The 144,179-nt window shown below is 47.0% G+C and overlaps 2 protein-coding genes across 2 annotated transcripts; one reads left to right on the top strand and one right to left on the bottom strand.

Annotated features, from left to right (window-relative positions):
* Nucleotides 1-4,609: 4,609 nt before the first annotated feature.
* Nucleotides 4,610-37,365, bottom strand: BTC (betacellulin). The gene is made up of 6 exons (XM_065405111.1): nucleotides 37,308-37,365; nucleotides 25,250-25,345; nucleotides 14,093-14,210; nucleotides 7,800-7,946; nucleotides 6,286-6,393; nucleotides 4,610-4,718 (listed from the first exon to the last, which is right to left on the bottom strand). Exons 1-5 carry the CDS (start codon nucleotides 37,363-37,365, stop codon nucleotides 6,288-6,290), a joined length of 525 nt encoding a protein of 174 aa, XP_065261183.1. The 3' UTR covers nucleotides 4,610-4,718; nucleotides 6,286-6,287.
* A 32,568-nt stretch (nucleotides 37,366-69,933) lies between these two features.
* PARM1 (prostate androgen-regulated mucin-like protein 1) lies at nucleotides 69,934-124,725 on the top strand. The gene is made up of 4 exons (XM_065404684.1): nucleotides 69,934-70,082; nucleotides 112,999-113,874; nucleotides 120,792-120,870; nucleotides 124,351-124,725. The coding sequence occupies exons 1-4, from the start codon at nucleotides 70,037-70,039 to the stop codon at nucleotides 124,433-124,435; spliced, it is 1,086 nt and encodes a 361-aa protein (XP_065260756.1). The 5' UTR covers nucleotides 69,934-70,036; the 3' UTR covers nucleotides 124,436-124,725.
* Nucleotides 124,726-144,179: the final 19,454 nt, after the last annotated feature.

The following is a 144,179-nucleotide window of genomic DNA, read 5'->3' as shown; positions in this document are numbered from 1 at the left end:
AAAATGATCCTGTTAGATGTAGCTATTGAATTTAACAGAAAGCCAAAGCCTGCTTTAGAAGTGGGTGTTCAGGACGGACTTCTTACATTCATCTAGTTGAGATTAACCACAGCTGCTTTCTGGAATCTTCCGAGTAGGGGCCCACTCCTTCCATAAAGCGGATTGTGGCTCACCAGATGAGGCACTCGCACTGATTTCAGACCCTGGATTGAACAGGCAGGGTTCCTGGCTCCATATGCGAACAACACTCATTAGGCGTTATGCGATGGTGCTACAGACAGGGGTATTCAAAGAGTTCCACAGCACGACATATATTTGGAAAGTATTTTAAACATGAGATTTCTGCCTTTCGTGTTTTTCCTAAGACAGGTAAGTTTAAACACGAGCATACAGTCAGTCACTCTTCAAAGCCCCTTCACTAACTGGCACACTCAGTTCATTTATAAGGAACTGCTTGTAAGGGCCCTGCTTGTCTGCTACAAGCACGAATCACATAGCTCCAGCTTTTGCAGAAGGTGCTGAACAGAAAAACGAATATTTAAAGAATTGGGGGGAGGGATGCAGGTTCATTCCCCCCACACACACACACACTTTAATACAAATCTTGCATAAGAACAGGATACCAAAATGCTATTTAAATTAGCATAGACGATTACGTACATCTTTGGTCTTCTACAGTGACTACATGACACTGATATTTAAAGCAGACTGCACACAGAGATAAACAATCTTAACTGCCCAATCGCTGATGGACTTCAGTATAATTTACCTGTTAAGATAAACTGTAATACTGCACTTGCAGCTTTACTTTCCTAATATAGAGATTTGAAGACGCCATCGCACACAGAAGATGAACTTGTTCAGTTTCCGCAGTTCTACCCTTTAAGGCAAGAATGCACTGAATAAAGTACGTACCGCTTTGGGGTAAGTTATAACACACTATATTTGCCTAACAGTACGTCCAAACAGCATGTTAACAGCTGGTAACGCTTTCAGCGCTAGCGCCAGGAAAGGTTTCGCCGTAGCAATGCCAGCGTTCTCCTTTCAAAACAGGATTTGGTGCAATTGCGCAGTAGACGCTTGACAGAGTGAAGGAGAGATTCCCAACTAGAAGAGATGCCTTGGGAGAATTCTAAAACTCAGCCACAGAACATACAGAACACTTCGCAAAATGCTAGTTAAGATCCACCAGGCAGCAAAATACTAACAAGAGAAGGGTATTGCCTGTGATCCTTCAGAGCAGAGTTTAGTCAGTAAAGACTTCTGGTTTTCTTGGAGTAGGGAGCACAGAGCTCTATTAAACGCTATTGCTCACCAGTCTATTTCCATTACCCTCTAGAGCAGATCTATCAAGGTGCACTCTGTCTGCGCACATGTATCACTGGCTCACAGAATAATGAAAATAAAGGCAAACTTTAAAACACATGTTGCACTAGTATCACTACCTCCTAGGCACGGCTGCTGAAAGTTAAAGCCCATCTATGCTTTGGGCTCAGGGTCATGAGGAATATCCCAACAGCGCAGAGGTCATCTACTGAACATGGGTCAAAGGACAACGATGCAAAGCTCCTGTTCAGCAAAGGACTTAAGCCTGTGTTTAAAGCTGTATTAATAGATACACAGTTACTCCAGAAATAAAAAGTTACTTTAGACAATGTACAGTGTAAAGTTTTCCCTTGGCTTTATACAGCATTTTTCATCCATAGATCTTAAAACACTTTTCAAGGGAATTAAGCATTGTTCTTCCCATTTTACTAATGGGGGGACTGAGGCACGGGGCAGGGAAGTGATTTGCTGGAGGTCACTCAGCAGGCCAGTGATAGAGCTGGGAACAGAACCCTGGTCTCGGGATTCCCAGGCCAGGGTTCTAGCCACTAGGCCATGCTGCCTCTCTCTATGAAAAAGGAGTCTGTTTTTACTACTCTGTTGCCTACTGCATGCAAAAGGCAGCTCCTGTTTTTGTGGACTGATACCTGGTGTCCTTGAGAGCTTTGCCCTACTATGTACTGGAGCTCCTGTGTGTGCGCAGTGACCCTCAACGGCCACTAGCAAACTCTCAAAGCAGCACTGGAAGCTTTAAGAGTGGCAGCAGCACCCACACAGCAGCCACCAATTGTTCCCCTCAGAGGAGAGGGTCCCCACAGTTGCTCTGGACGTGTTCACCGCTCGGTTCCTTGGGGCACCTATTTTTAAGCATTTTGAAACCAAAACCTCTCTGTGGGACGGAAGCCATCCTGTATGGCACTCTGCCCTGGTGACGGCGTCTTGACATAGGTTAATGCCACTATTCCCTAACAGACTCTGCTTTCAGTGCGTACGTACCCTCGAGCAACAGCAGGGAAATCCCCCTCCGGAAGATGAGTCACCACACAGCGCCCGTAAGCCCAATGAGCTCCGTCCGACCTGCGAGAGCTCCTCCACAGAACGTCTTTTCAAAGCGATGGCACCAATTCATCCCCAGGGTAACTGGCTTCACCGGGACGGTGCCAGGGAGAAGCAACCGTGTGTGTTTACACAGAGGCTGGTCTCTAATGTGCTGTGAACGTAGCTGCAGCAGACAGCTCTACTACTGCATCCGCTCACCCATGCTTCAAACACATTTTCTTTGCCTGAGAGTTTACAGCGCTGCAACGGCCCACTAGCCAATAGCCGAATTCTCTTCCGTCGATGAGCCACTTTCATAGTGCACCAATCGACTGCATTCTTTTGGCTATTTTCTAGGCAATATTCCTGTGTGTTACTCAATATGCAGACAACCACTGAGGTGTCAAAAGTGCAAGTGTCCCGTTCATATCAATGAGATCTTGCCAAGTTAAAATAAATTACAGGTGGATTTGATCCCGGCCACCTATTGTTAAGCTTGGAAGGATGAGATTTTTTGCTGGTAACTGTGGGTAAACATGGATTACCTTGTACACGTGGGCAGCGGGTGAACGCGACCTTGGGGGAGGCTAGCCACTGGCCCCTCCCCCTCTGCCCCATCCCTTCTGCTCCCCCGCCGGAGCACACCACACACACCCCCATGTGCCCCCGGCCCAAGCGTGGTTCCAGTGCTGGGCGGGCAGGCAGGCAGCCCCACAGGAGTGCCTCCGGCCCCAGCGTCGTCCCAAAGTCAGGAGGACGGGTTTCGCGGCATGTCGTGGCCTTGTGCACCATGACCCCCAGCCGGCCTGCCCAGCCTCTCGGCCATAGAAGGGAACAGCAGGCAGGAGAGAGCCTGGTGGAGTGTGGGCGGGGCCATGCCAGGCTGTTTGGGGAGGCACAGCCTTCCCCTGCCGACAATACCCACCGCCCATGATTGTACACACTCAAACGGTCGAAAAAAATATATCCATTGATGATCATCTAAATTTACAGATAGGCAAGAAAGAAAAACACTGCTTGAGAACTTGGAGTTTAATGCAAGGATATTTACTTTGTATATTTTGGCATGTGATGTTGACAATGTGTATTTTAATGGTTATAAAACTAGCTTTTTGAATCTCAATGTCTATTGATTAAATATTTATTGTCTGGCCCCTCCTATTGTCTGGCCTTCCCATAATTTCGAAAAAGATAAAAATAGGAAAAAATCTTTAAAATAAACATTTATTACCTGTCAAAATCATAAAAATAAAAGTCTAACTGTCATGCCTACCTATAGTTAAGGGTGCCTCCGACTTTCCATTATACGATAGTCTTACAAAGTTACAAGCAACTGAAAACAAACTGTTTGGTCTGAGACTTTCCATGCTGGGTGTTTCTATTTTGGAAAGTTTCAGCTAAAATGGTTCAGCTGTTTCTGATGACAAGATTAGGAACAATTTTGTTTTGCCCAATTTAAAAAAATTCTTACAGCTGTTAAATTGACATGCTCTAGTGCCTCCATGCTTCGGGGCGGGGACTACAGTTTTACAGCTGGGGACCCAAGGCAGAGAGATTAAGATCATTATCAAGTGTCCACTAATTTTGGGTGCCCAGTTTGAGAGGCCTACCACCTGATCTTCCAGAGAACTTAACATTATACAGCATTGGAGATGTTGAAAGCACATCTGCAACTCTGGTCCCAGGTATCTCAAACAGGGCACCCAGAAAACGAGGAACACAATTCATAGCCAACTGAACATTTTGGTGTAAGTGACTTGCCCAGCATCACATAGGAACTCTGTGGCAAAGGAAGGGCTAGAATCCAATTCTCCGGGGCAGCATCTGCCTTAACCAGGAGCCCCTTCCTTCTCTCCCTGTAATTCCTGCCTCATCCACTACACACCTTTCAACTGCAACAAGGGAGACAGGGGCCCAACAGACAACAGCCCCCTTCACTACATAACCGTGTTTCTCTCCTAGTGCACAGTCCATCCTGCGCACTGAATGAGGCAGGGTCCTGTGGAAGCAATGGCATGTGATCAAACAGTAACATGGGCTGGGAACCCCTGACACAAACTATTTATTACATATGCCAGATCCATAACTCATTAATTTGCTGCTAAAAACCTATCGGTTATCCTGATAAACGTTAGCTACAATTGCTCAAACGTATGAAAGCTCAGAGATTTAGGAGAAGACTTTCAATGGCGCTTGTGCCCTTTGTTTTCACAAGACATAGCTACAAATAAACAATGTAAAAACACCTGTTATTCATCTGCCTTTATTATCCGGGCAATAGCCCTTCTGTGTCCCTCTCCAATAGAGCAAGACATTGTGCTGTTTGGAACCTGCCTGCAGGTGCCTTCAGTAACCTGTGGAGGTTAAAAGAGAGAGAGAGAGATGTATTAACAGCAGCATGAAGACCTGGCTTGTTAGAATTGTGTTACTTCTGAGTTAAAAAACATCCAAAAGTTTCTATGTGGGCGGGGGCAGGTCAACCTGCGTAGGGCCAAAACATGTGAAATGGGCTGGTGTGGGGGGAGGAATGTGTGAATAGCACCTGGATTGTACACAGACTTTGGGAGAACCACCCCCCTATCGCAATGCGACTCTGCCACAGGGAAGCCCGTAAGAAGATAAAACAGGCACTCAGAACTCAGTGCAAGAACACTTAGGCTTTAAAGGAGGGGGAAGATGTGTCTTGTGTAGGATTTTTCAAATCCCTCAGTGCTGGCTGAACTCTGCTTCCATTGGAGTTGGCAATAACGCTTCTACGGGAGCGGAGTTAGGCCAATGTTGAGTGCTTGGGGAGAGGAGGAGTTCAGGCCTGCCCAGAAGGGGAAGGAGGCCAGGGATGAAGCCAGGGAACCTTGGGAGCCAGGGGGAAGCCCACACAGAGCCTGGCTCATGCTAGCGAAGGACCCCCCTGGCCACGAGTCACTGGGCCCTGCTCCCACTAGCGGCACGTCTGTAGGAACCGAGCGGCTTTTGGCTCATCTCGCCCCGGTAACAGACTGAACACACACTCTTCAGACCAGGAACGGTCTCTAATTAGGGTGCCCAGTACAACGGGGACCTCGCTAACCCAGACAATTATTATTATAAACCCCCACCTCCGAGGGGGGCTGCAATTAGAGGAATTTCTGCCAGCACTAAGTGCCACAGGGATTTTCAGTGGACACCTTCCTGACCCCCAACCCTGGCGCTTCCCCAAGTACGCAGTGCCCCTCCACAGAGCCTGGGCTATCGCTCCCCTTCGTTCCCTATGTCAGGGGGCTTTTACACTCCTCTCTGAGTCAGAGAGAGAGAGAGACTGTGTCTGTGTCGCAGCCAGGGAAACCATGCTGGAACCTGCTAACGACAAGCGTGTGTGAAGCTTGGCTCTGCTCTAATGAATGGGGTGCCAATGGTACCTCCTGTGGTTCTTCTTGGTGCCGTGGGGGGAGCGTCTCTAGTCAGTCGTATTTCCTCACTCTACTGCCAGCACATGTCCCTCCTTTCACTCCCCTCTGCCCTGGCCCAGCTGCAGGAGAGCACAGGGGATCCAGCCCTACTCACCCCTCTGCAGACCTTTCACTGGGTTCCAACCCCACCCTCCTTCCTGTCCATCCCCAGCCCCCGAATGGAGCTGCAGAGGGGAACCCGAGGGGTGACTCTGGCCTGCAGAAGCCCCATGTGGGACAGGGCAGGAGCTGGAAAGAACACCGCTTGGTTTTCACAGCCCAGCTTGGGTTGGCAGGGCTGGCTCTTCAAAAGGATCTAGTTTTTAATTTTAGACTGAGCAACTCTGGTACGGAGTCACCGGGAGGCAAACAGAGAGATGCCCCTAGGGCCGTTTTTACAGAGTCACTCCTAACCCAGCTGCTGCATGTGGCGTTTAAACCGGACATCGACAGGGCTTCGTTTTCTGCATCCCCCCCAGCCCCCAGCCTAATTCACCTTCATGCAATGTCCGTCTCTAGGACATCCTCCTGTTTGGTAGGCAAATCTTTCTCTAGCGTTTCCATTTCTTCTTCCTTTCTCCTCCTGCGGCGCTTCCGACAGTGACTTGCAAAGCAAAGTCAGCGATTAACCCAAGCTAGCTTGGTTAGTAGCAGAAATTCACTGTCTCTTTCAAATCAGACATACTTCCCCCCCACCACCACCACTTAAAGACCCATAGAGCACTTCTCAGAGCCCTGTATAAACCATGATCAACCCTCCCAGCACACCTAGGAGATCATTAACTCGTCTCCACAATTTACAGATGAACAAACTTGAGGTCAGCTCTCCTCCAACCCCTATTAAAAATCCATGCAGACTCCCACTGACTTCAGTGGAGGTTGAAAAGGGCCCTGGGGCTCCAATTCAGCAAAGCACTGAAGCCTCAGGCCTTCCTAGAAACAGCTATAATTAAATCGGTACAAAAACGGTGCCTAGACCAGCCCTTCCAGCGGTCAAGTGAATTGTCCACAGCGGGAGTCCAGGGAAGAGCTAGACTGGAGTTCTAACCCATGTACTCAGACCCACTACCTCCACCTTCAATCCATCGGTCCCTCTTGGGAGGCGTTCGTGGGCCCCACTTCTCATTGCCACTTGCTTGTATACCAAAACAATGGGTAACTTCTGTCCTGCTCAGCGCTTGTTCCGGGGATTAGCAGGCCCGGCATAGGGGCTACTCCTTTTGCAGCAGGCATTTGCATCAGTCAGAGGTTCTTGGTGGAGTAAGAGGGAGTCCACCATCCTCAAAAATAAATGTGTGAGATCTTTGGGGCAAGAACAGTCCTATTGTTTGCCTGCACGGCGCCCAGCAGAATGAGGCCCTGGACCGTGACTGGGGCTCCTAGACACTACCACACTACCAATCGCTACCCTGCAGAAAAATCCAATGCTGGCAGGAACCCAACAACAGTTTTCATCTGTCAGGTTGGGTCTGGCATCCCTTGAAATCAATGGCAAAGCTCCTAGCCACTGCAGTGCAGTGCTGCAGGATTGGGTCTTGAAAGGGGACAGGGCCAGCGTCAGCTGGCTTGGGCTTGAGGCGTGGGGGCTAAAAAGAACAGCGCAAATGTCCAGGCTTGGGCTGGAGCCCGGACTCTGAGATCTGCCCCGCCCACTGGATTTCAGAGCCCAGGCTCTAGCCCAAACACCTACCCTGCTATTTTTAGCCTCACAGCCCAAGCCCCAGAAGGCCGGGTCAGCTGGACTCTGTGCCACGGGTCTTTTATTGCTGTGCTGATGTACCCTGGGGTTATTAGGAGCAATGAGAAATAAATTGTATTGCAAAGCCACGATGAGAACCATCATGAGCGCATCCCTTGACGCATTCCTCAAAAGGCTACTAGTAATGCCTGATGTTTCCTTTCCAGGCCAAACCCCCCTGTTGTAGAAGCGGTGGAGGAGTTAGACAGACCTCGCTAGTGTTCATATGCACTTGCACAACACAGAGATGCAAAACACACAAGCATACTTACTGACTGCACGTGCAGATGCATATTATCAGGCCGATCAGCGCCACCATGGCAACGATCAAGCAAATCACTGCAATCTGGCCTTGATCTCCTCTCAGGTAGAAGATGTCCACTCGCTCGCATCTTGCGCCCGTGTAGCCTTTCTCGCAGCTGCAAGAGGGAGGGAAAGAGGGACAACATAAAGACTTGGCACTCCGACGAGAACACCCAACGGTCACAGGAACGGGAATCAAAGGCCAGGTCCTTCGAACGCGCACACGGACACAATCGTTGAGAGCTGCATCGTAACTCCGCCAGCTGCCCTGTGCAAGGGGCAGCACATAGTCATGCTGTCCCAGGAACAGAGCCCAGCATGAAGTGTGGCTCCCGCACCGTCCCTCCCCCTCGCTCTGGGGAATGACTACGTTACTTCACTTCCTTTCCTACGGCAACCAGGGTTCCACCACCTGGCTCACAGGCGGGGGGGGATCAGGCGGAGCAGGGGCCATGCACCTGGAGTCACAGTCTGAGCAGGGAGCAAGAGAGGGGTCCTGCCTCCCTGAGGCAGGGCTGTGACAATCCAGCCCTATATGAGCAAGGCTTTGCAGGATCGGGCCCCAAGTTACTATCCATTGCATCAAAGCCCGGGGCCCAGAGGACCCTTTGGGTGAACCCTGCCACCAGGCTGCTGCAGCTGTGGTCAGGGATGGGTTAAAGCCAAGCATAACCTCTTTCAGCTTCAAGCTTGCTCATACATGCCTGGTGGAGCAGGTCCCACCCAAAGTGTTAATACGCCACCCCTGAGCGCAGGGTGCCCCTTGGACCCTGGAACTCATCAGGGAGGGACACGGGCCGGTGATCAGAGACGGGTGGTTTGGTTTTTCCTGCAGGGTCTTGGGCTTTGGCTCTCCAAGGAGTGCCCCACTGAGAACACTTGCTGCCAGCGTCACTCACAGCAGGCAGGGAGAGCGCAAACCTGCCTGGAGACCACTCACGCGCCAACACAAATCGATACCAACCAGAGACGACCTCCTATTACAGCAGCAGGGCACCCAGTTTATTCTGGGAAAGAGACTGGCTAGTAAAGGCTCATTATCTTGGGCAGATTTTACTGTATTTTCAAATTTCTCAAGGTTAACTGCAGCATTCGCAAGGGTGCGGAGTTACCCTCAGCTTGGAATGTGGGGAGTCACTTTCCACCGGTCTGAAACGGCACAGCTGCCAAAAATCACCCTGGGCCTTGAAAATCTTTTTGCTGCAGAAATGGAACCTCATCAGCTGACTTGTGAGCCAGCCACTACAAGCCAAGTCCCAGTCCCCCTGATGAAGTGCTCTCCAAGAGTGGACTGAATGTAAACACCTCCCCAGCTGTCTGGTGAAGCCGATTCCATGCCTTCTGTTCAGAAGGGCAAATGAAATCCACAGTACGTAAGGTACAGACGTGAAGAGAGCACACACAGGGAGAGGGACTCAGGGTAAAAATCTTCATCCTGAATCTCTCTCCTTTCCTCCCTTAGGCATTGTGGGGGTCAATCCACTGTAACATCCCTCCATCACCAGCAGTGCCCCCCACACACTCCTGCCCACAGGAAGGCGAGCATCAGTGGGAGGTTGATCTGAAAGGGCCTAGCAGGATAAACACCAGTGGCCCATCTACACTCGCTCTCCCACGGTTCGTATTGGTGGAAGTGCTAGAGCAACAGCGTGAAAAGTCAGATGCACACAGACGGCAGGCGCTTCTGGCTGTATAGTCCCTGGGGAGGGACTAGATTTTGGCACCCGGCACAGGGCAGAGCAAACGGCGAACACTGAACAAATGCACAGTCACCATCAGAGGAATGTTAGTGTGGATTACGGTAATTAGCATTATCTAAAGCTCACTATTCCCCCAAATCACAAGCACCGAGGCACCGACATGAAGCGTGCAGCCGTCATTCTAACAGCCATTCCAGTGCAAAGCCCAGCCAGTTCGCCAAAGCTCAGCAGGCGAGGGGCTGTGCGAATGTTTGAGGCCAAAAGCTGAGACTCATACATATCCTGGCCCCACATTCATGAACGGAGGGTAAAAGGTTGTTCAAACCTTGCATCCCACCTTCGCCATGTACCTGTGCAGCTGCCTTCTTGGAACACTTGGGGGGGAGGGCTTGCAAGGGGGAAGAACAGTGACCTTTGTTCCTACCCCCAAAATCTTCATGGGACAGCCACTGACTTCCTGCCACCTGGTGTGCGAGGCCATGTCTACACTACCACTGCCGCAGTAATCGCATCACTTGCGCACGTACTTTTACTCCTTGTGTCGGCGGTGTGCGTCCTCACCAGAGCCGCGTGCCTCGATTGTACTGTCAGTGTGGTACGACTCCTGAACGCCATTAACAGTCGACAGAAACAATGCAGTGTCTACACAGACACTGCGGTGACCTAACTACATTGACCTTGACTCCACGCTGCTCGTGGAGGTGGAGTTAAGTCAAAGTAGTGGGGCAGTTACATCGGCGGGAGCAAAATTGAAGCCTAGACACTTCCATAGTTAGGTGGACGTAAGCTGCCTTGCGTCGACCTAGCTCTGTAGTGCAGACCAGGCCTCGGTGTGCACACATAAGAGTGAGAGCAAGTAGGATCTCTAGCCCCCACTTCAGCCAGGTTCTTATGCCCTCACTTTAAGCACAAGTTGCTCCACTAAATCAGTGGAATTAGTCACGTCCTTAAGGATAACCATAGGTATATCTCCATATATTAAGAGAACACATCCTGCAGAACTGGAAGGGACCTTGAAGGTCATTGAGTCCAGTCCCCTGCCTTCACTAGCAGGGCCAAGTACTGTCCCTGACAGTTGTGGTGGGTTCCCCCCCAATCCCTAAATGGCCCCCTCAAGGACTGAACTCACAACCCTGGGTTTAGCACGCCAATGCTCAAACCACTGAGCTATCCCTCCCTCTTGCTGAGGAAGTCCTGAATAGGAGCGGCTTGGTTTGGACAGTGGAAAACCTTTCCCCTACTTTCCAAAATCACCAGGGCAAATGCACAGCGATCAGCTTCCACAGACTAGGCCTTGGGAGACCTCGGGTTCAGGTCCCTGAGCCACACAGACTCCTGCGGGCCATGAAGATACGTGCACTAAAGAATGTGAAGTGCTCACACCACGGCAATGGGGCCAGATAAGTACCTAGACATCAGTTTTGAAAGCTACTTTTATTTCTGTGTAAAATGAAAGCTTAGATTATATAGTCAGTCACAAGCTTCTCCCGGATATCATTATTGCTCCTTACGGCACTCTCAATGCAATGGAACTGTATGTTGAAAGACTTTAACCCAGCAAGGAAGAGTCGTCATGTGCAGGAGACCTAACGAGTAAAACTGGAGCGCTATGGGCCACGTTTTCCCAGCAGGCAGTGGGTATAAAATGAGGACACATTTTGAAGAGTGCAATGCCCAATATTTCCACCTCTCTCCCGTCCAATTCTTAAAATGCAAAAAAACTAAAAAAAAAAAAAAAACCACCAACAGATTTTAAGATATTTAAAAAAAAAAAAACCACGAGGATTTTCACTCCATGCACCTGAAGAAGTGGGTTTTTTACCCATGAAAGCTTATGCCCTAATAAATCTGTTAGTCTTTAAGGTGCCACCGAACTCCCCGTTGTAAGATATTTTTGTTCATCTTGGAAACTATCTTCATCATGGACAATTCACTCCAGGTAATTACAGCAAACGGAGAAATATATTGCACTGTGGGATAACACTGAATGAAGGACAAAACTGTGGTTAGAAAAACACACAAGATACCGGTGTCACATCACGCCCATATTCTTCATAGAAATATTGTTAGGATATGAATAGGGCATAACTAAGCTATGTTTTATGCAAGATAGGTCCAGTGAGGTATCATTGGAAAGGTTATGATCTACGGAATGTGTTTCCCCAGTTTGTATACATGTATCATTTCTGCATCTGAAGTTAGGAATATTGGCTATGTAACAATTACAACTGTGTGTGTATTTGGGGGAACGCCCACCAGACAGTCGGCAATCAGCCTGGATGAGCCATTAAGAAGAACAACAAGACTTTGAAGATACTAATCTCCCACCTTCCTGAGATGTTGCTTTGGCACTGCAGGGTCATGTGATGATGTCACCTTGGGCACTGCTGGTATTTTTCCACTGGAAACAAAGGATTCCCACCTTTTGTACGTTCTATTTAAGGCTGGGAAGTCAGTCAACCCTGGCTCTTCTCCACTGCTTCCCCGCCCAGGAAGGAAGACTGCTAAAAACACCTGGAGAAAGGCAAGGGCTGAGTCCAGGCTGAGACCGGGGTCTAACCTGTAGAGAGACATAACTGGAACTCTGAGCTGCAAAAACCCGGCAACCCGCCTACAACAACATGTAGGGTGAGAAATGACTTTGTAACCTGTTTCTTTGGTGTATTAAGCTTAGTTTGTATGTTTTGTTTTATTTGCTCAGTAATCTCCTTTGTTCTGTTTGCTATCCCTTCTAATCACTTCAAATTTACCTTTTGTAGACAAACTTATTTTTTGTTTATTTCAAAACCCAGTTTGTTCAATTCATGGGGGGGGGGGGGGGGGAAGCTGTGCCTATCTCCTTCCACATTCAGGGAGGGGGCAATTTTTAGGAGCTTGCGCTGTGCAGATCTTTCCATACTGCGCAAGATAATATTATTTTGGGTTTACACTCCAGAGGGTGTGTGCACTGGAGTGCGGCCCATTCCCCTAGCTGAGTCCTCCCATGGAGAGCTGATCGCAGACCTTGGGTATGGCTACACTTGCAGCTGTACAGCGCTGTGAGTTAAACCCGCCTCCCTACAGCTGAGTAGGGAAAGCGCTGCAGTCTGTCCACACTGACAGCTGCCAGCGCACTGGCGTGGCCACATTTGCAGCGGCATTGGGAGCGGTGCATTATGGGCAGCTATCCCAGCATTCATGTGGCTGCAACGTGCTTTTCAAAAGGGGTGGGGTGGAGTGTGACGGGAGCGTGGGGGCAGAGAGAGTGGTTTTTGGGGTGCTGAGCACGCTGCCTTGCAATTCCGACCCCCCTGCCCTCCCTGCTTCTCATTCACTCACTCAAAGCAAACAGCCAAATGTTTGCTTTTTCTCTCTGCTACGGAGCTTGGAAACGGCACTTCCGCGTTCCTGGAGCCGATCACAACAATGAGAAGAGTGGCCACTTGATAAGGGGATTATCACAGTGCAGCAAGTTAACTCCTCGTTCACATTGACACCCGGGAGTTGTAGTCACTACATATTCCTCTCGGGGAGGGGGAGTACCTGCAGCGCTGTAGCCACGGAGATACAGCGCTGTACGTGCCTTGCCAGTGTGGACGGGGAGTGAGGTACAGCGCTGTGGGCGGCTTTATTGCGCTGTAACTCGCAAGTGTAGCCAAGGCCTCTGCGTGATTCTACAGTTGGGCATGTCCCTACTTGTGTGGGGGCTGAAAAGGGGCTTGACAGCAACACAGAACGAGGGAAGCCCAGGCTGATGCGACAGGCAGGCTCAGTGGGACCCCAGCACATCAGGTGGCACCCCAAAAAGGGCGGGGTCCAACCCGTCACAACCTCGACACATCTGTGACCACTCCAATTCAGAGCAAGCGGATCCAGTGTCCCTTCCCGGCAGAGAACAGACGGGCAGCTTCGCTGGAAAGCAGCAGGCTGGCCATATTGTAATGGAATTTAACAGCAGCTTCGCTAGAGTGGCAGGGGAAAGATCAAACCGTCGGGCTGCTACAGCAGGCGATCTTAGCCCTTCTCCGAGCTGCTTCAGGGAACGGATCCTGCTGCTGAAGACAGAGAGAGCTTTGCCATTAGCTGCAAGATGAGCAAGATCAGGCCCTTTATGAATAGTTTTGATCTCTAGTTAAAAATTTGTTTACCCCAGACTTGTACTCAAAGTACCTAGGAAGACAACTAGCCAAGCTTTCTATTTATATTTTCCATGAGAAGAAAGGTTTCACAAAAGGCTCCGTCCCACTATCATCACCTGTGGGCCTCTGTGTTACTGGAAAACCTAAATACTATTTGACACAGAAGATTTTGCTTGCGTACTTTCAGCCGGCCTGGGAAAGGTTCCAACCTTGAACCAGATTCAAGACTTTCCTGCTCTCACGTTTCAGTAGGAGCGTCTGCGTCATCCTTTCAAAAAGCTCCTGACACTTTGGAACAGCCCCCCAGTGCCGAGGAAGCAAGTGGGGGTTACGTGGATCAAGTTAGTTAGGAGTCGGTGTGCCGATAGCTAAATATTTCCACTGTTTCAAGCCCCGGTTAGTGCAATTTTGTGTCCTTCCCCGTGGTTTGGAAGTTTTACTTACACGCAAGCTGGCGTCTCTTCGGCCATGACATACCGACATCGCCCTTTGACACAGTAATGCTTGTATTCCTCGGGGCACTTAGAAAAGTGCCCTCTCCGCCTCAACTGTGGGATATTATCTGCAAAAAACAAGGGCGAGTTTTCAAAAGGACACAAAACCAGGTTTAAGCTACGGACGATCAACTTCACTGCCCAGCTCCTCACAAAACATTTCCATTCTGTATGTTATGTAGGTGGATAACATGCTGGCCCGAACCCCAAAGGTAAAATTCCAGAGCAGCTATAAGGTGTCAGTTGAAGGAGTTAATTCAAAATAAGCACACGGTCAACCCCCTCATCGGATAAGCGTCCAAACCTCTGCAAGAAAATTCAAAGCAAAGATTGGCGAGCTAGAAGACTTGGCAACTGAAGAGGGATTTGATCCAGCAGACATTATAGGAACATGGTCAGATGGCAAGAGTCAATGGGATACAATACCTGGCGATGGGACAGATTAGGTCAGAGGTGGGGGAGTAGCAACGTAGCTAAAAGAGTCCATAGAATCTACAGGGGGAAATTCTGATTGCATGGGATCATGCAGTAGAACGTTTATGGATTCAAATCCCAAGTTATAGGAATACACATATGCTAGTAGATCTCCAGATCAGGAGAGAATGTTATAATGGGTGACTTCAACTTCTCAAAGAAACTGTTCCAATGTCATACCAGGGCAAAGCTTCCTGAAGCGATTTCTCAACACTGGTAACAACAGCTAGTTCTCGAGCGTGCAAAAGAAGAGGCTATTATCTACAGAGCCCTAAGTAACACAGGACTTGGTTCAATAAGTAACTCTAGTTGAGTCGTTAGGCTACAGTGACAGCCACATAACTAAGTTCCAGATCTTTCAGGGGGGAATCCTGCGAACTAAGTAGCTCAGTGACACTAAACGGTAGAAAATGATTCAAAGAGCCAGTCAGAAACCCCAAAGTCAAAAGGGAAGAAGGAAATTAAAATCTTAGGCTAGAGGCTACTAACATGGCCATGAAAAACATCACAGCAGATATTCACAGCCCTAAAGAAACACATCCAGCTACGGCAGAAAAAATAAAAGCTAAAATTATGATGGCTAAGAGAGAATCTGAAGATCACTTCTGGGACACAGCTAGGTCTCTACATGGCTGAAAACAGTGTCTCCTGTTGTAATATTGGGCCAAACAACTGCTGGCCTTTCCGGGTCTATCCCCACGCTACTTACCATCTCATTTACTATCAAAATGTTGACTCCCACCCCTGCTCTCCAAGGATGCCAGTCTCCACTGCCCACTTGTTCAAACAAATCCCTCAGTGCATTCACCCAAGCTGCCCCTTATGCTTGGGAGGTGCTCCTAACAAACATCTGCAGAGCCACCTCATTGTCCTTCCTTCCAATCCCTCCTTCAAACGCTCCTTTGCTGCGATCGCTACAAAAAACTTGGCAATAGCTAGGCAGCTGACGTGCGGAGACCACGGCCAAGGACACCAAACACTACTGACTGACCGTTTCCGTAACCACTTGTCTACTGTCTTATGGAAGGGATCAAATTTTTGTTCTGGGTTTTTGCAGCACCTAAGCCAGTGGGGTTCTGATCCACAACTAGGGTTCCCAGGCACTACAGTAATGCAAATAACTACTACTGTGCCAGAGGTAGACCTCCGAAGCGTGGAAGCTTCAAAAGGCTAGTATAGTGGGAGGTGCACTACAGGCACAGAGAATACCCAGAGACTTGTGCAGCGATAAATGTTACATGTATTTGTGTGAGCGAGGGATTGTATTCTAGCTCCCTCGGAGAAGGTTATGGTTTCCTCCAGGAACTAAAATCAGCAGGGGGCAATTACTACAAGTTTTCAGACAGGTAACCAGCTCCACTGAAGTACTGCCCCTAGGCAGAACTGCATAGACTGGGTTCAAGAAAAGAATGGGCTGTTGGTATAAAGGAGCAGTGTGAACTGACTCAGGGACCCCCGTTTGATCCTCAAATTGACGTCCGACTAACAGAGAGAGCAAAACCCTGTTAGAAGGGTTGGAAGGACTGGAACTTGCCAGCCTCTCCAAGTGGAAGATGGGTGACACGTGGTAAGCTTAGCATGTGTGTCGACTGTTTACTGTTGTGTGACTTTTCTCTAGTTGTTTTTGTCCTAAGTAAACAGACTGTGCTCTGTAAATGCTGGCAGGTTGCTGGTAACGCTGTCACACACATGGGAGAGAGCAGAATTGCATGTGCTGGACTGAGGTCAGGCCTGCTGGGTGATCAGCACAGTGAATGGCAGGGAGATGCAACCCTAAAACCACCATCCGGAGGGAGAGGGATGTGGATCCCGGACACGCTAGTAAAGCAGGTGCCAACTCTTGGCAAGCCTGTAGGTGTCAGCAGAGCACTGACAAATTCATAGCTGGAAACCAGCCCAGCTCCCCTCTATGTTACTAGCGTTCAAGGCAGGTGTTAGACTTGTAAGGAGGTGTTTAGACTCTAGAAAATGCTTGTAAGTTGCTGCATTATCTTACTTGTAACATCTATATTCCATGCTACAAAGTACAATATCCGTGTATTATCATTGTAAAAATGCCTGCCCTGAACTTGTGACTACAGACGGGAAGAGTAGCTTCCCCCGCCCATCCAGGAGGACTATTAAACTTAAGTGGGCCATTGTAGGACAAAAGCTTTTTCGATTGCCCCATCTACCCATGGAGAAGAACATGCAGAAGGACTCGTCCCATTGGTTGGAATGTAGGAAGAGGGAAATAAAGACAGTAGACATGAAGATTGTTCATCTCTTTGCTGTTTGAACTCTTACAACGGCTGGAGTTATGCAACAAAAAGCAGAGATCCCCAGGGTCAACCTGGGTTAGCCCTGAAAAGACATTCAATGTCACCTTTTGGAACCATAGACTGAACTCATTTGTGCATATAGGATACCTGTATTAACCTATAAATAACTCATTTCTTTTTCCTAGTTAATAAATCATTCATTAGTTTCCTATAGGATTGGCTACCAATGTTGTCTTCGGTGTGAGATTTAAGGTACAAACTGACCTGGCATAAGTGACTGGTCTCTTGGAACTGGGAGAAACCTGACTATTTTGTGATTTTGGGGGTAAGTGACCATTTATCACGAAGTCCAGCTTTTGCCTGGGTGACAAGATAGACTGGAGAGCCCACAGGGACTGTCTGTGACTCCATGGTAAGACTGTCACAGGGATCCGGGAGTTCACATTTGTTACAGACTTGGTGAAATCTAGGTATAGAACATACCACCAGGTTGGTGTGTGCACCCTGTGGTTGGCGCACTCAGTCATGAACCACTCCAGACAGCATGACAATATCCACCCATAGATGGCTGGAGACTTGAGACCCACAGGGGTACCCTGGAGGGGGGGCAGTTAACCCTAGAATTGATTTAACATGGTTAACCCTACTAACCATGTTACAACAGGGTCCCTGGACATGGCTGTCACTGGAACCCTGGGTGGGTACTTGGGGGCGGTGGGTAGGGTAAACGAGCTCTTCTGGCCCGTATTTGAGCACAGCTCTATACACCGAATAGGGTATCGGAGAGGTATTCCTACTCAAAGCCATATTGCTGTGTGAGCCAAGGAGCCGTCACACACATGAGCAGATGTTCCCCTTGGCTATGGCATGGCTCCTCTTGACCAGGAGGGTAGGGTCTCATAGCACCACCCAGCACAAAGTCTGGTTCCCTTCTTTTGACCCTTTGACCTCACTCCTGTCCCTGTTCTTTTATTAGTTGTCCCCCGTAATTTTTTGGTCTCCAGGTCCTGTGGACCCCCCCTTAGGCTGGGGGGGATCCTTTAGCAGTGGGCGGGCTTTGCCCGCCCACATCCTGGATCCCAATAGGACAAAGTGAATAATAAAAATTACTTGCAAAAAAGAAAAAGTAAGTGTACAGTTGTGACGGGGCATTAACAATCATGACCCTCAAGTCAGGAAATCCCAGCTGTCCAAGTTGCTCCGATCACAGCAACGGCTGCAATGAACATCCTACTTCTCCCACAGACAACACTCGCAGTGTTAATATTCTAAAGGTTACGTGTAAAAACCAGGAGTAGACATTATCACATAGGCACAACATGGCTTTATGGACCCCATATTAGGAGTGGGATTTCCTGACTCTGGAAGGCCTGATAATGCAGCCTTTGTTCTGTGTCAGAGAGATTTCCCTGGCATTTCACAGAAAGAAGGAAGAGGGAAATAATCTTGGCTGCCTGCCTGGGGAGGTTCCCAGCTTTCCCAGCAGAACCTGCCAGGCTCCCCAGACTAGCAGCTCTTCCCTGGGCACAGCTCTTAAGTGCGGTAAGGTCCCGGTCACCGCAGTTCTAGTCGAGCCAGCTGCAATTTTGGCCTCTAACTGCTCCTAAGTTTCCTGGCGGGAAGCTACTCAGCCTGAGGAGGTTACAGGTTTAATCTGGTTAAGGTTACACTGACTGGTCTCAAAAAGCACCTACACCATCAGGGAAGGCACACGCAGACTTTTTTCCGGTCACTATTGTATAAAAGACAACAACATTGTTCAGTCTTCTAACGTTCCTGCTGGTAAATGGCCATAATTCTTACCAAACATAAGGAGCCTCGTCTCAACAGCCAAGCGAGTTGCTGCATAAATCCTCTGCCTACCAGCATGAACTCATCTGTGCTTCTACCCACGCCAGAGAACAGCCACCTCCCGCTAAACCATGGAAGCCAGACTTGGTCAGGGCAAGATGGACACCACACTCTTCTCCACTCCTCTGCCGTACCATCCATCCGTCCATGCCCACAGCAAGTGTCACTAACCGCGGTGCGCGAATGCTGCATTCCAATGGACCCCAGAACCTCTCCAAAACTACACCGCTTCAGGGACTCTTCCGAGTGTTTGGAATTAACCGTCCATGCTTTAATAATTCACTGTAGGACGGGTGTGATCCAGGAAAATGGCCTCTCTCAATGAGTCCCCCTGTTTTGGAAACCTGCAGAGTTCCTCCAAGAGTTTAGTCAACTGGCACTGAACCCCTAATCTTCCCATGCTCTTCAGGAGTGGAAGCCATTACCAGAGACATTTCAGAGGAGGTCCCAGCAGCACGAAAGTGCTACCACACTGCAGGGCAGGGGGAAGAAGCTAGAGGAACAGAAGTTAGCATGGGAAGAAGAAAGGAGCAAAGGGCATGCATGATGGAAAGGGAGGATGCGGGATAGGGAGACAAAGGCACAGCAATAACCAACAATTTCTGTAGGACATGTCTGAACATTTTTGCTTCCATGAATATTCAAATGCCTGAACGTCACTATTGCAAGTACTCCTGGAAAAGGTATTATTTGAGTATTTATTACTCAATACCTATTTCAAATTGTACCTTAGGTTATGAGAGTCCCAGGGCGCACTCATTCGTGAAATGAGTCACCCAATCAGGGACTAGAAATATCACCACGGGATTGAAAGAACCATCACAGCTCAGAACACAATGAACGCAGACAACACCCTGCACAGACCCTGAATTATTCTTTGAAGAGATTCAGGAAGAATTTCAGACAGACATTCAAAAATTTGACAACCTGCTGCAGGACAACATGCCAACAGGGGCAGTGGGGGGGACTCCACAAACATGTTGAATGCTATTCAGTGTGAATTATTTGGCCAGTTTAAGTTTTTAGAGCTTTTCTTTCTCCTTCCCCCCCCCCCCCATTTTTGGTGTAATTCTTAATATTTAACAAGCTTAGAGTTTTAGGAAGGTCCTACCTGGCTCTGACCATCTGAGCTCACCAGCTGTTAACTTGTGTTAAGTATGCATGAAATGCCAAGCTCTCGTCATCTACTATTCACTAAAGCAACCTTACCTGCAAACTGAACTGTGAACACCTAAATTCCCTATCCAAGAGCAGGAGGCAAGCGATGTAGCAGAGCAGAAAGGAAGCTCTCCTCCCTCCCAGAAGTAATCATCACAAGGGTTAAAAGTTAATTCTAGTACAAAAGAATAATTAGTCTGGAGTGTAGCCTTACCATGCTGGTACTCACCAGCACCCCAGGGGATTATGTTCTCAGTGGCCAGGATATCTAAACCTAATTGCTCTCTTCCCTGTTTGCAAGAGAGGGATGGTAGCCCAAGAGACTGTATGGGGGGCGAGGGGGAGAATAGCATGGCAGCCTCTCGGGTCAGTCTTGCTTTCGGGGCCATACAAGGCTTTTTGGTGGATTCGGTGTCCCAAGCTCATCCATTTTAAGAATCTGCCTGACGACACGAGCACTGCTGAGCATTTTGATATATTGACGTCATCTCACTCTCACCACCCCATCATCAGTAAGCATTTGCATGATGTGGGGCATACAAAATCAAGGTAGAAGACTTTTAATACCTGAAATGCATGTATTTAACATTCGCAATATCAATCAATGACCATACCTATGTGAACAACAGGGGTACATGAGGAGGGGATTCGAGGGTTACAGCACAGACCTCAATCTTCATTTGAAACACTGCCCACTCCTTTTAATGTGAAAAATATTCAACAAATATTATTACACATACACAACGTTCTAATTCTAATAATAATTTTAACCAAATGCTTCATTTGGAATCATAAATGATTCTCTCTCATTCAAACTACAGTCGAGTGTCCTGATATAGAATCATAGGACTGGAAGGGACCTCCTCTAGCCCAGTCCCCTGCACTCATGGCAGGACTAAGTATTATCTCGACCATCCCTGACAGGTGTTTGTCCAACCTGCTTTTAAAAATCTCCAATGATGGAGATTCTACAACCTCCCTAGGCAATTCATTCCAATACTGGTCACTATTTGTCAATCAACATTCTCATCTGCAAATGCTAAAGCTGATTTTGTCAGGTCATTGCAAAACACACACATACATACACACACACACACACACACACACCACTCTTCACCTCCATGTCCTGCACAGAATATGGTACAAGGCCATTTGGCACTGTTATATCCACATTTCACAGATTTACATGGTATCACACTCCCACAAGAGCACTTGCTCCTCCAGATATTCTGAAGTTTATCAAGTGAGACATTGTCTGGTACAATTTTGGGAAACAGATTTGGAACGGTCATCGCATATCCACCCATACTGAAGTGGATCGAGTGCTGATGCACAGGGAGACAAAACATTTTCCCACACACATCTGAAGATGTGCTTGTTTGACATTTTTCTATAAATGCTTCACAGCTGGTGATAAGGAACGGAGCGCTTTGGTGTTTACATGGTACCTTTGCCAATTTATGCGGCAGATGATTTCTACCGTGCTTCAGACACGGTGGCACAATTTGAGTGTCTGTAGCATGCAGTCATGAATTTGGCTGCCCAGCAGAGAAGGAAACACGTAGCTTGCAGGATCTTCACCACAGTGCCTTTGACAAGGCCAAAATAGGAAGTTCCTGTACCATAGTCTAAGAGTGCGCGGGCAGCTAGGAGTCCTGGTACAATGTTCCGGTGTTGCCCAGCAGTAGTACAGCTGTCCATTACAGCTCTCTCAGACTGGGGGTTCCGTGATCACTAAAAACGTTACGCACTCTTCAAGCTAATGGTGCAAGAGGTAGGGCAAGTACAGCAGCATCACCTGATAACGCCGACTTCCCAATGGCTGTTCTTTTGCAACCCACACCGTTTGTTGTGCAAGGATGTCATTGGCTTCCTCATCCAAGCTGGCCATAGATCTTCTCTGTTGATCACCACACCTGCCTGGTTTATTTCAACTGGGAGGATGTTGTGTCTGCCTGCAATAACCAGCTAGTGCGTCGCTGGTGAAACGTCTTGTCTTGAATGAGTTCTGCACAAAATGATGTCAATCAACTGTTTCTTATTTTCAGTTACTGTCAAGACAATTTTCAGTGGAGGCAGCTGTCTACTTGTACTCAACTGATGCACTCTGCTTGCTTCTGTAGCTCTGTTAGATCCTGTGACACTCTTTGTGCTGAAGTCTTTGCCCCTGTCAAAGACAAGTCATACATCATTTGCTGCAAAGGTGACTTCTTCTGAAGTATGTCTAGTTGACACCTCTGTCAGCAGCTGCTTCTTTAGGTTAGATTTAGCCTGGCAATCCTCATGTCACCAGAGGCAGTGAACGTTGACGTTGGTACAGGAGTGAATGCCTGTGACAAAATATTCTTGAGGTCAACCTCTCATGAACTTGATTGTAGGCCTATCGCTCTTGAATAGATAAGGTTGGTGTCAAATACCTTTGTTGGACCAACCTGTACATGCTTTTTGGTCACCACCAGCATCTCTTCTATCCTCGGTATTGTGTCACAGACCCCGGCAGGCCAGTTACGTTCAAATTCTTGTATTTAGCAAATTCCAGTTGTAAGTGCGTCATCGGCATTGACTGGTGCCACACTACTATTGCCTCTGTGTGCTTAGATGGGCTTAAGGGACTGATGCATACCTCTAGCTTCTTAACAATGACTTCTCTGTTCATTGCATCTGCAACAATCCTAGGCTTCATTTCTTCTTTGGGGATCTCTTGTATTGTATTTGATGTGTGCTTGGTTTATAATATGTTAGCGTCTATAACTGTTCAAGAATGGAAAAATAATTCTCATGAGTGAATATGTAAGAATTTGTTAAGTGAGCACGCTCAGAGTACAGACATATGCCTTCTGCCTGAGTTCGAGTGGGAAGGACGGGGCTGTATTAGCAAAGTATACTGATACAGACATTACATGTTACCTCCTAGCTAATTATGTTCCATGACAAAATATTACTGAAGTTTTCATTAAAAATAATTGAAATTCAATGAAAGTGGTTTCACTGTCATCTGGTTCCTAAAGCAGGAGGAGGTGGTAATAAGTACTCCGATTTCAAAATGCTCAACAGTGACATGGTGTCATCAGGCAGTTTCTTTGAATTTAGGGTCTTCAAATTCAGAAGTCTCACACACACACACAGCGCTTGCATTTGGCTACTGGACTCGAATGTGTCACCACTAGATCATAGATCCCAATTACATCAGGAATGGCCTAAGGGGGTATTTTAAACTGTTGGGTGTATCATAAAGAAATGAGTTTGTTTGCCTTGCAAGCAGCAGCTGATGGACGCTGCTCTCATTTAAGTTGTAATACCAGCCTACAAAACAGCAGCGCGAACTGCAGCCACATGTCTATGTCTCCCTGAAAGAGAGGACAGTACCGCAGCAGCAGCCAGATCTTGCGATGAGTGCAGGATTGGAGGAGGGAAAACAGGTGTCCGAAGTGGAAATCCCATGCGGCCAGGGGAAAACATTCTAGTGTGGGCATGGCAAACTGGCTGAAAATCAGTTCCTAAAATCATTCCATTACAGGCAATGCACTGAGTTTCCCCAGCTCATTAAGGCTCCCATTATCAATGCATTCCGTACGGTCAGAGTTTCCTGGCATCGCAATTCACCGCTTATAAGGCTGAAATGAATCTAACTTACCTCTCTAACATACTGCTGCTCTCGGTTTGTAGTATTTCTTTAAGGAAGGCCATTCTAAATTCTTCCTACATGTTACCAATAAAAATAAGTGTGGCCCACTGACAAAGTCGCAAGTGTGCACGCTGCTTTAGTTTCTCTTTCTTCAAATTGTAACAATACAACTGTAGGAGGGATTTTCACATCTCCTTGGCCTAACTCGGCTCTCACCGAAATCAAAGGTAAGACTCCCACTGACTTTGATGACAGCCGAGTAAGGCCCATGCTGAGTGCTTTAGAAAAATCCCACCTTTATATTGTTATTTTTTAAAATACAAATAGGATTTAAAATGTTTTATTCTTTAAAGTCTCTTTTCAGTAGATACCGAATTTTTGCTGCATTGATCCTTTTTGTGCGAGTGGCTGATTCTTTGTCATCTTGCTGCCATACAAGTGTGGCCCGTAAGTATCCCATTTCCTACCATCGGCCAGGATGACAGTCAGTGATACCCCTTCCTAATCCCTTGTTTCCACACCAGGTAAAGCAAAGTTAACAAGATCTTCAAGCAGCACCACTGTTGCACTGGGGAGATCTTGGTTAATTTCATTTGGGGGCTTTGTTTCAAACAGGTGGGGAACAAGGGCACAAAACTGAGCCTAAAGAAAATAATTGGTACATTATACCAAGATGTACCCGTCTGACCTGATCCCAGCAGAAAGTAGCCTTCTGCTATTTTATGGGTGGCAGGAAGCCACCAAAATTCAATTAATTCCTACGTCTGATTTTGCCCATATTACATAGAAGTCTAAGGGAGTCAGACTATGAGTTGGGGAGCAGTGACAACTCCCTAAGAGATTTTCCCTCAAGTCTCCTGCTCTTTTCAGAGCATGATGCTATACCCACGTTGCTACAATACATGCTCACAAGAGATGGGCATGCGCATGTCAGGGAAGCAATAGACCCACATTTGGGCAATGGCAGTTCTGATGCTTCTTTAAGACCATCCTGGGTCCGGTGTATAAATTACACTGGAGTCAATGGGTCCCAGGTGTGCATATCCGAAGGCTAAAAAAAACTGGGATGAAGGACATGCAGAAAGCATAAGAAAGTATCTCTGGCACACTGCAGTCCTGGCAACCAGATTGGGGGGGGAATTCCCTTACTGGATAACATGAGCTGCATCCACGTGAGTGGAGTCTAAATGCAGCTGAGAAGGCCTGAAACGCCAGCAGCGCATTCCATAACCACTGCCCAATGACAGCTCGGGGTAAGGGCTTTTGAACTCTCCCTCTTATGATGCAGCAATAAACAGCATGATCATAAGGAAGTCTAGTGGAACCACGGCCAGCGTTAACCTTGTCAGTGTGCACCAGGAACAGGACAATTAGCTCTTTGATGAGGCACGGGATAAATGGTTTGCAAAACTGAATCCAGAACAGTTTGCAGTGTAAAGAGTTTTATTTCAGGAGTTGTATGCAGTGCTGCCACATCCCCAAGGCAGACAGCTAGGGGCTCGTTAACATTTTTTTCATTTTCAGGCTGCAAAGACACAGTTATTGAAATACTGTTGCAGAATCAGTATGCACCTTGCAGGCCTGTCTACCCCAGGATGGACACTGGAGCATTGAAAATGCCTTGGCTGTTTGCAGCACCAGGCCAGAAAGCACCACTGAGACCTATACGGACTGTACCATTTCAACTCATTAGTTTGCCTTTAACCTGAATCGGTATCTTGTTCTAACGCAGAGTTACCTGCACAGTCCTCCGGAGAGCTGCATACAGGCCTCTTCACTCCGTAGTCAGCAGTCACGTTCCAGCTGGCACCCACACCGTTGAAAACGGCTAGGCCTTCAATTAAAACAAAAAGAGGTTACACCAGGGTCTTCAAAGGACTCTGTTTGCTCTGGCTAGGCGCTGGGTAGACACTACCACCGATAGCTAGCTGGGAATTAGAAAGGCCTGAGCCTATTTTACAAATCTGGTGCACATTCCCGGCCACACCCCTGTGCATCGCCTCTGCTCACCTCTGGAGTGGAATGGAGCGCCAAGCAACGTCACCGCACGTTTCATTAGGGACCTAACCTGACCAATGTCCCCTACTTTTATCACTTTGAAACGTGGGACGAGAGCAACGATATGCTAATGAGTGAAGGGAAAGTAACGACTGGGTTAGAGGGAAGATCACTACTCTTTAAGGCTCATGCCGTCTGATGGATTCCTTGGCCACGTAATTCCTATTAGGCCAAAACTCTAGCAATCAACACACACGCGCTGAGTGAAGCAGGGTGATCTTGGAACTGCACAACACGGCCTCCCTCCCCTGCACGCCAGACCCCTGCACAAGCAAGAGAAAGTGTGCCTGGCTCACACCGGCAAATACCTCGTCATTAACATTTTAAGCCTTACCACCCCCAGCCCAGCAGCAATCGGGCAGGGTCCCGCACTATCACACAGGAAAGCCGTGGTCGGAGCGGTCTTGGCACGCCTGCCCCCTCAACTGGCAGGGAGATGGCACGAGGCGGCGGGCTCCCAGAAAGGCCAGCAAGAGGCAAGGACATAGGATAGGAGAGAGGGGCCTGAGCTCAGAAAGCAGGGGGTCAGGCTCTCTCTGTGGGGCAGGCTGAACTGCCCCGTTAAGGGAGGGGGCTGGGCCCTGTGATAACATGGGGCCACAGTGGCATTCTCATTGGCGCCCGTGGGAAAGGCAGGAAGTTACGGGACTGGTGCTCGGTACAGGTCTGTGCTGCTTCCAGCACCACACAGGACGGAAACAGCCGAAGGGCAAATGCACAGCACCTGTGGGTACCACTGCTGCCGCCTCTGCCAACTCTCCCCTTTCCCCCATCCTAGCGTCTCCCCCTTTCATCCCTCTTCCAGCTACTGGCCCCCTGGAGGTCCTAGCCAGCACACCCTCTCCTGCCCTGCTCAGAGGGAGAGCAGCATGCAGCAGCAGATACTCATTCGCCCTGCTCCTCACAATGCTGCATGGGGCAGGGAAGCAGGCAGAAGGCTGGGAAGAAGCAGCACTTCATTACTGGAACCAGAGCCCCTAGCACCTCTAGGCAGAGCCTTGACAACAGAGGTTTTTCTTTCTCACCTCCTCTCCTGAGCAGGCAAGCCCAGCCGCCTTTCCCTTCTCCCTCGACCCACCCTTCGCCACTGTGGGGAAACCCACAAGAGGCTCCTTTCTCACCCTACCCGCGTCCGGGGCGGGATCAGGGACCGAAAGTCAAGGAGAGAGAGGACAGCACTGCAGGGCTCCACTACTTATTACCATGGCCCTGCTAACTTCCCGGTCCATTTTTGTAAATTTCCACATTTTAAAAATCTTGAATTTCAGGGTTTCAGATATTTAAATCTGAAATTTCACAGGGTTGTAACAAAAACTACAGGGATATGTATTTAAAAATGGAAAATAAACATGTAAAGCCCTTAAGAGCATAAGAACGGCCATACTGGGTCAGACCAAAGGTCCATCTAGCCCAGTATCCTGTCTTCCGACAGTGGGCAATGCCAGGTGCCCCAAATCAGCGTTTCTCAAACTAGGGGTCCCACCCAAAAGGGGGTCAGATCCCCCATTAACAGCTGAGTCAGAACTAGGATTGCTACATGACTGCTCTCGAGGCTTTTCAAACAGAGCAATTGCCTTTGGTTGTGCATCAACCTTTATCCTCAGAGATGCTTGACGATCTGCTGGGTCAATGGACCTAATTGCTTCATTTGAACATCTTGTAAAATTAAGGACAAGACTGAAACAACCTTCTCTCCTCTCCACAGAGGAACCGATGTGGGAGTGGAGTGCCGCGGATCCTTAAAGAAGTCATGAGGCGAGATTGTATATGGTGGGCTTTTTGCAAGTGGCCAGTGATTTTGGTGCCTCAATTCAAGACACCTGAAGGAGCCTGATCTTCAGAAAATGTTGAGCACCAACCCTCTGACAATGACGCCATTTCAAAGCATCTCAAAAAGTTGGATTCCTAAAAACGGAGACATCCAAAAGTCACTAGTCACTTTTAAAATCCTACCCTTACGTGTATTTCTAACTCTGCTCCTATTGATGTCAATGGGAATTTTACCAGAGATAGATCACCAGTGAGTGCCTTTGAAGAATCCAACTCCAGAGCTCCTTGCCCATAGTAGGTTATCCCTATGCATAGTTTTATACCACTGTTTAAAGGTCAGTCAAGACAATCATAGATCTGTTTTCCATTTTACTTAGCATGGGTGTCACACCTAGATCACCACAGTTAGAAACAGAAGCGATCCATCAGATCAACTGCACGGCCCTGGAAATACAGAATACAGTACCCAGATAGTTAACATATCGCATATTTCACATACATGCCTTGCTGAGTTTTCTGCCTGGCTTGCTGTTCTCAGTCACTGATCTAGGATAATTGCAGGGGAAGGGCAAGAGAAACAATTCTTTTCCTTATTTTAAGCCTGCCATAATAGCGTCCAGGGGCAGTCGAGGGGAAACAGGTGAGAAGCGGCAAATTACACCTGTTATGAGAAGAAAGAGCTCCCTCCCCTTCCTCAGCACTGTGTCCACAGAGCAAAGTCTCGACTGCGTGTAAACGTTCTGGTGGGCCATTCTGCCAACCAGCTTGTTGCACAGAGGGCAGGGTTACTGCTTTGCAGGTGGTGGGGAGGGCGGTTCTGTGTGTATTTCAGTCTCCCTGGGAACAGGCCGCACCCTCTCCAGGCATGCCTCTCATGAATGAATGCAGTCGAGCAGGGAGAGAGGTGGCGGCTCATGGAAGCAGGAGGCCGCAAAGCAGCGTCTGCTCTGAGCCCATGCACCTACTCCGCACCACCACACCCACGGCCAGAGCAACACAGACCGCACCGAAGGCAGCAACAGCACACGCCTGCTTTTGAGGGACATGGGTGGGGAGAGAATCACCCCTCAACCGGCTGTGCTGCTTCTCAGCCCGTGGGAAGACTGCAGTAGCTTCTGCATCCCCACACCCCTTCCGCTGGGGCAGGAGTGGGGGGGAAGAGGTGGGTGGATCAGCACAACAGTAGATACCTTCTGGCTCCTCACAGCCCTGCCTGCCTCCAGCACACAAAGCCAAGCTTCATGGAGGCAATGCAAATTGCTGGCACAGCTCCCCCATCCCACAGACAATGGAGCCGCTCGAACCACAGGGGCAGAACTATCCCACACTCACCCCGGGATCATTCAGTCTCACAGCTGGACAGTGTATCCACACAGAAGCTAAGGCCTCAATCCCCTGACATTTGCCCACCTGCTGAATGCAAGCATGGGAGCAGTTCCATTGACATCAGACTACTCATGGGTGACGTTCAGCATAAGTCTAAGCGACAGCAGGATCAGGGCCTAAATCATTACCTTAGATGCACCTGCAGCCCTAAAAGGCCAACCGAGTACAGATCTGGGGTGCTTACTTTCAGACACCTTAAAGCGACCTGATTTTCAAAGAGTGAGCACTTAGGCCTGGTCTACACTACGAGTTTAGTTCGAATTTAGCAGCGTTAAACCGAATTAACCCTGCACCCGTCCACACAACGAAGCCATTTACTTCGACATAAAGGGCTCTTAAAATAGATTTCTGTACTCCTCCCCGACGAGGGGAGTAGCGCCGAAATCGACATTGCCATTTCGAATTAGGGTTAGTGTGGCCGCAATTTGACGCTATTGGCCTCTGGGAGCTATCCCACAGTGCACCATTGTGACCGCTCTGGACAGCAATCTGAACTCGGATGCACTGGCCAGGTAGACCGGAAAAGCCCCGCGAACTTTTGAATTTCATTTCCTGTTTGCCCAGCGTGGAGCGCTGATCAGCACAGGTGACCATGCAGTCCCAGAATCAAAAAAGAGCTCCAGCATGGACCCTACGGGAGATACTGAATCTGATCTCTGTATGGGGAGATGAATCTGTTCTATCAGAACTCCGTTCCAAAAGACGAAATGCCAAAACATTTGAAAAAAAATCTCCAAGGCCATGATGGACAGAGGCCACAACAGGGACTCAACACAGTGCTGCGTGAAACTTAAGGAGCTGAGACAAGCGTACCAGAAAGCCAAAGAATCAAATGGACACTCACGGAGGGAGGGGCGACTGACGACTGTAGCTATCCCACAGTTCCCGCACTCTCCGAAAACCATTTGAATTCTGGGTTGAGCTCCCAATGCCTGAAGGGGATTGTCGCGGGTGGTTCAGGGTATATGTCGTCAGGCTCCCCCCCTCCCTCCCTCTATAAAAGCAAAGGGGAAAAAATCATTTCTCGCCTTTTTTCACTGTCACCGTATGTCTACTGGATGCTGCTGGCACACGCGGTGCGGCAGCGCTACACAGCAGCATCCCCTTGCCTTGCCTTGTGGACGGCAGACGGTGCAGTATGACTGGTAACTGTCATCGTCGTCCCGTGGGTGCTCCTGGCTGGCCTTGATGAGGTCGGTCGGGAGCGCCTGGACAAAAATGGGAATGACTCCCCAGGTCATTCTCTTCTTTAAGTTTTGTGTAATGGAGATTCAGTCCTGCCTGGAATATCATGCCAGCTAGAGGTTTCTGCCTCAGGCTGCTCTCCCAGTCGGCAGCACCGCGCGGTCGCACCTACCCCAGCCTACCCCTTGCTCCCAGGGCTCACAATCAGATACTTAGACCTCTACATTTTGCTGCAAATAAAAAAATTAAGCTGCCGTTTAAAACTGTCCCCCAACGTACATATCCTGGGACATTTTGTGTTTTACCAGTGTCAACCAAAGGCCCACACACAAATGGAGATTCAGTCCTGCCTGTGCTTCTATCCTAGTGCTGATCACAGATTCCCATTTTCAGCTATAGGCTGAGCAAGTGCAGAATGGTGGTTCACTCGACTTCGCTGTAAGCCAACCGCCCTCCCCTCCCCTCCCCCCCTTTGATCTCTGCTTGCAGAGGCAATAAAGTCAGTGTTGTTTCAAATTCATGCATTCTTTATTACTTCATCCCACAAATGGGGGGATAACTGCCAAGGTAGCCCGGGAGGGGTGGGGGAGGAGGGAAGCAACGGGTGGGGTTGTTGTAGGGGCACCCCCTAGAATGGCATGCAGCTCATCATTTCTGCGGGATGTCTGGGGCTCTGACCCGGAGCGGCCGTTTGCCTCTCTGGTTCTTTAGTAGGCTTGCCTGATATTCTAGGCAGGACTGACTCTCCATTAGACAAAACTTAAAGAAGAGAATGACCTGGGGAGTCATTCCCATTTTTGTCCAGGCGCCCCCGACCGACCTCACCAAGGCCATCCAGGAGCACCCATGACAGCAGCAGACGGTACAGTATGGCTGGTAACCGTCTTTGCCAACTTGCAAAGGCAAGGGGATGCTGCTGTGTAGCGCTGCTGTACCGCGTCTGTCAGCAGCATCCAGTAGACATACGGTGACAGTGAAAAAAGGCTGAACGGGCTCCATGGTTGCCGTGCTATGGCGTCTGCCCGGGCAATCCAGGGAAAAGGGCGCAAAATGATTGTCTGCCGTTGCTTTCACGGAGGGAGGATTGACTGATGACATTTACCCATAACCACCCGTGACAAATTTTTGGCCCCATCAGGCATTGGGAGCTCAACCCATAATTCCAATGGGCGGGGGAGACTGCGGGAGCTATGGGATAGCTACCCACAGTGCAACACTCCGGAAGTTGACGGTAGCCTCGGTACATGGATGCACACCGCCGAATTAATGTGCTTAGTGTGGCCGCATGCACTCGACTTTATACAATCTGTTGCCAAAAACCGAATTCTGTAAAATCGGAGTAATCCCGTAGTGTAGACATACCCTTAGCATTTTCTGAAAATCAGGCCCCTTTCAGATTGGGTCTCTAAAACTGGAGGCAGCCAAAATTGTTAGTCGCTTATGAAAATCTTGGCTTAAATGTCTAATGAGACTCAAATTCAGGAACTGTAGAATAGCAAAATAAAGCTACTGCAAAACCAGTGCAATTGTAGCTGGACAGAACTCCCTTCTCTCCTGAATTGTTAATATGGCAGCAATCAAGCGCCATCACATTCTAGCAAATGGGACAAAGGATCTATCCCACGTGTTAAATATAGAGCCAGTCCCATGTCAGGAAGCCTTTCCCGCCAAGTATTTCTCACCCAGTCTATACCAAGGCACTGTTGTTTTAAAGCTTTCGGTTTAACTAACTTCATTTTAGTTCCGTGCTTAGGGCCCAATGCTGCACATGCCTACCCGCCCTGAGTAACCTGGCTAGGATGACAAAATTCCCTTGCTCTCCCAGTGGTTGGCAGAGATAAGGACCTGGATGACAGCTGGCTGGATTAAATTCAGTCTGGGTGAGAGAGAGGGGATGCTGACTCTCTCCCACTGACCTGCTGGGACACCTTGGGCAAGACATTTCCCCTCTGTTCAGAAGCCAGTGGGAGGGCTGTCCAGAGTAAACATGAAGGGACTGGGGCTCTAAAAGGCTAATTACAGGGGGTCATGGCTCCAGGTTTCATAGGACTGTCGTCCAATCACAAGTTATCGGACTCAGTGGCGTTCACCTACTTAGAAGAAAAGAATAATTCCGTCTGCCACACAAATTACTGGGTTATGCAGGAGATCAGACTTGAATCAGGGGTCGGCAACCTTTCAGAAGTGGTGTGCCGGGTCTTCATTTATTCACTCTAATTTAAGGTTTCGCATGCCAGTCATACATTTTAACGTTTTTAGAAGGTCTCTTTCTATAAGTCTATAATATATAACTAAACTATTGTTGTATGTAAAGTAAATAAGGTTTTTAAAATGTTTAAGAAGCTTCATTTAAAATTAAATTAAAATGCAGATCCCCCCAGACCAGTGGCCAGGACCCGGGCAGTGTGAGTGCCACTGAACATCAGCTTCTGTGCCACCTTTGGCACGCGTGCCATAGGTTGCCTACCCCTGGACTAGATGATTAAACATAGTGGTCTCTTCTGGCCTTAACATCTATGAATGGAGTCCAGGACAGGTAGCTCCCCACAAACTTTAGCAGGAGCGCGTGGGCTCCCCAAAGCAACTGAGCCTTCCAGCAACAATAACAAAAATGTTCCTGCCAAACCCCATAAGAACCCCCTTAGCTTGCCAGTCAATAAGAAAACGATATTGTACATTATGCATAATTTCTTAATGACAGTGTCTGCGCACACACTAATTTTATTGACAGAAGAGTACTCAGAGCTTGCCAGTCCAAAAATCCCCACGCTGCAGGACAGCTACAGCCCAGAGTAGCACAAATTCTATTCAATTACACTACACTGGGAAGTAACAAATCTCTGAATGTGCAGAAACCCATGGGAGCACATCTTATACCCCAACTGGCATGTTAAAGGTCCTAGTGGACTCCACAAAAGCACAGAAATCCCCAGCCCCTCCCCACCCATGCAGCCCAAACCCCATGGACCAGTAATGAAAGGGCACATATGGAGTGAAGCAGGTTGATGCTGGAAGGCAGTACTCCCCTCTGCTATGCATTCCCCAAAGACCCAGATCTGCCAGGCCCAAGTCCCTTCCACTCAAAGGTAGACGGAATAACGCATGCCTCCTCTCTGTACAAACAATGGACTTTCAACTTACAAGTCTTATTTAAAATGGGTGAGCTGAAATCTAGCATATCAGGGTAGGGACGAAAGCAGCCCGAAGCCAGCAGAATATTAAAATATTTGTTGCACTGATTTCACTAAAAAACTGCAACACAAAAAGAGAATGCCCTGCTTATCATCAGGCATTAGCTTCTATGGGTTTTAAGGCTACCGAGAATGCCTAGGACCCAGATCCAAATTCACAGGTTTGCGTGGCAATCTTGGCAGACTGTCACTGCAGGAATACCTGGAAATAATCATTTCTGACCCCCTGCCCAGGACAGGGGCAGCGTGTGTTCAGACAGAAATCAGAGCCAACTACAGACAACACTGCACACAGTATGTCAAAATAGGGTAACCAGATAGCAAGTGTAAAAAACTGGGACAGGGGGTGGGGGGTAATAGGAGCCTATATAAGAAAAAGCCCCCAAAATCAGGACTGTCCCTATAAAATCGGAACATCTGGTCACCCTATGTCAAAAGAAAGTAAGTTACCACTTGTATATAGGACTTGGAAAAGTTACTCAGTGTCTACTAGCCCCCGGACTAAGCGTAATCATCAGGCAAAGACACACTGGTACCCCAGACACACAATCCCAAATCCCCCAAGGGCCACGTCCCCCCCCCCCCCAATCCCAACTCACACCTTATCCTGCTCAGTCCCACGGCCCCCGAAGACCTTGCTCTCCCACCAGCTGAATGCTGCCCCCCCTCCAAGTCACTTAATACTGGGCAGCCCCACCCTTGCCAATAAATCTGTATGCGCTGGGGTGACAGCAGTTTCAGCTCGTAGGGTCCCCTACACACAGAGCCCTCTGCTGACGTGCACCCCCCTCCATGAAGAAGTGGTAGCAGCCCCACTCTGCAGCATCCTATTGTAAACAATGGGGGCCAGGTCCCTTCCCCAGCTGCCTCCACACCCCACTCTACAATAGCAGCCCCCCAGCTAGGGCAGCAGTCTCTCTGCCGGCTCAGGCAGACATGGCTGCATCGGTTTGCACGGCGCTTGTATCTGAAGGTTCTCTCGGCAACCCCAAGGACTGGAGACGTATGGCCAGAAAGAACTCAGCTGACATTAAGACACCTATATGCGGTGGATGGATTTGGCAGCTGCTACGCGTGAAGTCCTTCTGAAAATCCGACCATGAATTCCCACACACCCCCAGCCCTCCCCCAATGAAACCTTTGCCATCAGCAGGATCTCTCACCTGATAAAACCACCAACTCACTCTGGCTAAGTGGATTTGTCACGCCCTGCTGATGTACATATAAAATGCCATTGTTGTTTATTTAAATGGAGTTACTAAGAAGGGATTAGGAACAGTGTCCCGTTCTGCTGTTGGTTTTCATACGCCTGTAAAAAGCCCAGAATTCTGGAGAGTGAACTGTGCTGTGCGGCGTTCACATGCTCCATAAAGCCGGCAGGAACCCAGCACTTCTCTGAAGGTTGGTAAAACATTTTATAGGGCAACTTTCATCAGGGTTGTATACTTCTAAAAAGGGTTTTTAAAAAAATAAAATAAAACAGGACCTTTAAAGATTACTTCACCACCACTCCCCAAGATGGCGAGAACATTTCAATCCAGCCTTAGGTAAAGCAAAGCCTTTAAAATGGAGACCCTGCCGTGAAAACACAGGTGAGATGAGTCTATTTTTCTAGCCGCATGCTCCATTCCCATTGATACTGATTGTTATAGACACACACTGAGAGGAAACAGCACAGGCATTCTCAAAACAACCAACCTGGATCATCTGAAGTCTTGGGGATCCTGTGAATGGGAGACCTCAGAAGATTGGAAAGGGAGGATTAATTCCATCCCGAGTGCCCACAGAAATACATATCTAACAACACACGTGGAGTACAGCCTCATGATGACGCAGGGGAGCTTCCCCTGGTATCACTACATGCACTCGGAGAACAGACCTTCAGCCTGATGGGACAGATAAGCATTGAAACCCCACACCTCATACTAATGCTGGACTGAATGGCAGGTTTAAAGCCCCACACGCATCAAATTGAAAACCGCACCTCTGCAAACAGTGAGGGCAACCCAACCCACCGAAGGGAACATACACAGGGGAAATATTACGAACTTGTGCCCTTTCTAGCTTCTTTATCATGTACAAGATGGCTTGAAGGGCTTGTTGTTGGAAATTTATTTCCTCTCCCACCTCAGGTCCCAATGCCCCTGGAAGACAGTGTCCTGACCGGACAAGCAGTGAAACGACAGCACAAAGGCAAAGTGGAGCAATTGTGAAGGAAAGTGATTGTTAGCCAGTTGTAACTCCAATAACTCTGCTGCACATTAGAAAAGAGCTGGGCTTGTTACAAGATTCAGCGAAGGGGTGGCAGCACACATCACCAGGCCTCCACCGGCTCCGCCATCGAAAGCAAGACTTGACATTCCTACGGTGTCGATGGCCTTGTCTACTCTAGACAGTGTTGCTGCTCTAACCATACCAGTATAGTTAAAGCAGCAAAGAAAACCCTAGTGTGACATAGTTACACCAGTGGAAGAGTGCTTTTAAGCTTAGACAAAGCCTAAGACTGAAAAACAAAATTATTAAAAAAAAAAAAAAAGACTTTTGGACCCTCTTTATACATCTTAAAGGACTAAAATATGAGATAAGCCTAAGTCTTCTAAAAATCCTTTACAGTTCATCTTTAGGGCTGATATTATATCGGGGTGGGGCAGGGTGGGGGAGCCAAGAAACCACCACTTTTGCTAACAACTCATTAAATCTGTCCATCCCTCAAATACTTGCAAGGAACTCCCATTAGAAGTCAGCGGCTCAGAATTACCATACAGCCCATTCTGACAGGTTTAATTTCAAAGTTACCAGGCTTCTCCCATGTTATTTTAGGTTGGGTTTTCTCTTCCCCTTCCATGAGATTTTTCTTGGTATTTTTTTTAAAACAATCATTTAAATGACTCCATTGAGAGATGGAATAAGGACCATTCAGAGGAGCCTGGAACAGCTGTGATGTTTCAGGCATGCATTTTAGGCTAATAAGCAGCAATTCAACCATTAACTGATAAACATGTATTTTGTTAAAAACTGCACATTGCTTACCAACTTACACGCTAGCCAAAAAACCCTTTACTATTTATTCTCAGATGTTAAGAGCCATCAAACATCTAAAGGGGTTTGGGGTTCTTTTTGTTTTCTGAAAGCTTTAAACAGGACATGTTTTGAGCATAGAAGATTTTGGGGCCACACTTTATAAAGTATATCTTCAATATAAATCGCTAATAAGGATTAAGAGATACTATATACCTGTTACCAACACCAGTACTGTGTTCTACATGGTTATAAGTGCATCAGTCAAATCTGTTCTTGATTGTTATAACCCAGGTGTTGACTATAACAACTGATCAACCATTTGTAAAACAGCTATTAATCACTTATTAACCTTTCAAGTGCCATTTATAAATGCACCCTTAATCTACAGGGTGACTGATTCTTCACTTACTTTGGTCAAGGAGCCCAATAGTCTATTGGTGTCTCCTGCTTAGACCGCTAATGGCTCTGACCACATCCTTCCAGCAGCCATCCCACCCACACCCCCTATCACCACCACCACCTGATGAGGTTTTTAACTGAAAATACCTCAAAGGGCCTATGCAGAAAACTGCAGCTTTTAAACAGGACACATCAGGTGTTCTGTAGCCAGAGACACTCAATGCTCGAACCCTGATCTCTGGCTCCAGGACCGCCCCGTGCCAGTATGTAAGAAACAACCCAGTTTTCAGTGACAGGAGCATGGGAGGGAGGGCAAAGCCCCTAGCTACACCGTGCAGCGCTGTTTTTTCTTTTGCTAACATTTTAACGCACGAAGAACTTGAATCCTCAAGTGCCTTAAAATAAAATGTTTGTTCTACAGCTAAAAATAGCTGCCCCGCTCTTGCTCCGGGCAGATTTGGAAAGCCAAGAGACTCATAAACCCCTGGAACCAGGGTGGGGGGCAGCGAGGTCACCCTGCAAACAGCCAGGCTGACAAGCCCCTGGGCACCCCAGGAAGGGCCGAATCGATCCATCTGCCACGTTTGAGTGGGGGGCTTTCCCCTGCCGGGTGCAAACAGCTGGCAGGGAAGGCAGCGGGGCTCTCCCTCCCCACGGGCTCCCCCCGCAACCGCAGCAGCGACGCCCCTCTGCCTGCAGCGCCCCAGGAGCCACCCCCGTCCCATTGCAGCAGCAGGTGGGAGCTGCCCTTTGCTCCGTCCCACCCCCAGCCCGTCCTCTCCTTACCCAGCGCCAGCGCCAGCAGCAGCCCGGGGCCGCTGCCCAGGAGGACCACCGCGTCCATCCGAGCCCCGGGGGTGGGGGAGCAGCCGGCTCCCCCAGGCAGCGCTCCAGCGGCAGCACCCGGGCAGCGTGCGCCCCGCAGCGCGAATAAACCCGGCCACAGCAGGGATCGAACCAGCGCAGCCCGCCCCCTGCCGGCGGCCCGGAGCGCAGAGCGCGCGCCGCTTCCCATTGGCTCTGGAGCGGGCCGGGAGTCGCGCGCCCCGGGGCCTTATGGCCATTCTCCGCCCGCCTCGCGCCCCCAGCGCTGCGCTGCAGGCAAGAGGGAGCGCTCAAGGGGCTGCGCGAGGCAGCGGGTGCAAGGACGTGTGGTGGACACAACGCCCAGGGCTGGCGTGAACACGCAGCTTGCAAGCTAAGCTGATGAAAGACCCTTGTGTCCATCCACGCGCCGGGGTGTGTGTGTGTGTAAACAGAACTGGTGTGAAATCACACCTGTTCGTGAAACGGCTGCAATTGGCGGGATGAGGGGGACACACACACAATCATATCGGTTTAACATGCACCATGCAAGCTAAGCTGATGAAAGACCCTTGTGTCCATCCACGCCGGTGTGTGTGTGTAACAGAACTGGTGTGAAATCACACACCCTTTCGTGAAACTGGTGCAATTGGCGGGATGAGGGGGACACACACACAATCACATCGGTTTAACATGCACCCTGCAAGCTAAGCTGATGAAAGACACCAATAAGAGTGTGGACACAGGGTGTGGGTGTGTGCGTGTAAAACAGAACTGGTTTGAAATCCCACCTTTAGCTCAACTGGGGCACGTCTGTGTGCGGATATGGCTTTATACCCTAGAGCCCCTAAAGAGGGGGGTTGGATTGCATACACACCTCATGGATATTAGTAATGAGGACATGGCATCCTCCTCCTTTTTAATTCTGCTTCTCTTTTTCAGAGTTGCCATCCGTCATGATTTTACCCCGTGTCTTGCGGGATTTGCTGTTTTGTTTTGTTTTTTAAGTCCCAGCTGCTGGAGCCAAGAGAAGAGATAGCATGAGAATCTCAGCTAAAACAGTACACTTCTAGCTCTCCTGGTTACAGAGAACTGTTTAAAACACAAAGCAAGTGAACTCTGAAGGCTAAAAAACCAGAAGGCAAATAAAAAAAATTGGGAGGGGTTAAGTCATGCTTTTAAACCATTTTTTGAGTTGTGGGGGGATGACTCTGGACTTTTCACTATTCGGGGTTGACACTGTTCTGTGTTTGCTGTGTTGACCAACTAATTACTCCCTAATACAATCTCTGTTATGTCAATGGGATGCAATAAAACAGACCCTTGGGAACGGGGAAGAGAACGTCAATGGTTTGGCATCGATCCAGAGCAGGGAGTGAGTTTGCAGTAGACCCTCTTGTATAGCGAATGCCAACCTGATAAATGGAAAGAGAACTCACCCCCAAATAGAGAAAAAGGGATTGGGGAGGCGGGGAGGGGATGTATGTGACGCTCTGAAGTTCAGCCCAGTCAGGGGGTTTGTTACCGCCTGCCCTGTAACTCTGGGTGTCTGTGCAGCTTTGGTTCAGAGCCCTGATGCCAGCAGCGTGCGCACAGCACAGGCCTGGTTACACCAGGCAGGGTGACACTAACACCCTCCCAGGCCCCAGTTCTCCCCAAAACCATCTTGCTCTGCAGGGCTCAGCCCCTCAGACTGTGGCACCCACAAAACCGGCTCAAGTTTGCTTCTCCTTTACAGGGACAGCACAGAAACCGACTAACGGGGCTTGACAAATCCACCACTTCCATCAAAGCACCGCGTTGGCTTATGGCAAAAGGAAAACCAGTTTATTACCAAAAGGATGTAGGTTTAAGGGATACCACTGTTGTGGAAAAAGTTACCCACGCAATAACTTTTTCCACAACACCACACATGAGGAATAAGGATAGAAATGGTTACAAATGAAAAAAGTAAAAATATGCTTCTGAGACTAAAGCACAACTTAGAGTCCAAAGACGTTTTTGCCACCACAGTCATTCTTGCAGCATGGCTGGCCCATTCTTTAGCCAGGACCCAACATACGGAGCTCAAAGCACTTGGTTTCTTTGACTCCTCGAGAGAAGGATGCCTGTGACCAAGATCCCAGGAGAGCCAGCCGAGATCACTCAATTAGGGTGAACTGCAAAGAATGGGGCAGACAATCCCCAAAGCTGGTGGATATTCCAATACTTAGATTTACCAAGCCAGCACAAAACAGTTTCTTTATTACCTCATTGGTTGCCCAGAAGCCAACAACACAGTTCCATTAAAGTAACCCAGCCTCAGGCCTCCACCCAGATACCCAAGTCAAGAATGATGAAGATTACTGAAAATCTTTTTCATCATAGAAAAGAAAAGGTTCTTCCAATCCCAAAGGATCGGACACATTACCTCCCACATTAATGAATATTCCAGATCTTACCCAAATACATGCTTACAGCCAATTCTTATTAACTAAACTAAAATTTATTTAAAAAAAGAAAAGAGAGAGAGAATGGTTAAAAGATCAGTATACGTACAGTTGAATGAGTTCAATTCTTGAGGTTCAGATTCCTAGCCGAGTTGGTGAGCTTTGTAGTTGCAAAGAGTTCTTTTAGAATTTAGTCCATAGGTTATAGTCCAATGTTCAATATCAAATTCAGGGTGTTCCAGCTTAACTGGGATCTCAATCTTGCAACTCAAACTTCCCCTGGTGAAGCTTAAGCAGATCTGAGATGACAGGATCAGGACCCAAGGATCTTTTATACAGTTTTCTAGCAGCCACTTGACCACACAGTCCTGGGTGAACAATAGGCTTTTGATGTAGCCTTTTGTTTCCTAAGCACCACCAGTAATTAGTTACACAAATTAACATAGACTGCCTAATGGATAAATTACCCTATCACTAACTTCAAAGGACATACAGACAATGACATTATTTCACCCAAGATTCATCTAAATCAGTGGTTCCCTAACTTGGCTACCGCGGCCACTGGGAGCTGGGAGCGGCTTTCCTGCGGACACTCAGGTAAACAAAACGTCTCGCGGCCCACCAGGGGCTTACCCTGAACAAGCCACAAACCAAGTTTGGGAACCACTAATCTAAACGTTAATATTTCCTTTTGATCCTTGAATTAATAGTTATTGTGACAGACAGGAACTGTCTGTTTTCATGGCTAATGTTTATGAGTACACACAGACAATTAGTATTACTTCTAACTTCTAACAACATAGGTTTGCATTTCAAAGTTCTAGCCTATCTAGCATTGAATGGCCCTCATTACCATTCTAACATGACTTTAAAGGTTGGCTTTGGGTCATTCAGCCTGCAAGCTGTTTAACCCTTTCTGGCCATGTATTATACTTTGTTATACTACAATTATATAACAGTGGTAGCAATAATGATTTGCATGGTTACATTTTAATTAGACAACATCACAATGCCAAAATGGCTTTTTCTCTTTGCTTATACCCTCCAAGTTTTATCTTTGTTTTCAAAGGCAAGAAGCCCTTCTGGGAGGTCCACCAGCAAGCTGATGACATGTTAATTTGTGCAGTCTCCTCCCATGGTCAAGACTGATTCTTAACTATCTCCCCCACGTGCTAGTTCGATGGCTTTGTTGACCTTTTATGTAAATGTACTTGCATTGTCTCTCCCTGCTCAATTTATACTGGACACATTCAAGCGGGTAGGACCACATTCCTTTTTCTAGGGCAGAGTGACTTCCACCTTACTTGCCAAACACATGCTAAGGACATAGTTTCATCATATATTTATAATTTTTCATATATCAACTCTGCATATACCACGCAATAATATTAATGAGCAGCAGGTTACCAGTTTGCATCTGATCCCTTGCATGATACCTTTTAGATACAGATTATTACAACAGTGAGTTGAGGTACACCCAGCTGGTCAGACCAGCTGAGATGCACTGATATCGGGAAGCCCTTGCCCTCTGGCATTAGAGTGCTTTCAGGTCACAGTCTACATTAAGGAAATTCTCACAACCCTGCACCTGCACTAGGTAGCAATGGTGTCAGTGTTGCATAGATGAGGTGAGGGTAATTTTACAACAGAGCATGTTTTCATGACATATAGTGGTAAAACACCTGAAAATTGTCTTCATGCATGACCTAGCACCATTGCAGCTGTACAACTGGTGGAAGTTGGAACCTAGTTTTTCTAGCATTAGACATGCCCAGAGCCCATCATTTCTTTCTGTTGCCCCCACTGAGCTGGTAGACAGTTTAATTATTTGTTAGGCACTTTGAGGATGAAGTGTGCAAAGTCCACGGGAAATTGCCTCTTGACTTCAAAGGGAGCAGAGTCAGGCCAGGCCTGAGTGCTTTTGAAATCCCACCTCTAAAAATGGTTTAGTAAGTGCCAAGTACTGGTAACAAAGATTAGAAATGAGAGTTGGCTTCTTTAAAAAACAAAAAACAACCTGTTCCCGTTCTCCTTCAAGTCCCCCATCCTGGAAGTGACGCTGCGGATTGACCACTGTGCTTTGCAGAGCCCCGTTGACTTCAGAGGGGCCCTGAACAGGTGCAGGGGTCTGGCCACACTGAGCAGTTTGCAGGACTGGGCTTAACAGAGCACCACATCTGTCCTCAATCCCCTCACAGACAGTCCTTAGAGTAGCCACACTAATGTTCTAGCTGGGAACGTGCAGCGGCTGGGACAGAACACTTGGATTCAAAAGAGCCTCACGCCTGGCTCAACCCCAGTCCCTCTGTGGGAGTTTGGGCAAGTCACTTAATTTTTTAGTGCCTCAGTTCCCCATCTGTACAATGGGGACACTACTATTTTCCTTGTCTGAGGCTAAGATCCCTTAATGATTGTGAGGTTCTCAACTACGATGGTGATAGGTGCCATTCAAGTCCCTGGAGAGATAACTGGGGAAGCATTTTCATTATAAAACACTGGTTTTTTGGCACTAACCTGGGAGGAAATTGAGGATTTGAAATGATGTTTTTCCTGCTTGATCTCACACTAGAGGTGCTGTCTTTCAATAAAGTTTGGTGAAATCAGTTTTGGGTTACTTGGAATCGCCTAGGTGCAAGGAATACAATGTTTTCCACACATTAAGAAATTCTCATCTTTTTTTTTTTTTTACAAATGCAGTCACTCAAAAATGGCTTGTTTGGGGAGGAGGAGATGTAGCAAGATGTTTGGCTGGGAGGTAATAAAACTGGAAGTGTTAGAAAATCATAACCTAGAAGCAAGATGCAATGTTCCACTACATTTTTAACCATGTAATGGGGTGTGGCCCTCTAAACCAAATGCAGCTGCATCTGATCAAACGGGTTACCCTAAAGTGTGCGAGGACATTTAGATAGATGCACTCCAGGGATGTGCAGTGAATCTTGCTCTATAATAATGGTATGGGGCCAGATGCTGAGCTGGTATAAATAGGCATTGTCATTAAAGTCAGTGGAACTACACAGATTTTCTCCAGTATTTTTCATCCATAGATGTCAAAGCACTTTCGAAAGGTGCATAAGCACAATCATCACCATTATGTCAACGGGGAAAGCCAGGCACAGCAAGCAGAGCTGAAAATCGAACCCAGGCCAGCTGCTCCCCATCGAGTCGCCTCACCCACAGAACAATGGTACCTGTTTGGCAACTGTTGTCTTGTGCAATTACTGCTACTGTAAACACACTGCCCCAGTGTGCACCAATGCTGCATGCACCAGTGTAGATCCCCTTCATAACTCATTAATGCCTTCCAAGCCCGTTTTGTCCTCATGCAACACAACTATACTGCAGAGTTTACATGAGTGCAAAATTCTCCAGTATATTCAGGGCCTGTCTATCTACATTTACCATGGGCTGTTATGAACAAGCAGGTTAATCAGCACTCCGAGATGATCCCACACCCCTTTCCCTACTGCAGAAATCAGTGATTGACCTCTCTGGGCACTAGTAGCCCGCAATATTTTGTTGTCTGATATAATTAGCCGGTGTCCTCCTTCTTAGGGCATTATCTCCCCGCCCTGACACCCACTCAAGCCTACTTCCAGGCTGTCTCTCCCCCTGCCTGGGGATGGGGTGACACATGCTACCCAAGGCCTGTGACACTTCATTAGTTAACTCTTGTGGTTCCTTGGTGATTAATTTTGCTTTTGATTTCCCCCTCGTCAGAGCAGAGCTGAATTCATTCCAGTGGGTTCCCATGCAAAAGTCATTTTCAATCAGTTCTTCTGCCAACAGGTGGAAAAAGAGACTACAAATACCGTACCTGGCTCGCGTCCCCTCTCTCTTACCCCAGTCTAAAGCAGGAGCAACTCCACTCAAGCCAGTGGAGCTGCACCAGCATAAAACTGGGAGACGTAAGGACAGCTGGGGTCCGTTATGTGTCAATTTGCAATCGGAAACCTATTCAGCAATCTCTGGGCTCTGATTCTCTGCTGCCCTGGCCCCTTGTGTAATCACTTACACTTGTGTGAAGCGAGCATACGACACTACAGGTCTGATGTGGGAGATGTTCTGTTCATTTGACATGGGTGTAAAAGTGATCCCCCAAGGGGCAAGACAATGCAAATCACACCCTTTAATTTACCATGGTCATCTGCTGCAGTGAACCAATATGCCTGAGGCACATTTACACCATTGTCTCTTACACCACTGGGGCAGCATAGGGAGGCTTCAAGTGGCTACCAGCAGAGCCATGCCAAGGTGTGAATAAGTCACCCCCCCACCCCCCACCATGTATTTGATTCAGATTCTGCAATGGACCGATCTACCCTGCCTGCTAATTTAGACAGGGTTTGGTCCTGCTCACCCTGCAGTCAGTGTCAAAACTCCCTTGTATGGCAACGGGGCAGGGGCAGGCCCAGGATGTTGATTTCTACCCACTGAAGATAACATAACGGGATTGGGGACTGTTCCCTTCTCCACTGTAAGTCTGTCCTACACCGGTGTGGGGCTTGGAAAAAGGAACTATTTGAGGCATTTACTATTTGGTTACAGGGCTTCGAACAAAACGTATCAATTCCTTTTGCGGTCGCATCCTTGCCAGAATGTGATGCTCAGATGTGGGGAGCGAGCTCCGTCAATTCGCCAGCCTCCAGAGTCCTGTGTGAGCTTCATTAGTGTCAGTGGAGATTTGTAATGCATGGCGGGGAGGGGGGGGAATAGGGTGGCAAAAAAAAAAATCCAAACTGTATAATTTCTTAATTACAATCTGGACTTTCTCTCTACTGAGATTTTTCCCCTCCCTAAATAAATCAGCATCTGCTCTGTGGCAGAGTGTGCTCCAGAAGATGGATCAGCAGCGGTAGAGTACGCGCGGTTATTGAGAAATGGAATACAGACCGTGGAACACAGGTACATTTTCCAAGGAGAGTTACCTCCCCCTGTTGGGCAGGGATAAAGCAGCGAACTGACGACACCTCTACATCTGCGCCAGGCATTTCTGCAACGCCGTCACCGCTTCAACCGCCTGACCATCTGGACTGCGAATTACTGTCAGATCGGGTCACAGTGGGGGACTCCTGGGAGTAAATCATTTTGACTGTAATTAAAGTGACCAATGCCGAACCACACCTCCCCAAAAGCCATTTCTCCTGCGCCAGAGCATTAGGAAGTGGGTGATTTATTCATGGCAAACTGCTAATTAAAACCCTATGAGTGTTTCGAGAACAGCAGCAGCAAAGGTAGTTTGTTCGTTTTACCAATTACAACCAGAGGAAATTTGTCTTTAAAAATGTGTGTCTGAAATTTGAAGCTAGTCTTTTAAATTATTTGTATTACAGTCACGTCTAGAAGCCGCAATTAGAGACCAGGGCCCCAATGTGCAGGGCACCATACATACATACATACATACAAACAACAATAAGACAACCCCCTCCTCCAGTTGAGTTTTATCTGTTAGCTTTCTCATTTGGGGCTAATTAAATGGAGTCACATAATAATAATATCCAGCTCTTATATTGCACTTTTCATGCATCAATCACAAAGCACTTTGCAAAGCAGGTCAGTATCATTATCCCCATGTCACAGATGGGGAAACTGAGGCACAGGGAGCCCCCCCCCCCCATTCCACTAGGCACCGTAGTCTGCCCATTCGGGCTGATCTTCATTAGGGTATGGAGGGCTATCCTAAAAGCCTCTGCACCACAGCAGGGATCAATATGAGATATAGGAATGCCCCAGAAAGCTATTCAGGGGGTAAGGTGACCAGATAGCAAGTGTGAAAAATTGGGACTGGAGGGGGTGGTTAATAGACACCTATATCTGACAAATCCCCGAATAGTGGGACTGTCCCATAAAAATCAGGCCATCTGGTCACCCTAGGAGGGAGGTAACCTGAGACTATTCCAGTTCCGGGGGCGGGGGGCGAGAAACAACTTTTGAGGCTTCCCCAGGGTTGGGGGGGGGGACTGCTGGCAAACACAGGACTTTTAATGTTTTGTTTCTCCCTATCCCAGCTTCATCGGATTGATCGACCACATCTGCCCTCCCCACACGCTTGCTGCTAACGCCCAGGACACGGGAAAAGCTTTGCAATTGGAAACGCCGCCTTTCACAACATTGCAAGGGTGCCAGCTCACACCCGGGGTGACTAATGGAAGCCACAGTGATGTCGGGCCACCCATGTGCTGCGGCTTCATCAAGGCAGGAGGGTAACCCGTCCGACAGGTCACAGCCTGTACACGCTCGCCTCACTTCTCCTCCCTCCTCTTGATAGGCTCCTCCCGCAATTTAGCATCAAACACAGGCCCTGCTGCAGGGATTGCCTTATTGAATTCCAGGTGACATGCAATCAAATCCTATGTGCACTACTACAGATGAAGCAGTCACACCATTTCAAGTCTGCTGCAGCTGCCAGAGGTTCCTGCAGCGGCATTTAGGTCTAGCTTGCTGCCGAGAGCTCAGAGACGTGCTCTGCTCCCAGGAGGTTTTCTGGACAGTACAGCTAACATTTTGCTCTGCAGTCATTTTCCAGCTGTTATAATTAAATTCCTGTCCTCTCACCGAGCTTGATCCAAGCGAGGTACTTAGGTACATGCTTAACTGCAAGGGTGGGAGTAGCAGTGATGCCATGCCAGTTCAGATATTTCTGGGGCGGGGGGAGGAACCTGTTCCCCATGCCTGCTTGCCCTACTCTCTGAACGGAGGGGCAGCCGTATCATATTAGAGTGGCATCGCAACCCTGCAGCCGGACCACTCCAACAGCGGCCAAACTGATTTATAACAGGCCCACTGCTTACCAGTGGTCGGGCCATGCCCCCCACCCCCACTCCACAACCTAGGGAATTTTGAGCAAGTCCCCCGAATGGGGGCCTGTGGTGAGTAGCCCCTCGACTTCAGTGGGACTCACTTGCTCGAAGTTCAGCACATGCTTAAATAGCGTGCCGAATCCCAGCTATAGTCTGTTCTCAAACGCTGCTCCCTAATCTGGCGCCTCCCTTTCACACCCGTACACGCTTCTCCATTTGACTGCTTTGGGGACTGGATTACACCCCGCGGCCCAGATCCACAAGGTATTTAGGCTCCCCATTTCCATTGAAATCAAGACAAATTAGGAGCCAAAATACCTTTGTGGATCTGAGCCTGATGCACTGAATCAGACCAGTGGCCCATCTAGTCACCTACCTGATGCTTCAGAGGAAGCAGCCCTACAGTAGGCAGTTTTGGGGTAACCTATTCCTAGGGAAAATTACTTCCTAACCCCAATAGTTAGAGATTGGTTTGTGCCCTGAAGTAGGAGGGGCTGCATCTCCTCGAAAGTGCTTGTTTATTTAATACTTAGTGTTCCGATTCTGAATACACTCATCATATAAAGGTCTACTCTATTTTATTCTTGCAAGCTCTTGGCCTATACCTTCTGGCAATGAGTTCCACAGATGAATTGTGTACTACAGAAGGACGATGCATTTTTGAAGAAAAAAAAATACTCTCACTAAAATCTTCTGCAGTGTGAACTTGGGCCATTGATCTGAGTTCACGTGGGCTTGCATTTAGGGTGACCAGATGTCCCAATTTTATAGGGACAGTCCTGATTTTGGGGTCTTTTTCTTATATAGGCTCCTATTACCCCCCGACCCGATTTTTCACATTTGCTGTCTGGTCACCCTACTTGCATTCCATCTAAGCATGGCAAAACAAGGGTACTTCCTGCCTGAACTTTCATTTCCTTCCTGGGTTAAAGTGCAAATTACTGAAGTGGCAGGTTGGGAACCTTCCTATCCATGATCTGTGTGTGGAGGGGACCCCTGCATGATGATCTCTCACTGCCTATGCTGAATGGGATGTTAGTCACTACCAAGGCATCATCTGCTCCTTTCCAGGAACCCGTGGAAGCCCTCTACGGGGTCAGAATTTGCAGGAACGAATGTGACTGAGGAAGGGCCCTGCATTGGCTGGGTTTGGGCCTAGCTACATTAGAATCTGAACACATCCAATACAGAGAAGGACAATTCACAAAACACTGGCGGGGCCAATCTGTTGCATGTTTTCTCTCATTCTTGCATTGCTGCGTTATAGGCTTGGTAACAAGCTGTGAAAATTTGGAGAAGCAGCTGAACGTCTGGCTATTTATCAGCTGAAACACACTCCAAGACTGTGGATTTTCACTGTGTTCGGGGCTGGTTTCTTACAGACTGATCTATGCATTTCTGGTATAAGAGCGTCCAAAAACACAGCCCCCACAAATCAAAGACACATTCTTGCTTACACGAGGGGCTGTTTTAACCATATGCACCTGTGTGTGTTTGCTGGTCTCGGGGCTGGTGTACATTGGTGACTTTATATATTATGGGTGAGTTTTTCAGATGCCTCATCACTGCTCCAACAGCAGTTCACTGAAGTCAATGGTAAAACTCTCACTTGGGAGCAGAGTTAAACTGATGTTTAGTGCTTTTGAAAATCCCCTCTGTAATATATCTGTATACCATTCACACTGTTGTGCTGGGGGCTGGTATGTTACATGCTCTTATACGGTATGTTGATTAGTCATCTTGAGCCTGAGTTTGCATAGTGTCTGTTGGATTCCCCTGCTGGAAACAGCGCAGGAATTATTTCAAAAAGGGAAGCAAATGATTTCATCTATGATTATATCATAAGCAAGCTTGGAACTTAGAAAATACATACTTTCCCTTCCCCATAGGATCCAAAACCACGGTGGTTTGTTCTTGCCATAAACAAAACACAATGGGCCAGATCCTCAGCTGATGTAAATTGCCAACTCCACTGAAGCGATGCAGATATACACCAAGGGAGGATCTGGCCCAGTGACTGAGGTTTTGCCAAAAGCAACACACGGTTACTGCCTGAACCCATCTCTAGTATATCCAGACACCCATTCTAGGGTCTGAATTAATAAAGGAGAGCCCCTTGCTTGTGATGGAATTCTCCCAACGTATCCATTTTGATGTAGTTTCTTATATGCCCCCTCCATCACCACCGTATCGGAGAACCCCTCTCTGCATGCTGCTAATTTTATCCCTGCCAACAAAGACTTATTTTTTGCTCATGAAGTCAATGCACATTTTTACTTTTGATCGGCACCACATGATAAATGTTTACAAATAATATTCCCAAGGTAGAACACCCCTGGACTCCTCTAAAAAGACTGGCACTACCCAGATAGTGAAGGAACTTTGGTTGCAAACATGGAACAGCAAACAGCGAAGTCCTTTGCAAACATGAAGCACAGCCCTGGTCCGATTGCCACTGTAGCTTCCATTTCTACTCCAGTCAATGTTTTCCAGCTGCAGACGAAGCAGCAGCAGCTCTCAGACTCAAAGGGCCGGTTCCTGGCCTCTGCTCCAGATACTCAGCAAAAGCCGGTTTACCAGGTACCAAAGATCCGGCTTACGGGGATTCCCACACCACGCTCACCACCCGAAGAGCTGAGATATCTGAGCGCCTTCCAGTAGTGCATTAAGGAGCATGACTACACATGTGTCACATGTGGTTTGGTTTCTCATCATCCCCCCAGAAAGAGAAGTGAGTGCAGTGGAGTGTCTTGTTTTGGTAGAGGGGGGAGTTTCGAAGGGGGGGCGGTTGGGGACCACAGGGAGGCTGGTTTTGTTTTTCTAAGTTTGGGTTTTTTTAATAAACATTTTGCTCTGTATTTATGCTAGAGAAGGCAAGGTCCTGCACTGGAAACCAAAGGTGGGCAGGTTTGTGATGGTTCTTTGTTCCTGTGGGCGTTCATTCCACAGTCTCCGACCAGCCCCCGAGAAAGTTCTTTCTCTTGCCCAGATTGGCTTTACCTTCACTGTAGAGAGAGCAATTGTGCCAGAGGAGCAGAGTGGGCAACCCTGAATTCTTCATCAGAGCTTTAGGCGATATTTTAGACATCTTAGGCCCAGGTCATGGAGCGTTTTGAAGATAAGGACTGAGACTCTGGCCTTGATTTGAAATTCTATGGGAAGCCAGTGTACCGAGCAAGACCACACATGAGTATGGGGCTATCCTACAGCATGTTCAGTGCTGGCATGTGCTTCCCATGCATTGACTAAACCAACAGAGTAGTGCTCATGTTGAAACAGAAATGCTGGCAATCAGTTTAAGATGCACACAGTCTTAGTAATTAGCTTTCTGGGCAGCAATCGATCAAGGCAGGAAGATGGCGAACCACTGGAAGAAATATTACAAAAACCGTTGCGTAAAGCACAGTCTGGGCTTCTGTCAAGGCTGTATCCCCACTTTGAACTTTAGGGTACAAGTGTGGGGGCCTGCATGAGGACTTCTAAGCTTAACTACCAGCTTAGTTCTGGTCCGCTGCCACCATTCCCTACCCTGGGAAGCTTTTAGAAACCTCTCACCAATTCCCTGGTGAATACAGATCCAAACCCCCTTAGATCTTAAAACAAGGAGAATTTGACCCTTCCCCCCTCCTTCCTTTCACCAACTCCTGGTGGATACAGATCCAACCCCCCTTGGATCTTAAAACAAGGAGAAATTGACCCTTCCCCCCTCCTTCCTTTCACCAACTCCTGGTGAATACAGATCCAAACCCCCTTGGATCTTAAAACAAGGAGAAATCAATCAGGTTCTTAAAAAGAAGGCTTTTAATTAAAGAAAAAGGTAAAAATCATCTCTGTAAAATCAGTATGGAAAATAACTTTACAGAGTAATCAAACTTAAAGAGCTCAGAGGACCCCCCTCTGTCTTAGGTTCAAAGTACAGCAAACAAAGATAAACACTCTGGTAAAAGGTACATTTACAAGTTGAGAAAACAAAGTAAAACTAAGACGCCTTGCCTGGCTTTTTTACTTACAAGTTTGAAATATGAGAGACTTGTTTAGAAAGATGGGGAGAACCTGGATTGATGGCTGGTCCCTCTCAGTCCCAAGAGGGAACAACCCCTTAAAACAAAGAGCACACACAAAAGCCTTTTCCCCCCCCCCAAGATTTGAAAGTATCTTGTCCCCTTATTGGTCCTTTGGGTCAGGTGTCAGCCAGGTTACCCGAGCTTCTTAACCCTTTACAGGTAAAAGGATTTTGGAGTCTCTGGCCAGGAGGGATTTTAGTACTGTACACAGGAGAGCTGTTACCCTTCCCTTTATAGTTATGACACGCCCCCCAAATCACAGATAGTGTTGGACGTCCGGTTCCACACTGGCTGTGATTTTTTTCCTGGAGCTCTAGGAGAAAACAGAGTTAATAATACACATGTACCTTTAGACATACTACTGATTATATAAAAACTAACAATATGTTTCATTCCAAGAACAATTGTTAACCAGTTAACTCTGGGAAACTTTCCCGGGAGAGTGCATCAGCCACTTTGTTAGAAGCTCCCGAAATGTGTTGTATTTCAAAATCAAAATCTTGGAGAGCTAAACTCCACCGAAGAAGTTTTTTGTTATTTCCCTTGGCGGTATGAAGCCACTGTAGCGCAGCATGGTCTGTTTGTAGTTGGAAACGCCGTCCCCAAACATATGGGCGTAGCTTTTCCAGCGCGTACACAATGGCGCAGCATTCCTTTTCGCTGATTGACCAGTGGCTTTCCCTCTCAGACAGTTTCTTGCTGAGAAACACGACAGGATGGAATTCTTGATCCGGTCCTTCCTGCATTAAAACTGCTCCCACGCCTCGCTCGGACGCATCTGTGGTTACTAGGAACGGTTTGTCAAAGTCTGGGGCCCTTAGCACAGGGTCAGACATGAGTGTTGCCTTAAGCTGGTTAAAGGCCTTTTGACACTCATCAGTCCACTGAACTGCATTTGGCTGTTTCTTTCTGGTTAGGTCTGTCAGCGGGGCGGCGATTTGGCTGTAGTGTGGTACAAATCGCCTATAATATCCGGCCAAGCCTAAGAAGGATTGGACCTGTTTCTTTGACTTTGGAACCGGCCTCTTTTGGATAGCATCCACTTTGGCCTGTAGGGGATTTATAGTTCCTTGACCCACCTGGTGCCCCAGGTACGTCACTCTGTTTTGGCCTATTTGACACTTTTTAGCCTTAACAGTTAGTCCTGCCTGCCGGATGCGCTCGAAGACTTTTTCCAGGTGCTCCAGGTGTTCTGTCCATGAATCAGAAAAAATGGCCACATCATCGAGGTAGGCAACGGCAGATTCTCCCAATCCCGCTAAGAGACCATCTACAAGTCTTTGGAAGGTGGCGGGTGCATTTCGCAACCCGAAAGGGAGTACATTGAATTCATACACCCCTGCCTGGGTGACGAAGGCGGACCTTTCCTTAGCGGGTTCATCTAGTGGTTCTTGCCAGTACCCCTTGGTTAAGTCTAAAGTAGAGATGAATTGGGCATGTCCCAATTTCTCCAATAGCTCATCTGTGCGTGGCATTGGATAGTTGTCAGGACGAGTTACAGCATTTAGCTTACGGTAGTCCACGCAAAAGCGTATTTCCCCATCTGGTTTGGGAACTAGAACCACTGGAGATGCCCATGCACTATTAGAGGGGCGGATTATACCCATCTGTAGCATGTCCTGGATCTCCCTTTGTATAGCAGTTTGGGCATGAGGTGACTCCCGGTAGGGTGGGGTTCTAATTGGGTGAGCATTACCTGTGTCAATGGAGTGGTATGCCCGTTCGGTCCATCCTGGAGTGGCTGAGAAAATCGGTGCAAAGCTTGTGCACAGCTCCTTGATCTGCTGTCGCTGCAGACGTCCAAGGGTCGTGGAGAGGTTCACCTCTTCCACGCCACCATTCTTTTTTCCTTCGTAGTAGACACCTTCAGGTGACTCCGCGTCATCTGTTTCCTGGGCTGTAAACTGGCAAATGTTTAATTCTCTGGAATAAAAGGGCTTAAGAGAATTAACATGGTATACCTTAGGCTTTATGTTGGAGGTGGGGGAGGCTATGAGATAGTTAACAGCTCCTAGGCGCTCCTGAACCGTGAATGGTCCTTCCCACGACGCTTCCATTTTATGGGCCTGGAGCGCCTTTAAGACCATGACTTGGTCTTCTACTTTGAAGGACCGTTCTCTGGAATGTTTATCATACCAGGCCTTTTGCTCTTCCTGAGCATCCTTTAGGTTTTCTTTAGCAAGGGCTAAAGAGTGTTGGAGGGTGCTTTGTAGGTTGCTTACAAAGTCTAGAATGTTAGTTCTGGAGAAGGCGTAAACCCCTCCCATTGCTGCTTCACCAACTGTAATGGCCCCTTAACCTCACGGCCATACACAAGTTCAAATGGTGAAAACCCTAAACTGGGATGTGGTACAGCCCTGTAGGCAAAAAGCAACTGCTGCAACACTAGGTCCCAATCACTGGAGTGTTCATTTACAAATTTACATATCATGGCCCCCAAAGTTCCATTAAACCTCTCCACCAGACCATTGGTTTGATAGTGATGAGGGGTGGCAACCAAGTGATTCACCCCATGAGCTTCCCACAGGTTTTTCATGGTCCCTGCCAGGAAATTAATTCCCGAATCTGTAAGGATGTCGGAGGGCCACCCTACCCTGGCAAAAATGTCTGCTAATGCCTGGCACACACTTTTAGCCCTGGTGTTGCTTAAGGGTACAGCTTCCGGCCATCGGGTAGCAAAATCCATGAAAGTCAGTATGTACTGCTTTCCTCTGGGTGTCTTCTTTGGGAAAGGACCCAGAATATCCACAGCTACTCGCTGAAATGGGACCTCAAATATGGGTAGTGGCTGGAGAGGGGCTTTAACCTGGTCTTGGGGCTTTCCCACTCGTTGGCACACCTCACAAGACCGGACATAATTAGCAACGTCCTTGCCCATTCCCTCCCAGTGGAAGGACTTCCCCAACCGGTCTTTGGTTCTGTTCACCCCAGAATGGCCACTGGGATGATCATGGGCTAAGCTCAAGAGCTTTACCCGATACTTAGTGGGAACCACCAACTGTCTTTGAGGATGCCAGTCTTCCTGGTGCCCACCAGAAAGAGTCTCCTTGTATAAAAGTCCTTGTTCTACAACAAACCGGGATCGGTTAGAAGAGCTGAGAGGCGGTGGGGTGCTCCGTGCCGCCGCCCAAGCTTTCTGAAGGCTGTCATCTGCTTCCTGCTCGGCCTGGAACTGTTCCCTTGATGCTGGAGACATCAGTTCCTCCTTGGACTGTGGACTGGGGCTTGGTCCCTCTGGAAGCGATGCAGGTGCTGGGCCTGTTTCCATTGACTGTGAACCGCTGTCCGCTGGTGCACTATGTGGTATTTCAGGCTCTGGCTGAGCCTCTTGGGTAGGGTTATCTGCTGCTTCCACCAGTTCAGGCTCGCTGGTGCCCTCTGGCATTGGAGCTGTAGACGGGTTTGCAAGCGCTGGACTCAGTGCTGGCAATGGTTCTGGTGCTGGTTGCGTTGCCAGTTCCGGTTCTGGGACTGGCTTTGGCTGGGTCTCTGGGATTGGATCCACTACGGCTGTTGCAGTCGTTGGCAGGGGATCCGGTTCCACCACCTTTGTTTGGGTCTCCGGTAACACAGACGGGGCCCTGGTGGACGGCTCAGGAACAGGGATGGGGGTGAAAGCTTGCTTAGCCTGGCTGCGGGTGACTATTCCCACCCTCTTGGCTAGCTTCACATGGTTGGCCAAGTCTTCCCCCAGCAGCATGGGGATGGGATAATTGTCATAGACTGCAAAAGTCCACATTCCTGACCAGCCCTTGTACTGGACATGCAACTTGGCTGTAGGCAAGGTTACAGACTGTGACACGAAGGGTTGAATTGTCACTGTAGCCTCCGGGTTGATGAGTTTGGGGTCCACTAGGGATTGGTGGATAGTTGACACTTGTGCCCCAGTGTCCCTCCAAGCGTTAACCTTCTTTCCGCCTACTCTCAAGGTTTCCCTTCGCTCCGAGGGTATGAGAGAGACATCTGGGTCTGGGGATCTTTGGTGTGATTGGGGTGTAATGAACTGTAATCGGTTGGGGTTCTTGGGGCAGTGAGCCTTTATATGCCCCAGTTCATTACATTTAAAACATCGCCCTGCTAAGGTATCACCGGGGCGATGTTGGTTGATGGAGACTGGTGTGGTGGGGTGAGAAGGCGTCTGGGGTTTCCCTTGGGATGTGGGTGGGGCCTTGGGTTGTCCCCGGTGATAAGGTTTTGTTTCGGCTTGCCCCTTCTGATATTCGCTCCAACTGCTACTAGCTTTTTTCTTTTCTGTCACCTCCACCCATTTGGCTCCAATCTCCCCCGCCTCGGTTACAGTTTGGGGCTTCCTATCTAGGATGTACCTTTCTATTTCCTCAGGAACACCCTCTAAAAACTGCTCCATTTTTACTAGGGAAAGCAGATCTTCCAGAGATTTAACATTTGCTCCTGATACCCAGGCATCACAATTTTTGTCAATGTGGTAGGCATGCCGGGTAAATGACACATCTGGTTTCCACCTTAGGGCTCTGAACCGCCGACGGGCATGCTCGGGTGTTAGCCCCATTCTGAGTCTGGCCTTGTTTTTAAAAAGTTCATAACTGTTCATGTGTTCCTTAGGCATTTCAGCCGCCACCTCTGCTAAGGGTCCACTGAGCTGCGGCCTCAGCTCTACCATGTACTGGGTTGGAGTGATGCCGTATCCAAGGCAGGCCCTTTCAAAATTTTCTAAGAAGGCCTCAGTATCATCGCCTGCCTTGTAGGTGGGGAATTTCCTGGGATGGGAAGTGGTACCTGGAGAGGAGTTGCTAGGATGGTCTGATGCATCCTGCTTAGCACTTGCTACTTCCAGTTCATGCTTCCTTTCTTTTTCTCTTGCCTCCTCTTTGGCTTTTTCCAGCTCCATCTCTCTCTTGTGGGCCTCCTCTTTGGCTTTTTCTTCTCTTTCATGGGCCTCTGTTTCAAGTTTTTTAATTTGAAGCAGTCTCTGATGTTTTCTTTTATTTTCTTCTGCTTCTAGTTTGGCCAGTTCTATTTTGTTAGCTACTTCTTTGGTAGTCATTTTCCTGTTTTCTTGTGCTGGGTCACACCCCTCTGCAGTTGACTGAAACTGGGATGTACTCAGCTCTGGCTGCTGCTGAGTTAACAGAGACTTTCTAACTAGCTACTCACGAGGATGTAAAAAGAAAAAAAACAATTCAGCTTGTAAATTGTCTTTACCAGTCAAAGTTTGCTCGCTTTGAACCCTTCTCTTAACAAAGGACCTTGTTAAAAAAAACTTAACACCTCTGCCTTCAGGCAAGGAGAGATAAGATATGCATCTACCTTCAGCTCTGCTTTCCAAGCAGCTAGAAGGGAAAAAAAAATCTTACTGGCTTTTGGGTTTAAAATGAATCCCACCGCTCTGCCACCATGTCAAGGCTGTATCCCCACTTTGAACTTTAGGGTACAAATGTAGGGGCCTGCATGAGGACTTCTAAGCTTAACTACCAGCTTAGTTCTGGTCCGCTGCCACCATTCCCTACCCTGGGAAGCTTTTAGAAACCTCTCACCAATTCCCTGGTGAATACAGATCCAAACCCCCTTAGATCTTAAAACAAGGAGAATTTGACCCTTCCCCCCTCCTTCCTTTCACCAACTCCTGGTGAATACAGATCCAAACCCCCTTGGATCTTAAAACAAGGAGAAATTGACCCTTCCCCCCTCCTTCCTTTCACCAACTCCTGGTGAATACAGATCCAAACCCCCTTGGATCTTAAAACAAGGAGAAATCAATCAGGTTCTTAAAAAGAAGACTTTTAATTAAAGAAAAAGGTAAAAATCATCTCTGTAAAATCAGTATGGAAAATAACTTTACAGGGTAATCAAACTTAAAGAGCTCAGAGGACCCCCCTCTGTCTTAGGTTCAAAGTACAGCAAACAAAGATAAACACTCTGGTAAAAGGTACATTTACAAGTTGAGAAAACAAAGTAAAACTAAGACGCCTTGCCTGGCTTTTTTACTTACAAGTTTGAAATATGAGAGACTTGTTTAGAAAGATGGGGAGAACCTGGATTGATGGCTGGTCCCTCTCAGTCCCAAGAGGGAACAACCCCTTAAAACAAAGAGCACACAAAAAAGCCTTTCCCCCCCCCCCCCCAAGATTTGAAAGTATCTTGTCCCCTTATTGGTCCTTTGGGTCAGGTGTCAGCCAGGTTACCCGAGCTTCTTAACCCTTTACAGGTAAAAGGATTTTGGAGTCTCTGGCCAGGAGGGATTTTAGTACTGTACACAGGAGAACTGTTACCCTTCCCTTTATAGTTATGACAGCTTCCAACCAGGACCCTGCAATTGCAACAGTACTCATTAAAATGCAAGCTTGGTTAGCCAGTTTCTTATAGCCAACGTGCTTTCAAGAGCACCTATAAATAGCAAAAGAGCTGCTGAAAGAGGACTTTGAAGTAAATATGACCCTTGTCTTACCCATTTCTGAAATGACATGACAACCTCAGAAATGCAAATTAAACCAACCTTATAACAGCTGGAGAGAGTGATCCTAAATGGACGGTCAACAGAAAAAGCCCAGGTCCTTCCATGCTTAATAGGATCAGAGACTGAATTGCCACATATGATGGGATTTTATACAAAGAATGTCATGCCACTGTACCTGTGACAAAGTGGGAATGTTCTTAATGTTTTCTCCAAATACTGTGTGGGTGCCTCAGTTTCCTCTATGCCTTTCTTAAGTAGCTAGGTGGTGGGATAAGGGTGTGTGATTGTTGCAGAGCCCTAGAGGGCCAGTGTGATGCTGTCTGCACAGAAAATGGCCTACACCTTGTTTCCTGGCAACTGATGGCCTGGGCCCCTCCCCTGCAAAGGTGCCAACTGAAGGTGTTGGAGCAAAAAGAGATCAGGTGGCCTCCTGGCCCAGGAAAGAGACAAAGGCCAGAGGAGGGGCTGGAGAGTTTCAGTTTGGAGCTGGCTGCGGAAAGAGAGAGAGGCCCAGACCCAGGGCCTGGCCTCCCTGGCCCCAAGATGGATCTGACTGAGGGGTCCTGTACCTACAAGCTCTATGTTCCAGTCATCTAATAAACCTTCTGTTTTACTGGCTGGCTGAGAGTCACGTCTGACTGCAGAGTTGGGGTGCAGGACCCACTGGCTTCCCCAGGAGCCCCGCCTGTGCGGACTCGCTGTGGGAAGCGCATGGTGTGGAAGGGGATGCTAAATGCTCCGAGGTCAGACCCAGGAAGGAGGAAGCTGTGGAAGCTTCTTGCCCTGGAGACAGTCTGCTCAGAGAGAGGAGGCTCCCCCAGAGTCCTGACTGGCTTCGTATGGAGTAGTTCCAGAGCATTGCCCGGCAACTCCGTGACAGTACCACAGGCATGAGGTTAGAAATGTTAAGCATTATCCTCAGTGCCCATCTGGGTATGGAGAAGGGAAGGCAGACAGCTTGAGATGTCTTTCCTGGCCACGCCTTAGTGCTGTTATGGAGTATAAGGGATATAACCTTTTCAAAAGTGCCCAAATGATTTCAGACCCATTGATGTTCCAAGCGTAAAATCTGCGGTAAATACAAGCAGCAATAAGAACAGCTGCAAAGCTGTGAGATTTGTGATCACCTTGGTTCAATATTGACTCGTGGTTTTGAACTAAAAAGGGAAAGATAAGATTACCTCTTTATTAGTGGATTACTACTCATGTGTTTTGGAACTGGACTATCGCACGACACCTGGAATCACAAAGTAACAACACGTGATTTGCAGCTTAGTCACAATGGGCTTCCAGCGAGTTAACAGATAATGGCTCACGAGTCAAGAGCCAGTTCAGCAATTGTGATGCACTGGTTCAGTCACATAATGTCAAGCCCTTACAATGCACAGTCAGCGAGAAAGCGAGGAGAAGCAGGGGAGATAGGGTAAAGAAGTCTATTTTTTTACATGGCCCTTATAGATCCAATGGATCCATCTTCAGCATTATTCGAAATTCATAATACACCTCGCAGTGCTTCACTAGGATCACCAGTTCAGAGACTTATGGCAGAACAAAAAACTTCAGTGCCAACATAAGAACATAAGAACGGCCATACTGGGTCAGACCAAAGGTCCATCCAGCCCAGTATCCTGTTTACCGACAGTGGCCAATGCCAGGTTCCCCAGAGGGAGTGAACCTAACAGGTAATGATCAAGTGATCTCTCTCCTGCCGTCCATCTCCACCCTCTGACAAACAGAGGCTAGGGACACCATTCCTTACCCATCTTGGTTAATAGCCATTAATGGACTTAACCTCCATGAATTTATCCGCTTCTCTTTTAAACCCTATTATAGTCCTAGCCTTCACAACCTCCTCAGGCAAGGAGTTCCACAGGTTGACTGCGCTATGTGAAGAAGAACTTCCTTTTATTTGTTTTAAACCTGCTGCCCATTAATTTCATTTGGTGGCCCCTAGTTCTTCTATTATGGGAACAAGTAAATAACTTTTCCTTATTCACTTTCTCCACATCACTCGTGATTTTATATACCTCTATCATATCCCCCCTTAGTCTCCTCTTTTCCAAGCTGAAGAGTCCTAGCCTCTTTAATCTCTCCTCATATGGGACCCGTTCCAAACCCCTAATCATTTTAGTTGCCCTTTTCTGAACCTTTTCTAATGCCAGTATATCTTTTTTGAGATGAGGAGACCACATCTGTACGCAGCATTCAAGATGTGGGCTTACCATGGATTTATATGAGGGCAATAAGATATTCTCCATCTTATTCTCTATCCCTTTTTTAATGATTTCTAACATCCTGTTTGCTTTTTTAACAAGCATATTGCGCCAAAGACAATGAAGCCTGAAGTAGTTTTAAAAACCCCTATTTGCCAAGAAACTAGATTAGGAACAAATATGACGATACGCTAGTTAAACAGTTATCTCCTTTGCATGAGGGAGATAACGGCAGGCTGCCAGCCACTTTCTATTGAAAATCTAACAAAGTAACAACTGTATCAACTGCAGCAAGATCATACATCATCAGGGCCAGCCTTCCAGAAGGCACCTAAATAAAGCTGACGGATGACACCAGCTCTCTTTCCTGAGAGCAGTAACTGACACCCAACCAGCTACTGACAATGACGGCAAACGAGTTCCAAGTGTCAAGTATCAGAGGGGTAGCCGTGTTAGTCTGAATCTGTAAAAAGCAACAGAGGGTCCTGTGGCACCTTTAAGACTAACAGAAGTATTGGAGCATAAGCTTTTGTGGGTGAATGCCCACTTCATCAGATGCAAGTAATGGAAATTTCCAGAGGCAGGTATAAATCAGTATGGAGATAACAAGGTTAGTTCAATCAGGGAGGGTGAGGTGCTCTGCTAGCAGTTGAGGTGTGACACCAAGGGAGGAGAAACTGCTTCTGTAGTTGGATAGCCATTCACAGTCTTTGTTTAATCCTGATCTGATGGTGTCAAATTTGCAAATGAACTGGAGCTCAGCAGTTTCTCTTTGGAGTCTGGTCCTGAAGTTTTTTTGCTGTAAGATGGCTACCTTTACATCTGCTATTGTGTGTCCAGGGAGGTTGAAGTGTTCTCCTACAGGTTTTTGTATATTGCCATTCCTGATATCTGACTTGTGTCCATTTATCCTCTTGCGTAGTGACTGTCCAGTTTGGCCAATGTACATAGCAGAGGGGCATTGCTGGCACATGATGGCATATATAACATTGGTGGACGTGCAGGTGAATGAGCCGGTGATGTTGTAGCTGATCTGGTTAGGTCCTGTGATGGTGTTGCTGGTGTAGATATGTGGGCAGAGTTGGCATCGAGGTTTGTTGCATGGGTTGGTTCCTGAGTTAGAGTTGTTATGGAGCGGTGCGTGGTTGCTGGTGAGAATATGCTTAAGGTTGGCGGGTTGTCTGTGAGCGAGGACTGGCCTGCCTCCCAAGGTCTGTGAAAGCGAGGGATCATTGTCCAGGATGGGTTGTAGATCACTGATGATGCGTTGGAGAGGTTTAAGCTGAGGACTGTAGGTGATGGCCAGTGGAGTTCTGTTGGTTTCTTTTTTGGGCCTGTCTTGTAGCAGGCGGCTTCTGGGTACACGTCTGGCTCTGTTGATTTGTTTCTTTATTTCCTTGTGTGGGTATCGTAGTTTTGAGAATGCTTGGTGAAGATCTTGTAGGTGTTGGTCTCTGTCTGAGGGGTTGGAGCAGATGCGGTTGTACCTCAGCGCTTGGCTGTAGACGATGGATCGTGTGGTGTGTCCGGGGTGGAAGCTGGAGGCATGAAGGTAGGCGTAGCGGTCGGTGGGTTTTCGGTATAGGGTGGTGTTAACGTGGCCATCGCTTATTTGTACTGTGGTGTCTAGGAAGTGGACCTCCCGTGTAAATTGGTCCAGGCTGAGGTTGATGGTGGGATGGAAGCTGTTGAAATCATGGTGGAATTCTTCCAGGGTCTCCTTCCCATGGGTCCAGATGATGAAGATGTCATCAATGTAGCGTAGGTAGAGAAGGGGCGTGAGTGGACGAGAGCTGAGGAAGCGTTGTTCCAGGTCAGCCATAAAAATGTTGGCATATTGGGGGCCATGCAGGTGCCCATGGCGGTGCCACTGGTCTGGAGGTATATATTGTCACCAAATTTGAAATAATTGTGTGTGAGGATAAAGTCACAGAGCTCAGCAACAAGTTGTGCTGTGTCATCATCAGGGATACTGTTCCTGACAGCTTGTATTCCATCTGTGTGTGGGATGTTTGTGTAGAGAGCCTCTACATCCATGGTGGCTAGGATGGTGTTTTCTGGGAGGTCACCTATGCATTGTAGTTTTCTCAGGAAATCAGTGGTGTCACGGAGATAGCTGGGAGTGCTGGTGGAGTAGGGTCTGAGTAGGGAGTCCACATATCCAGACAGTCCTTCAGTGAGAGTGCCAATGCCCGAGATGATGGGGCGTCCAGGATTTCCAGGTTTGTGGATCTTGGGTAGTAGATAGAATAACCCCGGTCGGGGCTCTAAGGGCATGTTGATTTGTTCCTGTGTTAGTGTAGGGAGTGTCCTGAGTAGATGGTGCAGTTTCTTAGTGTATTCCTCAGTGGGATCTGAGGAAAGTGGCCTGTAGAATTTGGTATTGGAGAGTTGTCTGGCAGCCTCCTTCTGGTAGTCAGACCTATTCATGATGACAACAGCACCTCCTTTATCAGCCTCTTTGATGATAATGTCAGGGTGGTTTCTGAGGCTGTGGATGGCATTGCGTTCTGCACGACTTAGGTTATGAGGCAAGCGATGTTGTTTTTCCACAATTTCTGCCTGTGCACGTCGGCGGAAGCATTCTATGTATAGGTCCAGACTGTCATTTTGACCCTCAGGAGGAGTTCATGTGGAGTTCTTCTTCCTGTGTTGTTGGTGGGAGGGTATCTGTTTATCAGTGCGCTGTTCAGTGTTATCTTGAAAGTATTCTTTGAGTCGGAGGTGGCGAAAGTAGGCTTCCAGCTCACTGCAGAACGGTATCATGTTCGTGGGGGTGCTGGGGCAAAAAGAGTCCCCGAGATAGGACAGACTCTTCTGCTGGGTTGAGTGTGTAGCTGGATAAATTGATGATATTGCTGGGCGAGTTAGGGGTACCCCTGTTGTGGCCCCATGTGGCAGGTAGGATTATAGACAGCTCCAAGTGGTGGATCCACCCCTGGCCATGGCAGAGAGGACTGTTTTGAGAACCAGAGGTGGCCGGGTGCTAAGAAAACCATTGCGGTTCAGAGTGAGTAGTAACAGACTGATGTCCAGAAGGAGAAAATTCCTCTTTTCCTCTCTCAGTAGCCTACCCTAGTCTCCATCCTAGACTCCACTGCTGTGTTTTATTAACTGGCTGCCTTAATTTGTGGTGGAGGTTTTCTATTAAGTTTCATTTGTATTGGAGAAGCAGCAACCACCACTGGAGGGAGTGGACAAGGCCCCCTGCCATGTGATAGGAATTTATTTACCTTTGTAGTCCTCTGATCTAAGGGAGGTGAACATACTAAAGTGAACTGTTTCTCTCTTCTCTGACAGGTGCCATTTTCCAAACGGAACAACGCATTTCAATAACACCATGTTCTACCAGGGCTATTGCTGAGAATGCATTGTACCCTAGTGTCAGATTTTAATTTTTGCTGTAGTTGGCTCTGTGGCATCCATGCCCTTGATTTTAACATATCTTTCAGGGCATCCTCTGCATCAAACATTAATTTCAATTGCACTCAAGCAGCTGCATCAGCATCTCTAAAGCACCTGGCCGCTGAGCAGGTCTTTGTTAAGTTCTTGGAGGGGAAAAAAAACCCCCAAGGAGCACAGTAGTTTGTCATTCCTGGTTTTCATCACTGGTTCCCGAGTACAAGTTTCACTTTAGAAAGAAAAAGATGCCCATGTTTCTACAGGCTTGTCTACACGGAGTAATAATGCATACTTCAGGGTGTGATTTCTAAAGCACGCCCTCACCTTGTGCACTAACTGACCCAGGAATCAGAGGGGTAGCCGTGTTAGTCTGTATCAGCAAAAACAACGAGGAGTCCTTGTGGCACCTTAGAGACTAACACATTTATTTGGGCATAAGCTTTTGTGGGCTAGAACCCACTTCACCAGGAAGACGCTGCTGGTGCAAACTAGAAGCTCCCCAACAGTACTATGCTAGTGCACACTTGGGAACTTCTACTTCACACCAGCCGGGTTTCCCCAGGCCAGTTCACGTGCAGCACATTGGGGTTACTTACACATTACTTTCAAGATAACCCTAAGCCCGATTTCAATAGTGCTGATCACCCAGCTGCTCTCATTGAGGAGAATGGAAGCCTCAGGGTGGGCTCCGCACTTTGAAAATCAGGCCACCTAGGGCCAGATTGTGAACGGTGATGAGCCCCATTGACTATAAATAGTAACAGGATCACTGAGTAAGGAGTTACATAAGGGCCAGGTTGTGGGCGCCTTACCCAGGGAGAGAGAGAGTGTTACTTGCAGGAGTAATCAATGGGGAGGTGCGGGGAAGCCTGGCCAAGCTCTAATGTATTTAGTGCCATCACACTTGAAAGGAGATACGACGCTTGCAAAGCCGTTACCTCCTCTGCATCCCCCCATCCCTACTTCGAACTACTGCTTCAGTCAAAGCTATGGAAGGAGCCAATATTGCCACCCACCCTTCCGACGGCGTCATGCGAGTGTGTGAGGGTTCTGCTGGGGCGAAAGGCAGAAGGAGCCTCGTGGTTTCTGTAGACCTGTTACTGTCCAATGATGGCTCTCTCAGGGTTGGTTTTTACCCCTCTTGCTGGTGAGAGAGTCTCAGCTCCACATCTGTATGCCTGCAAATTGGGCTCTGAGGCCCAGGACACCGGTTGCTGAGAGCCTGAACCATGGACCATTGAAGTTAATAGAAAGATTCCTATTGACTTCAATGGAGGTTGAGTTAGGTCCTCAGGATATGTCTACACTGCAAAGAAAAACCCACAGGGCACAACTCAGAGCCTGGGTCACATGACTTGGGCTCATGGGGCTCAGGCTCTGTAGCCATCTGGGCTCAGGATGAAGCCCCAGCTGTGAGACCCGGCAAGATGGAGTAACACACTGGCATTTTCTGAAAATCCCAGCCAAGCTGTAAACTCGTACAAAACCGTTAATGCGGTATGGAGATGGAGCAGAAGAATCAGGAAAGTGACCATTATTAAAATACATGGAAGGTCCACTGCATGTCTAGAGAGCATTTTTTAAAACAAGGTTAGTAGGTTACACCATCCCTGAGGTACCTTCATTACAGCCCCCTGGTGGTGTACCTGGGGAAAATTGAGGGAAAAAATACCAGTAAAGAGTTGGGGAGGAAAGGGGTTGGTTTGTTTGTTTATTATTCCAAATGCAACTCTAGATCCCCAATTTTGCCATAACAATATTTTGCCATCTATGTTTTTCCATTCTCAAACAGTTAAAAAAGGATGCAAGGTCATTAAGTCTTCCCTAAACAGTGATCCTAAAGGAGGCTTTTTTTTTTTTCTTGTGCTGTCTCCATTCCATAATGCTGTGAAGTGGTGAATGTGGGTTTGAACCCTGGGCTGAGTGGCTTGCTTCCTCCAAGCCATGGGCCAAAGAGTCCAAGCAGAACACACTTCAGTCCTCGTAGCTGCAGAAAAATTCTGGTTATGTGAGGGCTGTATGCAGGGAGGGGAGAATTTACACTGGAGGATAAATAAGAATTTCTTGAAAGTAAATTTAGGGGTGGCACCTGTCCCAAAGTTCATGTTATTGCCCTGACTTTGATGGGTAGTGTGGTACATTGAAAACTGTATGAAAATTGTAAGCGGTCACTTGAAATGCTATGGGGGGGTTTCCTGGTCCTGCTTGCAGGCTTGTGTGCAATCTGAACCTAGCAGCAGTCGGTTCTGTAGACATACAGCTTAAAGTAAGGTAGGGTAGTTTGTGCTTCTCTGTTTCAAGGAACAACCTGCTTTGAATGTCTCTGGTTGTGGGTTCCTGCATGTTATCTTTCTGAATTCTAAAAAATAAAGCAGTATGACATTGCAACCTTCCAGCAAAAGTGTTCATCTAACTTCCCTGTGTGTACGGTGTGAACATTACAGGTAGGTACTCCAAAGAAATAAAGAGTCATGTTTATTTGGTGGCGATACTCAGTCTTCATGTTGTGAGGTTACTAGATCAGCTAGTGATGTGTCAACATGCAGTAATACAACACACTCCTACTGAGCAGGAAGGAGTCAAGCGGAGTAGGTCCCTTGGGGACAACAGCAAAGATAGGAACCCCAAGCATGTGTAATTCCAAGAACATGTTGCTGTTCCCCAGGAAATAATGTATAGTGGAGGCAATGCACAAGCAAGCTAAAACAAACACTACACATCTTATAAAAGTCTCAGAAATAGAGTTGATTTTAATTGTCTCTCTCTTTTGGGATTCCTCTGCTCCAGGGCTGCCCAGAGGGGGGGGGGGGCAAGTGGGGCAATTTGCCCCAGGCCCCCGGCCCCGCAGGGGCCCCCACGAGAATATAGTATTCTATAGTATTGCAACTTTTTTTTATGGAAGGGACCCCCAAAATTGCTTTGCCTCAGGCCCCCTGAATCCTCTGGGTGGCCCTGCTCTGCTCTGCCTCTTGCCCCCATGGGTGTTTTTTTTAGATAATTGTTTCTCATGAAAAAAACTGACTTTCTATTGATCTTAAATGTGTCCTAACAGACAAAGCTATGCGTGTACATTACAGGCAAGATTTTCCATGAGGAATTGCACCATGAACCCTTTTTCCATGGTGCCATTCAGTGGCGAAAGAAGAAGATGCCCATGCTGCAGATAAAAGATCCGCAGTAAAAAAAAGAAAAGAAATCAAAGAAGAATTTTGCTCTGTGACAGCAGATAACATTAAGAAATCTCTTGTATGTGCCCCAGACATTCTAGTTTAAGTTCTCGGCATTGGTTGCACTAGGAGACTATTTGAAACTCGTTGGCACATGTAATTTGTATGCTATCTATATGGAAAGGACTGGAGAGGATAATACATATTGAAACATGGGTATTTACTGGAATTGGGTAGTTAAGATCCTGTCCCTAAGGGCATAGAAATGTATCAAATTATGTATAAACTCTGCACAGACTAGCACTCATTTGGACGTTTGACATTGGAGTCCACCCTCAGCCCTCCAGTTTTCTTTGTAATTTCAGTATTTCCAGAGTGGAGGGAAAAAATTAAAAGTTTTGAGGGGGGAAAATGGAGAGAGGGGAATCTTGAAGATAAGGGATGGGATTTCAAAGAACATTTAGTGCTGTGCTAACTCTGTTCCCATTGAAGTCAATGATAAAACCCCCATTGAGATCAAGGGGAGCAAAGTTTTGAAAGTAAACCTTTAAGTGTATGTTATTCTCTTAGACAGTATCTCTTAAAATAAAGCATTTCAATAAAGCCCAGGGGTCCTATGTGGAATACAATGTCTAGCAGGAAGTACAGTCTTCTACTCTTGTTTCTATGATTTTTTTCACTTAGAAAATATTGTAATAAAACAAAACCACCCTGTAGCTATTCATTTAACACACCGGGGCATGAAAAGTTTCTCTCTTTAGCAGATGTGTGACCATACAAAGTAGCGATGCTCTGGAATAGGCAACTAGTTTGGACCCATCCAGCTGTGGGTACAACCAACAATTGAAATAGCAACACTGTCTTAATGACTCCCCTAACTTTGGAAAATAAGGATAAACATACAAAAATAACCCACTTTTACTGTTGCTATTAGATGAATGTTCAATGTTTCACAGAGATTGCTGCCATCCTGTAACATGCTAGATGTTCAGCCCTGACATCCTGCAGCACAATGCAGGGAAACGTACAATCTTTATGCAAGTTAAATGTTCATAGTGGATAAAAAACAGTGGGGCTTTGCAAAGGGATTATTTTTAGTTGGGCTGAACTATACTGACCAGCAGATGGCAGCCTATAATCAAATATGCATAAGGTGCATGCAGAAGAACCACTGCTACATTTGACTCAACTGTCCTGTAGCTTCTAGGCTTGCTAACAGGGAGTTAACTGTTGCTGAAAGTTTTCCCAACTCTCACATTTCCCCCTGCAAAATCTTTTAGCTAAAGATCCACATTCCCTACATAGTCCACACTTCACACACAGAGAGACATTTCCATAACAGCTCAGGAAAGGGCGGCTCCAAACTTAACAATGGAGCATCTGCCTTAAGTTTGAATTCTTCTAATTGTGTGTGAGCGTGTGCTGCCTTTTAACATTAGAGATTGCTTTCTGTGAACCAAATCTTCAGGTATTTTGCCAGAGCAACCCCCCACGGTTAATATTTCTTTGGCTTCCAGTACAAAATAACCATTCTCCTAAAAAGAACTTACAGCAGAACCGAAGCTAGACAAATTCAGGCTGGAAATAGGGTGGCGTTTTTTAAAAAGTGAGGATAATTAACCATTGGAAAAATGTCCAAGGTTGTGATGGATTCTCCATCATTGGCAATTTTTAAAGCAAGACTGGATTTAAAAAAAAAAACGGTCTAATTCAAACAGGAATTAATTCATGACCTGTGTTATTCTGGGGGTCAGACTAAATGATCACAGTGGTCCCTTCCGGCCTTGGAATCTATGAAAGGCACATTGCAAAATTCTGTAAGCAGTGCCTTAGGAAATAGGCCAGCATAAGCAGGTAACTAAAGCATTCCACCATCTGCAAAGCCCACTAATAAAGACATCTTTGCAATGCACCAATTGGTTGCATACACAATGAAAAATTCCAGCCATTCCATGCCAGAAAAAAATGCTACTTGGTACCTAGTGTGACAGGTTCCCCCCAGGGTGCCACCTAGAACTGCGGTACCACTGAGCCCCCTGACTGACCAGCCTGGGCTCCCTCTCACACTGTACTGGTGGTGGGTTTTGCTCACAAGCTGAGGGTCTAACTGATTGCTATATTTGCTGCAAAGCCCTCCAGCCTGGACTTTCACCAGCACACATACAGGTAGGGACACACGCAGCTGCAGTTACATGCAGGCTCTCCAATCAGCCCCTGCATAGGAATATAACTTAGAGAATTTTTTTTTCACTTCAAGGTCCCAGAAACAAAGGCAAGGTTTTCATCTTGAGGCCAAAAGACCAAAACATCAAGACACTTGATCACGGCCTTGGATAGACCAAGAGACTACCTACACTTGACCAGAGCTCAGTTAAGGCAACTCCCAGTTTCCCAGGTGCACACCTCCCCTCTGGAGTATAAACCCCAACCCCCCTGCTTTGCCTCCAGCATTTATAATGGTGTTAAATATATTAAAAAGTGTTTTTAATTCATAAGGGGGGGTTGCACTCAGAGGCTTGCTTTGTGAAAGGGGTCACCAGTGAAAAAGTTCCAGAACCCCTGTTCTAGTTTCTCAGATAACTTCCTCTTTCTTTCTCGTATTCCTGCTCCTAACCAACAGAGCACAATCATATGCAAATAGAGTGACAACTACCCTGGCAAGATCAATCATCATAATGTTAAATAACATTGGGCTGATAACACTTCTCCGTGGTGTGCCATTTTTAGTATGTATATATATTCGACATAACTTTCCCAACTCAGACCTGCATGGTCCTTTTACTCAAAAATTCTCTAAGCCAGCCATACAGTCTTCTCCTTATCCCTAGTGCAATATGCCTTTCCTCCATAGCATGTCATATGTCTTTTCAATATCTAGAAAGGCAGGTCACATGAAATCCTTGTGCTTCAGACTTTTTTGTATTTCATTTTCTAATTTAGCAATGTTATTAATGGGGCATCTTCCTCTCCTAAAACCACTCTGCACCTTGTCTATAATGCCATTGTTTTCCAAATAGACAACGAATCGTTCATACACCATTCTTTCCATCATTTAACCCAGACAGTACCTACCACTTTACAGCCATCCACTTTTGTGGATAGTTTCCTGGGTTGCATACTGGGATTACTACTGCATGTTTCCATCCTACTGGGATCACGCATTTTTCCCACGTAGCATTAAATAATTCAAAGATAACCTTCAAACTGCTTTCAGAGAGATATTTAAACATTATATTACATATCTTATCTTTACCTGGGGATGTATTCTTGATTATATGAATAGCTTTCTCAAGTTCTTGCATACAAAACCATTCATTCAGTATAGTATCTTCATGTTTACTCCAACTACATATTAGATCATGATTCTCTTCAATTAATTATCTTTTAATAATTAATGGTGGAAAACTTCACTTTGGTTTACTCACCCCTCGGAAAGTTTCTGATAAAACTTCTGCTTTCTCATGATCAAGGGGAGCAGTGGGGGCAAAAAAACTAACTTGTTTCAAGATTGAACTTCATAAGTTTATGGAGGGGATGGTATGACGACACTACCAACAATAGAATGATGTAGCCAATCTGCGACTGCTAGCAGCAAATATCTCCGACAGCTGATGATGGGACACTAGAGAGGGAGGACTCCGAGTCAGTACAGAGAATTCTTTCCTAGGTATCTGGCTGGTGGGTTTTGCTCACATGCTGAGGGTCTAACTGAGAGCTAGATTTGAGGTCAGGAAAGAATTTTCCCTTGGGTCAGATTGGAAGAGACCCTGGGGTGGGGGTGGGGTTGGCTTCCTCTGCAGCATGGAGCACAGGTCACTTTTCAGTCTTTAAAGTCTTTAAATCATGATTACAATAGTAGAGTGTGACTAAGGGGTGCATTTGGTCACAGGGGACGACTGCTAGGGATTACTATACATTAATAAAACATTTCACCCTAAGCATCTGGCGCACTGTCACTTCCTGGAGCCAGTGGTACCATGAAGTTGTCCAGGGAGCCGGTTCCCGCAGCTAGTTCTCAGCCCAGGCTTGTGTTGTCCAGCAGGGGCCGCCGCTCCCCGGGGAAGGTTGGGCGGGGTTTCGCTGCCGGGGCAGGCGGCAGCAGCCTCCGGAGGGGCCGGGCATGGAGCAGACGCGCGGAGGCTGCAGCTGCTGAGTGCGCCCCGCTCTCGCCCGGCTGCTTCTGCCTCTCTCCCGCCGCGGACCATGGTCTGCCCGGCTCGCCTGGCCCTCCTCCTCCTCCTCGCGGCAGGTAAGGGGGCGCCGGGGGCCGAGCGGCGCGGGTCGGTGCCCACCTGCCCGGGGAGCGGCTGCGGGCGAGGGGGGCGTGAGTGGGGCTGCCCCCCGCCAGGGGTGTGGGTACCATTTCTAGGGGGGGGGGGCTGAGAGCCATTGAACCAAACTGCAAACCCTGCATAGAATGGAAACCACGTCAAGCCATCGCTACTTTAGGAAGAAGCTGCAGCACCCCCATTCCCAGCCCCGTGCCCCCCTCCTCCCTCAGGCCCATAGCTTATGGGGAGTGGGACTAGGCTTGCCTGGTATGCCACAGCGAGGAGCTGCAGGGACTCTTCTCCCCCCCCCCCCTTGCCACCCGGGTGTTTTACCCAGACAGTCCGGTTTTTGGCTTCTGTGTCTGGGTGCCATCGCTCATCCCTCGGAAAACTCAGCCCCCTTCCCTTCTCGGCCGGGCCTGGGGCCCGGAGCGAGGAAACCCAGCCGGTGACGCCGGGTGCCAGGGCCTGGCAGCAGGTTGATAACGCCCGTGCCTTGCCCTTCTGATGACCTAAGGGCGGCACTCTAGTCCAGCCACTCGCTTATCTGGGGCTGGGTGTCGTTCAAATAGTGACACACACACTGCAAGCAGGTGACTGGTGTTGATTCGGCACAGTCCAGCTGCAACTCCTTGGACTCCTGGCTGACTCAGCCAAGGTGCTGGGGCCAAGTAGGTGATTGGGCTGCTGAGAGTTTTGTTACCACCAGCTGTGGGTTTTTAGGAAGCTTCGCGGTCCATAATCATAAGTGGAAGCAGCTGGACTGAAGGGGACAGCGGGGAGGCACTTAGAACTGGACTCTGGAGGGGACGGGTTAGGGATGATTGTGACCTGCCTCTGGTGGTCCTGGGAAGTGCTACTGATTATCCCAACTTTATACACTACCTGGTGAGTTCACCTTGCCAATGCAAAGCATACCAGTCGACTTCCCTTTGTTGCATATTCATCTATTAATAAAATCAGAACCCCATAGAGAGTTATACATACTAAGGCCAGAAGGGACTATTGTGATTATCCAGTCTGACCTCCTGTATAACACATGCTATAGAACTCCCCCAAATAATTCCGAATATATCTTTTATAAGCGCATCCAATCTTGATTTACCAATTGTCAGTGATGGAGAATCCACTGCTTCTCTGATGCAACTGCGTTTTAGATGCCTAGAGATCCCTTTTAACATCTGAAATGTGAAACTTGCATGATGACGATAGGATCCGGTTTTAGAGGGGTGATTATTACTTTACCCACACAGCAAGAATGGATTATTACTTACTTGACTGCGGTTTTACAGTTGAGCTTCTGTAATCCATCAGTAAACAATGGGCTATAGTTATACTAGGAAATGAACATTGTAATGGTGAAAACGTAGGTAGGTATGTGACCCATACATCTAGCCATTGCTACTTTAGGAAGAAGCAAAAGTGAAACATATCGTTTGTCTAGTTCAGCATTTGTGGCTTTTTAAAAAAACAACACAAATGTCAGAGAAAAACGCTACAATATACTTTATAATTGCTTCAGTCCGCTTAAAAAAATTTCAGGTTTTCAACCATAGTTAGCAGAAATCTCCCCCATTCATAATAGTTCCCAAAATGTCACATTCTGTTTGCTGATAAAGACGTGTCTGCATTAAAGCTGTCTTCCTATTGGAGGAGTACAGACCCGATTTAAGAAGAAACATTCTGATATTCTTCTGTTACGTAGTTCTACAGCCCTTGCAGTCTGTCCGTGAGAGAGAGTTCTTTTCCTAGCGGTATGATAGTAGTCAGTGTAAAAGGGATGGGGAGGGGGGTGTTTGAAAAACGACCTTGCATGGAACACGAAGACAAAGGGGGGGGGGGAAGAGAGCTAGGTATTAAGCACTAAGTCATATGGCTGAGCGCTGCTGCAGGGTTGTTGTTGTTTTTTTACAGTACTTGCTAGCAGAGATAGGCCTGAACAAAACCGCCCCTGAATTCTGGGGAAGTAAAGTCCAACCACAAAGTTTACGATTGGAGCCATTCTGAGAACGCTGCCAGACACTGCTGTTCAGACCCTTCCCTATTAACTGGTGCTGGGTGGGTCCGCCTCAGCTTGGATTTCCCCATCCCTTTCACACAGGTGCCTCTGTGACGCTGCTGACCCAAGCCTTTCGTCGCCCCTTCGCCCTAGACTTGGCAGAGCCCTTGCTGTGCAGCTGGAGTCAGGGCCAGGTGACTGGAGGAGTGAGCGGTGGGTGGGAATGCACCATCTCAATCCCTGTAGGGACCTTGCCAGAAAAAGAAACGTAGCTCAGCTCCAGGCAGTTTTCCCCCAGCCCCCACACCCTTTCTGCACAGCCATCCTGGGGCTAGCAGCAGCCAAGTGGAGTTCCTGTTAACATAGCCCCAGTGAAGCTAAGCTGCTATGGAGCAGGTGAGCCATCAGAATCAGGGGTCACCTAAAAAGGAACACCTCTGTCCTAATAAGGTTACTGGACACCTTGTGCAGTACTTAATGTTTTTACAGTGGCTTGAGACACTCCAGTAAGTCTCAACAGTCCCGTGAAGCAGATAGGTCTGACTTACCAGTACTACAATTATTTGTGTGGCACCATAAACGTATATGGTGCTTTACAGCAGACTAAGGGCCATACTCTGCCTCCGTAGCAGTCAATAGGAGCAGGACAGGGCCTCATGACACATTTACCATCTTGGAGGGGAAGAATGCGGTCGCCTTTTGTTCCACCACCACTGTCTCCCCTCTGCTGAGTGGAAGTTGGCATCAAAGCCTTGTAGGTCAGCTCCCCAGTGAAGGAGAAATCAGTGCCACTGAGTCATGAGCTGAAATCCCTGGAAGAAAGGATTGCCTGCATGCTGCCTGATCACCTCTGTTCCAAGACAGGTGCATATGTGTAAATTACATGCACACAAAAAACTATGTTAAGAGAACCTTAAGGGTACAGTGTCGAGCACTCAAAAGTCAGGAAATCCCACGGGACCCTTGTCTCATTCAGCGCACATAATGGATAGCATTCACTCACAACTATTCTCTATTTTGTTTTCTCCTTGTTCACTGTGTGGCCCCAGGCCTTAATTTATTGCATCATCATTGCTCTGAAGCCAGTTCTTAATTTACACATGGGCTTTTCTATGGTGCTTATCTCTACAGAGCTTCATAAATATTAATCAGTTTTTAAAACAGCCGTGTGATATGAGGGGGTATCTTCCCCATTTTATACATGGGAATCAGAGACACGATTTAAGGTCAAAACTATCCGCTAACTTTGGGTGCCCAGTTTCAGGTGCCTAGGACCTGATTTTTCAGAGAATGTAGCATTATACAGCACTTTATAGGTTCAAAGCACAGCTCCCATTGACTGTGGTTGCTCAGCAATGTTCCCTCTAATTTTTTTACATGTATGTGCGGAATGAATTTTGTTATGTGCACCGATATGGAGGTGATGTGTGGTGGGGGTAGGGCCGAGGGGTTTGGCGTGTGGGAGGGGGCTCAGGGCTGGGGCAGATGGTTGGAGTGCGGGGGGGGGGGTGACGGCACTGGCTGGGAGTGCGGGCTCTGGGGTGGGGCTGGGGATGAGGGGATTGGGGTGCAGGCTGCCCCAGGGAGAGAGGACTCCCTCCAGCCCTCTCTCGCCGCAGCAGCCCTAGGCTGGGGGAGAGCATCTCTCTCCGCTGGTGCAGCTCTGGGGCTGGGGGCCAGGGGAGAGGCGCCTCTACCCGGCTGCAGCAGCTCCGGGGCCAGGGGAGAGGTGCCTGTCCCCAGCCGCGGCAGCTATGGGGGAGAGACGCCTCTCCCCCCCACGCAGCCCTTGATAGCCTGCTGCGCGGCCGCACAGCTTAGAGGGAACTTAGTTGCTCAGCACTTTAATCAGACCCCAGAATCTCAAGTGCTCCCTTGTACAGTCACGCCTCCGAGCAAAGTTACTCCAGGCAATGTCCACTGACTCCCTAGATGCCTTTGATGAACAGTGGGCACTGTCAGGGGCTCTCTGCAAAATGTCCCCTTGTGTTCACCTGCTTTTTGCCCTGTGACCTTCATTCCTGTCTCAGTTTTTTCACTTGTCCTCCATAGTTGCTTGTAGCCCTGGTCCACTGGCCCCTTCCCCCAGCCAAGGGAGGGCCTTTAGCTATAGGCAGACTTAGGCCAACTGTTTTCCCTGGACCTACTCTAGGTTCTGGAGTAACTGAGAGAAGTAGTAGGTTGTTACCTTCTGTATGGACCAGAGGGGGATGAGATAGTTTCACAGATATTTGCTGACAGCAAAGGAGTGGTGAGACTCAGGGATCTTGGGTTCCATTCCTGGCTCTGAAGGGAAGTGTGCTGATTAATGTGCTGAGCAATGGATTCTTCTGTCCATTCCCCCCAAGCTTGACCTTTTTTGCCCCGTCCCCTCCTACCTGTCTCTGTCATGTCATCCCTGCTGTCTCATCCCATCCCAGTCACCTAGCCAGTAGCAGTCTCCGCCCCACTCAGCCTTCTCATCTGCATCCTTGCCCAGCCATTCCTGCATCTTCCACCCCCTACTCTATTTTTTTCCAGTCTCTATGACCAGCCAGTCCCAGTCTCAGACTTTCCTGCCCCAGGCACCTACTTTCAATCTGCTCCCCCTGCCCCTCGAAGTCCAGCTCTTGTCCCCTCTACATTCAAATCAAACAGCTTCTTCCTCCATGCTGCCTGGGGGGAGGTTGGGAAGTCCTTGAGAGCACAGGAGAGATTCTCCCTCCTCTCAGTACAAGTGCTTGGAGCCTGCTGCGGGAGGGACGGCAAAGCAGGTGCCTGCCCTCTAGCCCTTCAACACAAGGACACAGTATACATTTGTCAGGTTGTAGTGAAAAGGGCAAAGCATCCTTGCCCAGTCCTTATGCAAGGGCTTTTGCATTTTTACCCCACTGGTGAGTGTCGTGTGGAGACAGCCAGAAGAGTCAGAATATTTAACATTTAACCATAGAAGTGGTCTGATCCTGCTAATGCTTTTGCATCTGAGCAGCGTCACAGATGGGGGAGTTCCATTGACTTCCATGGGACCCTCCTGTCTGTAAAGCTACTCATGTGCAGAAGCATTGGCAGGATCAATCCCACAGTGTGACATTTCCACACAATACCGACATTAGTTAATCCTCAGTGTTCCGGTGAGCTGGGGGAGTATTATCCACATTTCACTGATAATGTCCTGGCTTTTACAAAGCCTTTATTTGAAGTGAAGTTATGGTATGATGTATAGATTTGCCCAACCCCTAAAAGTCAGGACAAAAAACTTTGCTATTGTTCCCAGCAGGCAGATAGTAACAGAAAATGGCTGTAGAGTTTAAAGCAAAGGACCATTTTACAGGGGATAGGCAGCCCCCTTATTAGTGACTGCTGAGACTGGAAATTCAGCCCGAAAGTTACACAGCTCAGTTTCAAACGTGGTTGCTACTTGGGTGGTGTTTTTATCAATTCTTCCCTGCTGCACAAAAACACTTAGTAATTCAGTCAAGCCAAGCTTGCTAATTCAGAAACCCAGTAATTTTTTCAAACATCAGTCTCCCCGCACTGCTCAAAGAGGACAACAGCTTTCAGTGTTGTACTAAGACTTCAGTACATTTACCAAATACGCTACAATGATTCACACTTCATATTAAGGGTACATATAGTTTTATAAAGGGTTTAAGGATTAGATATCTAATGGTTAATAGGTAAAAGTCCAACAGATTGCTTATAACCATGTCGAACCTTCTACTGACATGCTTACAGCTATCTATAACACGTACTGCTCATGTCTGACATGCTTATAACATATATTAATCATTAACCCTTTTAAAGACGGTTTATAAAAGTACACTTAATATAAAGTGTGACCAAGTACATTGTCAAAAAAAGTGAACAAGTCCAGCTTGTGAGGAAATACTTCGTCGGGGTTAATACTGTATTTGTTTACTTGCAAAATTCAGTATGCAAGTATAAAGCAGAACCTCAGCTCTGGTTCATGGAGCGTGTAGACTTGTGTGCCTTTTCCGTGCGGAAGGATATGGGAACTCTAAATACTGTCTGCATGGGTTTTATAATACAATAGCTGCAGAATCTGTAAACGGTATTGACTTTTATATACATAGATAATTGCGAGCCTCTAACTTTGTTTCTAGGCATAGTCAAAGCTAGCATTAAAAAAATATTTAGTGTTAAATTTTGGCTGCTTCTCCACACCACAGCACTAACATGAATGCAACAATTCGCTATAACTTCTCAGTGGAATGTCCTGTCAGATGTTGGCTTTGATGTCGCAAGTGTCCACCCCTGTGGTGGTGTGGCACTACTTTGGAACAAACACTTACTCACTGGTACTACTTCCACCAAACTTAGCAAGGTCAAGGAAGAACCACATTTGTAGTCATTTCTAACTCAAAACTTAGAGTTGAGTGGAACTTGATGAAATCTGAAAGCCAGCAGCAACTGTGCACCGCATATTTTGAACCCGTTGTATTTGTGTTTACATATGTTCACATAATTGTAGGTAGATTTACAAACATTTCTGTCAGAGGTGCAGCAGTGCCTAATTAAGGTTGTACAATTGTTTCCATTCTAAGGTTTCATTTTTAGTTGCTTGTAACTTTTTCAGTCTCTGTTTTAAATTTGGCAGGTTTGTTCTCAGTCCAGGAGTGAACTTCGTTTGGAAAGCTTAAGCCCAAATAATTAATTGGTTGCTGCTGCCGCTGTCACTTTTGTTTTTGAGAACGAGAAAAATTGGGGCAGGGGAAGAATACACATTTCTCATTCCTCCAAAAAAAAAAAAATTTTTTCAGAAGAGATCTTTTTTAAAAGTGGCAGGGACAGAAGCTTGATATTTTGTCAGGGAAATGGACAGAAATGTGCTTTTTGGGAGTTATTTAAAAATCAAATAGATTGATGGGAGTACCCCTTCATCCCTCAGCATGTATTCATTCTGTCAGTTACTCAATCAAACAGTGTTTTCAACTCTTGGTTTACAAAATGGGCAGGCAGCCTGGTAGGCATTTGTCAACCTTGCCACCAACTGCATCTGGCTCCAAACTGTCTAATTGATTTATTCAACCATGCACTTTACACTTGTTGAGTAGAAGGGGAAGTATCTGAGAAACAGGTTCATGGAAGGAAGGCATCGATCATCAAAGGGCTGCTGGGTCAGGCAGATCACTTCCTCCACTCTCAATACTTCCCCACCATGATCCACTTTTCAAAGATGGGTGGTTGCAGGATACACTAGTCTGCAGCTGCTATAATCCAGGCAGCCAGGAGAGGATGCAATGTTCTACTGGATGTGGTCTACCCCTACAAGTGCCACAGCGGAGTCAATAGGTCCTTTCTTGATGTTTGGCTTCATTTAGTTACACCCAGTGGGATTAGAGTCACGTTCAGAGAGTTGGGCTTTTAACCCCAAGAGCGACTGTAGGCTCTCCAGCTATCCCACTTCAGCATTGGTCCTGTGAGACCTTATGCAGAATATAACCCATAGCAAAAGATTGCAGCGTTCTCACACTCATGAGAGGCGGTTGTGTGAGAGTATGGGTAAAGTTAAGTGCAGGGATCGCTCCATGCACTGAATAGAGGGAATTCTCAGGCCCTTTGCATGCCTTCTTCCATCCTGGTGAAAATGCAGGGTAAGAGAGAGCTGAGTGTGGGCAGAGATAGGAGCCTCTGGTCTTCAGTACCGTCCTCCTGCAAATGGAAGCACTTAGCGATACACTCCTGCTTGGCCTCACTCCAAACTAGGCAAGGGTAACTTGGAAGGTGTGCTACAGCACTCTTGCCACAATACCGGGACCCCTTCTGCTCCCTTTTCCTGCTATTTGCGATGCACCTTGTCCTTATATTTGTAACATAACACACACGCCATGTACGGGAGCAGGCCCTTCATAAAAGGGGGTTCAGCTGGCTACGGAGCCAAATCCTGCTCCCCTTCTGCAAGTATCGTATCCAGTGCCTTCACTAGAAGTGCTCTAGCAAAGCCGCCAGGTTTGGCTTGTTGTTATTCTGTCGGCAGTACGCAACCACGTTACTAATGGGCACTCCTCCTTGTGACCTGTATCAAGATGTCGGAACAGATTCCTTTGGGTAAGTTAGAGGTTTCCTGGCCTAATCACATCTATATTCTACCCTTAGGTTTAAGCAATGCTGCTTGTTCTCCGAGCTGGGTGCTTCTCCCTCTGCTCCTCGTTTTCTCTGTGCTACAAGCGTTGACTTAGACAGGCTCAGTGGGGCTTGGCCAGCTCCGATGCTTTCCCACTGGCTGCGTTTTGTGCTCCAGAATCAAAACTCGCTTCTTTGCAAAGAAATGAATCTCTTTAACCTGAACGGGCGCCAAGATAACCTCCAAAATATGAAACAAGCTCAGTTCAGCGACCTTTGCCTGTTACACTAATGCCGACTACCCCAGTCCATGACAATAAGGGGTTGACTCTGAAGCCCAGAGATTATAACGTAGAAGTCAGTGTTGTTAATTCATTGCCGATAAACGCATACAGGGAGGATCGTGTTACGAAAAGCTGTCCCTTCTACTGAGTGTGCTGTCATTTTGTGTGTCAGTGAAGTGGGAGGAGTATGAGCGCCACCCTTTTAATTTTCAATTCAGCGCCTGGGTAACGGGAGTCACTGGAGAAGCAGGCCAGCCTGTTGCTGCCTATGCTGTCTGAAATCTGTTCAGAACCACGTTGCCTATCGCTGCCACCAATCAGGATTCCAGGATGACACTGTGGTTGCTGTTCTCACGCACTGAAACTGTGGGTGGTTTATGAGAATCAAATGTAGGTCAGCAAAATAAACCCAGCTGGCTAGCTCCACTCGGGGCTCAATTCTGCTTCCACTGAAGTCAATGGGAGTTTTGCCGTCCACTGCCTTGGGAGCAGGATCAAGCTCCCTGTTTGTTTTTTAAGTGCTCTAAATCCACTGCTCAGTTAATTGCATCCCACATTGCTAGAGCTAAGCCTAGGGAAAGACAACCTGGGGATGGGCTCTAACCATGAAGCAGTGGTGGGCAACCTGCGGCTCCCGGGCCGCACGCGGCCCGTCAGGGTAATCCGCTGGGGGGCCACGAGACAGTTTGTTTACATTGACCATCCTCAGCTCCCAGTGGCCGCGGTTCGCCGTTCCCGGCCAATGGGAGCGGCACAGGGTGGCCGCCATTTCCTGCAGCTCCCATTGGCCGGGAATGGCAAACCACGGCCATTGGGAGCTGCAGATGGTCAGTGTAAACAAACTGTCTTGCAGCCCCCCAGCAGATTATCCTGATGGGCCCGCATGTGGCCTGCAGGCTGTAGGTTGCCCACCACTGCCATGAAGCCTATAACTTGGAGGCGGTGCCATTACCGGTTTTTATAGTGAGATTAGCGCAGAGAAAGTTGGCTCAGCCAGTGAGTTTAATCAGCAGGACCTGATACTCAGAGCGGCTGCCGGTTAGTACAAGCCTGCTTGTAGGCAATGCTGTACAATGTAGCATACCTCACTTTACTGTTCTGAATAATGGCATAAGTGTGAGCTTTGTTCTTGTTCCATAACAATGCTTCCTTCGCTTTGGCCATCCAGTACCATATTACCTTAGGGATTGTTATATCCTCCTTTCTTGGAGCACATCCAGTTGCCTTTTGAAAAATACGTTATATGCAGAGGTGCTGGAACTAGGGGTGCTGCCGCACCCCCGGGCGTGAAGTGGTTTCCATCATATTCAGGGTTTACAGTTTGGTTCAATGGCTCTCAGCACTCCTGGTTATACAACCGTGTTTAGAAGAAAGCACCACTGGCTTGCATAGCAGTTGTAAGTGTGTTATAAGGAACATCGAAAATACACTGTACTTGTTTGGTTCTCTGCTGTGTAGGGCCCTGTAGAAGCATGTGAATAACTGTGGAGGAGGAAGGTGTGTGCCTAGATTATTGTGGTGATTACAGTGCCGCTGGTGCTTGTTTGCAGATACCATTGAAGTTCTAGCAATCCTCGAGGTAGCATTACAGTGAGTCCTTAATGTGGCCACATTTCAGAGAGAACCCACTCCAATGCCTACTGAAAACCGTGAGAATCCGATTACCTTTAATAGCCTCAATTGGGCTTATAAGGGGCTCAATTCTTTGCCACATTCCACCGCTGGGAATCCAGGCTGTGGGGTAAAGTCCAGCAGGGGGAATTGTCAGTAGTACAAAGGATCTGCAACTCCCATGCTGCCAGGAAGCCCCAAGGCAGCTACGGGAGACTTCCCCAGGGCCCCCGTGCTTGTCAATACTCCCCCGGAGTATCCAGCAGCAGGCACGCTCACAGGGAACTCTGGCTGTAAATGGAAGCAGTGCACCCAAGGCAGAGCACGAGCTGCCCTCTGTAGAGGTGAACCTCCCTGGGCTCAGCCCACCCCGCCAGTGTGCAGACAGGGAAATCAGCTACAGCTGTTGGAGCAGGGTTGAAGCTCACCACCCCCACATGTTTTGTATTTGTTTCCTTTTGTTTCCTATTGAGAAGGAGGGTGTCATTAATAAACGAACAGCTCACATGCATGAGGCACCATTGAATCTGTCCAATTGTGCAAGGCTCGTAGTAAAGAAACATAGGAGCTGATCTTGCAAAGGTTTTCTACCAGGCATAATGCTCATTACCCTGAATGAGTCCTAGTAAGTGGAACTGCATAGAACTCAATGGCATTCCTCACAGTCCAGAAGTAAACGTGCAAAGGGAACAGTCTGTTCAAGAACTACTAACAGCACTAGGACTTGCCCAAGACTTTGGACTAACCGACATCTATGTGCCAGTTTTCCCTCTAGGTGCCAGTCAGGTATTTACTGACTACAGAATTTGCTTGCCAGGTTTAAAATCCACTAGCAGGCCATAACAGAGCACTCCCACTCCGTGACTTCACAGCTCTGTAGCAGGGTTCACCTCTAGCACTTCAGCTTGCTCCCCGCATCTGTTACAGACGCTCACAGACTCAGGACATCAGATAAGTTAATTATCTTAATAAGGAGAAAGCAATTCTACCCTAACTACATAAGGCCTGAATCTACCTGCACTACCCACCTGTGTGACTGTTTGCAGGAGCGAGCCTTAATTCTGCAAGATTTTTGTTGTTGTTGTTTTTAACACAGAAGCATTGTTGTTGAGCGAGAATGACTTATGCCATACTCTAACTTGGTTCCCCTTATAGTAAAATAGATGGATGCCAGCGGGTTTTTTAACACATTAACACACAATGCCTATTCTTTGGAAAATTCTTACAGTGTAATTGGCTCAACAATATTTCATGGTTATTGAAAATTAATTACTCCCATTTTAATGGTGGAAGACAGTGGGTCACAATCTCTAAGTATAGACTTGACTTCTGGAGTCCTTCCATTGGAAATTGGATCTAATAAGTACAAAAGGCCAACAGAGTAATCCAGACTAAAGTGTTGTGAATCTCAACCTTGCTTTAGAAAATAAAATACTCAAAAGGAACAGTAAGTCTCTCAGGTGCTTTCTAGTTTAACCCAAAAATTGCTCCACAAAAAGAATCGCCTTCTTTTTTTTTCTTCTTAGCCTAATTCATTAACCAAAAGACTCCTGTGATATATTGCTCCTGCTCAGTCTTTGAAGTTTTAAACAACAACAAGGACATTACTTTGGAGGAGGAAGAGGACACTAAAGTTTGCATTGAGCAGAATGAGAAATGCAAATGATCCCATTTCTCCATTGGAGAGGGGAAGCAGAAGGCCTTCATTAGACCATTTCTATCTTTGAAACGAAAAGAACTTTTGTCTCTGTCATTACTTCTCTCCCAAAGCGTTAGCCCTCGTAGCTTTGAATATTCTTTACCTCAGATTTTACAGTTCAACAGCTGGTGGTGTTCTTGATCCAGCAGCTGTTAATTTTTAATTTACTGGTATTTTTTCTACCTAACATTCAAAGCGATAACACTTCAGGTATGTTTGGAGACCAACCAATCTGGAACGTAGGACTGGAAGGGACCTCCTGAGTCCTGGGTCATCAAGTCCAGTCGCCTGCTATCGCAGGCAACCCCATCATATAATCCCCTTCATGAATGTAGCAAGCTACAGCTTAACACTGGTTAGGTTGTTTGCCCCCACACCTGCTCTGGAGAGGCTGTTTCAGAACCTCACTCCTCTGATGGTTAAAAACCTTCTAATTTCCAGCCTACGCAGGGGTGGGCCACCTGGGTGACCTCCCAGGGTGCCATGGTCAGGGGGGCGCTGTGCGGCAGCACCGAGGCATGCACGGCCGGTGTAGAGTCAGAAGCTGCTCCGGGCTAGCAGGGGAGCATCATGTAGGGCAGCACCCAGATTTCTCCCTGCTTCCTCCTAGTGGAGGGGGAGGTGAGCAGTGAGGCAGATACTGTTCCTCCACCCCACTCCCCAGGGGGCTGTAAGGGGGGGGGAGTGAGAAGTAACACCAAGCGCTCTGTGCATCCAGGTCACTTTCCCCATGTGGCTGCAGGAGGGGGGTGCAGTTTAGGGGTAGGGGTGCAGGAGGGGGTGCAGGGGCTAGGGGCTAAGACGCACAGTGCAGTGGTTCGGAGTGAAGGGGGGATTCTGGGGAGCCCATGAGGACCAAGGGCGGCACCCACACAGGCCTGGGGCAATGGGGGGCACCCATGAGGTCTGCGGCATCAATTTTCCCTAAGGTCGGCCCTGAGCCTACATTTGTTCACGGCCTGTTTATATGCATTTATTCTTGTGCCACTGTTGTCCTTTAGTTTAAATAACTCTTCTCCCTCCTCGGTGCCACTAGCTACAGAATTATTTCCTCTTATGGTTACAAGAGCTGCTGAAATCCCTGTGAGATAAACGTGTTTTAATTATTCAGACCATTTTGGCTTGTAAAGGCAAGAGAGACTTTTAAGAAATGTAACAAGTCCAGCATCTCAAGAGAGCTCTTCATTGGGGAGGAAAATCATCATTGGAGAAAGTCTTGATGCTGTAAACAATCTGTCTTAATGAGAGCAGAGTTCATGCTGAGATAAAGGGTTACAAAATGAGCCAGCAGCCTCATTATGTTCTAAAATCAACTTAAGCCATTGTGTTGCTGGCATATAGCGATGTGACAGGATGCCAGATCTCAGCACGCAGGAGGCTGGAAAGTTCACCATTAATAGGGTGGCTTTTCACACTGTCCCCTTATCAGAAGTTTCTGGCTGTGTAGAGGACACGGTGACCAGCAACTGCACATTTCTCCAACTTTCGGGAAAATCCTTAAGAATATGACGATCTTTTGAGGACGAGATGTATGCTTTTGCTGGAACAGAAGTACAGCAGTTCCAGAACAGATAACATCCGTTCTCCATTGTCTGAAGTGCATTGTAATTTCAGATAGAAGTATCTGTATAACAATAGATAGAAAAAGGAAAGAGACATTTAGAGCTAAGGCACAAACATTCACTTTATGTTTGCAAGGAGGAGACTGGACGGCTTAGCCATGATTGCTTGTGAGATTCTAACTTCAGTACTCGATTTACCCAGTGAAATGTGGTTGGGGTGTTCCATATTGCAAAGCTGAATTTAGCTTCGTCTGCTCTTACTGGAAAATAGCCAGAGTTTGTGTTACTTATTGTGGGAGCAGCCTGGCTTGGTTTGCTCTTTGTGTACAGTAGGTTGTTTACAAAGCAATGCATGTGGAAAGTTGGTGATTTCAGACAGTCTAGCAGAGAAGAGCTAAAGGACAGTTCTTTAGTTTCTGCAGTAGCTGGGATGCTGCTTGACCTTCATGATTGCAAGTAAACCACGTTAGATTAGGTTTTGTTGTGCAAACGTATGAGTGGAAAACAAACTGAGGTCTTTTCTGGGGTCTCACCCTTATTTACTTTTCAAGTCCAGAGCTTAGTTGGTGGTCAAATAGGTCTTTGCTATTTGAAAGCTGAGACTGTTCTATTGTGGAAACTTCATCCTTTCATCTGATCTAGTCAATCTGGGGGCATGAGTAGGTGAGTTGATGTGAGGTGTATGGTGCAGTTGCAGATTTTTGTCATAGTCCGGTCATAAGGCATTCAAGAATGACTCAGAAAAAATTGTCCATATCTTTGAAAGAGTTGGCAGCAGTGAGCCATTTAGATACAGCAGCCATCTGCTCTTGTTTAAAAAACTGACTTTGCAGTTGCAACGTTTGAGATAAGAGTGTGAACCAGCGAGCCCCTCAATGCCAACTGGCAGAGGGTAACATAACTCCTATCAGGTCTGACATACTCCTTGCCCCAATTCACTATGGTCATATTCTGCATCTAAAAGGTATCATGTAAGGGATCATAAACTGCCAAATATTATGGTGTAGTGTATGTATGGGTGATATATGAACAAATATAAATGTGCTGGAAAAATGTTCTTAAAATGTGTTTGTCAGGCAAGGCTCAAGTCACCCCGCCCTAGACAAAGGAACATGGTTCCTCCTGTTTGGAGGGGTCTCCGGTGTGAATTGAGCAAGGAGAGACAATGAAATTACATTTACATGAAGAGTAGACAAAACAGTCCGGCAAATCACTGTGGAAGATGGCCACTTAACACTCTCAATGAAGGGATGGAAATGGCAGCGCCGGGAAACTTTCCTGCCTCCTGAAACGAGGTCGTTGAACTTTGGAAGATCTAAGCAAGGACAGAAACCCATGATGGCATCCGTAAAACAAGAGGCCAGAGCTCTTGTACATCTGAGCAAAGCGACCCCTTTCAATCAAGAGAGTTGAAAGCCTCTGAAACTGAATATAGGTGAGAAACCGGCTTCGACCAAGACTGTAACTTGCTGAAGTTAAATGTAGTCACTAGAATCCATGTTTAGTTTGTAACTTTTCATCTCTTTCCCTCTTATTTGAAATCACTTCATCCTATAGTCTTAGCCTAAAAATAAGTTTATTAACAATGTCTTCACCATGGACCTTACAGTGGCACAGCTGTACGGTCTCCCTTGTAGCCGCTCTCCTGCTGGCAAAATTAAACCACCCCCAAAGAGCAGCATTAGCTGTGTCGGCAGGAGAGCGTCTCCTGCCAACGTAGCACCGTCCACACCAGTGCTTTTGCCAGTGAAACTTATGTCGGTCAGGGGGTGGTTTTTTCACACCTCTGACTGACAACAGTGGTAGTGTAGACAAAGCCTTGTAGGAGTGGGCTGATAAAGTTTGCGGATGACACAAAGTTGGGAGGTATTGCCAATTCGGAGAAGGATCGGGATATTCTGCAGGGAGATTTGGATGACCTCGTAAATTGGAGTAACAATAATAGGATGAGATTTAATAGTGAGAAGTGTAAGGTGATGCATTTAGGGATGACTAATAAGAATTTTAGTTATAAGTTAGGGACGCATAGGTTGGAAGTGACGGAGGAGGAGAAGGACCTCGGAGTCCTGGTTGATCGCAGGATGACTATGAGTCGGCAATGTGACGTGGCTGTGAAAAAAGCTAATGCGATTTTGGGATGCGTTAGGCGAGGTATTTCTAGTAGGGACAGGGAGGTGCTGCTTCCGTTATACAAGGCGCTGGTGAGACCTCATTTGGAGTACTGTGTGCAGTTCTGGTCTCCTATGTTTAAAAAGGACGAACTCAAACTGGAACGGGTACAGAGAAGGGCCACTAGGATGATCCGAGGAATGGAAAACCTTTCCTATGAAAGGAGACTCGAGGAGCTCGGTTTGTTTAGCCTAACCAAAAGAAGGCTGAGGGGGGATATGATTGCTCTCTTTAAATATATCAAAGGGATTAATACCAAGGAGGGAGAGGAATTATTTCAGCTCAGTAGTAATGTGGACACGAGAACGAATGGATATAAACTGGCAGTGGGGAAGTTTAGGCTTGAAATTAGAAGAAGGTTTCTAACCGTCAGAGGGGTGAAATTTTGGAACAGCCTTCCGAGGGAAACGGTGGGGGCGAAAGACCTTTCTGGCTTCAAGATTAGGCTTGATAAGTTTATGGAGGGAATGGTTTGAAGGGATAACGTGGTTTTAGTCAATTAGGCATTAACGTGCCATCGCGGGTAAAATGAGGGTCCGGCTGTAGAATCTTGCCTGTATGCTCGGGGTACTGCTGATTGCCATATTTGGGGTTGGGAAGGAATTTTCCTCCAGGGTAGATTGGCAGAGGCCCTGGAGGTTTTTCGCCTTCCTCCGCAGCATAGGGCAGGTGTCGCAGGCTGGAAGATTCTGTTGTGGGTGGGTCGGCTTTTGTGGCCTGCATCGTGCGGGAGGTCAGACTAGATGACCATATTGGTCCCTTCTGACCTTAAAGTCTATGAGTCTATGAGTCTATGAGTCTAAGCCTTGCATTTCAGTGCTGTGTGTTAAAGAAAGGGCAAGTCCTCTCCTAAATTACCGGGTTGGTCATGTGTACGGTCTCTTTAAGGGAGCAGCAAACTTCATAAGCTTCTGAGAGTGCTGCAGTCAGAAGGATGGTTTTGGGAAAACTAGGGACAGGAGTTTGTGGGTGCCACCCCGCAAGGAGTAACCAGGGTGGTGAATGCCAGGGTGAGGCTTTCGTGCTGTAAGCAGGGCTCTGAGCCAAAGCTGCACAGAGGCACCCAAAGTAGCAGGGCAGAGAGTGACACCCTTTACTGGTCTGGGTTGAACCCCAAAGCATCACACAGAGAAAATCAGGAAGTTGGAAGCACAGGAACCGCTTTCACAGATAGGTTATGAATTAAAAGTCTTAGTGATGACCTTACTTCAGAGCGTGGTAAAGCACTTGTGAGTTTTACTGGAATGTTTGTTCAGGAAGACATCTACATAACCCTGAACAGACTGAGCTGTGTCTGCCACTAGGACATTCCCAAAGTTATCCATGTGTGGGTGACATTCTGTCTCCTCTTCGTCAGATGCCCTGGGGAAGAGGGAGCCTTTCCCCTCACCTAGTGCATCATTGCAGGAGCCAGGCAGAACTGTGACCTAGCCCTCTAAGGAACACTATGTACTGTATAAATCCAAACAAAGCACCTAACCAAAATTACATGTGCTTTTGGTGGATGGTAAACAATCGTGGGAAGCAGAATAAAGCCAGCCACTTCCCCAAAGCCAGAAAATAACCAGCCAAAACCCTCCCACACATCACCCAGACCCAGGGTCTTCGGGACACATTGCCAGACTCAGAAAATTCAGGCAGTTTTAGACCAAGGGGAGGAGTAAATTCCAACCCAGAGAGCCCCTCATGGAGAATGCCCTGTCTGCAAGGAGGACCTAGTTAATTTGCTCTGCAGCACTCACTGATCCAGTGGGATATGGCCAAGTCCTCCACCCCAGTGCATCCGCAGTAACTTAGAAATTGCGTCTGGAGCAGTCATAACAGTTGCTGCTGAGCGTGCGAATCCCAGGCACCCTGAACAGTCCTGCCTTTTGGCTGCCTAGGATGGGAAGTCTCCATGGGGCTGCTACAGTCCCTCTTCTCCCCATAGCTCTGGCAGTACAGGCTAGATTGTGAGTAGGGGGGGAGGGATAGCTCAGTGGTTTGAGCATTGGTCTGCTAAACCCAGGGTTGTGAGTTCAATCCTTAAGGGGGCCACTTAAGGATCTGGGGCAAAACCAGTACTTGGTCCTGCTAGTGAAGGCAGGGGGCTGGACTTGATGACCTTTCAGGGTCCCTTCCAGTTCTAGGAGATAGGCTATCTCCATTGATTTATTGGTCCATTGCGGTATCTGCCATAAAGAGTGATTGTTTTGTCCTGGCCTTGATAGTCTCAGGGTAGGCTCGTTACTTAACGAGGGGGGAACAGAAAATGTGGAAATGGCAGACTTTTTTGTTTGTTTTCATCAAAAAGTTTAGTAACGATTGGACATCTAACATAGTGAACACCAGTGGAAATGAGGTAGGATCTGAGGCTAAAATAGAGAAAGAACAAGTTAAAAATTACTTAGACAAGTTAGATGTCTTCAAGTCAGCAGGGCCTGATGAAATGCATCCTAGAATACTCAAGGATCTGACTGAGGAGATATTTGAGCCATTAGCGATTATCTTCCGAAAGTAATGGAAAACAGGAAAGATTCTAGAGGACTGGAAAAGGGCAAATATAGTGCCCATCTATAAGAAGGGGAATAAGGACAACCCAGGGATTACAGACCAGTCAGTTTAACTTCAGTACCCGGAAAGATAATGGAGCAAATAATTAAGCAATCAATTTGCAAACACCTAGAAGATAATGAGGTCCAGTCAGCATGGATTTGTCAAGAAAAATTGTGTCAAACCAACCTAATAGCTTTCTTTGACAGGGTAACAAGCCTTGTGGATAGGGGGAAGCAGTAGATATGGTATACCTTGACATCAGTAAGACTTTTGATGTTGTCTTGCGAGATCTTCCCATAAACAAACTAGGGAAATACCATCTAGATGGAACTACTATAAGGCGGATGCATAACTGGTGGAAAACCATTCCCAGAGAGTAGTTATCAGTGGTTCACAGTCAAGCTGGAAGGGCATATCGAGTGGGGTCCTGCAGAGATTGGTCCTGGTCTAAGTTCCCTGTAAGCTGCGTGGCCACGCAGCAGCCTATTTAGGGACCTGCTGGGGGAGGGTCCCAGCCCCAAGTATGCCACAGCCCGGACCCAGCCGTGGCCTGGGTGGCCTGGCCCCACCGTGGCCCAGACCCGTCGCAGGGTGCCCCTTCCCAAAACCCAATCCAGACCTGTAGGAGCTGTGGGAAGGGCACCTATCATGTGGCCCCAGCCCCAGAGCTGCCACGGCGGGGAGAGGCACTTCTTCCCCCCCACCCCCAGCCGACGTGCTGCTGCAAGGAGGGAGAGCTGGGAGGGAGTCCTCTCTCCCCGCCATAGCCCCGGAGCACCCTCCTGCACCTCAAACCCCTCATCCCCAGCCCCGCCCCAGAGCCCTCACCCCCAGCCGGAGTCCTTCCCCCCCACCTCTGCCCCAGCCCTGAGCCCCTCATCCCCAGCCCCACCCCAGAGCCCACACCCCCAGCCGGAGTCCTCCCCCCCACCTCTGCCCCAGCCCTGAGCCCCTCATCCCCAGCCCCACCCCAGAGCCCACACCCCCAGCCGGAGTCCTCACACCCCTGCACCACAATCCTCTGCCCCAGCCCCACCCCAGAGCCCGCACCCCCAGCCGGAGTCCTCCCCCCCCACCTCTGCCCCAGCCCTGAGCCCCTCATCCCCAGCCCCACCCCAGAGCCCACACCCCCAGCCGGAGTCCTCCCCCCCACCTCTGCCCCAGCCCTGAGCCCCTCATCCCCAGCCCCACCCCAGAGCCCACACCCCCAGCCGGAGTCCTCACACCCCTGCACCACAATCCTCTGCCCCAGCCCCACCCCAGAGCCCGCACCCCCAGCCGGAGTCCTCCCCCCCCCCTCCTCTGCCCCAGCCCTGAGCCCCTCATCCCCAGCCCCACCCCAGAGCCCACACCCCCAGCCAGAACCCTCACACCCCTGCACCCCAACCCTCTGCCCCAGCCCTGAGCCCCCTCCCAGACTCCGAACCCCTCAGCCCCACCCCCACCACATGAATTTTGTTATGTGCACCCATATGAAGGTTATGTGTGACACATAACAAAATTCATTCCGCACATGCGTGGGGAACATTAGAGGGAACACTGGTCCTGGGTCCGGTTCAATATCTTAATCAATGATTTAGATAGTGGCATAACGAGGACACTTATAAAATTTGCAGACAATAGCACACGGGGTGGGGTTGCAAGTGCTTTGGAGGATAGGATTAAAATTCAAAATAATCTGGAGAAATGGTCTGAAGTAAATAGGTTGAAATGCAATAAGGAACAAATGCAAAGTACTTAACTTAGGAAGGAACAATCAATCAATTGCACACATACAAAATGGGAAATGACTGCCTAGGAAGGAGTACTGCGGAAAGGGATCTGGGGGTCACAGTGGATCACAAGCTAAATATAAGTCAGCAGTGTAACACTGTTGCAAAAAAAGCAAACATCATTCTGGGATGTATTAGCAAGAGTGTTGTAAGCAAGACACGAGAAGTAATTCTTCCGCTCTACTCCGCGCTGATTAGGCCTCATCTGGATTATTGTGTCCAATTCTGGGTGCTACATTTCAGGAAAGTTGTGGACAAACTGGAGAAAGTCCAGAGAAGAGCAACAAAAATGATTAAAGGTTTAGAAAACATGACCTATGAGGGAAGATTGAAAAAAATTGGGTTTGTTTAGTCTGGAGAAGAGAAGACTGAGCAGAGACATAGCAGTTTTCAAGTACATAAAAGGTTGTTACAAGAAGCAATGGGCTTAAATTGCAGCAAGGGTGGTTTAGGTTGGACATTAGGAAAAATTTCCTGTCAGGGTGGTTAAGCGCTGGAATAAATTGCCTAGGGAGGTTGTGGAATCTCCATCATTGGAGGTTTTTAAGAGCAGGTTAGACAAACACTGGTCAGGGATGGTCTAGATCAGGGATCAGCAACCTTTGGCACGCGGCCTGCCAGGGTAAGCCCCCTGGCGGCCGGGCCGGTTTGTTTACCTGCCTCGTCCACAGATTCGGCTGATCGCAGCGCCCACTGGCTGCAGTTCGCCGCTCCAGGCCAATGGGGGCTGCGGGAAGCGGCGCGGGCCGAGGGATGTGCTGGCTGCCGCTTCCCACCACCCCCATTGGCCTGGAACAGCTAACTGTGGCCAGTGGGAGCCGTGATTGGCTGAACCTGCGGATGCAACAGGTAAACAAACTGGCCCGGCCCGCCAGGGTGCTTACCGTGGCGAGCCGCATGCCAAAGGTTGCCGATCCCTGGCCTAGATAATACTTAGTTCTGCCAGGAGTGCAGGGGACTGGACTAGATGACCTCTCGAGGTCCCTTCCAGTCCTATGATTCTATGTTCTAGCACTCACTTGTGTACAAGACTGGCGGCCTCAAGCATACAAACCCCTTTAGCTGATGGTCAAAGATCTGGGATGGGGGCTTTGAGTTGGACTGTTGAGGAACTTTTAGATGACATGTTTTTTCACTGAAAAATGCAGATGTGTCAAAACTGTGAAACTTTGCATGGGAAATGGTTGAAATTGAAACTAAATATTTCAAAAATATCAAAATGAAATGTTTAGATTGACCCAAACCAAAAAAACATTTTTTGGTTGGTAAAAAAAAAAATTGAGATTTTAATTTTTCATTCCAGTTCAGGATGGGAAGAGACGGTTTCCTTCCCAGCTGTAGCTTTGGTGTGTTCAGAAAGCAGCTTTTAATTGGGGTCAGGGTAAGTGTATTCTAGATGGTAGAGGGGCTTTCCCTTGGAGAACTGAACTTGTCAGCTGGATTACCTATGGAAATTCAAAAGAAAAGGAGTGGTGGCTGTTTCATTGCATCTCATTGCAGAGGTAAGGCCCAAATAGCTCCCTAAACTAGAGCGGAGTAGGAAAATGGGCACAGTCAAATGCAGTGGCCATTGCTGGACTAAGGGGACAGTTTAATGGTAGAGTGGTTTTGCAATGGACTCCCTTTAAACCTGCCTCAGGCTATTTCTGTGGGACCCAGAGACGCTCTCTGGTGCTTGTTTAGGATGAATACTTGTGAGAGGAGCTTGCAGACAAGAAAGGGTCCGGGGGGGTTGCCTGCCTACCACTCTGGAAGGATGGGAAGCTGCCATTATTACCACTGAGACTGTATTCTGTGCTGGACACTGACAGCATGTTAATGCAGTGGTTCTGCTGCTAGTGGAAGAGTTTTATTTAAATCAAAGATAGTCTTAGAGTTTATACACTCAGGCCAGCTGATTTTCCTCTGGCCTGTCCAGTTAGTCTGTTTTGCACATGAAATTTCACTGAGCCTTCCTTCCCTCCGGCTAGATAATTAGGAGAACCCCAGGGCTTCAGCCAGCCTGCTGACATTATTGGATCTCAGAGATTCTCTGTCAGGAGAAGCTCCTTGTAATAGGGTTTGAAAAACTGGCCATGGTCATGTGCTGATCTAGTGCTGTATAAAGAAATGCTCCCAGTTCCAGGCGCAGGGGCAGGTAGGCAGGCAGAGCTTCAGAGTCTCAATGCGTAGATAAGACGATGGTGTAGAGAGGAGGGGTTTACATTCATTAGGAACTGGGGAAACTTTGGGGATGGGGGAGCCTATACAGGAGAGATGGGCTCCACCTAAACCAAAGTGGAACCAGACTGCTGGCACTTACCATTAAAAAGGTTGCAGAGCAGTTTTTAAACTAGGAGATGGGGGAAAGCCGACTGCTGCAGAGGAGCATGTGGCTCGGACAGAGACTTCTCTTAGAGGAGAGTCTAATGATAGAGAATCTCCAGGTTACAGTCAGGAGCAGCGGATGGAAGAGGATAATGTAAGGGCCAGATCAGATGATAAACATTCACATAAAAAAGAATCTAACACATCAGAAAAGGGCAGACAAACAGTGACAAGTTTTTAAAGTGCTTGTACACAAATGCTAGAAGTCTAAATAATAAGATGGGTGAACTAGAGTGCCTCGTGATAAAGGAGGATATTGATATAATAGGCATCACAGAAACCTGGTGGAGTGGGGACAATCAATGGGACACAATCATTCCGGGGTACAAAATATATCGGAAGGACAGAACAGGTCGTGCGGGGGGGGGGGGGGAGTGGCACTATATGTGAAAGAAAATGTAGAATCAAATGAAGTAAAAATCTTGAGTGAATCCACATGTTCCATAGAATCTCTATGGATAGAAATTACATGCTCTAATAAGAATATAACATTAGGGATCTATTATAGACCACCTGACCAGGACAGTGATAGTGATGATGAAATGCTAAGGGAAATTAGAGAGGCTATCAAAATTAAGAACCCAATAATAGTGGGGGATTTAAATTATCCCCATATTGACTGGGAACATTTCACTTCAGGACGAAATGCAGAGATAAAATTTCTCGATACTTTAAATGACTGCTTTATGGAGCAGCTGGTACGGGAACCCACAAGGGGAGAGGCAACTCTAGATTTAGTCCTGAGTGGAGCGCAGGAGCTGGTCCAAGAGGTAACTATAACAGGACCGCTTGGAAATAGTGACCATAATACAATAGCATTCAACATCCCTGTGGTGGGAAGAACATCTCAACAGCCCAACACTGTGGCATTTAATTTCCAAAGGGGGAACTATGCAAAAATGAGGGGGTTAGTTAAACAGAGGTTAAAAAGTACAGTGACTAAAGTGAAATCCCTGCAAGCTGCATGGGCGCTTTTTAAAGACACCATAATAGAGGCCCAACTTCAATGTATACCCCAAATTAAGAAACACAGTAAAAGAACTAAAAAAGAGCCACCGTGGCTTAACAACCATGTAAAAGAAGCAGTGAGAGATAAAAAGACTTCCTTTAAAAAGTGGAAGTCAAATCCTAGTGAGGCAAATAGAAAGGAGCATAAACACTGCCAAATTAAGTGCAAGAATGTAATAAGAAAAGCCAAAGAGGAGTTTGAAGAACGGCTAGCCAAAAACTCCAAAGGTAATAACAAAATGTTTTTTAAGTACATCAGAAGCAGGAAGCCTGCTAAACAACCAGTGGGGCCCCTTGATGATCGAGATACAAAAGGAGCGCTTAAAGACGATAAAGTCATTGCGGAGAAACTAAATGGATTCTTTGCTTCAGTCTTCACGGCTGAGGATGTTAGGGAGATTCCCAAACCTGAGCCGGCTTTTGTAGGTGACAAATCTGAGGAACTGTCACAGATTGAAGTGTCACTAGAGGAGGTTTTGGAATTAATTGATAAACTTAACATTAACAAGTCACCGGGACCAGATGGCATTCACCCAAGAGTTCTGAAAGAACTCAAATGTGAAGTTGCGGAACTATTAACTAAGGTTTGTAACCTGTCCTTTAAATCGGCTTCTGTACCCAATGACTGGAAGTTAGCTAATGTAACGCCAATATATAAAAAGGGCTCTAGAGGTGATCCCGGCAATTACAGACCGGTAAGTCTAACATCGGTACCGGGCAAATTAGTCAAAACAATAGTTAAGAATAAAATTGTCAGACACATAGAAAAACAAACTGTTGAGCAATAGTCAACATGGTTTCTGTAAAGGGAAATCGTGTCTTACTAATCTATTAGAGTTCTTTGAAGGGGTCAACAAACATGTGGACAAGGGGGATCCAGTGGACATAGTGTACTTAGATTTCCAGAAAGCCTTTGACAAGGTCCCTCACCAAAGGCTCTTACGTAAATTAAGTTGTCATGGGATAAAAGGGAAGGTCCTTTCATGGATTGAGAACTGGTTAAAAGACCGGGAACAAAGGGTAGGAATTAATGGTAAATTCTCAGAATGGAGAGGGGTAACTAGTGGTGTTCCCCAAGGGTCAGTCCTCGGACCAATCCTATTCAACTTATTTATAAATGATCTGGAGAAAGGAGTAAACAGTGAGGTGGCAAAGTTTGCAGATGATACTAAACTGCTCAAGATAGTTAAGACCAAAGCAGACTGTGATGAACTTCAAAAAGATCTCACAAAACTAAGTGATTGGGCAACAAAATGGCAAATGAAATTTAATGTGGATAAATGTAAAGTAATGCACATTGGAAAAAATAACCCTAACTATACATACAATATGATGGGGGCTAATTTAGCTACAACAAGTCAGGAAAAAGATCTTGGAGTCATCGTGGATAGTTCTCTGAAGATGTCCGCGCAGTGTGCAGAGGTGGTCAAAAAAGCAAACAGGATGTTAGAGATCATTAAAAAGGGGATAGAGAATAAGACTGAGAATATATTATTGCTCTTATATAAAATCGATGGTACGCCCACATCTCGAATACTGCATACAGATGAGGTCTCCTCAGCTAAAAAAAGATATACTGGCACTAGAAAAGGTTCAGAAAAGGGCAGCTAAAATGATTAGGGGTTTGGAACGGGTCCCATATGAGGAGAGATTAAAGAGGCTAGGACTCTTCAGCTGGGAAAAGAGGAGACTAAGGGGGGATATGATAGAGGTATATAAAATCATGAGTGATGTGGAGAAAGTGGATAAGGAAAAGTTATTTACTTATTCCCATAATACAAGAACTAGGGGTCACCAAATGAAATTAATAGGCAGCAGGTTTAAAACAAATACAAGGAAGTTCTTCTTCACGCAGCACACAGTCAACTTGTGGAACTCCTTACCTGAGGAGGTTGTGAAGGCTAGGACTATAACAGCGTTTAAAAGAGAACTGGATAAATTCATGGTGGTTAAGTCCATTAATGGCTTAATAGCCAGGATGGGTAAGGAATGGTGTCCCTAGCCTCTGTTTGTCAGAGGATGGAGATGGATGGCAGGAGAGAGATCACTTGATCATTGCCTGTTGGTCCACTCCCTCTGGGGCACCTGGCATTGGCCACTGTCGGTAGACAGGATACTGGGCTAGATGGGCCTTTGGTCTGACCCGGTATGGCCGTTCTTATGTTATGTTAAAGGATTTTTTCTTGCGTCACAGAATGTACCAGAAAACTTGGTGTGGAACTTGACTCTGTTGCTAATGTTGCCTTCCTGGCACAGGTCAGGTTCTGTCAAAAATCTCCAAAAAAGTAAGCGGGGTCGCTCCAGCCCCACACCCTCTCTGCAATCACACAGGACCCCCTTGGCAGCAGATCTGATGCACAAGTCCCCCATCCCTCAGCATGCCGCACACAGGGAAAGCATCTCAATCATCTGTAATATTCTGACCCAGTGTAGCAATGAACAGGGGACAGGGCAGTGTTAGATTGGGGCCGGGGGCACCGGTTCTACATAGGATCTTCCCCTTATCCTCCCCCACACTGCTGTCCCTCCCCTGCAAACATAACCTACAATCAAAGTGCCCCATCTTGTTTTTAAAGGGACAGCTCCCATTAAGAAAGTAAAGACACAACAAATATTAATGTCCAAAAAGTGTTCTACGGTATAAAATTTCAAGGATTATAGTTATTCTGGATCCTCACCATGATTTAGGAAGAGTTCTTTTATATTATATAAAAAAATTAACATTGGGGCCAAACTCAGGTGCTCAAGACACTAAGTGCCAGAATTAAGGTTATCTGTGCAAGTTTGATTCTGTCCCATGATGCATATGCTTTAAGCAACAGTCTTTAATGACATCATATATTTTTCCAACATGGTAGTTAGCAGAGTTTGAACCCAGGACCTTAAGTTCTTCAATTCAGAATTCTTGCGCTTGAAAGAGCAGGTGGTAGCAAACGTAGACTATTCTCCTCTGTGGACCAGCCCCCTAGAGGGGCACATTACAGACTTTGCCAGCGGGCTGACAACTACATGAGAGACAGCAGCGAAACATTGGGTATCTATAGCCCTGGGTTCTCTTCACGATTCACAGAGGGTGGTGAACTGGTTAGAGAAGCCATTACAGACAGGATAGCCAAGCCCATAGATAGGAAACAAAGCTCTGCTCTGTCCTATTACAGATCTGGAGACTGTCCCAGCTCCACCACAAGTGACCTTGTCAGTTAGTGGGTGGGGGAAATGGTCGTTTCATGACGCCTGGAACAGGGATGTGAGGCCTTGGCCAGTAATAAGGGTTGTGGACTGCACAGAACTAACCTCACTTGGTAGAAGTGGCAACACCTGAACCCATGATCTCATGGCTCCCAGACCAGTGCACCTTCACCTAGGCCAAAGGACGTTTCATGGGGGGAGTGTCTCACATATGAGAGTTCACCTGCCACACGCGTCACTCAAAAGGCATGACATTTGGCAGGCCTGCACTGCATTGGAAACCATACGACACTGCGTAAGCATCCCAGAGCCTGGGCCAGCTTAACCTGGATCAGTAACGAAATCCAGTGCGGATTCTCTGGGGGCAACCTCCGCCGTGCAGCTGCAAACTTTGGTGGCAATGGGGAAGGGATGGCCCTGGGAGGGTGCAGGGATAGGTGCAGAAGGTTAGGTGACAGAGACAGCATCCACACACACCTCTCCTTCGGTGTTACAGCGTAGGGTGACCAGACAGCAAGTGTGAAAAATCGGGACAAGGGGTGGGGGGGTAATAGGATCCTATATAAGAAAAAGATCCAAAAATCGGGACTGTCCCTATAAAATCGGGACATCTGGTCACCCTATTACAGCTTTGCAAATAAGGCAGGCCCTTCCCCTACCCGCTGACACTCCTAATCCACAGATACAGCGGGGACAATGGGACAGCACAAAAGACACCCCTTTCTCCCTCCCATTTGTTTGCTTTGAATGTTTGTATCTCTTTCTTTAAATAGAGAGAGCTCAAGGCTCCCTAAAAATTACTTCGATCACCTAGTGACCATGCACCAGCATAAAGCAGTGACACAGGAAACCTACTCAGCTAGCCAATAAATCAAAGTAACAGACTATTTATTAGGTACTTCTGCCTTCACTGTTTTGCCCAGGTATTTGCTAGACTGCCCCTTTTAGCTGCTGACTTTGTGCTTACTTGCTCCTGGATTCAGCTTCCCCAACCCTCATCCAATATTCTGTATTAGACTACATTATTAAGCCCTGCTTGCAAAATCAAGCACTCAAAAAAGTAAGGAAATGCCTGAATTCTATTGCCTGGGCCGCCTTTAAAGTTTGGCAGAATTCGAAGCAACTGAAAAGAGTGCCTTATAATGAGAAGCATTGGGCAACGTTCACTATAGGCAGCATGACCAATTTCACCTAGAATATATGGAGTTTGTATTATTACACACTTCCTATTTTCATTTCATCTGCGTGGTAATATGAGTATTTGTTCATGTGCAGTAGGGTTTTTTCCCTTGGTCCAGTGGAGCGCTAGCACATAGGCTGGAGAGAGCTACTGTAGTACTGTCCAGGAAAAGCCCCTTCATGGCATCAGTACTTCCTGTCCTTAACCATGCAGTATTCAGAGCATTAATCTCAATGATTTCACTGGCCATAGTTTACGCAGGGCTGTGAAAAAGCCACTTTGCTTGTTTAAATCCATGCACACCAAATGATACAAAAAGCTATCACACCCCAATAGGGGTCTGGCTAATGAGACTTGGTGCTCGTTTTGAGGGAAGGGTGAAAACTTATTACTTCTGAGCCATATTTAAGACATTACCCAGCTTCTCTCTGACAACCCTTCCATGGTGTCGTTATAAAAATGAAGCTGCAAGGACACTACAAATATTGATTTTAACACACCTAGATTAACACCGGATAGTAAAGGATGTGTGGCTGCTGCTTGGATACAGGCCATCTAAAAATCTTCAATATGCACGAATGACCCAGAAGTTGAGCTGAGCTATAGTTCTGTCACAAATCTGTACACTTTAAGAGGCTGTTCTTCAAGCAACTCTAAATACCTTCCTAGTTATTCATGTGCAAAGAGAGCCTGACCTGGATTAAGTATCAGAGGTGTAGCCGTGTTAGTCTGAATCTGTAAAAAGCAACAGAGGGTCCTGTGGCACCTTTGAGACTAACAGAAGTATTGGAGCGTCTTTCACCCACGAAAGCTTACGCTCCAATACTTCTGTTAGTCTCAAAGGTGCCACAGGACCCTCTGTTGCTTTTGACCTGGATTAGTCATTCCAGATTCATCTATATCCTTTTAATAAGCACAATAACTCAATTCAATTGTTTATCAAATGCTCCCAGTATTCCAGGCAGTGTTCACGCTTGTAAAGCAACATCCTGTGGCGTCAGCAGAAGGCTACGCAATCCAGTCTGATGTTCCTTTCAGCAGAGGACAGTGGTACACACATTGGAGAGGACAGACAGACAAGAGTTGCATACGGGAGGGCTCATGAACAAGCACTGCAGAGGGCCCATCTCAGTACTGCTCAGATTAAATCTCCTGCTGGGAAAGCCCATTAAAAGGTCACATTCACAGGGCCAGAAGGTGCAAAGCGCATGCTACACCTTTTCACTAGGTGTAGCTAGCCTGATGGGATGCATGTCCCCACGGCACCGCCTTCATCTCACTCCCGGCCTGGTTTGGCTCAAAGAGCCTAAACTTCAACCCATAATATTGACCAGGGCCGGCTCCAGGCACCAGCAGAGGAAGCACGTGCCTGGGGCGGCACATGCTAAGGGGCGGCATTCCGTCCATTCTTGGGGCGGCAGAATCCGGTCAGCTTTTTTTTTTTTTTTTTGCACTTCGGCAGTCCGAGCGGCTTTTTTTGTTGTTGCTTGGGGTGGCAAAAATGGTAGAGCCGGCCCTGATATTGACACCACTGTGTTACTGTTTCTTGAACTCCCTGGCTGAGAGCCCTGTAAGCCTAGCCCTGTAAATAGAGAAAGTAATCGCAGCAGACTACCCAAGAAGGGGAGAGGCAATCACACCACAATCGAATGCATTCCCACTCCTTGCCTCTTACGGATCCATTTAAGAGGAGAGGCTTGGCTGAAGAATCTGACACTTAGGAGAAAATTAGAGACAAGGTGGGAGATGTAATATCTTTTCTTGGACCCACTTCTGTTGGTGAAAGAGACACGCCTTCAAGCTGATACAGAGCACTTCAGAGCTGGAAATGCTCATCTAGTCCCAGACAATACAGAAAAAGGGGCTACATTCAATAAAACGGTTTCACTTTGTGACTGGGTGACTTACTAGGACAGCTGTGGTAGCAAAACAAAATTAAAAGTGGGTCACTCACTGTCTTGTCACCTGGAGTTTGTTTATTGTGGCAGGACTCCCCTTACTTGCGATGTGTAGGACTCTGTTTAGAGTCATTCTCACACACACTAATTAACTCCGTAGTTTTCAGCCAGCATTTTAACCCAAGCTCAGAAAGCTTTGTTTCTGGTAGGTATAGACTCTCGAGCGGCGTTGCAAAAGAGAGAGATCAAATAAGACTAAAGGCAAGTCACACTGCAAAATTAAGGCTACGTCTTCACTATGGGGGGGGGGGGTCGATTTAAGATACGCAAATTCAGCTACGCGAATAGCGCAGCTGAATTCGACGTATCCGAGCCGTCTTACCCCGCTGTGAGGACAGCGGCAAATCGACCTCCGCGGCTCCCCCGTCGACGGCGCTTACTCCTACCTGCGCTGGTGGAGTACAAGCGTTGATTTGGGGATCGATTGTTGCATCCTGACGAGATGCGATAATTCGATCCCCGAGAGATCGATTTCTACTCGCCGATTCAGGCGGGTAGTGAAGACGTAGCCTAAGTTGACCTAAGTTACAGCAATGTACAGCCACTGCAGTAATTAAATCGCTTTTGCGTGTCCACACTACACTCCTTGCGTCGGCAGTGTGCGTCCTCACCAGGAACGCTTGCACCGATTTAACTGTCAGTGTGGGGCATTGTGGGACAGCTTCTGAAAGGCAGCAACAGTTGATGTAAGCAACGCAGTGTTTACACTGACACCGAGTCGACTTAACTACCTCAACCTAAGCGCTACGCCTTATGTCAACCTAACTGTAGAGCATAGACCAGGGCTAAGGGAAATTCCCTTAAAGTATGTGAAAATAATTCAACATGCCTAGGGACAGGGTTACATAAAAGCTGCATTCTCTCACACGAAGAAAAGTAATATACACATTGGAAAGGAGATTAAAAACCTGTGTAGGTGCAGTTAGATTACCTATGTCAATATGTTCCAAGAACATAATAATGTGTCAGCAGAAATGCAAGCATAGGGTTTTCTGACTGATGCCACTGTAATTCCAGCAGAGGAGATGACCTAGAAAAGGAACCTAATAGTTCACATATACAGCCTGCATCAAGCTGTCTGTTCTTGTTGGCAAGGAGCAGAGGTACTTAGGCACTCCCTATAAGAAGCCTCTTGCTCCACTGCCGTTTTCCTATCCAATTGCATTGTGTTGCCAACTACAATTCCCATCTGAGATCCAATGCAAGATTATGGCTGAGTTTTTCAAATTGACCTAAGGGAATTAGATGCCCAGCTCACACCAGAAGACCTCAGGTACCTAACTCCCTTTTGGCCCAGCCTACTTGTTTTTAAGCCTTAAAAAATTGTTTCTATAGAAAGATATCTTTAGAGATATTTCACTACTTGATTTTATTATTCCTTTCTGGCTACTGCTCAAGACTCTGCTGCCAACCATTACCGATGAAGTATTAAGACATGAACATTTTTAATTCAGCTTTTAAAAAAAACAACAAAAAGTGGCTATAATTGTTCCCCATTTTAAGCCTAGCGTACACTGTTGCTAACCCCAAGCGTTCAGGAGTCAGGCTGCAAAAAAGCCAAAGATGGGCAAAAAAAAAAAAATGTTTTAATGGATTTTTTAATTTCCCTTCTAGTTTGAGCGTTTAAGCTGCATTCAAGCTACCCTCTTCTGCAACTACAAGGGCTAGGGAAACAAACAAATCAAAGTGGGGAGTCTGATATAGCCCCTTGACTCTGAGCTGGTGCTGTAAGAGAAACATCAGACTTGTGATAAAGTGATCTGACCATTCATCAGTGGCTCCTACCTCAAATCTCAGGCATCCAACTTTCCATATAAAACATTGAGCAGCAGCAGCACGAATGCACAGAACTGAGGCAAACTGGTACCAATACACCTACATCTACGGTAACTTATGTACACAGGAGGTAACAGGGATATTAACAGTCCATTCTTACACTGGTAGAAGGAAGGCAGTTCAGTATTTAATGCAACAAATCCACTGGTAAGAAACCGGCGCAAACAGATGGGCCAATCTATGTATATAATCCAGAGTGATATCTTCTAGAAATACATAAAGTGGCTGGCGTGGCTATGGCAGAACCCCTGGGAAGGCTGGAAGCATCCCATGTTGGCATTTTATTTCAGGGTGAGGTTGGGTATCCCTCTAGCATATTGCCCTGCTCAATGAAACCATGACAATAAGTGCTATAGCACCTTACCGGGTCAGTAAATATATGGAGATATACCTATCTGATAGAACTGGAAGGGACCCCGAAAGGTCATCGAGTCCAGCCGCCTGCCTTCACTAGCAGGACCAAGTAGTGATTTTGCCCCAGATCCCTAAGTGGCCCCCTCAAGGATTGAACTCACAACCCTGGGTTTAGCAGGCCAATGCTCAAACCACTGAGCTATCTCTTCCCCCAATCAAGGAAAAGAAATCTCTCTAACTGGTTTCTAATTTTTTAAGTGGTTAGAAAAGGCACAGCCATTAGCAAAATGGAAGTGTGATTTACAATGGTTATTTTAAAATGATATTAAGTGTAAAATGAAACAGGACTTCAAGAATGTCAAGACAGGGTCCTTTGGTTAAATCTAATCAACATTTCTGGCATTATGAGCAAAATGTAGTGGCCAAATTCTGCCCTGGCTTACCTCCCATGTGTTTCCTGTCGTTAGCTACCCAATTCTGAGTGTGTAACACAAGGTGATGTAATTTTGTCCGCGGGGGGGGGGGGGGGGGGGGAGGGGAAGGGATCACACTTCCCCCACTAGCTTTCCTTTTGCTTTGAAAATAACGAATTGTTGGCTGCTCTCCTCTTACATCTGCACAGAAGTTAATTTGTGCCCACATTTCCCATACCCTACTGCTGAGACGCTTCTGCAGCTCTGGTTCTGTGCCGGCCACAACGCAGCAGGGAGCTGCACGTAGCCGTCCCTTGGCCTTCAATGCTCCAGCAGCACACTGGTTAGCGAGAGCCCCTTTTTCAGTTAACACAGCGTCAGACACCCACCTTTCTGAGAAGTCCGCAAGTGAGGTTTTAGACAGCCAGCGTCACTATACTGAGCATTTGCAACAGCCCTTATAATGAAGATGCCTCTTTCATTAGAAACATTGGGAAGGTGCCAGCCTGCCTTGTGAAATGTCTTACTAGCTGGGCTCCCAAGGGTGAGCAGGGAGGTTGCAACCAATCCGGGGCTAACGACAGAGAAATTGGTGCATGGGCACTTTGGGTCACACACTGCACACTCCACATGACAGGTGGTCGTGCCCAATTACATGCACACCCTTAAACAGCACTTGCTATGATACAGCAGCCCTTTGATCCAAGAACACCTTCAGTGAATGCAAAATGTACATGGTGAACTGCAACCTGAACTCGCAGAAAGATGGAGAAAATGCCTTCCCTCTCCAAGAGACAGAAGGGCTACACCTTGTAAACACACACACACACCTCCTCTGCTGTCTCAGGACAGCTATTTGTTCAAAATATCCCCTTCCCTCTACTTAGTTGCTCAAGATTTCATGAAAGCATCAAGGGGTTTCACGTACCATCCTTTCCTTTGACTTCCAGTCATTAAATTGCTGTGGAGTCTGTTCTTTGCAAGTTGCTCAAAAACTCAGCCAGCTGGCCCCCTGACAATTTTCAGCACAGGAGGTCACTACCTAACAATGCCTGCTGTAAACTGTGCTCTTAGCATCCCTGTGTTAGACAAGAAAATACTGCCTGCTGCTGAAAATTGCATGCCATCCCCTTCTGCCTTACTCGAGAGTAGCTTGTACCCTAAATGAGTGTGTTGGACTGATCTATTTTAATAACCTCAAATGCTCTCACAAAGGAGGACGCTGAAGTTACAATGATTTCTTTGAAAAGAAAAAAGTCTTTAGAGAGGATAGTTATCAACTGAACCATTGTTTGTGCAACATTTACATCTTAAGGGAATAAGTTCTTACAGCCAGTTTTTGGCCTCTTGGACTAATGTATTTCATAGTGTTTGTCCACAATGGCGGTGGCCCAGCATTCCGGTGGATCCCAAAGAGCTTCACAGCAACAATGCGCTGAGACAAGAGAAAGCCAGCAGTGGCTCCAGCTACGACATTACAGGCCCAGGCATTAGCAGATTTACTAATATTGCAAGAGAAAGTGTTGGCAGTTGCCACTTGTACTGCACAAGCATTTGGTGTCCAGCAAACAAATTAAGCAATGAAGGTAATATTTCCTGTTGTATTAGTCGGCCTTGTGGGCTGTCTGGCTCTAGTCATGAATTCTTACCCTTCATTTTTCAGCAACAGTGAGTAATCAGGCAAGTAGGGGGAACAATCCCTTTTGCTAAAAATTATAGCGGTCAGCCGGAGCCAGCATTGATTTCAGTCGTTCCCTGTGTGACGCTAAGTGAACTCAAGTTCCAGAAACTGAAATGTTCAGCTGCGGTACTGGGCTGGAACCCAGGGGTAACCTGCATCTTTTTCCGCATCGTGCACTCTATAAGAATCTTCCCCACCACCAGAGCAAAGAAAAACGACACTTGGCTACTAGTATTTTTCAGGTTTGCCAAGAGGAGAGTTTTATTTAGTCATTTCCTCATGTTGATGAAGAGTGAGTGGATCTCCATCATAAACTACTCCTCCACGGCACTTCCTGTTTGCAGGTCCATCTGCTGATCTGCACTTGCTCCTGGCTGAAGACTCAGTTTGTTAGATATACATAGACCTCTGCAGCTACAAGCCAAGGACTTCATTCTCCCTTAATACAAGCGTAACAAGAAGCACCTTCATTATTCACTGAAATTTATTAACTAGCCACATTTTATAATAAAAAGGAATAGCCCTTATGGCATCAGAGACGGGATGTACAACCATGCTTCTTTCCCATGCAGTCGCCACAGTTGACACAGGGATGTGGCATAGTTTATAAGCTGGAGGGGAGGGGCACCGTCAGGAGAGAATGGGGCCCACAAGAATCTCTGGGCGGATAGAGCCCATACTATGGAACCGTTTGAGGGGTGGCTGGTCTTGATTCAAGGGTTAAAGGCACAGTACACCCTGAGAGCTCTAAGACAGCAAACAATCTTGGCAACCAAACACTGTGTTGTTACTCAGCCCTTCTTTCCCATCCCTCACCAAATTGGTTCCCGGTCTGTGAAGCCTGAGAACCCAAAACCAGACCACTGCTCTAGAGAGTTGTGTGTCACGAGTCTGCTTTGCTCCCTACCGCCTCCTGAAACTCAGCCCTGGTGCATCTTTCTGGGTCCACCTCCATCCCCACGATAAAAGGGAAGAAGGAAAAAAGCGGAAGGAGATTGTCCCACCCACTCACAGGCAACCCCCAGGCTGAGATTTCCTTTGGTAACAGACCAACTATCAGAATAGCATCTTTGCTACTACAGGCCTTGGGTTTCCCTGAGTATCCCTGTATGGGTGCCGTAGCATTAGCACCTCAACAGGCCATAAATGGACCCTATCAGCTGGGGCTATACCTCCATGGCGCATCTGGGGCGTTTACCATCGGACCACAGTGTGGGAAAGTCTGTAAACCCCTGTCCAGCAGCCAGGCCATAAGACTCTCCTGCAGGGTGGATAAAAATAATAAAAAATAAAATCGGATTTTTTTTTATAAAATGCTTTTTGAGGAAAAAATCCGATCTGAAGATAGTTGTAATTAAGATACGTAATAGCTCAAAGATATCTTATCATGGAATAGGGATTATAAATTTTAGTTCTATAGTATGAGACAATACATTCATGTAATGTTGAAGAAAAATTTTGTAAATGAGTTCCAATAGTTCATGGATTAGGGACCCAATTTTATGGGGTTCCAAGGTAGCGTGACCAGATGTCCCAATTTTGGGGTCTTTTTCTTATATAGGCTCCTATTATCCCCCACCCCCTGTCCTGATTTTTCACATTTGTTGTCTGGTCACTCTATTCCAAGGGCTTCTGTATAGATTATTTAGGTTAATCTTTCTATCTACCCAACGGGACTCAGTGCTCAGTCTAGAAGATGCTTAGTTTTGCAGTTCTCAAACTGTGGATTTGTGTCTCCAGAGATAACATGCTTGTTAACAGCAAAAATGTTTTAAATAAATAAATAATATACGGAGGTGAGAAATAACAGACCTCAAGCCTATTGTCCCTCTGCAAATTTGTGTAAACAGAGTCAATCCCTTACCTCTCTCTAAAAGTGCAAAGTTTCAAAAAGTTCAATGAACAGAAGATTGTTGGGGGCGGAATAGATCTGGATAAGAAGAAGTCTGGAGATAAATGTGAAAAGGGAGGGACAGGCAGTAGAAACAAAAGTGAAACTGTTTGAGCAGCATATTCCAGAAGTCTTGAGGTCTTTCTGAGTGTAGCCTTCATTGATTTGAGATCTACCATACCATTCTCTCACTAGAAGGGAAAACCTATAATGGCAGCAGGCCATAAAAGAGACCCATTTTGGGAATAAGAACCATTCAAGAAATATGTGTTTGTTGATGATGTTTTAAAGAAAGTCACACCAGTGAAGTGGTGGAAGTCACTTAAGCACTTGGATTCAGAGACTGTTGAAGTGATCATCTCACTTTTAACAGCAGTAGCTTCTTCTGCTGGTGTAGAAAGAGTATTTTCTTCCTTTTCTCAATTTGGAATGAATTAGTCCAATCGTTTGGGAACTGAAAAAAGCAGGAAAGCTTGTTTTTCTTTTCTAAATTATGAACAAACAGGAAAATGAAGGCAAAGACGACTGAGTTAGCTGCAGAAGCCAATATTTTAAGTTTCTCCTGTTGACCTGGCTGACAGTCTATTTACATTTTTTTTTAATATTTCATTTAAACTATTTTAGTTAAAAACAATTTTAACAAAACCAAACCTGATTTTAAAAAACTGGAATGTTTAACTAAATTCAAAAATTCATATGCTTGTTTTGTTAAAATATTATATGTTTGCTGTTGAAGAAAAAAATCCAGAATACAGAACGTTGTTGTTTTAGTTAAATAAAACAATTTAAATGTCTGTGTGGTGATGTTCTCCTCCTAATACAGCATGGCAAGAAAATCCTCCAAATATTAATGATTAACCTGTTGAATTGGAGATAGTTCATTTCCCAATGACTCCATAAATATCTGCTTCAATTACCTTTGGTAAATGAAATAACCAATCATTCATTTTCTGGTATAGCTGTAAAACTCATCTGAAAAGTTTTCAAAATAAATCACTTTAAAAATGTATAGTGTGTACCTTCTAAAAATGAAACCTACATCTATCTCTGAGTTGTGAAGAATATGTATTAAGGTTATAACAACCAACAAGAATGCACTTTTATGTAGAAATCTATGATTAAATCGAGTCTTCCCCAACTAGTGATTTAAATCAAATCCACCCTGCTCTCCTGTTCCAGTGACAGGACTCATTTAAAACCATCCCCCCAGTTGATGCCCCTGATTCTGGCCTCTGCCCAGTCATGGATGGCAAAATTGGCTGTTGTGTGTGTCTGTGGCAGGCAAGCACGAGAAGGTGAAATGCCCTTTACAAGTTCAGTTTTAGAAATGAAAGAGAATGCTTTGTCATTTTTGTTCGTGGTTACAGAGTGGTTTTAAAGAGATGGTTACGCAAGGAGGTAATGGGAGAGAAAAAAATACATGAAGAGCAACACTTTTAACAACAGGAGTCTAAAGTCAGGTGGCCTGATTTTCACAAGTCCTGAGCTTGCAGTTAAAGCTGCTGGGTGTTCAGCACATCAGTCCGTTTACTTAAGAGGGAGATTTTCAGAAACAGCAAAGGAATTTAGGCTCAAGTTAGTGACGTTCGATAGCACTCATGTTCCTAAATACCTTAGGTGCTTTTGAAAAATCAACCGCCAGGAGCCTTCTTTGGACTATTTTAAAACCTTGGCCCTGGTATACACGTGTTTGCAATTTCCAGTGGAAGTGTTAGCTAGTAGAAGACCAGCAAGCAGCAACTACGTAGCACACATTCCAATAAGGAGGAGGAATTCAAAATTGGTGCCTTTTAAAATCCCTTCTACATTGAACTGAATCAGCCATAAAAACAAGTAGAACCCTGTTCTAAATCTGCAGCCTTCTGTTTGCATGATGCTGAGAATTTAAAAGAATAGCAGATGCCATATAATGGAGCCAGGGTTGTTGAGACTGCACCACCTTTTTCATATAAAACTATTAGTGCTCTAATTGTCTGTCTTCTGCTCTTTAATCCTGCTGAAACCGCTCTGCTCTTGTGCATGTGTTACGCATAAAGGCTCATTCTGAGAGCTGCCCCCACTTTCACTGAACGCTTGCAGGGCGGAGGGGGAAAGAACACCGCGCACAAGAAGTGTAGCCCGCGGGGATTGTTAATGAGTTCTGCAGGAGTACAGTGCAGCTGATCATTCAGAGGCCCTCACACGTTTGAGTTATTGAGCCCTGCTAGCCCAAACGGAACGCTATTTTATTGGAGAGAGCGCGATAGATTGGACTGGCAGCACTGGAGTATGTGCAGCCCAGTCTAGCTGGTCTGGCTAAGGCGTGAGTGGCGGTTGGGCGGAGAGAATTATACAGCACTTTTCTTCCAGACATCAGGGCAGTTCACAAAAGAGGCAGATATGCCCATTTCACTAATAGAGAACTTGAGGCACAGTGAGGTGACTTGCCCAGCAATTAAAACCCAGGTTGCCTCCCCCCAAGTCCCAGGGGGGCACAGTGCTCTGTCCCCCGAGCCACACTATCTTCCCCCAGAAGCCTCAAATTAGAGAGTCTGTGGGACTTTCAGCTTAAACCCCACCACAGAATAACAGTCTTGCGGCTGGATACCCGAGAACAGAGGTGCTACTTGCCTACCCGAATGTCAAGCTTTCTGTATATTTCAAGAGCCCTTGGGCTTTACAAACACTGATTGCAATACTATGTGCCAGCATGCGGCTTTCAACACCACCCCTACAATTCCTCCTATCTCTGTGTGGCTGCGTGTTGCCAACCAGCACCTCTCTTTGGTTTAATAGGAGCAAGCCTGCACTAGTAAAAAAGTCACACACACAAATTGATAATCATCTAGATGGTGAAAGGAGAATATTGATCCGTTTCATCTTGTGCCCAGCATTTAAACCTCTATGCAGGCTGCCATCCTATGGGGAACAGCGCCCTGCCCCCTTTGCTTTGCTGGACTGCTGCGTCAGCAGTGGCAACGGAGCGTTACCAATGGAATCATTTTGCAAGTATGAAGATTTGGCTGCCTGGGCTGCAGTTTTTGAAGGCTGGGTGAATGGTTTGGGTGGGAGCCTGAACTGGCTGCATTCCAGCCCACTGTATCAAAACCACAGCACTTGCAAGTTCTGGTTCAACAGAGACAGCAGCGTAACAGACAAGTGCATCGTGACTCAGCTATCAACATTTTATGCCAGCAGCTTAGAGGAGCACTGAGCTCTAGGACCCCATCCCTGGAGCCCAGAGAGGAGTTTGGTTTGGGGATCGCTACAAAGCTTGAGCGAATACCTGAGCCTCAAAGTTTCCAGGTTCATCCACCGCTGCTCTTAACAGCTACTTTCCCGAGCTATGAGAGAGAGGTAGGGACAGACTACTTTCAGCAGGGGCACCGATGGGAGGATACAAAGAGCTTTTCCCCCTGGAGCCTTCCCAATGCAGTAGCCATGCACAATTGCAGAGCAGGAACTCTTTTCCCCCAAAAGCCACTGCAGAAAAAAGGGACAGGAGACCGGGCCATAGCCACACACGGATACAGAGACATTTTGCACTGTCCTATTCTTAATAATGAAGCAGCATGAATACTGCCCCGTGTGCCTAGGAATTCCAGGATGTATTGCACCTCCCTGACATACAATCATCCCCCCCTCCCATCCCGAGACCTCTAAATAGCTCTTCAGCGGGGATGCCCTTATGTAGTAGGTTCTGAAAATGCACCTCTAAACAGAGAGGAATTCTTAAACTCACTCGGTTTTTGCACACATTGGAACTTTTCAGCTGTAAGTCTTCCCACCCAATTGACCTCAAGTCTAAATGAGATCATCAAATCAAGACAAGTTTGAAGTTTCTAACTTCCATCCCTTGAGTTCTCCAAGAGAGAGTGAGAGCACGCACTGAACGTTGGAATCTCTTTTCCATATTTGGCTGGAAAAATGACTAAAAAGTAACTACCCATGCATGCGTTCTTCGTAGACCATTTCCCCAATTCTCCCCCCATCATTTCTGGTCAACTTTCAAAACCTGGAAAGTTTTCTCCAACCAACTCTACTTAGGAATTTCACCTTCACATGAGACCAAGCATGGAAAAATTTCAGCTCTCAAAGAATTTGTAATGAGCAGCCAAAAGAAGGAAATTATAATGGATGATGAAACTTGACCTAACAATTGCCACCCACACAGAGTCTAAGTTGTAGCATATTATAATTAGTTAATTGTGTTGCTTGTTGGTGCTCGAATGAATGTGACTCCACAGCATTTGAAGCGCTGCTCTGTGGATATAAATAAATGAATGTCACAAGAATAAAAATTAGTCTGAGGTAATGTATTGTCTGCATGTTCTTTCCGTAGCCAGACTAACACAAAGGAAGATGATAGAATTTGGCCTAGTAGATTAGAAGAAAAATTGAAGTCTGCTGCTGAGGAGAAGAAAGAAAAGATTGACTCATCTTTCTGCTAAGAAAGAAACAAGGAAGTGGAAAGGGGTGGGGGGCGGAAGGATACACTCTGTGTTATTTCCAGGTGCCTCAAATAGGTTGAGTTTGCTACACAGCTGCTGAAGTACTATTTGCTGAAGAAAGCTGCTGGCTAGAGAGACTGAAGGAGGGGGGTTTGGTAAATTAGATGTTCTAGAAACTGTGACTTTGGGAAAGAGTTTTTTAATCATTTCTGAGGCACACCAGGAATGAGCCAATTTATTTCCCCAAGTATGCGCATTCTTACATACAAAGAGACTTCCTGCAGCATTATTGATAGCTTCAGGCTTACCACGGTGTTACAGCCAGGGGAGCGCTCTCAAATATTTTTCAGTGTAGCTCTTATACCTGTTTTGTCTCCCCTTGACTTTGCAGCTAGCATGGAGGGAAGTCCTCCAGAGGTCATTATATAATTGGTGCTTTTGAACATGCAGTCCCAAAATGGAGACAGCAGTGGCCTTTTTAATAGGTGTGCTCTCATAGATACAAACAAAAAATTCTGCCAATCCAGCATACATAAACACCATCTGGATTTGTGTGTAATTCTGGCCTTGATGCAATCAGAAACAAGCCAGCATCGTAAGGTAGAGATGTTAAACCCATGGCTAATGCTGGAATTCAGGTTGGCAAGATGTGTCAAGTATTTGGGTACAGGACTTTGTGTCGTTTGCTTATCTATTGCCGTGACAAGGCATCCATCCTGTACATAAGCCAGTGAAGGACAGGTCAAAGGCGACAGAGCTTCAATGAAAGGCCATTGTAGATCAAAGTAATATTGGAGTGCTGGAGTTGAGTACATGCAGATTTTAGACATGAATGGTAATATTTCTTCAGTGTGCAGATGAGTGAATGGGTGAGTTTGCATGTAGTGTAGTACTAGGGTGACCAGACAGCAAGTGTGAAAAATCGGGACGGGGGTGGGAGGTAATAGGCGCCTATATAAGACAAAGCCCCAAATATCGGGACTGTCCCTATAAAATCGGGACATCTGGTCACCCTATGTAGTACTCCTGGTATACCGAGCAGGAGGCTAAATATTGCATTGTTGGCAAAATGCAATACAGGACTTTTCTGTTTTGCTTTATAATCAGTTGACCCGAGCCGTGAAACTCGCTGCCATGGGGCTCTTTTTGCTGGGTAGATGTACCTTCTGTGTTCCAGTGAAAAAAGCGTTTCTAGAAAATCAAATTAAGTGATAACATTCAGTTTAACTAAGCCTGTCCATCTTCACCTGCAGTGGGCAGACAATACAAGCAGCAGGGGAAGATGTCTCTATTTTCAGGCCTTAAACAGAAGGAAATGTTTCAATAGATAATTTGCTGCCCTGAGTTTAAGTGATTGTGGTCCAGAGAGAATAAATTCAACATGGCAATAGCATTCTTACGGTCATCACAATATTTTGATCCTACACTTGGAATGAGTTATTTCTCGTAGCTTAGTTAACATTGGTCTAAGTTTACTGAAGTATACCTAGGATTGGCAGAATATTTATTTTGTTAATATTTATTTTTAAGTACTTTTTGATTATAGATTTAAATTTTCACAGATCTGGGAAATTATGGGGGGGGGGGTCAGACAGTTATTTAATGACCGTAGATGCTGAGATTCAAAAAGTTACAGCTTGATAACAGTTAAATTGGCAACATCCCATGTCAAAATATACAAAGGAAATATCCTTAAATCAAACTGTAATGCTCACGCTGGTGCGCTAGCAGCAGTGGTGATACAGACTTCTTACTTTGCCTATCTGTACATTTTGATCAGTGGAAATATGTTTTCATCAGTTTGTCTGTGTACTGAGAAATCGTTTACTGACATTTACCAATAAAAATCGAATCCTTCCAAACCTAATTATACTTCATATCATACAGCTATGGTTCATTTAAAAGAGCTTCTCGCCTAAGGATGGTTAACAACTCTGGAAAGTAGGATGCATAAACATTCTGGTGGAAGACGGTCTCAGAATAAAAACAGAGGCAAAATAATCAAAATAGTGCAGTCTCTCGTGTAACCAAACATAGCTGCTGTTTTGTCAATCTTTGCTGCAATGGCTCAGAATCTAGTTTAGGATCCAGGGGTCTCTTCTTGGGGTCTGTCTACACCAGGAAAATGACCCATTGTTAATGACTATCAATAGGAGGTCCCATTGGCCTCAACCGCTGGCTGCTAGCGTACCTGGGGCCAATCTGTTTTCAATACAGTTATAGAAGACAAGGTAAAACTCTTTAGATTTGCTAGTACTTTCCTTAACAATGGAAAACGGTGTTTGGCATGGTGTGTACTAATAATCAAACCATTCCATTAGGTGCTGGTCAGAAGAGAAAACAATTGTTTCCTCGCTTTAATTTTGAAAATTTCAACCAGCTCTGAGTTTCAGATAATAGTTTCAGGGACCCAAGAGAGGTGTTATTGACAGCCATTAAACAGGTTGTTGTCCTACTGTAGAAGGACCCTTATAGGACAGTCTGTAACATACACAAAGCCACCCTGGATATTAAGGTGTAACCCGATATCACTCATGTGAACAAAGTTCTCTTCCCAAAGCTACTGCTCAGTGCCATGTTATTGTCCTGCTACCAACCGTGTTTGAGTTAAATTACAGCCTATTTGAATAAGTGCCCCCAATTTGATATAAATAAATGTAGTGGGAAGCAAGCACAAAAACAGTTTTACTTTTACAACATGATTTTTCATTTGTACCGTCTATTTCAGTGGTAACTGAAATCCTCCTTACTTCACTCATCCTTGAAAGGGATGTTTGCCTGTTGTAAAACTAACTGACTGGCCACTCATTCCAAACCCTTCGCTGTGTGCTCAGAGTGCAGCTTGTCACAACAATTTTCCAATATTAACATTTGTGTGTCTTCTCCTCCTCAGGACTGAGTCTTCACTCTGCACGTTCAGAAGCTACATCCTCTCCCAGTCTTTCTGTGAGAAATACCATTGCATCAGAATCAACTCAAACAACTGTCCATGTCACCCTTGCTGCTAGTACATCAGCAGGAACAGTGACCATTTCAAGAGACAAAGTCACCTCAGGACCAGCAGAACAGGGCAATACCACAATCTCCTCAGACACCACAAGAGAGTTGTCAGCTACCACTACACAACTTGCCTCACATACGGAAAGAGCAAATGTTTCAGCCACCAGCCCGTCACCGTCCTCAAGCACTGGGTCAGAATCAACAGCCACAGAACACGTCTCTGGGACTTCAGTTTCCAACCTGAATACAGCTCCAGATACAGCCACCCCACCCACAACAACTCCAGATACAGCCACCCCTCCCACAACAGCTCCAGATACAGCCACCCCTCCCACAACAGCTCCAGATACAGCCACCCCTCCCACAACAGCTCCAGATACAGCCACCCCTCCCACAACAGCTCCAGATACAGCCACCCCTCCCACAACAGCTCCAGATACAGCCACCCCTCCCAAAGAGACCCCAGCAACCACCTTTTCTCACCTAACTAATACCTCGTCTTCGTCGTCATCGGCAGGTTCCTCCAGACAGACCACCATTACAAAGCAAAACACAACCCAGCTGCCAAACACATCCACAGCAGCCCCCGCTACAGAGGATGCCTCTACTAAAAAGATGCCCCCAGAGTCCCTCTCATCAGGCCCAGTGATCGGACAAACATCTCAAGTGACTTTGGCAACCAAGTCGGTCACGGAGGCCGTCTCCATGGATAGCACCACTCTCTCCACAGGAGTCACCATGGAAGAGGTCCAGCGTGCTTTAAGTTCAGGTGAGGCAGATGATTTAGTATGTGCGTTATTTATGCTGTCACCTTTAGTGCTTCATTTCTCCTGTTATTTTGGGGGGCATTTAGGGGGGAGGCAAAGGGGTGAGAAAAAGAGCACTTACATCTATTCCTAGGAAGTGCTGTCATGTTACTTGTAATATTAAAGTCACCCAGGAGCTACAGCTGTGTTTTATGTACATCACACGGTATTGCCTTATTATGAATCTCCTCTACACTGTGATCCCTTCATAGAAAGATGTTATAACAATGACGGGGTATATTCTGACAGGTCTGACACCAAGCTCTAAGTTTCAATAAGAATTTCACTTCCTACAATCTAGACTAGGAGACCACAACATATCTGCTGACCATAGATGCCGCGTTTTCTAATGAGAATGGACACTTTTCCTTTTCCCCACGGCCAGTGAACTTAGAAACCTTTCTGAGAGTTATCCAATAACTTTTGTACACACAGTTTTAAGGTTTGAAATCTCAACCTGCCGTGGTTAGATAAGTACCCTATCCTGCTAGAAAAATGGAAGAATTCATGGCTTTCTAATGGCATACAACTTCTTCTCGTCCTGATGGATGAGGTATTGGACCTTAAACAAATCACTGGTTCAGGATTAAATATAGTCAATGCCAGAGCTGAAGGGAAATTCCCCATTTATGGAGGAAATAACACGACAACATTCTGGCACAGGCTTTTAATGGCATCTTAGATGTTTGGAAGGTCAGATATAATCACCTACTAATCCATTATCTTTGAAAAGTGGTCAAAGGTGCGTTGTGTGTACGTATATACACCACATATGGTGATGTCAGCATGGCAAGTTGCCCTATGAAGGGCTAGTGTGAGAATAGACCAGGGATGGTGTGAATCAACGTGGATTCCCATGATCAGGATATTATCTCAATGTCCTTCATTATGGGCGACCTTACTCATTTCAGACCGATTCTTTCCTGTCCTCTCCATACCTGGCATTCTGTTTAATCCGGTAACTTGATGTACAGAGTGAGACATTTTAAAACTGAGGCTACAGCAAGCTTTATACAATCTTTCAAACTTGTTTGGTGGCATTTTCCCCCCCAATCTCATTGCGGGTGGGTTGGCCTATTCCAAGGGCTGGAGCCATCACCTTTCAAGGAGCTAGAGTCAGGATCATTCACTTTGACCAGGTACCATGGGAAAAACAACAAAATAAAGGCACTTCTGCCAAACTGAATTCTCTCCTGCTCCCTTGAATTTTGAATAAAATGCAGTGTACGTGCAGGTGATACCTCTAGAGAAAAATCAGTCCCCATCACCCTGAAATCTGGGGGAGCCCTACAGTGCTGTGATGTATTAGTGTGTATTTTTTCTTCTGATTAAATTTAGTCTCTGCAGCATATTCCATAGCATTAAACATCAGCTACAGGGATGATTGTGAGTTGTGATACAAAGTGACCCTTTTAAGAGAGGGCAAGGAAGTAGTGGTGCTATAAAGACACAAATAAACAGCATCTCATTTGTCGAGTGCTCAAATGCATAATTCAGCACTCTCCTGCATTACAGCACCAAAGAGCTTATTCATGGAGACTAGAGATTAGTAGATGTGTTGTGAACCATCCCAACTGTATAAAGAAAGAAGAGATGGAGGCACAACTGGAATACGGATCTGGATGCAAAAGTCCCCAAAGTTCAGGAGTTGTTTGAAGTTGAGCCATCTAGTCCCAACTCATATTTTAAAAAAAAAACAAAAAAAAAAACAGACGCTAGATGTTTCATTTATTTCATCGCATTCCTTTAGTCATTAACTTTTCTTCCCCCTCATCAAGCAGAACAAGTGGGAGCGATCTCTGTCTAACAGCCGAAATCTAGAGAGTTAACAGCACGTTACGGCTGTCTCATCAAGCCCTGTAAAGTAAAACAAGAAGTTATGAGTTCTCTGGCCCAGCCTTTGGTCCCGAGTGTCTTTTATGGTATAGGATGACAGTGTTATGGCTACATGTGAGAGTGCAGTAAAAACCACTTCATACATGCAACGTAGATCAAGGTACTATTAGGCTGCGTCTTCATGGTGCATAAGCGCTATTTTGGAGTAGAAAGGGTCTGTTCTTAATGGGTTTGTTTGGGGGGAAAACAGAATAGGATATTGGGAGGGGATTTAAAGTAATGGATACAAGTTCTGCTGGTTTTGCAAGACAAACTCACAGGCAGACAGTCTGGGTCCCAGGCCAGCATGCTTAATACCAGCACAAGCCACTGCATGTGCTTCCTCCGCTTTGCTAGCAGACATCCCTACTCATCCTCCCCTACGCCCCCATGTCTCCTCAGTACAGGTGGAGAGACACCTTGAATCAGCCACCGGAAATTTTGGTGGGATGGTTATGTACAAATCACGGTAGTTTCAAAGGTTAAAGCCAACATTCATTCCTCAGCCTGTCATTTCCCCCAGCCAAGTCTGAGTGCCTGCCAAGTCCCATGCTGCTGGAAGCGTTTTCTGTCTCCGTGGTTAAGAGGAGCTACAATGAGTTAATAGGAGGAATGCTCAGACTGTTTTCTTTCCCCAGGCAGAAGTCCAGTATCTTCTCCACTTAACTGCATTGGCTAATTGTAGCTCCTGTTGAAGGTAGGGCACACAGACAAGCAGCATGAGACTTGCCAGTTACGCTGGCTTTCTGGACATGGGTGTCCACTCAGTCTCTCTGCAGCCCCCCAAGGTGGAAGGCATGGATTTACACAGAAGGGTAGTATAAGGCAGGGGCGGGCAAACCTTTTGGCCTGAGGGCCACATCGGGTTTCCAAAATTGTATGGAGGGCCGGTTAGGGGAGGCTGTGCCTCCCCAAACAGCCAGGCATGGCCTGGCCCCGCCCCCATCTGACCCCCCCCCCCTGCTTCTTGCCCCCTGATGCCCCCCCCCCGGACTCTCCCATCCAACTCCCCGTGTTCCCCGATGGCCCCCCCGGGACCCATACCCCATCCACCCCCCTATCCCCTGACTGCCCCCTCCGCCCCATCCAACCCCCCCTCCTTCCTGACTGCGCCCCCGACCCTTGCCCCCATTCAACCCCCTGTTCCCCACCCTCTGACTACCCCGACCCCTAGCCACCGCCCCGCTCCGACCACCCCCCTGAACTCCCCTGTCCTCTATCCAACACCCCCCCACACTCCCCTTACCGCACTGCCTGGAGCACCAGTGGAGCCAGCCATGCCACCGTGCAGCACAGAGCACTGGGTCAGGCCCCGACTCTGCAGCGGCACTGCCCGGCAAGAGCTCGCAGCCCCGCCGCCCAGAGCATTGAATTATAAAATATCAGGGTTGGAAGGGACCTTAGGAGGTCATCTAGTCCAACCCCCTGCTCAAAGCAGGACCAATCCCCAGACAGATTTTTGCCCCAGATCCCTAAATGGCCCCCTCAAGGACTGAACTCACAACCCTGGGTTTAGCAGGCCAATGCTCAAACCACTGAACTATCCCTCCATTGCGCTGGCGGTGCAGTGAGATGAGGCTGCGGAGGACGGGGAACAGCAGGGGAGGGGCCAGTGGCTAGCTGGCCAGGCAGGAGGGTCCCACGGGCTGTAGTTTGCCCACCTCTGCTGTAAGGGCATGAGAAGCGTCTTCCAGTGAGAGCAGTCTTAGTTTTTTTCTGTAGGAGAGTCTCAAGATCCTAGAACCACAATATCTGGAGCCATGTTTCAGAGTTGATTTTCCTCCTGTGTCATGAGAAAAGTATATTCAGAAGCTGACATTAAACATCTTTGCAGCTGGTGTCCTTTGGGGTTAAGAGTATGGACAGAGGTGCCATACACCAGAAGTGATGAGTGATCTCTCGTCGACACACAGACATTTCCTGGTGCTGGAAAGCCAAGGTGGCTGAATGAGATACACCCTGAAATGGATCTTGGCAGCGGCTGCTGGCTCACAGTTGGCAGTGGGTGTGTGCCCATTATGTGGGAGGAGGGGGGGAAAGAAGTGTTACTATCCTGGTAAAATAGAGTAGCAGCATTGCCACAAAATGACAATGGGGGCAGAGGGGTTGTTTAAAATAACATAGGGCAATGATAAAGTCTATAGTTTGAAAGGTGCTGTGTGAGTGTAGTTAAGAGGCTGAAGTAAGATGGGCGACTTGTTACAGAAGGAAGCCCTGGCTGTCCTGAGCAGTAGTAGGTAAAAGTTAATTCTTTCAGTGTACAAAATAGGACACCCAGCTAACCATGGTGTCATGGGCGTTGGCATGGCCACTTCCACATTTCCCAAGCTCTGCCTGCCTCAGCTGGGTGCTGACCCTCTGCCCATCCACAGCTGGTGCCAGACGCTTGCTCCCTCTTTCTCAAAGGAGGAATCTTTGTTCCCAGCAGTGGGAAGAGGGGGACAGGGGAGCCATGGAAGGGAGAAGAGAGGAGTTCCTAAAGAAAAACAGAGCAGAGAAGAAACTTTGTAAGGGAGAATGGGAAGTGGAGAGGAGACCTCGCAGGGGCTGGCAGATTTGAAGAGCTGTGGGAGAAATCTTAGCAGGTCGGCAGAAGTCACTTATTTGTTAGATATTTTGTCCAAAATTTTTCAAAGCAGCCAGTGAGTCTGTTTCAGAGTTTTGGCACCTCACAGACAGTGCTGATCTCCTGCCCTTTGAAAATCAGGCCCCTCCGCATGTCTCACGCTGAGCACCCACAGTCACCAGGGGCTTCTGAAAATCTTGGCCCTAATTTTTGAGAGATTTTTATTAAAAAAACAAACAAAAAAACCTGTATTTTGGGGGGACCTTTCTGAGCTCTTAAAGTTTTGTCTAACACGCTCTGTAAGCCCTGAACAGTGTTTTTGCATAAGCAAAACCATTTCCCTGTGAAGTAATTACTGCTTGGGCAGAAGACTGTATGCTTTTGTGGATTGTTTTTGGATCGTTCGGGTTGGGAGTATGCAATCACAAGTCTGGCACTTGAGACTTATCTTAAAGGTGGTAAAAAAAACCCATGTACCATATTTTCATTGTCTGCCAGATTGTGACCTGCACATCGCAGGGTCAGTATTTCAGCGCACACACACTTCCAGTGTTTGCTGTGTTTATTGTATCCAAATCCATTCGGCTGCCTTTACCAGAGCATCACAGTTACAAAAATATAAAGCTGTCCAACTCTCATCAAATATCTCCCTGCTGCAAAGGAAATACAAAGATTGCACGTATTCCCCCCCCCCCCGCCCCCTTAAATGTTATCATACCAAGCAGACAAGAGCATTAAAGGGAGCAAGTGAAGACTTCGTTTGACCCTGACAGTCTTCTTCAGCTAATAGCAATGCTGAGAGGAAACCAGTCCAAAGTGCTGCTTTTCCAGCGCGCGTCTGCAGGCTGCAGAGTGGAATCAGTATGGCATTGGCACTGCAGTCTTAGGTGGAGGGGCTGCAAGGTGAAGCCAATTAACAGGCACCATTGAATAACTGCCAGGAAGCCCCGGCGGCCTGTAGCCTGGTGAATACGTTATTAGAGGCTGCAGAACCACTGGCCTCAGAAGCTCATTACTTAAGAATAAACCTGTAACTTGAAGGAGTGTTGAAAACTTTCCCCTCCTTGTTCCCCTGGGAATTTAAATGAGTTCAGTTCTGAGGGCAGCTCCTAAACAGTGTCTCTACATTGTCAGGGACCGAGGGCTCATCCATCCATAAACCTGCTTATTCACGCCGTGTAAAAACGCCCCCAGGAGATTTTAACTGAGCCATTAAAAGGCGTCATGTACTCGCCTGCCAGAGCTGCGCCACAGCTTCCTCCTTCAGCAGGGAAACCATCAACCACTCGTAACCCCACTGTGTGTACATAGTAACATCGCACGCAAGAGGAACATAGCCACACGTGGCCTTTAAAGTGAGGAACATGAGCCCATCCCAGGAGAAAAGCAATAAGCCTGGATGGGATGGAACTAGACAACTAGAGACAAATTTTCAAGGGCCCAACACTAACACTTGGGACCTCGTTTTCCAAGCACTCAGCTCTCATTTCCATGCCTGAATAAGCACCAGATTTTCCGAAGTCCACAGCATCCAGCAGCTCCTATTGTGCCACTATCAGCTCACCACCTAGTCTGCCCTTTTTGAAAGTCTGGGCACATATTTTGGTGCCTAAATGGGCACCAAACTCTTCAGAAAAATCTAGCCTAAGGGCCCCATTCCCATCATGCAGGCTTGTGTCCGTGAGACTCTACACACTTTGGCGGGGGCATTCCTGATTGACAGCCGTGTAAACCAGAGAGCATCAGGTTCCTGGTTCGGGCACTTCGCCTGATGGCTGCAGGTAAAAGTTACAGTATGTAAAGAATAGGAATAGAACAGCGGTCCTCAAACTTTTGTACTGGTGACCCCCTTTCACACAGCAGGCCTCTGAGTGCAACCCCCCTCTTATAAATTAACATTTTAATATAATTTAACAGCATTATAAATCCTGGAGGCAAAGCAGGGTTTGGGGTGGAGGCTGACAGCTCGTGACCCCCCGTGTAATAACCTTGCGACTCCCTGAGGGGTCCCGACCCCCCGTTTGAGAGCCCCTGGAATAGAACCGGCCCTGGGAACAGACAGCTTGGGAAGGGAGGGGGAGCTTAGGTTAAAAGGCAGTCTCGTTTCAGAATCATTCCACAGTGCAAGTCCCCATTCACATCCAGGCCTCAGTTACAAACAAGGACAGATCTTAGCGGTGAGGCGGAGTGGCCATAGTCTCTCAGATGTGCAGTGAATGAACCGCCTTCCTTCTCAATAAGGCATCTGGGGTTGACAGCAAATACCACATTGCATACATGCGCAGGCAATCCACACGTGGCCAGCGTGGTGTTAACCCACGCACTGCAAACAAGTGAGCCGGAAGGGGACAGGGGTAATGGGTTTGATAAATTATGACCTCACTAAAACATCTGTTTATGCCCTTTTCTTCCTCCTCTTCCCTCCCACCCCCTTTGCAGGAAGCATTGCAGCTATTACAGTAACGGTCATTGTGGTGGTGCTGCTGGTGTTTGGGGTGGCAGCATACCTTAAGATCAGGTAAGCATCCACTTGGTAAAAGGACAGTTACCCCGAACATAAGAATGGCCATACTGAGTCAGACCAAAGGTCCATCTAGCCCAGTATCCTGTCTTCCGACAGTGGCCAATGCCAGGTGTCCCCGAGGGAATGAACAGAACAGGGAATCCTCAAGTGATCCATCCCCTGCTGCCCATTCCCAGCTTCTGGCTAACAGAGGCTAGAGACACCATCCCTGGAAGCAACTCAGTTATTGGAACAAGCTGGAGTATATTCTCCTCTCCATGTGTATTCACACTGATGGGACTGACAGGTCACATCCCTTCAGTGCAACAGCTGATGCTAATACAGCAGAGCTGGTGGCACTCAGGACCGGCTCCAGGGTTTTTGCCGCCCCAAGCGGCAGGAAAAAAAAAAAAAAAAAAAAAAGCTGCGATCGCAATTGCGATCAGCGGCACTCCGGCGGCAGCTCCACCGCACCGCTTTCTTCTTCGACGGGAATTCGGCGGCAGGTGCTTCCCTCGGAGAGGGACCCGCTGCCGAATTGCCACCGAACAGCCCGACGTGCCGCCCCTTCCCCTTGGCCGCCCCAAGCACCTGCTTGCTGGGCTGGTGCCTGGAGCCGGCCCTGGTGGCCTGGTGCTGCTGTCAGGCCTGGTCTGTGTGTCAGCGACTGTCGTGTTCAGGAGAGGCCTGAGCCTGACTGCTCTGCTCTCAAGCCCCATCAGCAGTAGGGCAATGCAAGCTTGTGTGTGCTGCTGGCCTACCACCGTGCCTCCAACCCTGGGGAGCCCAGATCTAGGGCCAGACGCGTATTTCAGCCTCTTGACGAGGGACCAGCGAGTGCCAGTGATGGTAGCAATGGTGGTGTCGACACCTGGCCACGGGAATAAGAGCCCTGGCTCATTTTATCAAAGTCACCAAGCAGCTACCCGATGACAATGGCGTCCAGCCATTATTGGGCTGGCTGGGATACAAGCTCGTTAGCCGACAGTGAGTGGTACCACAGCCCCTGCCTCCCTTGGTGCACCTGTACCAGCTCTAGGGGGCAATCGAAGGCACGCTATTATCTGAGTGCAAAGAGGCTCGGAGTTAGAGGAGACGCTGTAGCAATCCCATTTTATGTAGTTTTCAATGGTACAAGGTGGCATTTTTCTCATTACAAAGGCCTCACTCACATGCCAGAGCCAGTCCTGCAATGTGTTGTGACCATAAACAGTAATTATCCCTCTGGCAAGCTTTACTCATACCCTATCTGTGACCTTAAAATAAGAACAACCTACACGGAGCATCTTTAATTGGGTTTAATTTAAGACTGAGGTAAGCAAGGTTTCTGTTTCAACTACTTCATAGTGATTCATACGAGTTCAGGCTTGGGCACAACCAAAATAGTCCTGTGCAGAGCTATCACTGGTGTTATGGAGGGACACTAGAAAATAGATGGTTTAGTAAATCAAACAGACAACAGCCAGCTATTCTTGCTGTAAAAATAAATGTCTTGTTTGCAGGGACACAGTCCTCCCTGGCCAAGTATTTCCTGAAAGTCACGTGTTCAGTTGGCATTCTCTCGGACTAGAATAACTTTTAAGTGTGGCTGAAGAAGGGAGTAGACTGCATTGAACAAGAACGTGCTGCTTTGGAAATTGAAAGAGGTTTTCACAGCTCATGTAGGGCAGTGCTTCTCAAAGCTGGTCCGCCGCTTGTTCAGGGAAAGCCCCTGGCGGGCCGGGCCGGTTTGTTTACCTGCCACGTCCGCAGGTTCGGCCGATCGCGGCTCCCACTGACTGCGGTTCGCTGCTCCAGGCCAATGGGGGCTGCGGGAAGGGCAGCCAGCACATCCCTCAGCCCACGCCGCTTCCCGCAGCCCCCATTGGCCTGGAGCGGCGAACCGCGGCCAGTGGGAGCTGCGATTGGCCAAACCTGCGGACGCGGCTGGTAAACAAACCAGCCCGGCCCACCAGGGGCTTTCCCTGCACAAGCGGCGGCCCGACTTTGAGAAGCACTGAGGTAGGGCACAGCATGAACTGAGGTCCCTAGGAAGGTTCTCAAATCTCAGGTGCAATTGCAGAGATTTTTAGACGATTTAAGGTATTTCAGAATTACATTCCAGGGGCATTTTTGGCACGACGTTTATGTGGACTTTGCCAGTGGCGAATCGCATTCTGTTAAAATATCAACAACAGAACTGCAGGATCCCAAATGCCACTGTATGCTACATATGCACACCATCCTATAAAAATATCAAAGAGCCAGCATTTAATAAACAGTCAACGAAAGCAAGTTCCTTCCCAGCCTCCATACATCCAAATATTGGGCTCCATGCCAACCTCCCATCCATAACCATGTCTCCCAGGCAGTGTTGAACAGGAGCAGAGGCCCTTTCCTGCCTCTGAGGGATGAGTTCAAGGCCCATGTCAGCATTATAAAAGCATGTGAAAAGCCTGCATATTTACACACATATATACACAAAAAACTTTTTCTGCAAATATTCTCATTTAAAAAAAAAAAATCATTTCCACAAATACTCCGGACAGGAATCTCATGTGCTCTTATATTCACAAAAAACTAACAGGAGAGGAATGGGAACAGAGTCAAAAAGCAAATTTATTTAGGTAGGTGACTGAGTTTTCACTCCTTGCAGTGTTCAGCCAGCTCTCCTACCCCGTGCACTGGCTTCATCATAGATCACTAAGAGAGAGACAAAAAGTATGGTCAACATGCGTTCATTCTCTTCTCACCCAATTGAGATCCAGCCCACAGACCACTAAATATTCAGAGCTTAACAAAACAACCCTATTAAAAATCCATAGCACTTAGTACACTACCACACCTAACTCTAGATCAAGAGGCAATATTAATATCTATATACAAGCAGGAAGGTTTTAACTCCCTGCAGAGGAACAACAGACCATCTACTACACTCAAATGCATTCATACCACAACACAGAATCATCGATCACCCACGGGAATTAGAAACTAGAAGGCATGGGGCCTACTGCAAACTGAAATAAACTAACTGATCAAAGGGCCCAATTGTATTGCAATGCACAGTCAGGGGACATGACTGTTCCCTGATATCATTAAAGTCCAAATCATTCCTATAGCATAGACAAGATCTAGCTGTGTTTTAAGTGCGTCCCTGAACTGGACCAAGGAAGCAGCTAGTATTAGACTTCTCGCTGTCCCAGATGGTTGATCATTAAAGATTTTAGGCACCTGGAGCTGAGATGTGATTTAGGTGTCATCTAAATCAGAATCAAAACCGTAGCCTAAAATTAATCGGGATCTAAATACCACCAATTTATCCTCTCACACATTAAGTTCCCTGGGCCTGGTTACAGAGATGGGTTTTAGCAGTAAGTGCTTTTCAATGTCTGCAGGAGTGAGGGCATCCTTTCTACAGGGCTCTGCACTGAATAGGAATAGCGCTGGAATAGGGTGTTTCTAAACCATTCCCAACTAATCCCAGACTTTTTTTTCCCCTCTCTCTCACCCTCCCAGACATTCTTCATATGGAAGGCTGTTGGATGACCATGACTACGGATCCTGGGGAAACTACAACAACCCGCTCTATGACGACTCTTAGCAAAGGAAAGTTAATTGGGACAAGAAATAAATGTTCTTATTTATAAGTGCTTATACAGTAGAACAACAACAAGTCGCCGGATATGCATTCAGTTCCAGTTCCGTGCCATCTTCTTCTCTTCCTGCTGCTTCTTCCTCTGTTACACAATGGAATCATACTTTTAAAGACAAGCCTAAATGCTGAATCACAACTGCAATGGGACTAAACTGAAGCTGACAGACTGCAATCACGGTCTCGAAACCAAAGGCTGTCACTCCACAAGCGCAATAAATTTGAGTTTACGCTTTTAAGGAGGAAATTATATTAAATCTCAGTGAGGGGATGGGAAGTAATGACTGAAAGGTTTTCATCTGTACGGCTTCTGTTCCTTTGATTCCTCTTTAATCTTCCCTGTCTGTTCAGAGCGGATGGGGTTCTGGTCAGAGCTCTGCAGTGCAGTACAGGCCTTCTACCGTTTATTACCAAAAGATCAAAACAAATTACCCAGGAGGCTGGGAAGTAGAGAAAAGGAAAACTCAGCAGGGTCATGCCAGAAACTGATGCTTTTATTGTTGGTCGTCTTTACCAGGGTGTCATTTTCAGAATGTTATAATTATAACTCCAGCTGAAGGTTAAATCCACCACCTATGTCATGGTGGGCGGCAGGTTTACACACTGACGTGTTACACGTTGAAGTGGAAAATTAGTGATAAGCAGGAAGGGGCGACAAAGATACCACCGCTGCTGCAATGAAGGCATGTGGCAGAAATGCCGGCAGGAGTTGGGAACTTTCTTTTTGGAAGGGTGAAATGTTAGGAGAGAACCCATACATTGTCAGCACCATGGCAACGTAAGATTCCATGAAGCGCAACATTCACATTCAAAACACCACTTCCTCTGATCTGACTGCTGCTAGTGAAGAATATGGTTATACCCCAAATAAACTGCAAATAGGAGAAACCAGTTCTGCTGCCCTTCCCTTCATTTAAGCTGCTAGGATGAGTAACTACTATTTAACCTGAGGTAAAGATTGCAGAATTAGGCCCCAAATTAGAAGATGTGGTGGAGGTTTTTAAAACAGTCTATGGGAATTGCACACACCTCTCTTTGAAATTAACCCCTGGGATGCTTTGCTTTGAGAGTCTCAACTTAATGTTTAATAGCTGTTCCCTGCAGCAAATCTTCAGCCCAGTTCAATCATTTCTCTCTCCCTGACCTCTCCCTTTTCTTTTTTAATTGTGTGAACAAGGCTGGGTGTCTTTATTTATCACATAAAAGAAACTTGACAGATCACCAGTGCTGTAAGGAAACAAATATAGTGCCTGTTTCTACAGAATCTGAGATAGAAGTGTGGTCATCTGCTACATATATTGCTTTATTGAATTATTTTCTTACAGTTATTTTTATCTGGTAAGGTCATTTGCTAAAACAAGCAAGTATTTTTAATCCAGAGTTTGTGTTTACTAATCCTGCTACTGCTACCAGTAAACAAAGCCACATGGGTTCATTTAGGAGATCAAAACAGTCTTGGCTTGTTTAAATACACAATAACATTGGAGCACATGATCCGACAGACTTATGAAACTCCAAACCTTGTCTTTTTCAGAGTAGTTTTTTGATTGTTTTAAAAAGCCGGCACAGTATCATTAGGTTAACATGCATTAGCTCATCAAGGCTACAATGGTGGTTGGCATGCATTTCCATTTTACCAGTTTGACAGGTAAACCAAGACCTGCACTCCCAAAACATAGGCTTGGATGGAAACTTACTTTTTAGCTATCAGAGGGGTAGCCGTGTTAGTCTGAATCTGTAAAAAGCAACAGAGGGTCCTGTGGCACCTTCTGTTAGTTTTAAAGGTGCCACAGGACCCTCTGTTGCTTTTTACTTTTTAGCTGTCACTTCTCTTTGTCAAATAGAAGACGCAGGTAACTGCTTGAGTGCAGTAGGACATTTTGCTACAGGGGTGTTAGTTCCACTGGATGAGAAACCTGTGCAGGGGCCTTGCTGTTGGGAATAAAAGTCACCTATACGGAGAACGCAGACCATGTTTGAAAACCAGTCAAGAACTATTAATTATTGGTACTGCAGTAGCGCTAGGAGCCCCAGTCATGGATCGGGGCCCCATTGTGCTGTATAGAAACAGAACAAAAAGAGTTTCCGCCTCAGAGCACTTGGGTGGCTCACCTTGGGCACTCCAAAGTAGTAGCACCTAAAATTAGTGGACACTTGGAATGTATGCTGTCAGTCCAGTCTCCCTCCGTCAAATCAGGATAAGAAGTTACCTAGCATCACTTTAAGGAGCGTTGTGAGGTTTAGGGTCTAAACTGCTTTGACAGCCTCAAAAAACGTGATCTGCATACATACAAAGGACTATGAGAAACCAGCATGTGTTAACTCCTTGTGCTTAACAATCTGTTCCACTTTGTTTTTCGCTGAGGCTCTTTCCCAAGCCTGAAGAACTCTTTAAAGTTCAAAAGCTTGCCTCTTTCCCCAACAGAATTTGGTCCAACGTGAGAAATCATAGAAAGGTACCCTTGTTGGGACCATTACTATTGCTCTGTACCATTACATGGGATTCCTACTGTAGTACCCTAAAGATATAGATTATGGATTGCTTAAAAATACATTGTGTTTCTATAGCATCTTTCAAATAAGGATCTTGTGGTGCTTTATATACGTTAATTAAGCCTCACACACACCCCTTTGATACAGGTAAGTGTTATCCCATTACAGTTGGGGAAACACCCAGAGGTTGTCCCCGGTCACGAATGGGGCAGCAAGAAAGAAACCAAGTCTATCACCTTGGTTCTGCCCATTAGACCACACTCCCTACCGTCTCTTGGTACCCACAAAGATTATATCTGCTTTATATTTCCCACGTTCCTTCTGTTAAATCTCTTTCATTTAGTTACGTTAGGTGCATCCAACGTCATTGACATGTCTCAGTGTGTCAAGGAAACAAACAATTCAAGATCAAAGGCTAGAGGTGGCCCGCTCAGAGAAAACCACCTGTTTTGCTCAGTCCCTCCCACCTGCACTGCAGAAGTTAGCACATCGTAAGCCAAAAAAATTCTGAAAAGTTGATCATCAACTTCTTTGGAAAGAGTAGCGCGTCTCCAGTCGTCTTTGGAAAGAACTGGGGAATTAGCCGATTCAAAGGAGCTCAACATTGGACGAATGACAAATCTCATCCCTAGTTTCGGTTGTGAGGCTTTAGAAGAAGAGAGCTACTATGCCATTTCCCAATAGGATTTTTTGTTCAATGGTGAGAGATCTTTTCCCAGTAGTTTTCATATCACCCAATTGATGGAGATTGTGCTTTACGGACACAAAATAACTTGGACGTCCCTGCCTCGTAGAGCTTTCGATTCAAGTAGCCAGTTGCTGGCCTATCAAAAGCAGTTACCATATACAGACTATTTCTAATGCCAGGCCCCCCATATGCCCTACTGGGGACAGCCACAGTCATGTGATGAGATGTCACAACCACGGCATCAGTAATAAGACCAGTTGATGAGATACCAGAGAAAACAGCAAGGACTGTCTGAAGTCTGTGTCAAGGGAGCTTCTGAGATCTCCTAGTTCCAGCAGGGTTAGCTGTTCATTAGTTCTCCTTCCTCCGATTTGCCCTGGATTACAGCCTCAACTTAGTATATCCCTTTTTCCCCCGACGCCTCGGAGGAGGGATTCCCAGCAGGCTAGGATGATAATTTGCACAGATTCACCTTTTGCCTCTATCTTTCTGGCAATGAATGGATCCGTAAGGCTGCTTTTATTAAAAAAAGGCAACAGACGGCAACAGACCGAACACTCAGTCTGTGGCGGTGGTCATTTTTACTTGGGGCAGGTGGGGAAAGAATGGGAAGATTTAAGTGCAGCCCATTGGATATTTGATGTCATCATAACCACATTCATTGTAAGATACACCAGTGACACCAATTAAAGTCATGCAAAGCTTGTGCCATGTTGTACTGAGGTGTGTTAACTTTGCGCTTGTTTCTGTACAGTTCCCGGTGACATTTTTAAAGGGAGGAGTCAAGGACTCCAGCCTAAATCAAGTCACGTTGGAGCAGTGTCTAGAGTTACTCCCTGTAGCGACATCTCTGGGTTCTATGCTGGTTGGGTCTCCAGTCCCAGATCAAATTGTTCAGTCTACAAGTAAAGATAGTATCTTCTAATTGTGCCCTCATCTAGCAGGCTGAAAGTGGCCCTAACTGTTTTCCCTATTTCAGAATTGACCAGTTTTCATTGCCGCCTAGTTCAGTGCTGACTTTTACTAAATAGAAAGGGTGACTCATTTTGTAGGAAGATTGTGGTTATCCAGTAGCTGCAAAGCAGACACTAGTGGAATCATAGAATCATAAAAGATTAGGGTTGGAAGAGACCTCAGGAGGTCATCTAGTCCAACCCCCTGCTCAAAGCAGGACCAACCCAACTAAATCATCCCAGCCAGGGCTTTGTCAAGCCAGGCCTTAAAAACCTCTAAGGATGGAGATTCCACCACCTCCCTAGGAAACCCATTCCAGTGCTTCACCACCCTCCTAGTGAAATAGTGTTTCCTAATATCCAACCTAGACCACCCCCACTGCAACTTGAGACCATTACTCCTTGTTCTGTCATCTGCCACCGCTGAGAACAGCCAAGCTCCATCCTCTTTGGACCCCCCCCCTTCAGGTAGTTGAAGGCTGCTATCAAATCTCCCCTCACTCTTCTGAAATCCATAATCTTGCTCCCATCTAGAACCCTGCCCCCTTCCCTAGGTTCTCACCTATCTTGACTCTCCTCACTGCTCCCTTTGCCTTCCAATGCTTTCTATTATGCCTCTACACCTGAATTAAATCCCTTGCCATCTACAAACTTCTCTTTCCTTCAAAAATCCCTCTGTTCAAGTAATCGCTTCCCCTTGTCAGTAAACCCCACACCCATGCTCCAGTCTCCTGAACTGTGATTCTGTCTCTTGCATTTGTCAGCCTTGTCTTTTGACTGGCAGCTGTACAAGAGGGAACATTTTGTTGTGTGCGTAAGGCAACATCCTCAATGGAATTTTTCTGTAGGAAACCGAGCTGGTCACATTTATGGTCAAAGCGTTCTTTTGACCGAGTCAAACTTTCATGAAAATTTTTTGAGGCAGTGAATGTTACTGGGAAATGTTCAAAGTGAAACCATTGCTTTGTTTTGAACTGGAAATTTGTTGTGGTTTATAACTTTTGGTTTTCTGGATGGGGAGGAAGTTTCCCCCTTTCCATTTACTCTCCACTCAGTTGTCCCATGGGGTAGGCAAAAACTGAAATACTTAGGTTTTCAAAAACCAATGTGGAATTTTTCCATTTGAAAAAAAATTCAAGTCAACATGTGTTTGCTCCCGAAGATGTCCATGAAGAATTTTGAACATAGCTCACATTTGTCATTCCTTCAAAATTTTGGGCAGAAACTAAAATGTGGGGGTTTCTACCAGTCCTAAAAGAAAGGCTGTAGTATTGCAGCGGAGTTGGCTGTGGAATTTCTGGGGACCATATTGTTCCTAGCTCTTCACCTCAGGGTAAGATCTTGAAGAAGAGGGAGACACCATAGCTAAGTACAAACTGTGGTGTGTGATATTCCAGCCATTCACTTCCCAACAATTTAAGAAGGTGATATATGAACTAATAAAGTCTGGAGCCATTGAATTAGCATGGGCTGCTTTCAGAATGGTCGAGGGTCTACTCCCCCTCTTGTCCTAACCCCGATTAGGGACAGTTTAGTCTGGCCACTCAATTACTGCACCTCATAAGGCACAGGAACCATAAGCAGCTGTTCTCCAGCCTACTGTGAGGAATGGTATTGGGTACTGTCTGCCCTAATCATAAGCCACCACGCCCAAGGCAGCTGCAGCACATAGCCCATAGAGCTGGCCTTTGGTTCACAGACCACCAACAGCCTCTGAAATGTACTTTAAGGGATCCACATTCAAAGCAATTGGAAAACACTAAGCCAGTAAGGCAGCCACAGACCTAATCTGTATGAGAAACTGCCATCCAAGTGAACACCTGGTCCTCATTACACAGCATCTGGAGGAAGCAGCTGCAGCAAGAGCTCTGCCTCTCTTTAGATGCTTTAGGAAGACGGGCAGGCTACTAACCATGCTTTACAATGGGTCATTCGAGGCCTTGTCTACATGGAGAAATTTTACCAGTTGTACAGGTATGATCCCGCCGTGTGGACACTTACTCCACTGTAAGAATGGCTTTTCGGGGTTTTGTTTATGTGACTTGGGAAGTCCTGAGAACACTCTTATTTCAGAATAAGAGGATAGCACAAACATATTGGACTGGTATAACTGTATCTGTTTAAATTCACACCTGAAATGGGTTTCCAGGTAGACAAGGCCAAAACTCAACCCAATCTCGGTGCCTGTTCATCAAGTCCTTTAACATCCTGCAAACTCTTTAAAGCATCTCTACACACACACACTGCATTGTGCATCTTCGGTACGAAATGCTGAATGCCCTACATTAAAAAAAAACAAATACGGAATTCCACCATGTCTAGAGTTAAGGGGACAACCGGAAATCTAGTCGGCTAAAATACATTTATCGTAGAGCTGGGTGACATTTTTCAAACTTTGACAAAACAGAGGCGTTTCAGTTAAGTGCCCATGGCTCTTTGGCCAGCTCTAACTGGTCATACACCGGCCTGGCCATTATTTGTGGTTTTACAAAAATACCCCAAAAGAATCTCTCTGCCCATTGCTGTGTGAAATGCCCACATGAAACAAAGGAAACTGACTACACAAGAGAAACAGTGACAAGTATCAATCACCCTGTAACCAGAGCTGTGAGAGTAGACTCTTTTGGAGCGCCACTGGCTCTGTCTGGGCACAAGAGTCTGCCTTGGATGGAGCCAATCACTTGGGTCTAGACTTATGTCTGAACAGTACCCAGCACAATCCCAACCAGGGCCTCCGAGGTGCTCAGGGCTCAGACACGGGTGGTATGGGCCTAAATGCTGTAACGGCACCTCTCAGAAGGTAGGGCCCTCTTCTGAATCTCCGTTTTCATTTTTAAGAAGTCTCTAGCTGTTCTGTTTGCAGCGAAAGCCTTGGAAACGCAACCTGAGCGTAATCAAAGCGGAGAGGAGAGTGCAGAATGCCTGGAACACGACCTCTGAGGGAGTGTGAACTGCCCCGCTCAGCTCAGGGAGGGGTTCTCTCAAACGTCTGTGATGACAATTTAAACGTACACATTGTTGACTCATCCCTCAGGTTAAAAAAAAGGTTGGGGAGGGGGGGAGGGAGAGAGTCACAGATCTGCACAATTTACCACAAGTGATATCTCATTTGGTGCCACAAGTGGGTGGCGTTTGGGAAATACCCCTATTTATTTCCCTTCCCCCCCCCATCCCAATCAAGAAGGAGCCAACCCAAAGGAACCTAGTGGGACCCATGTGCATAATGAAGCCCTACTGAGGGGAGACAAGTGGCACACGCCTACGTATGGTGAACATCTGCACAATCTCCTGTGAGCAGCATCTCACAGGGCTGGAGTTTATTTGTCAGTGTGGTCTGGGACCTTCCCCAACCCAGACTTTTGCAGGTGCTACTGTGATAAAAATAACTAGGTTACCACCACAAGAGGCTCTCGGATGTGCAAAATAAACTAAGAACGTCGTCATCCTGGCCAATCTCTTTCCAAACCAGCTGCATTTGCTGTATTTTGCATCAACTGTAGCTGAAGATTCAGACAGAAGGGTGATTAAGTGGACAGGGTCCCTTTAACTTAGTCTGGGATCCTGCAGAACAAACTGCAGATCATCTCTCCATTGCCAATGTGACCCTCCAGCATGCACTCTGCTGTCAATGTCACATCCATGCAGAGACTTTTCCCATGGGGAAAAGAGGCAATTTCTCCTTTCACACCTCCTAGTTTTTAAAATATATATATATATTTAAATTCCTCAGAGGTATAAATACTAAGTGTAACATGGGAGCAGGGCTGTAGGGATAAGGTCTTATTTCTCCTACCCATCTCTTACTGATTGTATGGAGCCAATCGCTGGGGTCTGGGCTTATGTCTGAATAGTACCCAGCACAATTCCGACCCAAGCCCCCCAGGAGCTCAGACGCAGTAGATGCATAAACCAATCGAGTCTCTACTCAGCCATCCATCAGGAGCTTGGGAATCAGAGGGGAGTCTGGACTTCATAGACGTCCAAAATAAGAAGAAAAGAAAGAGTGAAACATTCAGGAAAATGGCACCTTCTCCTGATTATTTGGGTCACTTTCGTACATTTCTTCTACATTTCCATCTTGCCTCTGATGTTACAGTTATTTGGGGTATCCAGAGAGATTTGCTTTTAGAAGCCATACATAATATTTCAAGAAGCATGGAGCTCCCTGGATAATTAAAGGTAATTATGGGTAAACAGGATTTCATTTCTCTAGGGGATGCAATGTCTGAGATAAGAAAGACACAATCAAAGCATGCGAGGAGTAGGCATCCCATCACATACCCATCTCTGCGCTTACAATGCGTCAAACCTGGGTGGCGTCTGTTGCTGTCGGAGTTTGACTGACATTGGCACATATCTCAGTTAGGAACCTGGCAGCATGTCTGATGAAGACACGTAGGTTCCTGTCATCACTCCAGCAGCCGATTAGACAATGCAGCTGCTCAGGTGTGCTGCTCTCCTTCCTGCAGCAGTAGCATGGATTATTTCATACGGGTCATTTGTAATGCCAGTTCTGCCCTCCAGCTGTTCTATACTAAAAACTTGGAATCTTATCCCCACTCCCCCGCCAGCTGTTCTGACTTTGCACAGACACAACACCTCTTTCATACCTGGAGTGATGGGGAAGGGGGAAAATAGACTGTTTCAGCAGGGGCAAACATGTCAGCATGTCAGTGGGCAGCGATCCTTAAAGCTAGCCCTGATCCTTAAAACCTGCGCACCCACATCTCCCACTGACTACAGTGAGTAGCAGGGATTCAGCAGCTCCCAGTGAGGCCTGTTGTTTTATTCTGGGGACTGCTCAGCAGCACCTCCTTGCCGTTCATCTGGGGAATTAGCTGTGTCACCTGGTCAGAGGCCCCTCCCTGTGGTTACACAGTCCATCAATCCCCTCACTCACTCCACAGCAACTCCTGCTCCTGGAGCTGCAGCGCTTTCCTCTTCATAGCTTAGCCCTCCGGCCAAGTCACATTGAAGTTCTTCCCCCTTCCAGGATACCGCAAGTCCTTTGAGGCAAACCCCATCCCAGGCGGTCAGCTCCCTACTACCTGGTCTGTGCCACTCCCCCAGTGGCTGGTAGGGGGACCCGGGCCCATCCTCTGCAGCAGGTTGCAGTCCGGGGACCCTCAACCCAGGAGTTCTGGGCATTAATCTTCCAGCCCTGACTGCTCCTTCCCTGGATGGCTTCCTACTCTCCCCTGACAGCTTCCTGCTCTCCCCCCTTGTACCAGGGAGTGCAACTACAGGTCTCCTCTCCCAGCCTGCCAATGTCCTCTCTTTATAGATCCTGCGCAGCTCCTCCCCCGAGCTGGACTTCATCTGCAATCAGGCCCTAGCACTCCTTAGGTTTCCTCCAGATGCAGCTTAAGGTTAGTTGGCCTAATTTACCCCCTCAGGCCTTGTTTGGGGTGGACATCCCATCACAGGGACTATTAAAAAACAGCTTGTTTGGGAAACTCTTTGTGATGCTTCCCAGAGTGACCCAGGGTTGTGAGGCACCTCACTACCATCTGCCCTTGGGTGAGGAAGCCTCATCTGTGCCTGCCAGGGGTCCGCTCCTCACCACCACCAGCCTTCGGCAACACAAGCTCTGCCTTCCAGGCCCCCACAGGCCCTGCTGTCTCTGTACAGATTAGCGATGGGCACACCCCAACCCCGAGTCCTCCGAGCATCTCCCTGGAGTGCCCAGCCCCCGATCCACTGGACATGCACAGAATTGCCAGATCCTCTGCTCCCTTACCAGTTAAGCATAGAACACAGCTCTGGTTAACATACAGTACTTACATTTGCTTACAGAGAAAGCAAGTACAAGTTTACTGAACAAAGAACAGAGATCCAAAGGGTAGCCAGCAGAAATATTGGAAACAAAGGGTTATGTATAAAATAAAATCATAATACACGTACTAGAGACCAAGCTTAACTAATAAGACATTGTCATGTCATATAGAGCAAAAGCAAACCCAAAATCCCTCCAGCGTACCACAGACAGGCCTGGCGATGATCTTCCGCTCATGCTGTCCTCCTGCCTCCTCAGTGGACAGATGCAAAGTTTGTCACGGTCCCTACACTTACAGGCCAAAAATCCATTGGCTCAAGCTATCCCGCACTGCTTGTGGTTTTTCTCCAGGGGGAACTTTGCAATCACTTGATTAGCATTTTGCTCAGCCTGTAAACGGGCATTCCCTGCAGCACATACAACACTCAATTCGCATGCGGACCAACAGACATCTTTTGCCTGCAAGAAACCAGTTTCTCACGTTCTAATGACTGGTCCCAACTCATGGACCTTAAGAATATAATTTTCAGTATATCTACGTAAGTCCTTAAGCATTGTCCGCACATCGTTTCGCTAGGATTACAATGACCACTGCGACAAAGGTTTAGGCCTTGGCTACACTTGCAAGTTAGAGAGCATTAAATCAGTCCCGGGGGCCCTAACTCCTGAGGTGTCCACCCTGGCAAGGCACTTAAAGTGCCCAGACCCCGCGGCTGGAGCGCTCCTGGTAATCCACTTCCACAAGAAGCATAAAGCTTGCTGTGCCCCGGCCTGAGCGCTGGGGTGTCAGTGTGGACGACGTGTTGCATTACTGCGCTGTGATTGGCCTCCGGAAACGTCCCATCATCCCCTGAAGTCAAGTAGCCACTCTGGTCATTGTTTTGAACTTGGCTGCAGGCATGCAGATATCCCCTTTCAAAGCTCCATTTCTGACAGCTGGTGTGCTTATCTGCTCCAGGACACACAGCAAACATTACTGTGGAATGCTCCTGCTGCAGAGGCAGGCGTGTGTGTGTGTGTGTGTGTGTGTGTGTGATGTCGGGTTTCCCCTTCCCCCTGCCGCTGTCTGAACTTACAAGACAGCATGCTGACACACTCTGCCCCCCAAAACACACTGTCTCTCCTCCCACATACACACAACACACTCCCTGTCACACTCCCCACCCGTCATTTGAAAAGCAGCTGGCAATCTAGTAGGATACCCATGGAACAATGGGACTGGGAAACCTGCAACATGTGATGCTGTGTCTGCCCCATGAGGCATTGCAAACCCTTCCCAAAGCACACTGCAGCCACTTGCACACTGGGATAGCTACCACAACGCACTGCTTTCTGTGGTGTTGCAAGAGCTGCTAATGTGGACATGCTCCACAATCACAAGGAGCACAGTGTGAACACACAGCAGCGCTTTCCCTGCTGCTGTCTCCAAAGGCTGGTTTAACTCCCGGCGCTCTACATCTGCGAGTGCAGCCATGCCCTTAGTTTCAGTAGAGACCTTATGTGACACACTCTGGCAAACTAGTATGCAGATACCAGACCTGGGGATCCTTGCAACCCTTATGCACCCCCTGCCCTCTGCCAGTTGGCACCAAAAGGTCCCTTGGTCACACCCTTCTTTCCATATGAAAAAAATATTGTCCTACAATATTAAGCCCCAGGACGTGGTCAAATGAGTACACCACACTGCAGAGTATTGGGCGCAATCAGTGTAGAACACAAGGGAGCTCCCTGACCTGCTGTACATTTTAATGACTTGGTTACCACAAGTCACAGTAAATCATCTGACGTCTCCTGCCCCTGCAGGGTCTGAGCAACACACACCTATCTGTGGAATCAGAGGTAATCGGTTTAACTCGTTTCTCCAGAAGTGTTTTGCTAAGCTTTAGTCATCCTGCGTGTCTGATGACGCCAGCTTTAATTAGGCTGCCTCTGGTAACTCAAGCGCCAATAGTGTCGGTTCAGTATGAAGACATCACAGTCTGAAGCGATCACAAAGTGTGGCCAGGTTTTTTCAGATAGAACTTTAGCTTATAAAACAAAAAAATCCTTTAAAGAAAAGAAATCAAGGCAATGCTAAGGTTGCAGACTCTGGCCTGAATCTGCAATACAAGTGCTTAACTTACACTCATGAGTAGTCCCGTTGAATTCAATAGGACAACTCCTGCATTTAAGTGATTGCAGGATCCAGACCTCAGAGCCCAATCATGGTCCCACTGAATTGAATGGCAAAACTACCACTCCCCTAAATAGGAACTGGGAAGCCCACTCGAGTATACAAGGCGGAGATTCTCTCTCTTGGTCACCTCTAAGTGTATGGGGTGAGAGCTACTGCTTGGCATGTTTTCTGAACGGTACGTTAAACAAAGATGGGCCGTTATCTGAGCGACTAGTTTAATGCCCCAGCCCTTACCTTGCCCCCTGCGATGGGGCAGGTAACCCCCCACCAGTCAAGAAGGGGTTAAAGAACAATCAGCCCCAACCCGCTGCACCTGTGCGGCTTGTCAGGCCTGGGGCAGACCCCAGCCCAACGGGGGCAGGACCCGAACAAGCAGAGCTAGAACTGCCTGTCCAGGGCACTGGGCTGTGCCCTGGAGAAGGGCTTGAGAGTGCCCCCAGCCTGAGCCCGCTGAGGAAAGACAAGGGGTCAGTTTGTTTCTTTTGTTAAAACTCCCGGGATTAAGTCTTGGCAGGACGGTGGGAGCCAAGACTCTCTGCAGAGCCTGAAAAATGGCCGCCTCTCTGCTTTGTGCGAAGGAGGGGCCCGAGCCCCTCGTGGGCATTGGAACTTTTTACTTGGACCGTTTCCTACTCCCCACCCTAGGAGGGCACAGACTTGCTACGGGGCACAGCCCAAGGGCTACCCCCCAGGACTCGACCATCGGAGTGCCATCACCCAGGTAACAAGGTAACGATGAGGTAAGCAAGGAGCCTGCCTTCACCCCAAGCAGGGCCGGCTCCAGGCACCAGGCAACCAAGCACATGCTTGGGGCGGCACCTGGTAAGGGGCGGTGGGGAGAGCGCGGCGCGGCACGGCATTCCGCGGAGGGGGGGCGCTCCGGCGGCGCGGCGCTTGGCGGGGGGGGCGGGCTCCGGCAGCGCGGCGCTTGGCGGGGGGGGGGGCGGCGCGAGGTGCGGCGCTCGGGGGGGGTTCTGGCGGCGCTCGGCGGGGGGGGGCTTGGGGGGCGGTGCTTTTTTTTGCTGCTTGGGGCAGCAAAAAAGTTAGAGCCGGCCCTGACCCCAAGTGGGGGGCGGGGGGGAAAGAACCTTGAGACACAACCTTTGACACCCCCACTGTTAATTTCTCTCTCTGGTTGGTTTTGAGACCTGGTTACCCGGGCATGTGTTAGTGAGACCAGACTGGGCACACAGCACTCAAACAGTGACAAAGATCTGGTGCAGAGAAATGACTAGCCAGAATAGCCATCGACAGCTTGTATCCACAGCTGCCAAAGCGTTATGAACCGAGGCCCCTACGGTCTCCTTCCTGCCCAGAAAAAACAAATTCTGGTCCTTTGTTGATACGTCAAGAGAGGTCCCTTCCAGCAAGTGAAGAAACCACCCTCTCATGTCGGTTTTATCAATGCAAGTGCGTAGGTGCAAAAGCTTCCTGATAGGGTTTTATCCAATTCCCAGCAACTTCACGAGGAGGTGTACTGGGTGCTCAAAGATAGGGGAGGCTTTGGAAAGCAAAGGCCTCAGAGGGAGAGTCATGTGGAAAAAAATATGAAAAAGAAAAAAGCTGCAGTTCCATCTAAATCTTCAGCTAAAGAGGAATACTGAAGATAGCTGGTTCCTTTGTCAAGCAGCCGTTTGTTTTCCAGGTCAGGAATAACAATGGGAACCCACAGATAGCCCGGCTGTCCCCCAGCCTGTCAGCACATCGCCAAATGTTATTTCACATAAACCACATCTGCCATCATAGTATCAGGCAGATCTGAGCCAGCACGCACTTCATTCAGGCTTTCAGTTAATCATGGTTATCGATGCAGGCTCTATTTCTCGCTTTTGCTCAGCGGCCGCCAGTAAATCAAGCGTTCTGGGGACAACAAAGCCTGCTCCATTTGCATAATTGTTTCATTCGCTGCTTTCCTTTAATATATGCATGATCTCTTATTTTCATAAAGTGAGTTTAACAAATGCAACTGGGACCATAATAGTCATCTGAGAAGGTCAGAAGAAATTAGCGTCAAGGCCGGGTCTGCAAAGCCTAATGCCAATCTAATGCTCACTGAGGCGTGGAAATATGATCATGAATTCCTTTAGGGATTCTCTCACACGTCTAGATTTCCTAGATGTTTGTGCATTAGATGAATAATATACTCTCACTTTGTACATTCCCAGAGATAAAACACCCTGCTCACTGATTCTTCTATTCAGCACGAAGAGTAGGAGAGGCCTGTTCCCCCCACATACACGTAAAAGGACTTTGCCAACAACATGTCACTCATCTGAGAAGTCAGTATGTAAATCAGGAGCTGATCAAAGGCCTGGAATTTGGCTAGCTAGCCTCAATCCCAGCCTAACACTTTGTCTGGCAAATGCCTAGAACACCATCATGCATAGGAAACAGGAGGAAGACTGAAGTTATACAAAACTTCCTCCTGTGGCACCTTAGAGACGAACAACTTTATTTGAGCATGAGCTTTCGTGGGCTACAGCCCCCTTCATCGGACGCATAGAATGGAACATATAGTGAGGAGATATATATACATACAGAGAACATGAAAAGGTGGGAGTTGCCCAACCCGCTCTAAGAGGCTAATTAATTGAGATGAACTGTTGTCAGCAGAAGAAAAAAAAAAAATTTTGTAGTGATAATCAAGATAGCCCATTTAAGACAGTTTGACAAGAAGCTGTGAGGATACTTAACGTGGGGAAATAGATTCAATGTGTGTAATGGCTCAGCCATTCCCAGGCTCTATTTAAGCCTAAATTGATAGTATCTAGTTTGCATATCAATTCAAGTTCAGCAGTTTCTTGTTGGAATCTGTTTTTGAAGCTTTTCTGTTGCAAAATTGCCACCTTTAAATCGGTTACTGAATGGCCAGAGAGGTTGAAGTGTTCTCCTACTGGTTTTTGAATGTTATGATTCCTGATGTCAGATTTGTGTCCATTTATTCTTTTGCGTAGAGACTGTCCGGTTTGGCCAATGTACATGGCAGAGGGGCATTGCTGGCACATGATGGCATATATCACATTGGTAGATGTGCAGGTGAACGAGCCCCTGATGGCATGGCTGATGTGATTAGGTCCTATGATGGTGTCCCTTGAATAGATATGTGGACAGAGTTGGCATCGGGCTTTGTTGCAAGGATAAGTTCCTGGGTTAGTGTTTTTGTTCTGTGGTGTGTGGCTACTGGTGAGTATTTGCTTCAGGTTGGGGGGCTGTCTGTAAGTTCCTCCAGAGGTAAGAAGCAGGATTGAAGACAAAATGGAGAAGGAGCAGCTGCCTTTTATAGTTTCTTGCCATGCAGCCTGTGCTTCCTTTGTTCCAAACACAAGCTGCCCAGCACATGGCTTGAAAGCCTTAGCGTTCTCTCCATAGGCATGTCCCTGCATGTCTTGTTGAGTCATAAGGTATCTGCCTTCTCTCAATGGGTCAACTGTATAGCTGATGGTCCTTAATAGGCCATCAAGCAAGCTAGGCAGTGCTGATGCCAAACTGTCCGGGGTGTCACCCAGAAGCACAGCACAAGTTTGAAATACACACAGTATAGAGCCAATACTTATAACCTTAAATACAAAAACAATACATGCATACAGACAGCACAATCATAACCAGCAAATCATAAACTTTTCAGAGACACCCCACTTGACCTCCTTTGTACAAGATTTGGTGCCACTATAGGACCTTGGTTGCAACGATGATCTATATGGTCACAGTTGATATTAATAACGTCACAATACCATATAACCCACTGCCATCATTGGCAGAGGTTAGTAGCAGAGGTGCCAAGAGGGGGAGGTACTGATTGTATGATGAGAAGTCTTAAAACCACCAGCTACTTTGTCAGTGTGAGGTTCTAGTTCCTGAAGCATCAGTAGCCAAGGTGGATGAGAGAGGTGGGAAAAGAGGGAACAATTGTACCAGGGCACTGAGCTCAGGGAGCCCCCGAAAATGTCTAACATCAAATGGGAGGGAGTGGGGATCCGGCAACCATGATGTACGTGTTTCTCTCAACGGGCCTGGAGGTAGCCTTAGCAATCTCCTGTAAGCTGATGAACCAGACGCTCAGAGTCCCTCACAGGGCTAATACAAGGCATATAGCCTGTTTGGGCGTACAGACCTAGACAAAATTTAAGATGTTCTATTTCAAACAGGTTTCATTTTGACAAGCTGTAAAGCAATTTTTCTCCATCAAGATTTTGGTTTCAGAAAATAATCTGTGACCTGTAGCCCAGTTCCAGACAAGACCGATTACTGGGATTGCCTTGTCTACAGGAAGATGATTTGCCTGGTTTAGATCAGCAGTGGAGGAGACCACATGCCTGAATTTATTATTTTGTTGATGAATGAGTGTTTGAGAGACTGGCTTTGCTGTGCTAGGGATTATTTTTAAGGGGTTACACTGAATTTCCCATCAACGTTTAAGGCATTTGACCTAGATAAAACCATGCCGGCTTCCTCAAAAGTAGTCTGGATTTTACATATCTTTGAGGAGGAGATGGAGTCACAGACCAACAGGTTATATGCTATAGAAAAGACTGAATATTTTTTAAATTCAATATAAAAATCAAAACCCAGCTCGGAAAAGTCAGGCTCTCAAGCACTCATCCATCAACGAAATAAAAATAAATGCAGACATCCAATAAATGTCATCTTCTCCCTCAGCTAAACTAAAACCAGACACACCTTACACACAAGGCAGTCTTAAGCGGGACCTATCGGAGTTGACGCTTGGTAACAGTGACTTAAGTCATACGGCTCCAAAGCAGGCCTCTCGCACCTGATTTGTCTGGAACCCATGGAGGCTGCAAGGTGGAGCAAGTGAAATTCATAACCCATAAGAATCCCAGATATGGCTAAGACACCTTGCTGTGTGTCAATAAGCCATCGGAGGACAGAGTGCCATTTCACGATCTCAACTTGGGGAGATAAGTCCCAACATCAGACAGGCCACTCCAGCCTTCAGCCCTCTCTCCCTGTACCTGAAGGAGGCCCACTAGCAAGAAGTGCAGTGCCAGCAGATCACCACCATTTGGCTCCTTGACTACAGTCCCAGCTCCTACCCTACAAGACTCCAGATGACTACAAGAGCTGGAGTCCATGAAGCCCTCACCCCAAATGGGTCTTCTTTTTCCTTTCTAGATTTTGTCTTGTTTTTATTAACAGGGAGATGCCCCAGCCATTTTAGTTTCTTTAATTTTAGGGTATGAAAGTGGGGCTGTGTGAGCCCTCAAAGCCCATGCAGAGAAGGTACCTGAAAGAGTAATTCTCTGGGTTTAAACAAGCCCTAAACATAGTCTCAGAAAGACACTAATTAAAGTCTTGAGACCTGAAATTATCATCTTCAATTTCCTATAAGCAAGAGTTGTAAAGCATCTGCTTACCAACAATGTTGTGTTAAAGTCTATTATAAGCGCTCTGCTGGGGGGAAGGAAACCACATAAGAGAGGAAGCGTTAGAATTGGCTCAGAGGTTGTGGTTCAGACATGAAGATAATCATTCGGTTTCATTAAGCAGCTACTTAACCAAATACAAATGATAGATCTGATGACTTTGGTAAAATGTATTAGTGGGGATTTATAACCAAACAGCCAGCCACTTTCTTAGAAAAAGGATTATGTTTGGTATTAATTTGATGACTTGACTCCAATTCAATATGGAGACTATCTTGTTTGATTGGTTGATTTGATTTTGATTCAACAGTGGTTAGTATTACTAGTTTAGTTCTAGAGCCACGTGTTCTTGATTTCATTTTAGTAGAAGAGGTTTAACAACATTTATCAAATCCAAATTGACACAGCGTCACATGTCTTTCACTAAGAATCAGGAGTCCTTTGATGGCCTGGGGTGGATACCAGTCAGTCAGTGTAAATGCCTGATCAGCTACCCCTAATAAGTCTATGGTTCTCACATAATTGCCACCCAAAGAGCACCCCAGGTTGCTTTTGAAGGAGGAGTCAACTTATCAGTAAGCCTTGTTGGAACTTTGTTTCTGAACAGTCCTTCGTTTGGGCTCTGTTCTTCGAATCAGAAGACTGCTCCAGCAAGCAGAGCTAAGACAGGAAACCCTGTTTTTCCTGGTGACAGTGGATGAGAAATTGCTTTGGATTTTTTTCTAAATTTCTTTATCTTCTACATTTTACTCACGTATTAGAGCTGAAAGACAGGTCATCCCGTGTGACTGGCAGATTAACTGGGATTTAAATATTAGCAGCTTGCAGCTTTATTTGTGCAAGATACTTCCTGAACTGAAACGGACAAGCATGTTCTGAATTTCCAAGGTGTTTCACACTTTTCCTGGTTTCTGCCTTTGCCTGCCAGGGCATTTCTAGCAGTTTTGGATTACAATGAAAACCACAAGTTCCTTCAAGAGAAAAGACAACTGCCTTAATCACGGACAAGAAGCCATCCCCCAGAGAGCCTGCTAGAGTCTATTCCAAGAAGTACCCAGGTGACCATTCTTCTAAATCACCTCTCCACATAGAGGTAACACAACATACACCACCACACAACAGATTAGCAACTTGATTTTGCACCAACTTTACTCTACTCGTGAGTCAGTTCAGCCTTTACCATCTGATCAGGAGGTTAGTCCCTTTATATTGGGGCAGTTAACGGAGGACGTAAAGGGGCACAAGGCAACAGAACTGCAGAGCTGGGACTGACAAGTTGCAGGAATCTCACACTAAGGATGTGAAGGAAAGGGGGACAAGGGAGAATGCTGCCGGTTACAGATCAGGCTCAGAAACCACAATGCATCTCTGTGCTGGGGCCTCCAGGAGCCAGTTCAATTTGTGCCCCAGTTGCCATGGTCCCCATGGGTGTGGAAGTAGCGATTTCCTGGCCCTGCCATGCCCACGCCAATCCCAGCATTCCCCAGTGCGGGGATTTGTAGCAGATCTCGGTGTAGTTCTTAGGGATCCATACCATAAAACCCACTAAATCCCCCCAGCACAAGTGGGGAGCAGAAAGGCCAAGAAGGGATGAGGCCAGTTACAGGAAGGGCAGCTAAAGCCGCCAGCTACTTTGTCAGTGTGAGGGTCTTGCTCCTGAAGCATCATGTCCTGCACAGTTGCCGGTCCAGAGCTCCTGGTCCCTCACACTGTGCCAACTGGCTCAGCTAGAGACCGAAGTGCTGCTGTCAGATCCAAGGAGGACATATCTCTCCATGCTCCATGGATTCATTGGAACCCATCAGCTGGTCACAGTCTCCATTCTCAGCCCCTCACATGTTGGGAGTCCTAGGTCAGCAAGGCATTGCTGGCATTTCTGGTCATGGCGATTCAGACCTAACTCCTTCATGAATCAATAATACAGAATTCCCCCATCCCTCACTTCGGCACCACGTGTGAACATTTTCCTTTACGAGCAAAATAGCAAAGACGAAGGCAAACTAATATTTTGCACAACATACGAATAAGCACCAGAAGCTTGGGGTTCTCCTAGCTCGAGGAAGGGTTTGTGATCAAGGCTTAAGTGAGAAGAGGGAGGAAAAATAAGAATAAGTTTAAGAGCAAATTTTGGAAGAATGCAGCAAATGATATTACAGTGGTGCTAGGAACCCCAAACAAAGATTCAGGGCCCAAACCACTAAGATGAAATTCAATAGAGCAAGT

Source organism: Emys orbicularis, chromosome 5 (assembly GCF_028017835.1).
Source record: "Emys orbicularis isolate rEmyOrb1 chromosome 5, rEmyOrb1.hap1, whole genome shotgun sequence".
In the NCBI taxonomy this organism is placed as follows: domain Eukaryota; kingdom Metazoa; phylum Chordata; order Testudines; family Emydidae; genus Emys; species Emys orbicularis.
This window is presented reverse-complemented; position numbering and strand designations above follow the sequence as displayed.

What these genes read in the sequence shown, in the direction of transcription:
- PARM1 (XM_065404684.1), top strand. Translation starts at nt 70,037, where the DNA reads ATGGTCTGCCCGGCTCGCCTGGCCCTCCTCCTCCTCCTCGCGGCAG. An exon ending in CCTCCTCCTCCTCGCGGCAG is followed by an intron (nt 70,083 to 112,998) that starts GTAAGGGGGCGC and finishes TCTCCTCCTCAG; the next exon opens with GACTGAGTCTTCACTCTGCA. An exon ending in GCAGCATACCTTAAGATCAG is followed by an intron (nt 120,871 to 124,350) that starts GTAAGCATCCAC and finishes TCACCCTCCCAG; the next exon opens with ACATTCTTCATATGGAAGGC.
- BTC (XM_065405111.1), bottom strand. Translation starts at nt 37,365, where the DNA reads ATGGACGCGGTGGTCCTCCTGGGCAGCGGCCCCGGGCTGCTGCTGGCG. An exon ending in GCTGCTGGCGCTGGCGCTGG is followed by an intron (nt 25,346 to 37,307) that starts GTAAGGAGAGGA and finishes TTTTAATTGAAG; the next exon opens with GCCTAGCCGTTTTCAACGGT. An exon ending in TGCATCTGCACGTGCAGTCA is followed by an intron (nt 6,394 to 7,799) that starts GTAAGTATGCTT and finishes TTGCTTTGCAAG; the next exon opens with TCACTGTCGGAAGCGCCGCA.